The sequence below is a fragment of the Haliotis cracherodii genome, unplaced genomic scaffold (genome assembly GCF_022045235.1).
Source record: "Haliotis cracherodii isolate W230 unplaced genomic scaffold, xgHalCrac1.p SCAF_27, whole genome shotgun sequence".
NCBI lineage: Eukaryota > Metazoa > Mollusca > Gastropoda > Lepetellida > Haliotidae > Haliotis > Haliotis cracherodii.
The window spans coordinates 2713138-2857316 of NW_027266283.1; the positions used below are offsets into that span (position 1 = coordinate 2713138).

Below are 144179 nucleotides of genomic sequence, written 5' to 3' on the forward strand. Positions count from 1 at the left end.
CCCAGCAGTCCAGGAGAGACTGACCTCTACATTAGTGGGTTAAATGGGACTCCAATCACCATCACCACATAGCAACCAAACTCCGCTTAAGAAAATGCATCTTCCATGTTGTGTTACGGTCTACTCCAAAACCAAGGGGCTGGTGGGATAGCCTGGTGGTTAAAGTGTTGGTTTGTCCCACCGAAGATGCTGGTTCGATTCCCCACATTGGTACAATGTGTGAAGCCCATTTCTGTCCCCCAGTCGTGATATTGCTGAAAATTGCTAAAAGCGGCGTAAAATACAACTCACTTACTACTTCTAAACCGGCATAAGAAATTTATTAAAATATATATAAAGCGTACATAGATCAAGCATTATTGTTTTGGAATTTTAGTATAGTTTGGGAATTCAAAGCCACACTGATAAAAGTTTAGTGTTTATAGCTGTGAGGGTACACATAGGTTTCTGCCATGTTTCAAATTCAGTCTGAATTTGTCATATTAATTTTGAAAATCTATTTCGGCCTGTCACAAGAATGGATATATACAGATGTGGTTGAGCCATGCTGCTCTGGATGTATTCATTTGATACCTTCTAAAAAAGCCTAGGATTCTTCAAAGTAGGAGTATAGACAGTATTTGGTTAATCTAAGAATTTATTCAATAACTTCCATAACATGCCGATCAATTCACATGTGTGTGTGACCCTCTTTGAAGTTTTGTTGGATAGTGGACGAATACCAATGAAATGTAGTCACCAACATGACAGTTGTTCAAGTGAGATATAGAGCAGAAACTGTAAATATTATACATTAAAATAAATTCCTATAGTATTAATGATTCGTTTATATCTTAGTTATAATTACTGCATGTGGAGAGGTAGCACCAGGTTGACAGTGAAGGAGGAAGTTCTCTTTCACTGCTGGACTGTTGATGGTGAGACCAATGGCCTGTTGACTGTGAGACCAATGGCTTGTTGACTGTGAGACCAATGGCCTGTTGACTGTGAGACCAATGGCCTGTTGACTGTGAGACCAATGGCCTGTTGACTGTGAGACCAATGGACTGTTGATGGTGAGACCAATGGACTGTTGATGGTGAGACCAATGGACTGTTGATGGTGAGACCAATGGAATGTTGACTGTGTGGCGACTGGTTACTGAGACTTGTGTTGACTTGATGAAATTGGACTACTTTTATAACCCGAGTCTGACACGTTTAGGCTGTTGTTCTTGCTTCTTGTGTTTGGAGAACATCTTTTGTCAGGAATTGATTGAATGCTTTTGAAACAGGAAATTCTCACTTGTTGAAATGAGTGTGTCAAATCTCACTTGTATGTCTGAAGAAATATCATGTTACATTTGGTTCAAATGATTTTGATTTACCTAATCTTGTGTGGTGCTCTGGTAGGATGTTGGCATTGTCAGGCCACCACTGTGATAGATGTTGAACAAGGTGGGTTTCAGACTGCACTTCTTTTGAAGATTAAAAGGTATGAGACTCAGTTGCAGACAGTCTTCATAACAACTGTCTTAAGAACTACAAGACCTCCTACCAGTCTTTTTCTTTGCAGAACACTCCTTTCGTCAATTCTATTCTACTTATTTGTTCAACCGCCTCCATGGTCTAGAGGATAGAGCGTCTGCCTGGAGAGCGGATGGTCGGGGATTCGAACCCCAGCTGTGTCATACCAAAAGACGTTAAAAGATGGTACCCTGCCTGTCGCTCATCATTAAGGGACTTAAAAAAGGATTGGTGGGCTCGGAGTCAGCATACTGTGTCTGAGAGTTGGGTATTCATGTTAAAAACCTGCGGCATGGTAGCTCAGTGGGCAAGCACTTTGAAAATCGGCATTTGTCTGGACTTGAACAAGCAGGCACACACACGCGCATGCACGTCGCTATATAAGTGCAAAAGTCTTGAAAGTGACATTAAACCCCATTTCACCTCACCTAATTAATTATTCCTATGTGCGTGCAATCTGTATGTATACAGGTACCTTTGCTGCGGCTGCATACTGTACCTGTCTCCGCTCTTGCCAGGGGGGAGGTGTCTGCACGCTCATTCACTGCAGTAGCATACCCGCTAAAGATTACAGACCTCGAGGATGCTGCTATGGTGCACTGCACCATCATATATCAGTAGGCAAGTATTTATAACAACATAGTGAGAATTAATGAAAATGTTTGTACCAATATCCTTGCCCCAATGGATAATTTGCTATATTACTGAGCCAGTCAGCATGGATTAGCAATGATACCGTTTTGTAATTCCATTATCCCATTGATTTTATTATTTGTGAAGCTTCCCATAGCAATGCCACGTCATATCAATGCATTGTTTGCATATAATTAATAATGTCATCCATTGTTTATGACACGTAGGTTCTCCTATGTGCTATTTGTCGTTTTTCACAGAAAATATAGAAAAATGTGTATTCAGTCCTGTTCCAATAATCTGTAAAATGTTTCGGTGAAGATAATTAAGACATGACTATATACATGCACGTTTAACCATCCCATCTCTAGATTTATATAGAATAAATGTATCTTTCTCTCCAACAGGCATTTCCTCCTTATATCAATGGACTAGTTTTGGACTCTGCTTCCTTCATCCGCGATGTATTTGAACTGATGGACTGGAGTGTGTCCAATAGCCATGCTGCTCCCACCTCTGATTGATTGTCACACTGAAGACTCCAACACGACAATCAGTATTATCATAGTCAGCACGTTGTACTTAACTGTATCACTTAGGTTAGTATAGGAGTGGGTGAAATGGGACTTCCATGTTGTGTTACCGTCTACACCAAAACCGAGGGGCCAATGGGGTAGCCTAGTGGTCACAGTGTTCGCTTGTTACGCTGAAGACGAGGGTTTCATTCCCCAAATGGGTACAATGTGTGAAGCCCATTTCTGGTGTCCCCTGGTATCTATATTGCTGAAAATTGCTAAAAAGCGGAGTAAAATACCACTCACTTACTACTTCTAAACCAGCATATAAAATTAATTACAGCCTCTCTCAGGATTGATACCTTCAGGCATAGTTAATGGCGACGTTAATGTTTTGGAATTTTAGTGTATAGTTTGGGAATTCAAAGCCACACTGATAAATGTTTAGTGTTTATAGCTGTGAGGGACACATCAGTTTCTGCCATGTTTCAAATTCAGTCTGCATTTTTCATATTAATTTTGAAACTCTTTTTCGGCCTGTCACGAGAATGGATATATACAGATGTGGTTGAGCCATGCTGCTCTGGATGTATTCATTTGATGCCTTCAAAACAAGCCTAGGATTCTTCAAAGTAGGAGTATAGACACTTACACGGAGTTTCAATCGTTCAACATATCTGGGTCACATTTTGCCTCTGTCATTGCAAATTCCAGTGACATTAATGACAATACTAATGTATTTCATATCCATAGCAATACATTCACACATACATTAAGTATTTAAAAAGTATAACAGTTTTAACTTGAGGTAACAGCCTAGCAATGTGGCTAAAGTGTTTGCTGGGTTGGGTTCCATTCGTCACGTGTCACCACCTTTGTGGTCTAGTGGATAGTGTCTTTCTGGAGAGCGGGTGGTCGAGGTTAGATTCCCTGGTCGTGTCATACCAAATGGCACTTGTTGTTACCCTGCCTGGTGCTCAGCATCAAGGGTCTAAAACAAGGACTGGTTTTCATTTTAAACTTGGGCATGGTACCTCATGTGGGTTAGCACTATGAAATCGGCATTCATCCAGAAGACCTGTGAAGATCCAGCGTAGAATAGGTCTTCAGCTGACCTGATATTCTTGAATAGTGCTGAAAGCAGTCAAACTCCTTAAGCCCATGATAAATATTTTAATAGTTCTTGTCATGTGTCAAATATTGTCTTCATTGTCCGAGTGATAGTATACTATCATTTGTCACCGGGTCATAAAATCGACCCTTATCAAGGTCTAGTGACTGCACCGCTCCCCGGCTATATTTCCGACACCAGTTTTCGTAGTTCAGTGTGATTATATTCTGTGTTAGATAATTAATGACCCAACTATTTCATTCTCTTGTGATCTAATGGCATACTCTCTGGGGTAGAATCGGTCTTCAGCAACCTATGCCTGCCGTAAAAGGTGACTATGACAAAAAACAGCGAGTCTGATCACCTGATTCTGACTTGGTTGATGCCTGACATCGTATCCCAATTGCGTGGATCGATGATCATGATCATGCAGAAATATTGCAGAGTGCAGCGTTCAACAACAAATTTTATGTCAATACATGAGTGTGCCACTAGTTTGTTTGTTTATCTCCTGTATGTTTACTACCTTATTTGAATATGCCAAGATGAAAGTTTTTTCTATTGATTAGGTTTATGATGTTAATTTGTTCAATATCTCTCATGCTTCTCTGTGGTCCAGAGGATAATGATGTAGACTTGAATTCCAGTAAGGATGCTGGTTGTTTCAGCATTGAGTTTTTTGTATTATCTGAAATGTATATTGAAGCCTCAGTTTCACTTCTTTCTGTCATGTGATTAGGTGTGAGCACACAATCTCCATGCATTAGATGTGCATGTGCTGTGTGATCCTTAGACTAACATTTAGTCTCTGAAATATTATATTACACAATATCCTTCTTGACTCTAAAAATAAAAAAAATTCCCTATGCATGCTGTGGAATAGAGCTAGCTTGAGCTGGCTAGACTTGCTTTTGTATGCATATCTAGATTATTATTTTTTCATAAAATAAATATATTCCACGGTCATGGTGCAGGACTATGTGATCCTCCATGTTGCCTGCCGATTGTCAGTCTGTATGAAAGTATGTTGGAGCACAAATGTAAGTTTTCTTTTTGTATTTGACATTTTTGTGATGATAGGTAAATGTATGCATTTACCTATCGAGTTGAAAAAGTGAAATTAATGCATACATTTTAAGAAATGTAAAAAACATGTTTATTTAGAAAATTAAGGTCTAAATGTCACAAACTAAATTTCTTTTACTTTGTATTGTAGTTTTCTAAACCTCGTCACCTCGTCACTTCGTCACTGGAGGCATCATTTCAAGTTAACAGTTTGTGATGCAAACGAAACTTTCAGTGTGAAACGTTTAACGATATGACACTGACAATAAATTCCCTGTGATGCGAGCGTTTCGGAGTCTTTGTGTTCTTGCATCTACGTTATTCATATTTTGAAAATGTTTTTGTAACTACGATTTTCAAACATTAGGGGAATTAATATGTACATTCCGATATTTCTCATGTATTTTTGATTGTTGTTGCCTCCCCAATAATTGTACACAGCTTGTTGTAATCTCTAATGATACCATTGGATAGCTCATGTTCAGTGCTTTATTTTGATACTTACATCATTAGTATGGACATGGTGTTTTTCCGGTGTTTAGAAACACATGTTGGTTAAGCGCCTCAGACTATTGTATTCCCCGGCAGTCAAGGAGAGACTGACCTCTACATTAGTTGGTTAAATGGGACTCCAATCACCATCACCACATAGCAACCAAACTCCGCTTAAGAAAATGTATCTTCCATGTTGTGTTACGGTCTACTCCAAAACCAAGGGGCTGGTGGGATAGCCTGGTGGTTAAAGTGTTGGCTTGTCCCACCGAAGATGCGGGTTCGGTTACCCACATGGGTACAATGTGTGAAGCCCATTTCTGGTGTCCCCAGCCATGATATTGCAGGAATATTGCTAAAAGCGGCGTAAAACCATATTGCGCCCTGTATATACATCTACTTTTTTTCAAGATCTTGTGTATTTATCCCCTAGGATATAAGTTTATTGTTGTTGTGTTGTCAAAGTGTTGTGTTAGCTACCCTCATTTTATTACTGTAATACAGTTGCTTGGCTCAGCTGCATGTGTATTTGCTGTGATTTAATTAATCAGATCCTTTTATCGCAGATTTGGCTCATTTCATCATGTTTATTGTCGTCTATTGGTACAATTAGTTGTTAGTAATAACCCTGTGAAGCTGTTACCACATTTTCATTATTACTTTTTCTTGTTTAATGACACCCCTGTTCATTGGAGCACTTAAAACAAATTATTGTTTAATTGATTACTTGGTGCTTTCCCTCATAACGTTTGTAAATTTGGTTTGAATAAAGTTTTAAAGTAATAAGCTTTGTCATGTTGTCAACTTGTCGCTTGCTTGTAAGAACCACGGCCGTGCTGACTGGTTTCACCAGTGATGAACGTGTGCGACCTGCATCACTTCAGGCTTTCCTCCCACATAAAGTTGATACCCCGTGATAGAACTGAAATGTTCAAAACAGCGTCAACTTCCTCAGTGGGGTCTCTGACTGCAATGGAGGGTGGTTTTCACTTTTAAAAACAAATGTAAAGCTCAATACACCAAATTCCTTTCCTTCGTACAGCAAAATAGGGGTCCTACTATTTAACATCCGGGAACTTTGAGACTTATGTCAGGATTTTCAGAAGCAGTGACCTTTGCTGAAACATTAACAAATGAGTTGCAGAGTTGGCCCCAAATCCATGGTTTTAGAATCTCTATGTCTAAAGCTTCTACCAAACAACATGGTTGTTGATGTTTAATTGCCAAAACAGATATTGAGGTACTTCACCTGGATTTGAGGGTTACATTTGAAATTCTATATTTTGGTTCATTAGGCATTTTAGGGGGGTGGAAGGGTAGCCTAGTGGTTAAAGCGTTCACTCGTCACGCTGAAAGCCTGGGTTTCGATTCACCACATGGGTACAGTGTGTGAAGCCCATGTCTGGTGTCCCCTGCCATGATATTGCTGGAATATTGCTTAAAGTGGCATAAAACCAAACTCACTCACTCACTCATTTGAGGCATGTCCTCAACCACTATATCGTTCAGTTGCTTTGTGGTACGCAGTTCATCATTGTATCTGTTGATGAAAGTCACACAGAACAGAGTGTTGGTAGTGAGATGAGTGTTCTGTCTCTTCCTTGCCTCCTGGTACCGTGGTGAGTTTCAATATGGAAGTATTAGCTAAAAAAAGAGAAAAAAAGTACTGACGGAAATGAAAAAAAACTGTTTTTTCGACCTCAGATCTTAAATAAGTGCAGTTCATATACAAAATATGTAAATATTCAAACAACTAAATTAGTACTAATTGGGCCGTGGCACAAATATAGCGTATCAAATGTTTTTATGCCTTTTTACATGTAAAAGTGTAAAAATGTGAATAAAACAGACTATTGTGAAACTGGGCATAACCAGGTGTAAGTAGATCAAGGTGACCTATGACACCTTGACGACAGGTGAGAACAGGTGCATAATGCCTATGGTCTGTTTCTGCTATGTCAATTTGGACTTTATTTGGACTATTGTGAAACTGGGCATAACCAGGTGTAAGTAGATCAAGGTGACCTATGACACCTTGACGACAGGTGAGAACAGGTGCATAATGCCTATGGTCTGTTTCTGCTATGTCAATTTGGACTTTATTTTTGGAGTTTTATTTTTGAATGTTGAAAGTTCCAACAAATTACCTCCTGTAAAGTACATTTTGTATTGTTCACTGAGATCAAACTAGCAAATCCAGACTAGTACTTTTCGAGTTGTTTTGTTATTTCGTATTTAGAATCTGAAAATAGAGACGTTGTGTGCCATTAGTGCAGGGTTAAAAACACAAATATACTAACAAACAAACCAACAAACAATCCGATATTGGTAAATAAACAGCAATTCTAAAACTACTTTCCCATCTCCTCACAGAATAAAATGAAGGCATCGCTTTCACTTATGTTGTAGATATAAACATGATTGTCTGCTTAAAGGCTCCAACTTTCTTTAAACGTCCCATGCCTCCAGCAATATCAAATGGCCAATCCCTTAATTCGCATACTTACGGTTCGAGTGTTCTGCATCATCAGACAATGGATGCAATGGACAATGTGAGCTGATCTTTCCCTCCATGGCGCCACCTTTTTAGAAGTTCACATCACATTATTTAATGTTTTAATGCTCTATGAATGTACTTTACTGCTTTCAAGTGCTTACCTCGTGTGCTCCTTTTTGCAAAATACCCCGGTAATTAGGCAAATAGTCCATGATTATTCCATAAAGGCACGATATTGATTATGCAAAACATATTGTTGATATTCCACAATCACGAATCATGCCGCGGTAATTCCCCCAAACTTTTGCGGAGTACCACGGTGAGGAGGTGAGTAGTTGTGAGCGGTGGTGGATTTCTGTGCGTGACTTTATGACGTACTGTTTTATTGTTTTAATTTGTGAACAATAAAACAGTATTTTCTTTATGACTGGGTGCATCAACATTTGTATGCATATCCAATAGCCTTGTATGAAATGTTGATGTTTTAACACAATTTATTACATTGACAACAGTGCCTGAGTGTAACTAGATTCTTGAAGATGAAAATCTTATATGGGTCATTCTAAAAAAAAGTAACATTGTGGCCTATCAAAAAAGAACAAATCAGAATTCATTTTTGAAATGTTTTCATTGAGCAGATAAATGACATAACAATTACTAAATATAAGTGTAAAGTGTGCAGGCTTAATATGTCTTAGTTTCCTTTTTTGCAGAAAACTATTTTTGGCATCTCTGAACCAAATGTCTGTGCTGTTACCGTGCATAAAATTCAGTTTTTGTCTCCGAAAAAAAATCTAAAATGAATTAAATTTATGATATAGTTGTTGCATTTTGGCATAGTTCAAATGCCAACAGCTATAAAATTTCATTCATTGGGTTTACTAAATTATTAGACTGTAAATATATGCATACAATGAAATTATTTGCAGAAAGATGTACGGTAAACTTGTCTACTGCTTACACTAAAATGGAACTACCACATTCTATAAGGTAATAATAGTTATAACACTCACTTTATGAATTATATATATATATATATATATATATAGCACAGCAAAGTTCTAACTCTCAGGACCGCCTCCGTGGTCTAGTGGTAGACCGACCGTCCGCCCGGAGAACGGAAGGTCCGGGGTTCGATCCCCAGTCGCGTCATACCAAAAGACGTTACAAAGTGGTACTTGTTGTTACCCTGTCTGGCTCTCGGCATTAAGCGGCCAAAAAACAAGAACTGGTCGGCTCTGAGTCAGTATACTGTGTCTGAGTGGGGCATTCATGTTAAACTGCGGCATGACATCGCAGTGGGCTAGCACTATAAATCGGCATCAGTCAGGACTAGTTCAAGCAGCCACACACACAGCCACACACACACATACACACACACACACACACACACGTGCATGTACATCGCTATATAAGTGCAGTAATCCTGGACGCGACGTTAAACCCAATTTCACTTCACCAGGTTAGATTCCTAAAGGGAAGCGTGACTAGGTGTGGCTGGGATCTGGGGTTTGGGTTTTGGTTTTGGTAAGGCTTGGTTTGTTGTTTAACGCCGCACCCAGCAATATAAATCTGTAAATAATCGAGTCTTGGCCACACAATCCACTGATTGACCTCATGAACATCGATCCACGCAATTGGGATACGATGACATCAACCAAGACAACGAACCTGACCACCCGATCCCGATAGTCGCCTCTTACCACAAGCCTAGTCGCCTCTTACCACAATCATGGGTTGCTTAAGACATATTCTACCCCGGATCTTTACGGTTGTCTCACATACATACATTCCTATTAATACTTCAAAATATATTACCCTTAATGAAGCAGCAGTTACCAGTTAACTCCAATTAAATCGTATATTTAACATTTGGAAAAGTTTTTCATTGTGGGGCCTGAAAAAGTCGTCAAGTGTTTTCACCAGAGACTTCTTAAACTCTGGATGTTTTCTTCCTTTAGAAGCACCAAGACACTTCTCATTCGTTACATAAATTCTCATGTATAACATGTTGGAGGTTGTCCGATGTTCAATGCCGAGGAAATGTTCAATCAGGGAAATTTCTGCTAAAGGGTCGATGATTAGGTTTTCTCCGTTCACAACATGAATTTGGTTCCTGGGAAATACGAAGAACCATCTCGAAAAGAACTGATGATAAATGCTGACTTGCACGGCCTGTAATTGAACATTAATCTCACGTGTTAAGGGGTCTAGTACGAACGTTTCAAAATCAACATGGGTCTTGTTGCGTTTGACTCTTTTATAATAAAAGTGTGATTGTAAATAATCCGATACCAGTTGAGTAGTTGGATTTCGTAACATTACCAGGCACCCTATGGTCGATGAAATATCGGGGGCTTTTCTCCACTGTGTATTGGTTGGCACGTGATCTCGGCATTGTGCTGCGATACCACTCAATACCTCGCCTATAGTTGCTGTCGTCGTCAAAAAAATTAACCTCACGTTTAGACGTTTCTACATCTGATGAAGATCCAAATACTCCAGCAGAGCCCTTGTTCCACACTTCCGCACGCCAATTATAATACACTGGGGCAGCCGCCGTTCCCGTGCGGGCCCAAGGAAAGTGATGGTGTTGAGGTTGTATATGTGGTGAGTGTTGATGGTGATGGTGTCACTGCAGTACAACGCCAGAGAGAAAACGAGGCTCAGCGGAACCCAGACAAGCCATGATATTTGAAGCCGACTTAATCCGTGGAAACAGTTTGATTGAGACATCTTCAAAATAACAATCGCGTTGACACCACACCAGTCACCTGGAAGATATATGCAACTACGCATATACGTGAAGAAAGGGTCGCATGTATTCACGTATGTCGGTGGTAAATGTCGGACGAAAATGATAGGATGAGTCTGAGAGTTTTGTTTAAGACTCTGGTTTGACCAGCAACACATTTTCCCCAGAGGGTCCAGCATGTCCTGCGAGAGATATCTTTATTCTGTGATCGGTCGATAATGTGTTCAGTTATTATATCTATCCATGACAGTTTTATCCCCAACAGTTTCCCACATAGACAGATATATATCACAACTTCTGTGTACGTCATTATACATGACGGCTACTGAGTATGTCATTATACGTGACGGCTACTGTGTATGTCATTATACATAACGGCTTCTGTGTATGTCATTATACGTGACGGCTACTGTGTATGTCATTATACCTGACGGCTACTGTGTATGTCATTATATCTAAAGGCTTCTGAGTATGTCATTATACCTGATGGCTACTGTATATGTCATTATACCTGACGGGTACTGTGTATGTCATTATACCTGACGGGTACTGTGTATGTCATTATACCTGACGGCTTCTGTGTATGTCATTATACTTGACGGCTTCTGTGCATGTCATTATACCTGACGGCTTCTGTGTATGTCATTATACTTGACGGCTTCTGTGTATGTCATTATACCTGACGGCTTCTGTGTATGTCATTATACCTGACGGCTTCTGTGTATGTCATTATACCTGACGGCTTCTGTGTATGTCATTATACCTGACGGCTTCTGTGCATGTCATTATACTTGACGGCTTCTGTATATGTCATTATACCTGACGGCTTCTGTGTATGTCATTATACTTGACGGCTTCTGTGTATGTCATTATACCTGACGGGTACTGTGTATGTCATTATACCTGACGGCTTCTGTGTATGTCATTGTACATAACGGCTACTGTGAATGTCATTATACCCGACGGGGACTGTGTATGTTATTATACACGACGGCTTCTGTGTATGTCATTATACCTGACGGCTTCTGTGTATGTCATTATACCTGACGGCTTCTGTGTATGTCATTATACTTGACGGCTTCTGTGTATGTCATTATACCTGACGGCTTCTGTGTATGTCATTATACCTGACGGCTACTGTGTATGTCATTATACCTGACGGCTACTGTATATGTCATTATACTTGACGGCTTCTGTGTATGTTATTATACCTGACGGGTACTGTGTATGTCATTATACCTGACGGCTTCTGTGTATGTCATTATACCTGACGGCTACTGTATATGTCATTATACTTGACGGCTACTGTGCATGTCATTATACCCGACGGGGACTGTGTATGTTATTATACACGACGGCTTCTGTGTATGTCATTATACCTGACGGCTTCTGTGTATGTCATTATACCTGACGGCTTCTGTGTATGTCATTATACTTGACGGCTTCTGTGTATGTCATTATACCTGACGGCTTCTGTGTATGTCATTATACCTGACGGCTACTGTGTATGTCATTATACCTGACGGCTACTGTATATGTCATTATACTTGACGGCTTCTGTGTATGTCATTATACCTGACGGCTTCTGTGTATGTCATTATACCTGACGGCTACTGTATATGTCATTATACTTGACGGCTACTGTATATGTCATTATACTTGACGGCTTCTGTGTATGTCATTATACGTGACGGGTACTGTGTATGTCATTATACTTGACGGCTTCTGTGTATGTCATTATACCTGACGGCGTCTGTGTATGTCATTATACTTGACGGCTTCTGTGTATGTCATTATACCTGACGGCTACTGTATATGTTATTATACCTGACGGCTTCTGTGTATGTCATTATACTTGACGGCTTCTGTGTATGTCATTATACCTGACGGGTACTGTGTATGTCATTATACCTGACGGCTTCTGTGTATGTCATTATACCTGACGGGTACTGTGTATGTCATTATACCTGACGGCTTCTGTGTATGTCATTATACTTGACGGCTTCTGTGTATGTCATTATACTTGACGGCTTCTGTGTATGTCATTATACCTGACGGCTTCTGTGTATGTCATTATACCTGACGGGTTCTGTGTATGTCATTATACCTGACGGCTACTGTGTATGTCATTATACCTGACGGCTTCTGTGTATGTCATTATACCTGACGGGTACTGTGTATGTCATTATACCTGACGGCTTCTGTGTATGTCATTATACCTGACGGCTTCTGTGTATGTCATTATACCTGACGGCTACTGTATATGTCATATGCATTATACTTGACGGCTTCTGTGTATGTCATTATACCTGACGGCTACTGTATATGTCATTATACTTGACGGCTTCTGTGTATGTCATTATACCTGACGGCTACTGTATATGTCATTATACTTGACGGCTTCTGTGTATGTCATTATACATAACGGCTTCTGTGTATGTCATTATACACGACGGCTACTTTATGTATGTCATTATACATGACGGCTACTATGTATTTCATTATACCTGAGGGGCGGTCGGGTAGCCTAGTGGTTAAAGCGTTCGCTCGTCACGCCGAAGACCCGGGTTCGATTCCCGACATGGGTACAATGTGTGAAGCCCATTTCTGGTGTCCCCCGCCGTGATATTGCTGGAATATTGCTAAAAGCGGCGTAAAACCAAACTCACTCACTCACTCACTCATTATACCTGACGGGTACTGTGTATGTCGTTATACATGATGGCTACTGTCTATGTCATTATATATCACGGGCAATGTGTAGGTCAAATATAGATCATAGACACACATATCATGATATACACAGTGTCTGTGAATTGTAAGCTGTGTTTGATAATTTCATTCACAGTTTTTGTGATTGATAATTACCTGCAAAAAAAATATGTTATATAATGACCCACACAGTAGCTGTGTTTGATAATTACTTACTCAGTAGCTGGGCTATGTAATTACCTATACAATTGATATGCTATATCATGACCCACACAGTAGCTGTGTTTGATAATTACTTACTCAGTAGCTGGGCTATGTAATTACCTATACAATTGATGTGTTATACCATGACCCACACAGTAGCTGTTTTGGATAATTACTTACACAATAGCTGGGTTACATAATTACCTAGTATACAATTGATATGTTATATCATGAACCACACAGTAGCTGTGTTTGATAATTACTTACACAGTAGCTGGTCTGTATGCCCTTCACAATTGCTATGCCATTTTTGTAGACACACAGTTACATTGCATCATGTTATTTAGTGACGAACACTGTGGCTATGTGATATAAAGATGTACACAGTTCTTTCGAAATGCAAGACATTCAGAATCAGAAAAGATACGTCTGTAAGAAAATTGCTGATTAAAACCAATAATTTGAAAATTATTTAAACTAGAAATAAAGAGCATACTCACCATGCAGGATCAAACGTCCGAATTCTGTGACATCCCCTGATTCCTAATTAACTTCCCAATGCTCATATCAGTGAAATCACTCGTGTGTATGTAGGAGTGATACCTTATAGATAGGTGCAACATACTTTGTCACGAAATATCTTCTTGCCATCAACAGGATCATTGGTAAGGACAATGACTTTTATCACTGGTCAGAGGTTATGGAAATTCGAGTGACTATATCCTGAGTATCATCATAACCCGTAACTTCCTATCGCCTCTTCGACCGATATTCTAGTTATACCTCGGTGTGTGACATATTAGACGGTCGTAATGCAACTCATACCAAAGAACAAGGATATGATGTTCGTAGCCAAGGGCGAATCTAGGATTTCAACACACGATAACTGGCTTGTACCCCATACTCTTGTAGAAGTAAATGAACCTACAAAATACACATCCAGCCACAACGAATAACCAAATACAGAATCGAAATTAATTGATCTGAATACCAGTGGTCGTGAGATACATGTTGAACAACAATGTACATGTGTGGTTTGTTGTTTAACGCCGCACTCAGCAATATTCCAGCTATATGCCGGCGGTCTGTAAATAATCGAGTCTGGACCAGACAATCCAGGGATTAATATCATGAGCATCGATCCACACAATTGGGATCGATGACATGCATCAATAAAGTCAGCGAGCCTGACCACCCGATACCGTTAGTCGCCTTTTACGACAAGCATGGTCGCCTTTTACTGCAATCATGGGTTGCTGAAGACCTATTCTACCCCGGAACTTCAAGGGTCTGCAGGGGGATGACTCATGCATGTTTATCTAACACAAACATGTCCAATGAAGTTAAGATCAGGTCATTACGTAGGCGAAAGCAGTACCTTGGCGTTGACATTCCCATCAGAATCCAGTGACACATGGGAATGTAATACCAAATTGTGGACTAATTCTACGCACAAAGGGTGCAACGTCTGGCCCCAAAAGTCACCAAGACAACGATTCCCAGTGCGTGGACCACCCCTTATTCCATGAAAACGCTACGAAAACAAACTTACGGAGTTAATCAATTTACAAAGTTCACAATCGGAAAATAAGTTTCATGTTCTTGTCAGTATTAGGCGGGTTGGACGAGTAGCTTAGTTGTTTAAGCGTTCGCTCGTCACGCCGAAGACCCGGGTTCGATTCCCGACATGGGTACAATGTTTGAATCCCATTTCTGGTATCCCCCGCCGTGCTGGAATATTGTTAAAAGCGCCGTAAAACCATACTCATTTTAGATCCTAGTCACTGAGGAAACTGAATCATACACTGTAGCGATTATAACTGTTGCAATAAGTAAAATCTATGTTACTCTCCTATAGTCATTTCATTAGGAGAATAGTACTGCCATGAGTACGGCAGATTTCCTTGCTTTATTTGACACGATGTCAGTGTTGAACACGTCTGCCACGCCCCATATCCAGAATTGCTAATGGTGAATTACGGAACGTATAGTTGAACAGACTCTTATTTGAGTAAATGCCTTATGATGTTTTAAGCAGTTTCCATCAATATTCCACCAATATCACCGCGGGGGGCACCAACAATTGGCGCAATGTACCCACGTGCTGATGTTGGGAATCGAACCTGGGCCTTCGTCCGTTTTAATTACCATGAGCATATATTTTACCAATTAACTTTGAACCTGAAGCAACTCCAGTAGACATGACTTAAATTCCAAGAACCCGTGTATCGTTGGGATGGATGCAAGGTTCGCATGGATGATGACACTTGGCGTGTTAGCACTATTCACTCGCTCGAAGACGACCACATTGCTGATTACACATGGATGGTTTGGGGAACTGACAACTACTTTGTAATAATACAAACTTAAGGAAATACCTTTCATTTGTTTCACCAAGATTCCTATGTGATGTTTCATATACACATAGTCGTGTGACTGATCCATAGAGTATGTTTTTACGCCGGGTTTTTCTGTCATTTAGACAAATCACGACGTGAACACCATGCAGTTTCACGCATTGCACTCGTGCACTCATGGGACTTGAGCATGACGAGGCTATATCCACTAATAGTTATTGATATGTATCTTCAGGTATACATGTGAGCACACAATCCCACATACAGATAGCCCTTTCCGATGCGATTCCCTGTTTCGATTTGTACTTGTTCGCGTGGTTTTTTTTCAGGTGACCAATTGACTTGCCTTTGCATGTGTTTGTGAAGGGTGCCACCGATGGGGTAGGATACGTTCACGAACACCTGGTATCATTACTTACTATTTGATAGTGACTCATAAACACATGCTCATGATATAGTCGGAATTGTACAATCGACCCTGCTTCTTGCAGACATTTCTATTGGAAGTGGAAAGGGTTTTGTCGCTTTATTTATATTCATTTTTCCCAATCTTCTATGTAAATTTGAATGTGACTTTGATCTCATTTTAATGAATGTCCATGATGCCACTGGTACATCTTTGTCAGTTTGTACAAGAACACTCGTTTTTCTTCAGGTTTGTTTATTTGTTTGTTTAACACCGCACTCAGTAATATTCCAACTATATGACGGCGGTCTGTAAATAATGGAGTCTGGACCAGACTATCATGTGATTGACTTCATGAGCTTCGAGCCACGCAATTTGGAAACGATGACATGTATCAACCAAGTCAGCAAACCTGACCACCCGATCCTGTTAGTCGCCTCTTACGACAAGCATGAGTTGCTGAAGACACTGTCACAGGAGCGAACGTTGTAACAACATGTTTTTTTTTCCATACAACACCAGTAAAGTAAACAACAGAAAACAGAAAACTTGTATGACAAACATATTCGCCATGTATAGCAAGCATGGGTTGCTGAAAACCTATTCTAACCCATACTCAATCACCAGGAACCTAGACCAGGATCTATATCACATTCAAGACGTCTCCTTTTTTATTCCAGTTAAGCCAGAGTGTTGCATGATATTATTTCGACAACTCTGTTCCCCACCCGCCATCCAAGATGCAAACACCAAGGATACAGGGGTGTTATGCTCCAGCAAATATGCCACTAATAGCAATATGTGTATACCAAATAAAATGTCAGTCTGGCTCGGACCATGACAAGAAATTAGATTCATATTGAATCATATTGAAATTGAGGTCACATCACCAGACTGGCCCACGAGCCACCGCCTTCTGGCATAAGACTCTAGGCAGCTTAATACATCAAAAGGTAGAATATTCGAAGATCAGACAACATATTTCTAAAAAATCATATATATACTGAAATAAACAAAGGGTTTGGCGCGGCCAGCAGATTGATAGAACTGGGCCGATTCTGCCACCAGTCTAGCTGCTCTCAACCACCGAAACTCCCTTCCTCGACCAAAACAGGAGCGTAACACTCGACAAACGAGCTGCCCAATTTAGTCGACATTTACGACTTGCATTGGGGGTGCTGGGGGCACATTCTAAGCCGTGACCAAACGAGGGAAGAGCAATTGGCGTTGCACAGGACTCACCACATGGAGGCTGCTCTTCATTGGTGCCTTGTAGGTCTAATGATGTTTAAAACAGTGTTTCACTAATATCAGATCATCACCCAATGTGGAAGGAAAGTCCTGAGTCAAAATCTGGGATAAGCATGCGTAGATTACATTTCTTCAGATTACACAGATATACCACGGCAACCGTCAAACTACACAATCTGTGAAATCACAGTCGAGTTAGTCGAGTATACTTGACGTAAAAGCGTACGTGGGATAAGTGGAAGCCGATTTGGTGGCGATACGCGTGGTCAAGTCGCTTAAGGTGCAGCAATTCACTGGGAGGAGTTGTGTCCTTCAGTCGCGCCTCAAACGTTTGATCAGGCGTTCAAATCTCAAACTCGCCCTGGTGACGTTTCATGTTCTGTCAGGACCCTACCCGGGATGGTGGGTTTCACCAAGGGCTCATCGTCTTGGACCTACATCACAGACTGACACACTGATATAACTGAAACAGTGTTATAAACAAACACACTCTCTCGTAGGTTGACGTACATATACTTTCGGCTACAGCTGCAGACCACATTGAGTATTGGATGTCTGGGAGTTTCATGGTTAAGCTTGAGTTTAGCAGAGACTTTTTTATGATTATATCGCTTTTATTTAAAAACATTACTTTGAAAATGGTTATTGAGTGAGTATGGTTTTAAGTCGCGTTTAGCAACTTTTGGGGAATTTCACGGCGGGGGACACCAGAAATGGGCGTCACACATTGTACGCATGTGGGGAATCGAACCCTGGCAGAGTTTACGAACGCTGCTTTAGTTTTGGATATGTCTGCAACTTCTCCTGCAATACATCGCCACAATGTGGCTTGGGATATATTTTTAGAATGTTAATATTATATTAACGCAATCAATATTCCAGCTATATGACGGCGGTCTCTAAATAATCGAGTCTGGACCAGACAATCCAGTGATTAATATCATGAGCATCGATCCACGCAATTGGAATTGATGCCATGCATCAGCCAAGTCAGCGAGCCTGACCACCCGATCCCGTTAGTCGCCTTTTACGACAAGCATAGTCACCTTTTACGGCAAGCATGGGTTGCTGAAGACCTATTCTACCCCGGATCTTCACGGGTCCCACGCAATTGGGATCGATGACATGCATCAACCAAGTCAGCGAGCCTGACCACCCGATCCCGTTAGTCGCCTTTTACGACGAGCATAATCACCTTTTACGGCAAGTATGGGTCCCTGTAGACCTATTCTACCACGGAATCTTCACGAGTCGTTCGGACAACTGTGCAATATTGATTGGCCAACCGAAATTGTAACTTTATCAATGAGCGGATACCACACCTGCCTTTGACAAGTAACTGGGCAAGCTATCACAAGCGATAGAACGTTCGCGGAGCTCTCTGTGCTATCGCGGCGACCAGTCAAAAAACTCCGTACAGTGATAGATGACGACAACCATGCTTGGAGTGAACTGGCAACCGAATGACCGTTGTGTTTACCAACAAGTGGCGGCTGTCGTGACGACGAATGCGCTTACCGCTGCTAAATTACGTTCTTAGTTTTAATGAAATAGGAATTCATATTGACAAACAATCATGTAATTGAATGTAAGGGAGAAGTTGGTTGGTTTCCGTTAGTCTGTAATCTCGAACAAATTTGATTATACAAACAACCAAGCAAATTCATCTGGAAAACATGGCCAGTAACAAACCTTTCTAAATAAACTATGATGGCATTCCTAAAGACACAAACAAAAGGATGAACGTGACTACATTTGGGGTTAGAGGGCAAATGTCAAGATTCTTCGAATGGCCGCGCCCACACTGGTGGCAGCGATATTATCGAGAGTGAGACGATGGTGTCACGCGTTTGGAAGAAGCTTAAGTAACTGGTTGGTTGGTTGGTTGTTTAACGCCGCACTCAGCAATATTCCAGCTATATGCCGGCGGTCTGTAAATAATCGAGTCTTGACCAGACACATCCAGTGATTGATATCATGAGCATCGATCCACGCAATTGGGATCGATGACATGCATCAACCAAGTCAGCGAGCCTGACCACCCGATCCCGTTAGTCGCCTTTTACGACAAGCATAGTCGCCTTTTACGGCAAGTTTGGGTTGCTGAATACCTATTCTACCCCGGAATCTTCACGGGTCCTTGAGTAACTGGGGAGTCATGAGGGTACCAAACCTCTTTTGTACACTGGATGTCGCAGTGCAGTTTATCTGGTACGCGGATGCCATAATGTCCTTGGTAAAATAAATTTTTCGCAATATTGTTATGCATGCAAAGTGTGACCAAAATATATAAAATATATAGCCCTTAGCTTGTACGCTCGCATGGTCAAGCATTCTATATGAAAATCTGATGTACTTGTACCAGCTGTACACATTGATAACACTTAAGAGTTCTTGAATTGGATCCCAAGGGAACTTAAGTGGTATGCTTGCTGCCTAGATGTGGTGGGTTGGCACCCTCTCTCATTTGGAGCACCTGCAACTCATTCTTTCACTTGACCATGCATACAGGAGGTAAGACCATAACAATGTGAAGTGGTGTGTCACAGTTGGAACTGAAACATTAAAAGACCAACTCATCATACTGTGAAGTGGCGCGTCTCATGGTCAACTGGAACTGAAACTTTACCAGAATAACTCCTTATAGGAAGTAGCTAATCTCAACTGGAGATTTGACTCATTTGAAACTCATTTGAAAAGAAAGTGGCGTGGCTCAACTGGGTCTAAATGACCAACTTATTAGAGTAGGAAATGGCGCTTAAAGACAAACTCATTATGAAAGTTGGCTGGACTCAATTGGAGCTAAAACATTCCACACTAAATAGATCATTATAATAGGTGCCTCTCAGCTGGAGCTGAAACAAAAGAGAGCCATCGAGAGATCTGAAACATTGAAAGACTAACTAATTACTGAAGTGGCGCGTCTCACCTGGGGCTGAAACGCTACACACCAACTGATCATACCAGAAAGTGGAGCGTCTCAACGAGATCAGTAACATTAAAAGACCAACTGTTAACAATAGGAGATGGCAGGTCTCAACTGAGCCAAACCATAACAGACCAATCAAATAGAAAGTGGTACGTCTAAAACAGATCTGAAACATAGAAAGACCAATTCATAAAAATAAGATTTTGCACATCTTAACTGGCATGGCGTGTCTCAACGTGATCTGAAACATTAAAATTAACACCTTTAGAAAACACTTACTCCTTTAGAAGTGCCGCGTCCCAACGGGATCTTAACCATTTAAAGACCAACTGATCACAATAAGAGAAAGCGGGTCTCAACTGGAGCCAAACTTTAACAGCAACCCATTATAACAGGAAGTGGCGCGTCTCAAACATGATCTGAAACATTAAAAGACTAAATCATCAGTATAGGAGGTGGCACATTTCAATATATCTTGATTTTGTTTATGCAATGATCCTTTGGTAGTGAATAACAGATCGTTATAAATCTCTACAAAATTTAATTGCCGGAACGGATTTGCACAACAGGCCCAAAACTCGAAATCTTTGTACTGATTATTGGGCTAAATTAATGGCCAAACGAAGACAGTGTATCGCTTCATTTTAACCAGAAGCTTAGTTGGGTTTTTTAAAATAACTCGCAATATATGTGCAAAAGGATCAGACTTCCAGACGACCTCAGCTGACACTACAACTGCCTTTCTACGGTAACTGGGGTATCATTGGGTGTGGACAGCACCCGCAACTCATTCTTACACTTCACCATGAATGCAGAAGGTTATACTTTCCCCACTACTCGGAACATTCGGACCAGCAAAATACACCCCTATATCTACTGACCACATTCTTCACAGGGAAAGTTCAGCATAACATGACTTTCTCAGAATGGAGCCCACGTGACCACGGACAGTTGCAATGTGTAACCCATGTCCAGGCACCTTGGTCGTCTGGGTATAACCTACAATTGTAGGACATGTTCACATTCAGTCCAAGTCACCGTTACTATATAAACTATATGGAGTTAACGTAACGCCGAGTTTAAAACACAATATTGAAAAACTGATACTTTCAGGAAAAATAATCTGCTAAGTGATGCGTCTCAAACTGGATATGAATCATAAAAACAACTCATTACATGAGGAAGAGGCACGTCTCAGCTGGAGCTCAAGCATTAAACGACCAACACCTTATTCTAATATTTCAGATCCAGTTAAGATGCCACAGATCCAATTATTAGAGAGCATCGTATTAAACTAGGAGGTGGCGCATCTCAACTGGAGCTAAAATATTAGAGGGCAACGCATTGCGACAGGAGATATCTATCTATATGAAGTGGTGCGTCACAATTGGCGCTGAAGCATTGGAGACCAACTCAATGTATGAAGTGGCGCGTCACAACAGGAGCTGAAACATTAGAGACCAACTCATTATATAAAGTGCTGCGTCACAACTGGAGTTGAAACATTAGAGACCAACTCGTTATATAACGTGGTGCGTCACAACAGGAGCAAAACATTAGAGACCAACACATTTTCTGCAATTAACTTTTATAAAGTAAAAAATCACAAATATAGTCAGTGATATTGAATGACATTGTGCTGACTGAAGTTAATTCATAACTTGTTCACGTTCACAGAATAGTCCTACTTTTCCCTTGAAAGTTTAATTTTTAATTTCTGAACTTATTGTTCAGTCCAACCACCAATCAATTACTTGGATCTGATAATTGAGGATCTTTAAGTCAGGCAGTACGGAATAATTCATAGTCCCTGCCATCCAGTCATCTTCACACTTCGTTTGCAACAGAAATAATAAATATAATTACATTCCTTTTTAAACTTCTGTTTATTTGTTTAACAGACAGTTGCCAAGTTTGCCGTCTATTTATTATCTGAGTGACGTGTGCATCGTTATTATTTCTAAGAACGTGCGAGAGATAAAACATACTTTAGCTTAGAAATTACGTTGCATACTGTACTTTGTTTCTAACTTGCACACAGCTGTCTAAGAGAGGGGTGCGCAATATAAAATACACGCCATCTTAATTCGTGAAGGTTTTTTTCCAAATGCAAAGACATTACTGTGAGCACTAACACTTGAAACACCATGTAAAGAAAGCCGTACTAAAGTACGCAAATTAATTATGTAATTACAATCTGGTTAAAAGAACTGTTTACTGTATATCTGGACTTATGTTTGTAAACTATTTCATTAATTGAATTCAAAATTTCTTTCATTTTTGTTGACATTAATTACGACGAAATCGTTTGTGAAGTGATCGATAGATCGCACAACTGGCCGTTATTTACAGCAACCATGGTCAGATTACCGCTATTGACGCCTTGAAATGAACTTTGTTTGACAGAGAATGGATATCAATGTCATACTTTGACTCGTTCAAAGTCATATTTGTTGTAGTTTGACTATTATATGTCAACATAAAGTTCTCGTACAGAAGGTCGGGAGCCTCGACGGTGACTAGTGAAATTGTTCCATACGTAAAAATATCCGACAATAGCGCTCAGCCTATTAAAGTGCTTCACTTATTATTATTATTTTAAATGTATAAAGTAAAGCTACAACTGAAATGAAACGATATTGGAATATATTATTCCTGATAAAATAATAGTTTCAGATACAGTTCTGCCGATCATTGCATCAAAATTCAAAAGTTGTATTATTGGGTACTTTTTAACCGAACCACCGGAAAAAAAGTGTGCACAGCTGATAACTGTGTCCGTTTTAGTTTACGAGAAAATTCACGGCATTAGATGTTAGTATTGATGACAAAATATATACCAAGATTAACCCATGTGGACCAAGTTCGGACAAACCCGAATTCATTTAAAAATATAGGAAGAAGCAGTTATTGAGTATAATTAACAGGAGAAAAAAATCATTACATGTGGTAATTGGAATTTAATAATTGATCAAGATAAAGACACTTGTAATTATAAACATATTAACCACCCCAAAGCAAGAAAGAAACTTTTTGAGAGAATAGATAGTTTAGATCTTCAAGACCCATGGCGAAAATTATATCCATCTGCAAGAAGATACACCTGGCGACAACCCACACCAATAAAGCAAGCTCGTTTGGATTATGTTTTAGTCTCACACAATGTGCTACATTTAGTTAAAGACAGCGATATAATACCTAGTATAAATTCTGACCATTCTATTATATCTCTTACTGTTTCACTCTCTGATATACAAGGGGGGAAAGGCTTTTGGAAAAGGCTTTTGGAAATTTAATAACTCATTTTTGAAAGATAAACACTTTGTTGCAATGGTTAAACAAACAATTAGTGATACTCTAGATCAATATGAAGACAAGACAGCTAAAAGTGAGAGAGTATTTACAATTGATGACCAACTACTTTGGGACATGATACTTTTATATACTAGGGGATTATTCTCATCAACACGTAAAAAAGAAAACATAGCTTTGGAATTTAGATTAGAACAAGATTTAAATCGGCTTGAAAATAAGTTAGGAGAACAAAATACAGAGAAAGAGAGATTGGAGAATTAATGGAACAATTAAATTCAGCTAAACTAGAATTGGAAAATTTGCATAGAAAAAGAACTAAAGGCTCTTTTATGAGATCAAAGACCAAATGGATAGACCAAGGTGAAAAACCCTCAAAATATTTTCTGCAACTTGAATATAGAACTTTTAATTCCCTGTTCTATGATATCATCCATTGTCATTTTAGGCAAAGCAAAATTACTGAAAATGACCTCTGAAAATTAGGTACATCGTAAATGTCGCCATTTTTTACACATTACTTAATCACTATTCACGGCGTTATTTATAGCATGTTTTGAAATCAAAATTTCGGATATTTACTCGGAAAAATGGATTTCAAAAATAGCCGAACTGAACTTTCAACCATATTGGATAGTGTTTCACTCATACCGGTTATGATTGGTTGTTGGTTGGTTTGTTGTTTAACGCCGCACTCAGCAATATTCCAGCTATATGACGGCGGTCTGTAAATAATCAAATCTGGACCAGACAATCCAGTGATTGATATCAGGAGCATCGATCCGCGCAATTGGGATCGGTGACATGCATCAACCAAGTCAGCGAGCCATACCACCCGATCCCGTTAGTCGCCTTTTACGACAAGCATAGTCGCCTTTTACGGCAAGCATGGGTTGCTGAAGACCTATTCTAGCCCAAAATCTTCACGGGTATCATACCGGTTATGAGACGCCATGCGATCACATCACTTATATTTCAAACTCAGCTGCGATACATTCATCCTTTAACTCCTCATACATTTTAGAATCAAATGACAAATGGTCTTTGTCACCAATATAAAGTGTCTAGATGAAATCAAGCAAAATAAATTAGGTGTGAAAACGAACGCTGTGCTCGGAAAACTGCACTTCTTTGAAATGTAAACAAAGCGAAATTCATATTTTACACGTAGCATTTTGTCCTATTTTAAGCTATCCATATGTCTATTTGTTGCATGCATTGGTTCATCGTCTTTAGAATATGCATGAGAAGAGAACTGTAGGAAGAATTAGGGAATTAAAAATAGATACATTCAACAGAATTAGTTAAAGTGTCCGTCCTGCGTGACACCATAATCAGAATCACGAACGACAACGGTGTTTATCGGAATTTCTGACTATTTCTCTTGGTGTCAATGAAACATAAAACAACAAATAACAGTACACAGATTGTCTGAATGTTTCTGATGACTTACAGGTCACATTTATGTAATCAACGAAAGTCCCCTCGTAAAATCCCGCGTACTGTTGTCAGTGAACACGTTATTTCGTAAAAGTCGGTCACCGGTCCTTGAATGAAAGTACACAAGATCATTGAATCCTGCTTTGGATAGTTTCAATTATGATGTTGATTTTGCATATCTTTTATACATTTTTTCACACAATTAATTTCACTATGGGTATTTATCCATGTTCAATATGATATCATACGTAGATTTTGGCCACAAATTGTATGAATCTTTGATAATCTCCTGTTAGTTTGAACATTGTTTACATAAGAAATTGATAAGTTTAGAGTGTCGTAAACAATATTTATTTTTCCTTTAGACAAGTGTTATATTAGAGGATGAAATGTAAATGTAAACTGCAACATGTAGGTATTTATTTGGAGTGTATTAGTCAATATTGTAATTTCATATCAAACAGGTTAATGAATAGCCGTTATATTTTCAAACTATAACTGAATATATTACCTTCACCCTTGTTTAAATACTGTGATCACAGGATATTGAACTGTTTACTTTATTTCTCCAAGAATTGTGAAAAGTATAAAAAATATAAACCGTGTCATGTACCACGTTGGTCGAGCCTTATACGATTATCCTGATAATTCTATACCAAAGGAACTTTCTTCGCATCTTTTATTGTCTGATTCTGAGATGAGATGAAGAGAGAAAAAATAACATAATAATGAACAAATACATGTCCAATATTGAATATAATTTTGGTTGTTTTGAAATATTCGTATTTGATTACGTAAAGTTGATACAAAACAGGTGCGTGTCTTGGCCAATTAAGATACACAGTAAACTATCTTATTGTTTATACATATTCAAGACATTATTTACATTGCAAAAGAAGCCATTTTATGTTGTGTCGAAAAATCGTCAATTTCTGTTTTAAACATTGAGATTTTCCATACCATGAACGTAAATTTGGGGAGATATATATTAATCAAAATACCACTGTCACTCTTCTCCGATGTTGTCAATGCCATAAAAACAGCCATGACGTCAAATAGAATGGTGTCATTTCTTCGATATTAATTCATTACAATCGATGAAAAGGCTAGCGCTCCATTAATAATGTAACATTAGTCAAATTACACTTGCACAATCAGGAGAATGTTGGAATCTAAGGACTAATTTGTAGGTTAGATAGGGCCATCTATTTTGCTATTACTTCTTCTTTTATGAAGTACGATATCATTACTTCTTATGGGTTCGTTTATACATAAACGTATACAGTTTCACTATCTATATTTGTGTTGGAATAGTTTACTTCCCCGTGAACAAATCACCACGAAAATATATTGTCCTTATCCACAGCTAAGTTTTACCAAGTGACCTGAGTTACAATAAACTAGTGATAAGTATAGCAGAGTTATGCCCCCTTGTCTTTGTACATGTGTAAACGCTCTGTCGTCTTTTGACGTCATAGAAAAAAATCAGTATTCGTCATTTACCGCAGGCTATTTGTTTGTTTTGAATGTATTACGTTATACATAAGCATATAAATCCATTTGATATATAATTATGTCGTTCAGATATAAGGCAGTATTTTGTTCGCTCACAGTTTCTGTAAAACTGCTACATTAAAACAATCGTCGCACAGTACTTTTATCGGTGTACGATAAAAAGCGGCTAAATTTGTTGTTTTTCAACGCAGAATTAATTTCGGACAACAGCTATCAGTGTCTTTTTTCAAACCGATTTAATACTTGCAGTTACATTTACACTATCAGCTATGAAATTTAATATTCTACAACTCAGCGCCGCGTGAGCGCAATTCTCTCACAGCCTTCACTTTTCAGGTCTTAGGAAAATGTGCGTCCGGGGAAAACCTCGGCACCCAGGGGGGTTAAACTTAAGATATCATAACTTTGAAGGTAAGTTGTTAAGATTAATCTAGTCTAAGATCGTTTCGAAAATCTAGACCCTGGTGTGTATATGACTTAAAGAAGGCATTGTTGATTGAGTGAGTGAGCGAGCGAATGAGTTCAACGCTGCGTGAAATAATATTCCATTCATATCATGACGTGTCTGCTTAATGTGGGAGAAAAGTCCGAAGACTTTTATCACTTTGGTGAAACCTACGAGGACGGGTATGGTCCTCACCAAAACCATACATTTTTTGTAGCTCAGGGGAGGGAGGGGGCGTCAAAAGACAAAACTGAAAATTATATTATTACATTTATACATAAATATATAAAATTATATTGAATCTAAATTCGGTTTCTAAAATCTTCGTTTGTATGTAGATGTCGGCCAATGGGTACAAGGGTTTAGCAAAGTCTCACCTTGTGAACATTTGTTGATAAAAATATAATGCCGAAGGAAAACGTGACACATAACCTATTCAGGTACTGGTACTAAATTTGCAGCTGCTTACAGCGGACCAAACGACTACCCTCGTCGGAGTAAGACTGCTGAATCGGCGGAGCTAAACTCGTTTTTATTGGATTTAATACTAAGCTTTATTGACAGTAAACCAACATTTGGCAGGTTTCACAAAGTAAACATCATGCATTGATGTTATTATACCTGTCATAGTGAGCGAGTTAAAATTTAACGTCGCATCGGCATTATTTCAGCCATATAGCGACATAGCGGAGCTGGACATGATAGAGCTTCAGTGAATGGTTTTGGGTCATTTAGAGGTTCTTACACCTATGTCGTTGGTGTTTTCAACTTTCCCAATTATCATTATATTTCCGCCGCATTACCACGGGAAGACCAAGGATAGGTTTCACACATTTGTTCGTTTGTTTGGCAATATTCCAGCTATATGACGGCGGTCTGCAAATAATCGAGTCTAGACCACACAATCAAGTGATTGACATTATGAGCATCGATCCACGTAATTTGGGTACGATGACATGCATCAACCAAGTCAGCGAGCCTGACCACCCGATGCCATTAGTCGCCTCTTACGACAAGCATGAGTTGCTGAAGACCTTTTCGTTTCACACATTTACCCACGTGGGTCACGTGATTTTTGTCACAGGAGCGAACGTTTTAACAACATGTTTATTTTCCATACAACACCAGTTATGTAAACAACAGAAAACAGTTTCAAAACAATAATGCCACGTTAATATACCATTTCTAAAATCCATCCGTTCGAACAAGTCCAATATCATTTATCAGTTCTTTGAGGTAAGATCAATATATTGAAAATCCTAGTTTCGGATACAGTTTACTTCGCATTTTGGATCATTAGTGATAGCATAACAAATACGGAACTAGGATGTCAGTTGAGCTCATAGTGGCTGTAACTCTCATGTATATCTCTCAGATAAAATAAACAAGTTTTCCCAAAGTGTACACAGGCCCGTGGGAGTAGTACTAATTTTATAAACACACACACACACACACACACACACACACACACACACACACACACGCACCGAAATATTCCTTTCAACGAATATTCACAAGGAGAATATTGTCCAACGCCTCCACATATAGGCCAGTACATCTGCATACATAGGGAGTATTTGCTGCAAACCCGAATTTAGAATCAATAGTTTTTATGTACATTTAATAATATTCAGAGATCCAGATAAGCTGCATATCTGCGTAAAATACGCATCAGAAATGCAGAAATACGCAGTAAAATAAAATCCAAGCGTATCAAATACGCAACGAACATTACAGATACAATACAAAAATAAAACGTGTGTATCATCAAAATATTGTGAAGTAACCCTGTGTATTCGATTAGCAAATCAGCAACTTATTTTGAAATTTTAAACGTGCATTCCGTCAAGCTTGCCAAACTCCACGATGAAAGTTACATCATGATCATTTGCCATCACACTTTCTTGTGGAAGTAACGTGTTATGTTTGAGTCCTAAAAATCTCTTGCACCCACGCGACACCTGTTTGCAGGGAATAGATGAATAGTGTTTTTAAATATTTAACTTAAATACCCACATGTGTAAAAACTAGTGGGTAACAGAAATTTGAATACCCAGATAGAATTACTGATACACAATGATTTTAAAATGCATGGAAAAACTACCCACAACACCAAAAGCTTATCTGGAGCTCGGTTATATTCATTGACGACATGGCACAAAAACACCACCCACCCGCCACATACACAAACACACACGGAGACACGCAAACTCAGACAGTAACTGAGAAACGCTCAAACGGGCCTGGTGCCCATGGCATGTGCTGTTTTGTATCGAATATAACATCACATCATCTGTGAATCGTTACAGCCACAGCGATTATATTTTTACATAATTATATATTCACCAACAGATTTCGAAATGTCACATTGCTGCACTTACCTTGTCGTTTGTTCAACGTTCTCTCCAGAGTTAAAACATACGGCAGGGCAGGAAAGTCTTCATAATGCAAATGACATACCGAAGTTATAAAACACCATTCGCCGTAGCGCGTGCATAATTTAAACATGAGAAATTGCCCATTGTAATCTCGATTTTAAATGAATTTTAAACAGCTTTCTGAAATTAATTTAACATGCACCGGTACATTTGACAAAGGAAGCGTCGTCTGCTTCGATCCAAGGAGTCTGGTTTACACGCATGAAAAACTCGTGCAACGGAAGTGTTTCCCGATTGGCTAACCTCGTCACCATGACATCACGTGGCTAGTCTGGTGAACACCTGCGTGAAATGTACAACACTTCTGACCTGATTTGACATTTGTTTATATAAATAATCTTAACCGACCAAGCACTTGGCGGTGGGGTTTGTCCAGCGAGGTTAAAGCATCGACTCCCCTCCCGATTTTGACGCCCCTCTCCGTAATATGGCTTCGATTTTATTAAAGTACTGTTTTTTCGACCTCAGATCTTAAATAAATGCAGTTAATATACAAAATATGTAAATATTCAAACAACTAAATTAGTAGTAAATGGGCCGTGGCACAAATACAGCGTATCAAATAATTTTATGCCTTTTTACACGTAAAAGTGTGTAAAAATGTGAATAAAACAGACTATTGTGAAACTGGGCATAACCAGGTGTAAGTAGATCAAGGAGACCTATGACACCTTGACGACAGGTGAGAACAGGTGCATAATGCCTATAGTCTGTTTCTGCTATGTCAATTTGGACTTAGTTTTATTTTTGAATGTTGAAAGTGCCGACAAATTACCTCCTGTAAAGTACATTTTGTATTGTTCACTGAGATCAAAGTAGCAAATCCAGACTAGTACTTTTCGAGTTGTTTAGTTATTTCGTATTTACAGCTATGTAACACTTTGTGTCGATTTTTAAATTGAGAAAAACGGTTTTTTTTTCATTTCCGTGAGTACTTTAGTTCAAAATTTCGCGCATGATCAAAGATATTAACTGAAGGAAAAAAGAAAGAATACCAAGTTGTTGTTTTATGTGTTGGAAAATTGAAACAACTGTTGTTAAATTTGATTATGTCTATTTAACCATCATTCATTCATGCAACAGTTTGTGAAATGTAATCTGTAGCTGTTTAAAAATACATTGGTTCAATGGGGGTAGACTGGGGTAGGAAATGAACTGGCAAACACATGACCCCTAACATGTTTGAAATGTTATAAATATATGCCGAAAAGAGCAATTTTTTTTTAATTTTTAAGATAAGATATTTTAGATACCCATCAACAGTTGTGTATTATGCGATTTGATTTTTTTCATTTTTAAAAGATACGAATCAAATCATATTTTAAACAATAAAACCATGTTGGGGTATTTTGTGAGTGCTGACAAAGCGCCCGAAGAATCTTTTTGGGGTATGATATCGCTAACTTAAGATATTTTTAATTGAAAATCAAAGATATGCTTAAATCCATTGACATGTACAGTTTCCTTTGCTCCTCAGTATATATTTGGAATGCAACACAGCGGTGTAGCAACTACGTGGCACAGCAAGCGCTTACTCTTTGAAACAGTGTTTCTGGACGACCCCGCGTGAAAATTGTTGTTGATGAGTTGACTCGATATCGTTTTTTGATTGTTGCATTAGTTTTTAGGATTTGATAACAATGAGCAAACTGGGATTTTATCAAAGAAGTTATAATTTTCCCAGTAAATGCTTGAAATGAATAATTATGCTTCAGTCTTTTGGGTAAAAACGATATTGTCTGCGGAAACAATTAAAACGACCCATAATCATCAAGCTCAAATAATTAGTGGGGCGGGGTCGCTTTCGCTGACGTAGCTTGAGGTAGTTACAGCGTTTGCACGTCGCGCCATAGGCCGGGTTCGATTCCCCACACGGAAGATCCGGGTTAAAATAGGTCTGACTTGTTTGATGCATTGTTATTGTATCCGAGTTGCGTAGATCGATGCTCATGATGTCAGTCACTGTATTGTTTGGTCCAGACCCGATTATTTACAGATCGGCGTCACATAGCTGGAATATTGCTGAATGCTAAGTTTTAAACAACAAACAAACAAACCCACATGGATACCATGTGTGAAGCCCATTAAACAAGCTGAAGTTACGGAAAGGAGCTAGGATTTATAATAAGCTTTATAATGATATATACATGTATAAATATACTGCCACATGCACAAAGCTCTGTAGCTCACCTGTTTTTGCTTGAATATTTAATAAAATAATGAAACTATTTACAAACAAAATGAACACGAAAATGCCAAAATTATTAACAGCAGTTTCAATACAACAAAACAATATGCATATTCCAGAGACACCGATACTGGGATTATTAACAGTAAATATTGCGCCCTGTACGCATTACAATTATGAATGGACGCGAATATAAGATCCATTGGACACACGGGGATGTGGATGTTGGAATGATTGAATGGATACTATAAGTTTGCTTTGTATGATATTTCTGTTCTGATAAGAAACACAGTCAGTGTTCGTACATTCCATGTCAGATCTAGAGAAGGACATTTCCAAATTTGACGCATCAGTGACAAAAATTATGTCCGATGCAAATTCCCTATTTTGGCTTGTACCATATTTTTTTTTTCAGGTGGACAATTGAATTGCCTTTGCATGTGTTTGTGACTGGTGCCACCGGTGGGGCAGGATACGCCCAGCTTTTCGCGAACACCTAGTATCTTCACTTTTTGATAGTGCTTCATAAACATATGCTCATGATATAGTCGGAATCGTACAATCGACTCTGCTTTGAGCAGAGATGTCTATTAGATATAGAATGGGTTTTGTAGTTTTATTTACTCAGTCATTAGATTTCGTTTCAAACAAAATCCCTTTCTGAAAGAAGCAAAAGGCCTCACAGATAATTTGTATGGTTTTTTGCTGTTGGTACAGTGGTCACTAAGCTGGTACCCGATTATATTCCTGAGACCACCAAAACTCATTACCTAGTACCCAGGACTCAAATTACAAAGGTAAGTCCATGCGATATCATCGCTGGGATGATCGATCAAAGTCAATTCTTTTCTGCAGTAAACGTTCATCACGTCAGAGTATTGCCCGTTCCCGGTTTTTTTTCATGTGAGCAATTGACTTGCTTTTGCATGTGTTTGTTACGGGTGCTACCGGTGGGGCAGGATACGCGAACGCATTTTCGCGAACACCTTGTATCATTACTATTTCATAGGGGTCCATGAACACATGATCATGAAAGAGTCGGACGCGTACATTGGAATCTGCTTTTAGTAGAGAATTCTTATGAATATGGAAAGGGTTTTGTTGCTTTTATCTATTATTGATACTAAAGGCGAAAAGTCGTATGGTTTGTTTGTTGTTTAACGCCGCACTTAGCAATATTACAGCTATATGACGGCTGTCTGTAAATAATCGAGTTTGGACCACACAATCCAGTGATTGATATCATGAGCATCGATCCACGCAGTTGGGATCGATGACATGCATCAACGAAGTCCGCGAGCCTGACCACCCGATCCCGTTAGACGCCTTTTACGACAAGCACAGCCACCTTTTACGGCAAGCATGGGTTGCTGAAGACCTATTCTACCCCGGAATCTTCACGGGTCTATTTTCATTCCGATGAAGTCGGCAAAACTTGCCAAACTGAACCTACAATAGTTGCCACAGGCAGAATTCTCTTTAAAAAAATTAAGAAAGATTTAAAAGACGATGGAAAAAAAGAAAATCGGTGATGGATGACAAGCGACTTTGTCGAGATTACTCATCGCATTCCGAGGCAAGTCAGATGATGCCATCATGGGAAGGACATGCTTCGTCGTCGAAACTTCAACATTTTGGAGCAAGCAGTTGATGAGGTGACTGCACCACTGAAGTATGGTTTGAATAAATTCCTTGTTTTATCTCCTGCGACAATCAGCCAATCTTCTCATGCTGCGTGAATTTTGGAGAAGAAGATGTCAAAGCAAGCGAAATAGAAATAATATTTATTTTCTAGATTTAAATCAAAACATTTTATTTGAGATGCAGCCTATTCGATCTAATAAAAGCAGACAGGAAAAACTTAGAATGACAGAGCAGCAAACAAGAGAAGAGGGTTCATACTATGACTACAATTGAGAGAATTATGTCAGAGAATGAATTCATTGGGCGCAATGAATATGTCACACTCTGAGATGCTGTATGCTGCAGGATTACTCTGTTTAATGCAAGACAGGGTGTAATCCATCACGACTGAAAGTTACAAATTTAGATGATGCAGTTGCCAGGAGATGGGTCGATGTCTCTACAGTGGAACAGTTCAATACCAGGGAGAAAATTTAAAGCTCTTGAATGAAATGGTTGTTGCATACCAAAGTGGAAAAGCGAACCATTTAGGTCCAGTCCTGATCCCAAGAGACTGTGTCGGTGCCTTGTCCATTCTTACATACCAAGACAAGAGGAAGAAAGTTGGGATTCTTGATGAAAATCCTTGTTTTTCACACACAGCAGTCAGCATATCATGTGCTAGGTTGGGATGCTATTAGAGTATGTGTGATGCAGCTGGTGTGAAGCTTCCAGAGTTGTTGACAGCATCAAAACAAAGATTTGGGTTGTTGTTTTACGCCGCACTCAGCATTATTCCAGCTTATATGACGGCGGTCTGTAAATAATCGAGTCTGGACCAGACAATCCAGTGATTAATATCATGAGCATCGGTCCAGGCTATTGGGATCGATGGCATGAATCAACCAAGTCGGCGAGCCTCACCACCCGATCCCGTTAACATCAAAACAATATATGCTTCACTTGAGGTTCCTACCACTGCGCCGTTAAACAACAAACAAACAAAACTGAGATCACGAAATGGCTGAAATATTGCCTACGTGACGTTAACTCACTCACTCACTCCCACCACTGAGAGAGAATATTTCTACAAACATAGGGGTCACAGCAAGGGTCTCAATGAAGGTGTCTACCAGTATCCTCAACCAACTCAAGAAGTTACCCAAGCTGGGAAACACCTACTTCACGTTCAAGGTGAAAATGAATAGCTTACATGATTCATTGACTTTGAAGACGTTTAGTAGCCAGCAGGCTAGTGTTTGTCATCACTTATAATAGTAGCCGGATAACATATAACTTGTCTGAGGTTGGTTGATTTTTTGTTTATTGCCTCACTCAGCAATATTCCAGCTAAATGACGGCAGTCTGTAAATAATCGAGTCTGGACGACCCGTGAAGATCCGGGGTAAAATAGGTCTTCAGCAACCCATGCTTGCCGTGAAACGCGACTACGCGACTAGGATTTATAATAAGTTTTATAATGATATATACATGTATAAATATACTGCCACATGCACAAAGCTCTGTAGCTCACCTGTTTTTGCTTGAATATTTAATAAAATAATGAAACTATTTACAAACAAAATGAACACGAAAATGCCAAAATTATTAACAGAAGTTTCAATACAACCATCAATATTCCAGCTAAATGACGGCAGTCTGTAAATAATCGAGTCTGGACGACCCGTGAAGATCCGGGGTAAAATAGGTCTTCAGCAACCCATGCTTGCCGTGAAACGCGACTACGCGACTAGGATTTATAATAAGTTTTATAATGATATATACATGTATAAATATACTGCCACATGCACAAAGCTCTGTAGCTCACCTGTTTTTGCTTGAATATTTAATAAAATAATGAAACTATTTACAAACAAAATGAACACGAAAATGCCAAAATTATTAACAGAAGTTTCAATACAACCATCAATATTCCAGCTAAATGACGGCAGTCTGTAAATAATCGAGTCTGGACGACCCGTGAAGATCCGGGGTAAAATAGGTCTTCAGCAACCCATGCTTGCCGTGAAACGCGACTACGCGACTAGGATTTATAATAAGTTTTATAATGATATATACATGTATAGATATACTGCCACATGCACAAAGCTCTGTAGCTCACCTGTTTTTGCTTGAATATTTAATAAAATAATGAAACTATTTACAAACAAAATGAACACGAAAATGCCAAAATTATTAACAGAAGTTTCAATACAACCATCAATATTCCAGCTAAATGACGGCAGTCTGTAAATAATCGAGTCTGGACGACCCGTGAAGATCCGGGGTAAAATAGGTCTTCAGCAACCCATGCTTGCCGTGAAACGCGACTACGCGACTAGGATTTATAATAAGTTTTATAATGATATATACATGTATAAATATACTGCCACATGCACAAAGCTCTGTAGCTCACCTGTTTTTGCTTGAATATTTAATAAAATAATGAAACTATTTACAAACAAAATGAACACGAAAATGCCAAAATTATTAACAGAAGTTTCAATACAACCATCAATATTCCAGCTAAATGACGGCAGTCTGTAAATAATCGAGTCTGGACGACCCGTGAAGATCCGGGGTAAAATAGGTCTTCAGCAACCCATGCTTGACGTAAAACGCAACTATGCTTGTCGTAAAAGGCGACTAACGGGATCGGGTGGTCAGGCTCGCTGACTTGGTTGATGCATGTCATCGATAACACATTGCGAGGATCGATGCTCATGATATCAATCACTGGATTGTCTGGTCCAGACTCGATAATTTACAGACCGCCGTCATATATAGCTGGAATATTGCTGAGTGCAGCGTTAAACAACAAACCAACCAACAACCAATCATAACCGGTATGAGTGAAACACTATCCAATATGGTTGAAAGTTCAGTTCGGCTATTTTTGAAATCCTTTTTGCCGAGTAAATATCCGAAATGTTGATTTCAAAACATGCTATAAATAACGCCATGAATGGTGATTAAGTAACGTGTAAAAAATGGCGACATTTACGATGTACCTAATTTTCAGAGGTCATTTTCAGTAATTTTGCTTTGCCTAAAATGACATGGATGATATCATAGAACAGGGAATTAAAATTTCTATATAGGTCTTCAGCAACCCGTGCTTGCCGTAAAACGCAACTATGCTTGTCGTAAAAGTCGACTAACGGCATCGGGTGGCCAGGCTCGCTGACTTGGTTGATGCATGTCATCGATCCCACATTGCGAGGATCGCTGCTCATGATATCAATCACTGGATTGTCTGGACCGGCGGCATATAGCTGGAATATTGCTGAGTGCGTCGTTAAACAAAAAACAACAACCAACCAGTCGAAATAAAATGAACATTCCATGTCCGCTAAGGTCACCGCGTACAATCTACTAATATACCTACTTACAAAGTGAATGTACTCCGATCGAGCTGATAAGATAAGAATATCTACGCGAAACAGCTGTTATTGGTCTTTGGCAACATTAAAACGTTCAGTGAATCATACTGAGCTGCCACCATGAACGTCAGGGAGATTTGTGTCTACATTTGCTGCCTAGTCGGGCTTGTGCCATGCATTGCTCAGCCAAGTAAGTCGAACTTATTGATGGCAGCACAATTCTTACAGTATGAAGTCCGAGATCTGCAAGTCCCCCAAACCAAACATGCGTTTCCACCGTTTCGATGGGATGAAGAGCAGGGCATGTGGCCAAGTGACGTCAAGATGAATTTCCATGGCAACCCGGATTATGCTCTCTTTAGACAAATATTCGGCATCTTTGATAACAATATGTTTGCGACAACATACATAATGGCATGTGTTGCTGAGACGAGACGATACATGGACGATCGATGGCATAACGACACGTCTTATGGGTTAATGAATGGCATCAACGCCATCAAACGTCATCATGATCTAAATGTGAATTATTCCAATTCCTTAATGACATTCTGGCCTCAAACGTATAACGACGACTCCAAGGTATATAACAGCTACCCCGTAAATCTCAATGACGCAATCAAGCTGACTGATCATTTACCTCTGAATGCAACCTATGCTTTTCTGGAAAGACTTGGACTCAAGGATGTGGACAAAATCGTCCAAGAGGTCATGCGGATAAGGTACACGTTATTATAGACTAATGGGTTTAAGAGATTTCACTTATGTGCGCGATGTATATTTGGTTGTAGAAGATACATGCTTTTCATTATTACAGGGGGCACGGGTGGCCCAGTCGTCTAAGGCGCTGCGATTCGCTGTGCAGAGTTGCGTCCCTTGGGCACGCCAGAAACCTATGATTGTGGGTTCGAATCCCGGTTCGCGCCGATTATGTTTCTAGGTTTGTCAGCACCATACCCGTGCTCGTGGGGTTCACTGATGTGGTAAACGTCTGAGACCTGCATCACTTCGGGCTTTCCTCCCACATTAAGCTGACACGCCGTGATATAACTTGAATACTATTAAAAGCGGCGTTAAACACAACTCACTAACTTATTATTACATGTCCATGTTAAAATGTCGTCCAGAAGGGAATACGTTATTTCCTACGATATCTTCTTCCATTAGTTTGAGGTTTAATCTGGACAAACATTAGACCCGTGAAGGTTCCGGGGTAGAATAGGTCTTCAGCAACCCATGCTTGCCGTAAAAGGTGCTCGCTGACTTGGTTGATTTATGTCATCGGTCCCAATTGGTAGAATGATTCGATAACTTTGATTCTTTGTGGCTGCACCTTCAAAGGGGGTTGAAGTATGGTAAAATAATTGTCCCCCTGAGAGGGTGCGTAAGTTCCACTTCCTTCAAATTATGTTTCATTTTCCTGGATTTTAATCGTAGAATGCTTGTTGTTTTTTTAAATACTTTGGCTTCAAATGTCTAACAGTCACCTGTAGCCAGAGGGATGGTGTAAATGCTGCTGGGGTACTATGCAGGAAGCAGATGTACCGTTAGTCCCGATGGTCCTAGTATGGTGTCCTAGCTTTGGTTACTGGTGATGTCTAGCCCATGTTTACAATGAATTGTTCAGAATAGTCACATTTCCATAGTAACATGCTAGTTTAATCTATATCAGAGATGGTCTAAGCTTTTATTGTCCTTTGTCGACAGATTTTGATATCTTTATGAATGTATTATTACTGTATAACTTGATTTAGTCACTATATGGCTGAAATATTGGCGATGTGACTTTAAATCTTAACTCACTCACTCACTCACTCAATTCCATGGATCGATGCTCATGATATTAATCACTGGATTGTCTGGCCCAGACTCGATTATTTACAGGCCGCCGTCATATAGCTAGCTTTTTGCTGAGTGCGGCGTTAAACAACACACCAACCAATTGACAAACATAAACCATGGTTCAATCATTGCTTTTCAGTAGGTCCTCAGTCTGAATTCCTTAAAACTCTAAACAAAGCAGTGTAATTTTACGTTCTTTCAATGGTAATCTATTTGACAAATCCTATACAGGCGAACATCGTTGTGTCGATCTTGGATGTATCGAATTTCCGGATGTCTCGAAATAATTTGGGAGACCCAAGTATTCAAATTAAACCTAAATGTCTCCAATACCATTTACCCACGATTTCGAGTGAGTGAGTGAGTATGGCTTTACGCCGCTTTTAGCAAACTTCAAGCACTTTCACGGCGGAGGACACCAGAAATGGGCTTCACACATTGTACCCATGTCGGGAATCGAAACCGGGTCTTCGGCGTGACAAGCGAACGCTTTAACCACTATGCTATCCGACCGCCCCACCCACGTTTTCGACACAACGAGGTTCGAATGTATTTGGAACTGAATAAAGAGTCCAAGTTCCGAACATGAATATAGTGTGAAATAAGATATGTGTGTAAAGAAGAGTTTGTTCTGATGACTCCCGTGAAAATTCCGGGATAGAATAGCATGCTTGTCGTTAAAGGCGACCAACGGGATCGGGTGGTCAGGCTTGCTGACTTGGTTGATGCATGTCATTTATCCCAATTGCGTGTATCGATGCTCATGATATCAATCACTGGATTGTCTGGTCCAGACTCGATTATTTACAGACCGCCGTCATATAGCTGCAATATTGCTGAGTGCGGCGTTAAACAACAAAACAACCTAACCAATCCGATGAATCCTTTGCTAGAGATGTCTACACACTGGCGTTCCACATCCCTCCGGACTTCGATGACACATTTCTCAACATTGGTCTGGGTTCCATTCTTGCTGAAATGACCAAAGAGTTTCCCCGGGCGTTCAAACTTTGGTCGTCCCACAACACCAATCTTACATCCGTGTTCGATGCTCTCAAGTACTACGCTTACAGGTGAGACAACGTTAATGTATTTACCGTTATCTCACATGTTTCGACAGTTATTGTAAGTTCTATTATGTACATCGCCATGTAAAATAATGTAGGCATTATCAAACATTGTATTCACGATACATTTACATGTATTCTTGTACCTTAAACATATCTGACGAAATGATCGCGAATATACCCATCATACCGAAACGCTTACCTATCCATTTTTTACAAAGTAAATTGTTTGGCCGTGATGGGCACAGTTAAATGCTGATTTTAGAAATATTCCTGAAAAATAAGAGCGAGAACACAAAGGAATGTAACACAATTAATAATTAATCCATGTTGGTATACCATGTTGGTATCGCGCATTGGCGAAAATTGTGAGCGTTTTAATCACTTGGCCAATGTACTGACCCCGCTGTGTGTACCGTCTACTGCATCAATTGACAGACACTTTGAAGTGTGGAAATACATTACTAAGGTCCGTTTGGAGTTTTGTTTTATCCTTACGTTGGTGGGGATGGTCGTCTTGCTGTAATCTGTTATTGAAGAAGTATGTAAACAAAATATGTCTCAACTAAATCCCTTTTAAATTTGCCCGAAGACCGTTCTCCGGGGACCAACGTGTGAACACCATCGACACCAGGAGCTACTACTACCTAAGGCCGTGGTTGGAGCAGGAGAAGGCAGCCGGGCGTGATGTCGCTCTTGTGCCAACGTGGGTGAGTATGTACCCATGAGTTCTCTCGCTACATAACGGTTGTAATTTTGTCAATTCATACGTTCCCGAAGTGTTCCTTTTCGCAATTTGTGAAGCTCATTTCTGGTGTCCTCGTCGTGATATTGCTGGAATGTTGCTAAAAGCGGCGTAAAACCATATTCACTCACTCACTCTTCCTTTTCGGTCGATTTTTAATATACATATTACACTTTCATCACTTCATTGTAGAAATTGTTGACAGGTAAGACAATAATAGGCTGAAACTTGTTTTAGAATTCAGTTATTATATTCAACCTGTTAACCCAATTTCAATTCCTATGTTTTACGTCACAGTTTTATACTACTCAAAAGAAGTGAAGGATCACCTGATTCTTTCATATTACTATAGTTAATCTCTCATGTCATGACGATTAACTTTACAATTATGAAAGAATCGGGTGATCCTAAACTTCTTTTGAGTAGTATATATTAATGCAACCCCGTGAAGATCCGGGTTAGAATTGGTCTTCAGCTTGTTGTGAGAGGCGAATAACGGGATCGGGTAGACAAGCTCGCTCACGTGGTTGATGTACGATGTCATCGTATCCAAAATGCGTAGGTCAATGCTCATGTCAGTCAGTGGTTTGTCTGGTTCCAGACTCGATTATTTACAGATTGCTTAAGTATAGCTGAGTGCGGCGTTAAACAACACACAACCCATTATTGACATGACAGTTGAAAGTAAGACAAGCAGTAACAGTGCAACATATTTTACACGAATGTGTATGATAGACATACACAGATATGGTTAAGAGCGTGTTAAACAACATACATGTATGTTATAAATGCGATAGACATAGGCGGTAAACGTGGTATGATGGCCATTATCATTCTGCTAATGTGACGACGTTAAGTAAGTTCCATACATAGATGCAATGTTTGTTTCTGCAAATACCAGTGACAAACGCTCCTCGTGAATTTAAGGTTTCCCGGCGTGCTGGTGTTGCTTTTGACAACCACTGGTACATTTTATAACTTAGACTGTCCATTGTATTGTGTCCATATTCGTTTTATAAAAGCATCTGTGATAGAAAGGATGTCTTAAACATTATGATTTACAAATGACATTATAGCGTGACGGGATTACCTTTGATGTTCAAACATGAGATCCCGTCACGCTATAATGTCATAATGTTTAAGACATCATTTCGATCACCGGATTACCTTTGATGTTCAAATATGTGAGACCCGTGAAGATTCCGGGATAGAATAGGTCTTCAGCAAGCCATGCCCGCCGTAAAAGGTAAATATGCTTGTCGTAAAAGGCGACTAACGGGATCGGGTGGTCAGGCTCGCTGACTTGGTTTATGCATGTCATCGATCCCAATTGCGTGGATCGATGTCTTGATATCAATCACTGGATTGTCTGCTCCAAACTCGATTATTTACAGACAGCCGTCATATAGCTGTAATATTGCTAAGTAACAACAAACAAACCATACGACTTTTCGCCTTTAGTATCAATAATTGATAAAAGCCACAAAACCCTTTCCATATTCATAAGAATTCTCTACTAAAAGCAGATTCCAATGTACGAGTCCGACGCTTTCATGATCACGTGTTCATGTCTGCTCCAAACTCGATTATTTACAGACCGCCGTCATATAGCTGGAATATTGCTGAGTGCGGCGTTAAACAACAAACCAACCAACCAACCAACCAAATCAAATATGTGACGATTTTGTTTTCTCACTTAACATGCTGCACATTAGCTACGTTATAAATGTACAGATCCAGGACACCGATGAGGTACGCACGTGGTATGACAAGGGCGTCATGATGCCTTTTAACATCAACAACGTTGACGTCACTGTGTGTGCCAACTTCATCTACGCCTTGACATCAGGCATCATCACTGGCGTCCTTCAGCCATCGTTACTGGATGACCCTGACGTTATGGTAATGGATTTTAAATGTTCATAAAGATATGTTTTTTCTTCTAAATATGAAATACGTTTTTCATTTGATAAAATGAAGGGGATTAGGGAACCCCTGTGGTTAAAGGGTTCGCTCCTCACTCTGAGGACCCGGTTTCGATTCCCGACATAAGTACTATGTGTGAAACCTATTTCGGGTGTCCCCTGCCGTGATATTGCTGAAAGCGGCGTAAAACTATACTCACTCACTATATGTGTGTCCACCCCATCCCCAAACTTTATATGACCGTGGTCTAGTGGTAGAGCGTCCGCCCGGAGTGCGGGAGGTCCGGGGTTCGATCCCCGGTCGGGTTATACCAAAAGACGTTAAAAGATGGTACCTGTTGTTACTCTGTCTGGCGCTCGGCATTATTGGGATACAACAAGGACTGGTCGGCTCGGAGTCAGTATACTGTGTCTGAGTGGGGTTTTCATGTTAAACTGCGGCATGGTATCTCAGTGGGCTAGCATTATATACATCGGCATTAGCCCGGTCTAGTACAAGCAGCCACACACACTCGAGCATGCACGTCGCTATATAAGTGCAATAATCTCCGACGCAACGTTAAACACCATTTCACATCACCTCATCCACCTTTATATGGCTACATATGTTTGGGTTGTTTTAATATTGCAGCACGGAAAAAGAAATAAAAGGCTCATGTCGCCTGGCTCTTTACCTGTATGATCTTTTGGACGTTGTGACATCATCATCGTCAATGTCTTCCTTAATTGCCAGACAATGTCATGCACAAGCTCAGATGTACATTTGTACGTGACGGGTGCCACCAGGGGGCCAGGATACGCTCACCTTTGGGCGAACACCTGGTATTATCACTATGTGATAGCGCTTCTTAGACGCATACGTATGTAGAATTGGTCTTCAGCAACCCATGCTTGCCGTAAAAGGCGACTATGCTTGTCGTAAGAGGCGACTAACGGGATCGGGTGGTCAGGCTCGCTGACTTTGTTGATGCATGTCATCGATCATGTTGTCAATCACTGGATTGTCTAGTCCAGACTCGATTATTTACAGACCGCCGTCATGTAGCTGGAATATTGCTGAGAGCGGCGTTAAACAACACACAAACAAACAAATATGATATGGTCGGAATCGTACAATGGAGGTACAATAGAGGTTTCTTATGAGCACAGAAAGGGTTTCGTCGCTATTATTTAAGTATTCATGATGTGTGGGTGATGTTTCGTAATGTGACATTAACTTAACAGAGAAGTATACCAGATCTGAAATCGTTAACATCTGTTAATAATGCACACTTGAGGTGATGACAGGTGTGTTTTTGTTCTGTTTAAAACAAACTATATTTCATTGCTGAGGGAATGCTTAAATAGTTCCTAAAATAGCTCCATAAATACCACTCGTGTTTGAGTTATGAGATTAACGAAACGGAAACGTGTATGTATTTTGTTCAGACAAAGACTCCTTGTATTACAGCACATCTACAACGACACCGCCAGGATGATCACTTTCCAAATTCAGACAAACTTCTCCGACCGAGCAGACCTGGCGTTGACGTACTACCCCTCTGTCATAGAGTTCTACTGGTTCGTGGCCAGGACGTACAACAAACTACAGGAAACTCTGGACAGGACGGGATCGCTGCCACATAAGGTGACATTAACGTCAACGGATCAAAAGACGTTGCTTTAGTCATTCACACACAAACTCCCACATGCCAGTGCCCAATAAGTATTCTTCATGAGTTCAGAGTTCTTCATGTTATATATTCCCGAGGCTAGGACGCATCCATGTTATGAGCTAAGACATGCATCAGATATAGTAAAAGCTGTTTAACATGACTAAAACAAAGCGTGTTCTTCAACTGAAGATCAGCGTGAGTGAGTAGGGCTTAACGCCGCTTTTAACAGTATTCCAGTTATATCACGGCGTGTCAGCTTAATGTGGGAGGAAAGCCCGAAGTGATGCAGGTCTTAGACGTTAACCACTTCGGTGAAACCCATGAGCACGGGTATGGTGCTGACAAACCTAGAAACATAATCGGGGCGAACCGGGATTCGAACCCACAATCATAGGTTTCTGGTGTGCGCAAGGGACGCAACTCTGCACAGCGAATCGCGGCGGCTTAGACGACTGGGCCACCCGTGCCCCCACTGAAGATCAGAAGATGTTGAGGATTTTTAATATGGAAAGGGTTTTGTCTCTTAAATATATATTCACACATAGCTGTCTGGTTCAGACATGACCGCATTTGTATTCTTTTCTACAGATGCAGATGCCGTTGTACTGATATCGTGTCGAACATTTGCAAGTGGATGCTGCGAAAACCAATCGACACATGCACTTGTTCAAGTAATCTGTGTTTTAATTTTTAGGGTATGGACCAGATTCTAGCGGACCTCAAGGACGTGTTAAGGACATACGCTAGTCCCCGGATCCTAGACCTGGGAACCCCGTCCTCTATGTATAACTTCTCGACCTTATACTACGACGACTTCCTCGGCGATGCTGACATAGACTACAGCAACAAATCAGCTGTAAGTATGATCAATAGTTTCGATCGGCAGCGTTATGACTCCCACGTCATTTACGTAACATTAATAGTCGCAGCCTTTTTGGAATGTGCCCTTCGTGTGTCTTGCCTTATCTTTATTGGTGTGACCCGTGAAGATCCGGGGTAGAATAGGTCTTCAGCAACCCATGCTTGCCGTTAAAGGCGACTGTGCTTGTCGTAAGAGGTGACTAACGGGATCGGGTGGTCAGGCTCGCTGACTTGGTTGATGCATGTCATCGATCCCAATTGCGTGTGGTGATGCTCATGATGTCAATCACTGGATTGTCTGGTCCAGACTCGATCATTAACAGACCGCAGTCATATAGCTGGAATATTTGGAGCAGCATCCTATGGAACACGAAACGGGACAACTCTTATTCACTCTGACAACTGTTAGACAGGGATCAATGAGTCAAATATTAACATTGAGTTATGATCGTAGCACTGGTATCACTTTGGGGAACATTCCCCCGGTGTCTCCACTCGTTGGTACATGTACTTGATTAATCTTCAGAGAACTATGTACTGTTTTCATCAATGATATTAAACATTCTTGTATGAGGGGCTTATATCGTGGGTAAAGATGACGTTTGTGTAGTTGTTGGCGAAGACAAAAATACGTTTTTGACATATAGAATTAAAGGAAGATTGAGTGGCTGATTTGTTTTGGAAAGGAAACAATAGTTAGAGAGTTAAGCCTACATTTTGGGATCAAAACCATACTGGCGTATTGTGTATTGTGTGCTGTGTATATTTTAGCCAGATCCTGAAGATCGTATATTCACCACCTCAATGGCCATGACCGCTCTGCTCACCATCTGGACAACGCAGGACCAGCACACAGGGAAGATGATCTGGGATGCAGGTAGGTTTGTTACGTCTTATTGTAGCGCAGTGATAAGTCTGATTAGTTCAGTATTTGGTCGCCCCTGTATTTAATCTTTAGACTTTCGACAGTAAAGATTCATCATGCGGGACCATGCTTTGTTGGTTGGTCTGTTGTTTAACGACGCACTCAGCAATATTCCAGCTGTATGACGGTGGTCTGTACATAATCGAAACTGGACCAGACAATCCAGTGATTGACATCATGAGCATCGATCCACGCAATTGGGATACGTTGAGATGCATCAACGAAGTCGGCGAGCATGAGTTGGTTTGATCGCCATTGTGATCAATACAGTAATAGTACAACATCTAACAAACTTTGTCGATCCCACAGTTATGTCACAGCATGGTTTGGGGACGTACATTTCCACAGGGTATGTGAATTATTTCAACACAGTGTCCCAAGTTAGGCGATAACTAAGCTACCTGATAGCCTTTCAAATTAACCCAATGTTACTGACCACAGCACGCTGACATATCAAAGATTGAAATGTCGGTCCATACTATTATCACCTTCGTGTTTATTCTCCTAGATACACCTGTGGACATCAAGATGGCCGCCAATATGACGGCAACGTGGTTGTACTACAACACCAACGGCGAACAACCGCTGTTGTCATGGAACGCGTTTTTCTCTGGATCATTCAAAGGCTACACTGTCAGTAAACGTTTGGTATTTCTTCATCTGTATGAGGCCTCAACACTGTGTACACTGTACTAGCCTTTAGTATCGGGACACCTTGCGAGTTGTTCTCGCAAAACAATCGTTTAGAATGGCAACTATATCTCGTAGTTTGAAGGGAAGATTTCCTAGACTTATTTCAATTGCTGACGTGTCATGAGAAATCCGAAATATTTCTTGTATCTACCTAACTGGTGTTATAATAGGTCTTCAGCAACCCGTGCTTGCCGTAAAATGTTACACTGCTTGTCGTAAGAGGCGAATAACGGGATCGGGTTGTAAAACAGTTCATATTAATAAGTGGAATCTATTTCAGAAGATGATTGAGACTGATTATTCTCTGGCATTGAATTGTTTGTTTAAAGTGATTGAACAATTCTACAAAAATACACATGCATTGACATTTCGTTCCAGACGGACACATTCCATTACCCGATGAACAGACTTGAATTATTCAATGGGACGAGAATAAATAAGACTGAGATTCGCAACGAGAAGTTCATTCAGGGAGTGGAAGGATTCATCCCCGAAAACGAATACAAACAGATGATGGAGAAACTTCACACCCCCACCGTCTTCCCCGGCTACAACAACAACGGCGACTTCTTCCCCTTCTGGTCCTCTGAAGCCTACACCTACGCCATCGGGATGCTGGGATTGGGGAAATACATTGGGACTTTATAATAATGCCAAAATATTAATAAATTAGTAAATTGTCCGGACATTGTCTTCAGCTAATCATTTAACATTTATATTGATGAACTGAATATATCTTTTAATTTACTAATTGCCACATTCAATCTAACGGTCAATAAAATCGACAAAACTCTTGACATATTCTTTGCCAAATCTGCCAAAAGCAAAATCGTTTGTACGACATTCGCATACAACGTATTCGCATATTACGACAAGCATTCGCTCGTCAAACGGAATTCCAGGGTTCGAATCCCCACATGGGTGCAATGAGTGAAGATCCTTTTGGTGTCCTTGTCGTGATATTGCTGGAATATTGCTGACAGCGGTGTAAAACAAGACTCACTCACATTTACACCTGTATGACCTTGTTTGTAACCCAGATCAAGGACCACTATGACAGGTACCGTTGATCTAGCCATCTGTATACTGATTGTAACAGGATATATACTGTTAGTTTCACCTTTTTAGGGGTCCTGGTTTCGCATTTCTTCTCATGCAACAAACGACCAACCCTTTTCATGTTGATTAAAACACATTTCTGTTATCACCGGAGTCGATTGCTCGATACTGAATAAACCATGAGCATGTGTTTATGAATCACTATCAATTAATTATGATACCAGGTGTTCGCGAACATGTGAGCGTATCCTGGCCCACAGGTGGCACCCGTTACAACACATGCAAAGGCAAGTCAATTGTTCGCCTGAAAAAAAACACGGGAACATATTGTACAAGTCAAAATAGGGATTTGCATGGGACATGCGTCAGATTTAGAAATAGATGTCATATGACCTTGACTGGTAAACAAACATCGTGAACTAATCGGAATTCTTAATTTCTGGGGTGTGGTTAAAGTTGAGTGGAGAGAATGTGTATTCCTTACTCCTTGGTTGTATTTATTAATAACATACATCCGCTTCTAATGCGAACTATATATTTCATTATCTAACACAGATTATATTATTATCACGCCCGACATTTGTTTACGAAGATAAATATGCCATATTTACAATAAAGAGTGTTTCGAATAAAAGTTCGACAGCAGGTCATTATAATCTATGGACGATGTATATCCTGTTTCAATGTGCCCGTGTTATGGTGATCCTAGCCTGTCACCTGGGTTGGCCCATAATGAATGTAATTGATGTTGCGAATTTTTTTGTGAGGAGTAAAGGTATACTTTTAAGCTCGTGTTATGTGGGAGCTTACATCAGGCAAGTGAAGTACATTTGATTTCTTCACGAACATATCATATTTGGGTGGATATCAAATTAGGGTTTGCTGGTTTTGTTACTTATCATTGTGGACCCATGAAGATTCCGGGGTAGAATAGGTCTTCAGCAACCCATACTTGCCGTAAAAGGCGACTATGCTTGTCGTAAAAGGAGACTAACGGGATCGGGTGGTCAGGCTCGCTGACTTGGTTGATACATGTCATCGATCCCAATTGCGTGGATTGATGCTCATGATGTCAATCACTGGATTGTCTGGTCCAGACTCGATTATTTTACAGACCGCTGTCATATAGCTGGAATATTGCTGAGTGCGTCGTTAAACAACTAACAAACAAAAACAAAACTTATTATTGTGATGTATACAGACGTTTTTCATCCCATTAATGGTATATTTTAGGACTGTTTCTATCAGTTTACCTCAGAGAAGTGAGTCGATCAAGGGAGAATCGAGGATAGAGAAACAGGGTGCGAGAGAAAGAAAAAGAAAGAGGACACTGTAAAAGGGACATGCATATGGCGAGGGACAGAGAGAAAGAAAGAGATGATAGAGATCACTACTTTCATTCAAAACGATGATGACCTAGCATTACAAAATTCAAAGATTGAGCTTCTTCTTCATGATTAAACAGACTTTAGCGAAAGAGAACACAAAACTTGCAATGAATGTCATTCATGTGGACAACCAATACCTGCTTCCGTTAGGGAAGGGAATGCTTACTAATTTCGCGAATACCTGGAGTCATCATTGATTTTCAGTAATCCATTAATACAAATTTTACTGCTATTTTGCCTTCTACTCACACGGGAATCTGTCGGATAATCAAGACTGATTATTCTCTGGCGTTGCCATTTATATTTACATGCTGACATTTTATACCTATTTGAATGCAAATTGCGACCCGTGAAGATTCCGGGGAAGAATAGGTCTTCAGCAACCCATACTTGCCGTAAAAGGCGACTACGCTTGTAAAAGGCGACTAACAGGATCGGGTGGTCAGGTTCGCTGACCTGGTTGATGGATGTCATCGATCCCAATTGCGTGGATCGATGCTCATGATGTCAATCACTGGTTTATCTGGTCCAGACTCGATTATTTTACAGACCGCCGTCATATAGCTGGAATATTGCTGAGTGCGGCGTTAAACAACAAACAAACAAACAATGAATGCAAATTGCGAGGGATTTGTAATGTGAAATAGAAAAGCGAAACTTTAAAATAATATTGTGAAACAATAGGAAAATAGATTGCGGCCTGAAAAATGTATAAATGTCACTAATAGTATATATTCCTAATTTAGCAAAGTACCCAAGCAATTAATAATAATGGACATAACTTTTCCTTTATGAAGCACTAACTACTTCCCACAAATGGATATGTGTCCAAGACATTGTATGGCCGGGCGCTGAGGCTAGTTAACTGGCCAGGGCGCTATGCTCTCACATTTCATTATCAGCTTATCCATAGACGCTACGTGACAATCGAGTAAACTCAGCAACTTCGTCGTTCCCAGGCCTATAATGTTATTTATGCTAATAGTTCGCAAAAATGTATTTGGATAAGTATCAATGGGTGGTCATGAAAACGTAATAACTTGACAAACCATATAAAATACAATAAAGGTGTTGATTTTACAACAGAAACATTAGATATTCTGAGACAAGAAATCTTGCATGTTGTCTCTAGGTAATCACGTACACTCAACGTAGACCATGTGGATCTAAAGCCATTGTTATCCGACTTGATAAGATAAAAAAGATCAACCTCAGACAGCTGGTCTTCGGCAACTTTTGAAAGTCCACTTGATCATATTGACTGCCCCATGAACATCAGGGCGATTAACTGTCTTTTCTGTGTCGTAGGCCTTGTGCCATGCATTGCAACACCCAGCAAGAGGGATTTAATCTTGGGAGCTGAAGTTGCTCTCTATGATGTCCGCGATCTGCAAGTCCCCAAAACCAAACATGCGTTTCCACCGTTTCGATGGGATGAAGAGCAGGGCATGTGGCCAAGTGACGTCAAGATGAATTTCCATGGCAATCCGGATTATGCTCTCTTTAGACAAATATTCGGCATCTTTGATAACAATATGTTTGCGACAACATACATCACAACGTGTGTTGCTGAAGCGAGACGACACTTTGACCCAGCATGGTATAACCAAACCATTGGCTTGGTGATGAATGGCATCAACGCCATCAAACGTCATCATGATTTAAATGTGAATTATTCCAATTCCTTAATGACATTCTGGCCTCAAACGTATAACAACGACTCCAGGGTATATAACAGCTACCCCGTAAACCTCAATGACGTGATTCATCTGACTGAGCATTTACCTCTGAATGCAACCTACGCATTTCTTGAAAGTCTTGGACTCAAGGATGTGGACAGAATCATCCACGAACTCGTTGGAATGAGGTAATATACTATGTTATTGTTATTTAAACAAGTTTACGAGGCGTATTATATTACACACATTTTTATAGAAGATATACCATTCAGAGTCACCTTCAAGCATGTCCTGCTTGACTGTGATGATTTTATCATCACAAGGGATAAATATTTCAAGTTTTCATCCATAGAGAATCTTCTTGATACTATTAGTTCTCATTCAGTTTTTGTTTAAGAATTATTAAGAAATATAATTGTGTAATAAATGTTCTTAATATGTTTTATATAAAATAAATGGCTATTTGTAATTGTTAGAATGAATTGATATCTGAGATTGTTAGTGGCTTGATCTTCGAAGGGGTTAAAGAAGAAAACATCGTAAGTCCATGTAATTCAAAGAATATTTACATTTACTACAAGTTTTTAAAGGTAGACATTTTGTCATTTTAATTGATGGCTAAAGTTACGTACAATCGCCACTTGAGGAATGGTGTAAATACTGCTGGGATCCATGCAGGCTGTAAAGGTACAGACTAAGTTCGAGCACTATAAATCGGCATCAGTCCGGATTAGTACTAGCAAGCACACGCACAGATACACGTGCATGCCCGTCGCTATAAAAGTGCAATTATCTTGGACGCGACGTTAAACCCAATTTCACCTCACCTCACCTTCGACGAAGAGGTTTTCTTTTCCGTCTGTTTTGAATGTCGTACTTTCTCTGGTCACGATATGGCTGAAATAATGCGGATGTGACTTTCAATTTTAACTCGTTGACATTGAAATGTAAATTCTTGCTTCTTAAGCTTGCAAACCTGCTAGATGATCTTCTGGTTACAGACTATATATAATTAAAGTGTTCTACTATCCGTGTAAGGCGACTATGTTTGTCGTAAGAGGCGAGTAACGGGATCGGGTGGTCAGCCTCGCTGACTTGGTTGATGCATATCATCGATCCCAATTGCGTGGATCGATGCTCATGATATCAATCACTAGATTGTCTGGTCCAGACTCGATTATTTACAGACCGCCGTCATATAGCTGCAATATTGCTGAATGCTGCCTTAAACTACAAACCACCCAACCAACAACTACCCGTGCTTTTCTACAGTACGTAAGAAATCACTGCTTGACCACATTCCTGCTACACTGACCAAATCTTGATATACTGGCTTATAATAGGGACACTAAGATGAAGCATCTTAGTTTATAGCCTCAACACTAATCGTACGTACAGATATATAACAAGGTTTGAATACAATTAGCATTTACAATAAACAAAGTAGGTTGACATATCATATTCTTCTGAATATTTCAAGAAACGCCTCCACACTGGAATTCCACCTGCCTGCGGATTTCGATGACACTTTCCTCAACATTGGTCTGGGTTCGATGCTTGCCGAGATGTCTTTAGAGTACCCCGGAGCGTACAAACTGTGGTCGTCCCACAACACCAACACTACGTCCGTGTTCGATGCTCTCAAGTACTACGCTTACAGGTGATTATCAAATCTTATATCGCATGCTCTTATGACCAGGCAATCTTTAACGGTAAGTTACCCATAGCCCATTCCAGACAGTGGCCTAGCAATGTCCGCATCTGTAAATATATACTTTATTTATATATATGTTGATATATTTGTATTGCTCAAATATGTTTATATTTCTTAAACAGTCAAAACATAAACCGAAATTACCAAAACTACCATCAACGCCTGAGAATAACCATTCTCGATTTACCACTGAAACAGATTGCATTGGCGTAAAATGCAAAATAAAGTGAAAATTAAATGAATTGATCGTGAAAGTCAGTGATGACACCGGTAGCACCAGCCAATCACACAAGTTGCATAACAAAATATGTGTTTTTATCTTGTCTGACACACACACATACACGATTTGTTGAGTTAGCGAATATAGTTTCATGCCATATCCAGTCGTATCCAAAGAATATTCTAACGGGAATACCCAGGTAACGGCTTCACAAAATGTGGCCACGTGGGGATCAAACTGAGTCTTGGTGTGCCAGACATTACTGACCACGAGAAAAAAACATATAACAGAACCGGTATTTTCCCGTGTGTTACTCTCTACTGTGTCATCTTGCCACCATACAGTGAGTGAGTGAGTTGGGTTTAACGCCGCTTTTAACAGTATTCCAGTTATATCACGGCGTGTCAGCTTAATGTGGGAGGAAAGCCCGAAGTGATGCAGATCTTAGACGTTTACCACTTCGGTGAAACCCACGAGCACGGGTATGGTGCTGACAAACCTAGAAACATAATCGGGGTGAACCGGGATTCGAACCCACAATCATAGGTTTCTGGCGTGCCCAAGGGACGCAACTCTGCACAGCGAATCGCGGTGCCTTAGACGACTGGGCCACCCGTGCCCCCGCCACCATACAGTGTAATCAGTAAAATTGGTTTGCAGATCCTCCCATCCTTCCGTTCTGTACATGTTCCCATTCCTGCAATATGACATTGTAGATATTAGTCATGATCGCTGAAACCTTCCTTAATAACAAGAAAAAAACCGCTTTACACCCCAAGACCGTTCTCCGGGGACCAGCGTGTGAACACCATCGACGCCAGGAGCTACTACTACCTCAGGCCGTGGTTGGAGCAGGAGAAGGCAGCCGGGCGTGATGTCGCTCTTGTGCCAACGTGGGTGAGTATGTATTCTCACTCGTTTGGTATGAATAAAAAGCATACCGTATTTATTATTATTTCAGTGAATTATGGTATGACCAGAAATTATTGAGAATTTAAGGGATATGTTTAAGTTGATATCTAGTATAAATAGCACTGACCAGCTATCAAGTGCTGTTTCATTCAAGAGAGAACTCAGTTAATCCTGTTTCATTAGTTTGTCAAGAGGTATGCCTCTTTGTTTACTTGCTAGCGGACGTCATTTTCAGTGATCCTCAGTATGGATGATTTAGAGAAGAGGAGGTTGATTTTAGAGTATTATAACAAGGACATCAGATCAGCTAAAGTGATTTCAAGTAGAACAGGCATCCCTTTGTCAACTGTTTATCGTGTTTTGAAAAAAAATATTGAAAGTGGAGATGGCATTGAGCACAAGAGAGGCGCAGGTAGGCCCAGAAAATTGACAGTCGATGACAGGAGGCGGCTTGGTATTCTTGTTTCTAAAAACAAACGAAGGAGTTTAGAAAACTTAAGACTGGGTATGATTGATAGAGGAACTGTGGCTGTCTGTAAGGAGACAATTAGAACTGAGCTGCATGCAATAGGTTGGGAGAAAAGTCGAGGAATTTCCATAACCGATCATGAAACCTGAACAAAAGGAGCGAAGGTTGAACTGGTGCTTAGAGCATAGAAATTTTAACTGGGACAATGTGATTTTCTTAGATGAAAGTTCTGTGCGGTTGTTTCCTTATACACTAAAATTCTAGAACAAACAAACTGAAAAACCTTTGTATCAGCGCCTAAAGTACAGTCCAAAATTTCGCGAGTGGGGTGGCATATCTGTGGTAGGGGAAACGTCCATGTGTGTATTTGAAGGGAATATGAACAGTGAGCGGTACACAGATATACTCAAGGGACATTTACTTCCATCTGTTCAAGTAATCTATGGAAATTCTTGGATTTTCCAGCAAGACAACGACCCAAAACATCGTTCAAAGCATTCTCAAGCCTGGTTTCGGACCCAAAATATGACATTATTAGATTGGCCAAGCTACAGCCCTGACCTAAATCCAATAGAAAATGTTTGGGGACTGATGAAGGAAAGTGTCAATAAAACAATCTGCCAAATATTGCTGAAATGAAAGAAGAGGTGGTCCGATAATTGGGACAGCATGAACCACGACTTTCTAACTTCTTTGATCAGTAGTATGCCCCGCCGCCTTGAAGCCTTCATTGCTGCCCATGGTGACTTGACAAAATACTAAGTGTTCACCTGTCTAAGTGTTCAAGCTGGAGTTATGTTGTACTAATATTCACATTTAATACGTGAGTAATGAGTGAAAAAAAGAAAATACAATCTTTAAATTCTCAATAATTTCTGGTCATACTGTACATGTTACAGACCTAGGTGAGTTTAGTTTTTTTCATAGTTTGGGATGTTATTCTTCTTCTTCCCAGATATGACAAAACATTTTGAAAACAAATATTAAGAGTTTCAACTTTCCACTGGCTATATATATATATATATAATACATTTCAGTTTCCGTGTACATATTTCTGTTTTTGACACTAACCAAGGAGTTAATCCCCTCCTAAAACAACACCACACACCAAAGGCGTACCGGCGGTCGTCGTCCTGCGAATGGAAAAAAATTCGAGGGGTCGTCGTCCTGAGAATACCCCGATTCGACATTGAACCGAATTTGAAAAATGCTAAATTCGTTGTACATCCCAGGTTTCTCATTTACCCAACTCACTCACTCGGATAAGACCTGTCAATTTTATCCATTTCGTGACGTCCCGAATATACGTATATTCTATTATTGTAAGAGGTGAGGTGAGGTGAAATTGGGTTTAACGTCGCGTCCAAGATTATTGCACTTATATAGCGACGTGCATGTACGTGTGTGTGTTTGTGTGGCTACTTGTACTAGTCCGGACTGATGCCGATTTATAGTGCTAGCTCACTGAGATACCATGCCGCAGTTTAACATGAATACCCCACTCAGACACAGTATACTGACTCCGAGCCGACCAGTCCTTGTTTTAGCCCCTTAATGCCGAGCGCCAGACAGGGTAACAACAAGTACCATCTTTTAACGTCTGTTGGTATGACGCGGCCGGGGATCGAACCCCGGACCTTCCGCTCTCCGGGCGGACGCTCTACCACAAGACCACGGAGGCGGTTATTATTGTAAGAAATAAATAACAACGTGGTGTCAACCATTACACACAACATGTGTGACCCCCCCGGGGAAAAGGGACATTATGGGTGCTAGGATACAATTGTTCTGTGACGTCATAAAGAAAGGCGTTTGACGTCACCTTACTTCCGCAAAAATCACCATGTGTGTACAAAAATATCGTATTTTCTCTCGATAGTTCGTAATGTAAAAAAACAACATTATTTCAAATCATTTCAGAATGCATGTTTTGAATAAATCAGACATTATTTCCGAAAACTACTATTATTACATAAACAGTCATACGTCTAAAATTGGATTTTGCAGTAAATGAGTCCAAATATTTGATGCCATGTGTCTCTGTAATAAATATGAATTGAAGCTTATCACTTGTATTTTTGTGGTCCCAGGATACTTAATATATACTGAAAATATAATGAGAATTCAAAGTGGGATTTTCACCCAAAATGTCCTTTATCTCCAAGTGGGTCACGTATAGTCTATCCCCTTTTCAGGTCCAGGATACTGATGAGGTACGAACCTGGTTCGACAAGGGAGTCATGATGCCTTCCAACGTCAACAACGTTGACGTCACTGTGTGTGCTAACTTCATCTACGCCGTGACATCAGGCATCATCCACGGCGTCCTTCAACCATCGTTATTAGATGACCCCGATATCATGGTATCGTGTTTAACACATTTCTTTAAACATTATTCTTTATCAGTTGTACTGTTTTACTGGAACATTGTATTGGCAGTATCTGTTCGTTTCACAAGGTGTGTGCACCGTCTTGTTATATGTATGGTGATGTGTTGGTAATAATGTGTAAAAGGCGAATGACCTTCGAGTATTCTTACATCTACCTCAAAGCATTCTTACATCTACCTCCCAACGTTCTTAAATCTACCTCCAAGCATTCTTACTTCTACCCCTAAGCATTCTTACATCAACCTCCAAGCTTTTTTAAACCTACCTCCGAGTCTTCTCACATCTACCTCCAAGCGTTCTTACTTCTACCCCCAAGCATTCTTACATCTACCTCCAAGATTTTTTAAACCTACCTCCGAGTCTTCTCACATCTACCTCCAAGCGTTCTTACTTCTACCCCCAAGCATTCTTACATCTACCTCCAAGCTTTTTTAAACCTGCCTCCGAGTCTTCTCACATCTACCTCCAAACGTTCTTACTTCTACCCCCAAGCATTCTTACATCTACCTCCAAGCTTTTTTAAACTTACCTCCGAGTCTTCTCACATCTACCTCCAAGCGTTCTTACTTCTACCCCCAAGCATTCTTACATCTACCTCCAAGCATTTTTAAACCTACCTCCGAGCCTTCTCACATCTACCTCCAAGCGTTCTTACTTCTACCCCCAAGCATTCTTACATCTACCTCCAAGCATTTTTAAACCTACCTCCGAGCCTTCTCACATCTACCTCCCAGCGTTCATATAACCACCTCCGAGTATCCATACACCTACCCCGACTATTCGTACATCTACCTCAGATTATTCTTACATTCTTACATCTACCTCTGATAATTCTTACTCCAAAAGCTGCATATTTTTACATCTACCTCCGAGTGTTCTTACGTATACCGTCGAGTCTTCGAAAATCGACACCCGAGTATCGTTACATTTACAGTAAACTACGGTCATAACGAACTCAAAGGAACCACGAATTATAATTCGGTATGACCGTAGTTGTAAGCATAATTATGTATAACATATTTACAGCAAATTGACGGGACTAAAAAACAGTTCGTTATATCCGGCAGTTCGTTATAAGTGTGTTCGTTATAAACGTAGTTTACTGTACATCAGAGTATTCTCAACATATGTCGTCGCATCTACCCTCAGTCTGAACATCCAGTTTTTATTAATTCAACTCTGACACACCCTATATCTGTCGATTAGTTAACACTCATTTCAAGGACACTTAATAACATTTGATAACATTTAATAAGTAAAATTAGATAACCGATACTGCTTACAATTACAGCAAATCTACAACGATACAGCCAGGATGATCGCTTTCCAAGTGTCGACAAACTTCTCCGACCGAGCAGACCTGGCGTTAACGTACTACCCCTCTGTCATAGAGTTCTACTGGCTCGTGGCCAGGACGTACAACAAACTACAGGAAACTCTCGACGGGACAGGATCACTGCCACATAAGGTAATACATCAACGTCGATGGTTAACAAGACGTTATTTGACTATTACATCCTTCACTCTCAGCGTAATCTCCATAACGAGACGGTATCTTGCCTTATCTTTATTGGTGTGACCCGTGAAGATCCGGGGTAGAATAGGTCTTCAGCAACCAATGCTTGCCGTAAACGGTGACTCTGCTTGTCGTAAGAGGCGACTAACGGGATCGGGTGGTCAGGCTCACTGACTTGGTTGATGCATGTCATCGATGCCAATTGCGTGGATCCATGCTCGTGATATTAATCACTGGATTGTCTGGTCCAGACTCGATTATTTACAGACCGCCGTCACATAGCTGGAATATTGCTGAGTGCGGCGTTAGACAACAAAGCAACCAACCAGCTAACATATGGGACGTCATCAACGACAATAGTTACCAAGACGACATTTAACTGTTAGATCATGTATTCTCACATTATCACCATGACGGAACGGGATCACAAATACATATTAAGGTGATGCGTCAAAGTCAGTGGTTTACAAGATCATACTGCATCAACGTTAACAAAGGACATACGTTTGTTTCTCATTATGTCAGCTGTGTATTCTTTGTCTAGGGCATGGACCAGGTTCTGGTAGACTTCAAGGCAGTGTTGAGGTCATACGCATCTCCCCGGATCCTGGCCCAGGGAACACCCTCCTCTATATATAACTTATCGACCTTATACTTCGACGACTTCCTCGGCGCTGCCGACACAGACTACAGCAACAAATCAGCTGTAAGTTGCTGACATATACATACGACCAATTGACCAGCATTATGACTCTTGAGTCTTTGGTTAACTTAGACATTAATGGTCGTAGTTCTCAAGTAACCTTTCTTGAACGGGCTCACGTGCTGCTTCTCTTCGGTTATAGACCAATTTTATCAATGTTGAGTGTAATGTCTACAACTTGAGAATGTGAAGATGATACGAAACCTATAGTATAGGGGTCAGTGAAGGAATTGGATTTGCATTGATAAGAAAGCAGGTGTTATTGAACCACAAATGAAGGAGCTTATGATCGGAAAAAGAAAACGGATTTTGACAAATGATAAGTATTGACGTCGGACGTCGACATTACGCCATGGACCCGTGAAGATTCCGGGATAGAATAGGTCTTCAGCAACCCATACTTGCCGTAAAAGGCGACTATGCTTGTCGTAAAAGGCGACCAACGGGATCGGGTGGTCAGGCTCGCTGACTTGGTTGATACATGTCATCGATCCCAATTTCGTGGATCTATGCTCATTATGTCAATCACTGGATTGTCTGGTCAAGACTGGACTATTTTACAGACCGCCGTCACATAACTGGAATATTGCTGGGTGCAGCGTTAAACAACAAACAAACAAACAAACATTACGCCATGATTTTGCCTTTATCCGGGGGTTTCCTCTTGGTGTATCAGCCGCCTGCTGGACCCAGTCTGACATAAACACGTGTTGTGAAAGAGTTGACTTTATTTTAGAGCAATCCTGAAGATCGTAGATTCACTACGTCGATGGCCTTGACCGCTCTGCTGACCATCTGGACAACGCAGGACCAGCACACAGGGAAGATGATCTGGGATGCGGGTAGTGTACGATAGGTCACATTGGGATGCAGTTATATGTTGAACAGCCGGTTTAGTTTAGAATTTGATCAAATTAAATTCCACATTTACAATTCTATGATTTTTTAATTGGGGTAAAATTCCAAATGTTTCACGTGTAATCCGTTATGGTAATGTATGTTAATCTAGATGGTTCTGACTTCAAGATCAAATATACACCGACTCGTCATGCACTTTTGTATCGACGCAATACAGACGGTATAGTTGATGAGATATGTATTGACGTAATATAGGCGTTATAGTTGATGTGATATGTTTTCACGTAGTACAGACGTTATATTTGATGAGATATGTATTGCCGTAATATAGGCGTTATAAATGATGTGATATGCTTTCACGTTATACAGTGAGTGAGTGAGTGAGTTTGGTTTAACGCCGCTTTTAACAGTATTCCAGTTATATCAAGGCGTGTCAGCTTAATGTGGGGGGAAAGCCCGAAGTGATGCAGGTCTTAGACGTTTACCACTTCGGTGAAACCCACGAGCACGGGTATGGTGCTGACAAACCTAGAAACATAATCCGGGCGAACCGGGATTCGAACCCACAATCATAGGTTTCTGGCGTGCCCAAGGGACGCAACTCTGCACAGCGAATCGCGGCGCCTTAGACGACTGGGCCACCCGTGCCCCCTCACGTTATACAGACGTTATAGTTGAAGTGAATTGTATCAACATGTAAGCCTGGTATTTTTTACTTCGTACATGACAATGGTAGTTTTCCTTCGCTACAGTGCGGACTACAATGATACAGTAACTGGCGGACAAAACAACAGAGAAAATGGAAATTTGGAATTTACCAAAAATTACAAACGTCCTCAAAACGTCACTGAAACCAGTCGCAAACTTAAGGTCCAAAACACAACAACAAGGGTTCCCGTATCAACATCAATCCATCAGCATCGAGTAATCATATCCTCTGTTTAATATTTAGCCACCATCAAACATAGGTGTATACTGTCTTTTGCCCGGCAGTTGAGAACGAAAATTTCCTTCAATGCAGTGAGCACAATTACGAGCCGTTTACATTAAAACTTTTGGTTGTGTATGCCACTGAAGTTATCGAAAATGTAACATATTCTGATACTCATATAGTAACATCAGGTAATAGCCATGCAGTAGGTCGGTTCTTGTGATAATACTGCCCTTTCTATCTGACATCCCTTGTTAAGTTTCCCCCTTTTGTTATCTCATTACTCTTGTTGTTCTTACATGTACATATATATGCTCTCTGCCTCATAGGGGCGGTCGGGTAGCCTAGTGGTTAAAGCGTTAGCTTATCACGCCGAAGACCCGGGTTCCATTCCCGACATGGGTACAATGTGTGAAGCCCTTTTCTGGTGTCCCCCGCCGTGATATTGCTCGAATATTGCTACAAAGGCGGCGTAAAACCATACTCACTCACTCTCTGTCTCATAGCATCCATTCACCTGATGAAGGAGTAAGTATATACTCCGAAACGTTGTGTTCCTCGTAATAAGTAAGTTGACATCCATAAATCCTTTTCCCTTTAATGTTTGTTTACAGATATTTCCTTGTCAGTGTTTCTAACCCTTTCTCCTAGATACCCCCGAAGACGTTAAGAAGGCTGTTAACAAGACGGTCACGTGGGTGTACTATCACTCCGACGGCGTGCAACCTGCTGTACCGTGGAACGTCATATTCGCCGGGTCGTTCAAAGGGTTTACGGTCAGTGCAAGGTCTGGTCCCACTTGCACAAAGCGATCTTGGCGCTAAGAATATCGTAACTCCCATACTTAAACATAGGCTTACATTAGTCTTAGCGCTAAGATCGCTTTGTGCAAGTTGGCCCTGGTCTCTTCAAAACTAATTGGGGCGGTGGGGTATCCTGGTGGTTAAAGTGTTCGCTCGTCACGCCGAAGACCCGGGTTCGATTCCCCACATGGGTACAATGTGTGAAGCCCATTTCTGGTGTCCCCCATCTGTTATATTGCTATAATATTGCAAAACGCGGCGTAAAACAATACCCACTCACTCATTCAAAAATCTTACTCACCACTTCTAATCTCTGTAAACCGTAATGTTGTTTTTCGTCATCCGCAATTCCCGAGGCAAGAGTTAACTGACTATAAAAGTCCAGTTTCCACCCTTGCCGAACTAGGCTGGTATTAAGGAGTTACATTTTGGCTGGACTAACGAGTCTAGGCATAGTCCAATCAAAATCGCGCTCCGAAATCGAAATCCGGTTCGTAAACTGCCATGCAGATTTCGGTCAATTGCAGGATTTGCAAAACATGTGCACCGCTAACTAGTTGTCAGCAGATATTTTCTAATTTTTTTCATATTTTTGATCAAGGTGCTCACGTAATTTAATGCACTTCGCGATGTAAGACTCGTTGTATCAAAATATAGAGATCTTGATTATCGATCAGATCGTCTTGACTGGGGGCCGCCGTTTTGTTTGAAGCAAATGCAAGTGATACGAGAGGTGGAATCTGATTGGTCCTTAGGAGAGGCATAGAAGGGACATAACTCGTAATAGCCACTGGTGGCGCTACGATCGAGACGTGCAATTTCAGCATAGTTCGGCAAGGGTGGAAACTGGACTTTTAAAGTCACTTAACTCTCTTGACTCGGGAAGATGTTTTTTGCCTGCTAGAACCATCGTTCGCCCACGGGGTTATTACCTAAGGGCAATACAAAATAGGGAAATAAATCTTTCCACGCCTGTATGTAGCGTTTTACATGATCTAATTACATACAGGGATTTATAACAGCGGTAGCATATAAACACACCTATAACGCTTTATATTCTTGGGGGACCGCCTCCGTGGTCTAATGGTAGAGCGTCCGCCCGGAGAGCGGAAGGTCCGAGGTTCGATCCCCAGCCGCGTCATACTAAAAGACTTTAAAAGATGGAACTTGTTGTTACCCTGTCTGTCGCTCGGCATTAAGGGGCTTAAACAAGGACTGGTCGGCTCGGAGTCAGTATACTGTGACTGAGTGGGGTATTCATGTTAAACTGCGGTATGGTATCTCAGTGTGCTAGCACTATAAATCGGCATCAGTCCGGACTAGTACAAGCAGCCACACACACACACATACACGTGCATGCACGTCGCTATATAAGTTAAACCCCATTTCACCTCACCTTATATCCTTGGGGAATCGGGGGGAGATTATAGGTCACCAGCAACATATGCTTGTTGTACTATAAGAGGCGACTATATAGGTCGGTGGTCATGCTCGGAGACTTGGCTGATTGCATGTCATCATGCATATCCCAAAAAATTGCCTGGATCGATGCTCATGATGTCAATCATTAGTTTACCTGGTTAGGCTCGCTGATCTGGTTGATGCATGTCATCGATCCCAGTTGTATGAATCGATGCTCATGATATCAATCACTGGATTGTCTGGTCCAGACTCGATTATTTAAAGACCGTCGTCATATAGCTGTAATATTGCTGAGTACGGCGTTAAACAACCAACCCACCAACGTTAGACATCTGCAGCCAACATGCCGAGCGGCCTTAATCAACAAAGAAACAAATATAACGGTTAATTATAGAACTGAGTGAGTGAGGGGGGAGGGAGCGAGTGCGCGAGCGGTGAGTATCACCTGCACTGTATGAACTTGACCAATACTTGAATTTGGCTATAACCAAATGAATTTCATTTTTCAAGTTGACATTTTTTGTAGATGGATACGTTCGAATACCCAATGAACAGACTGGAGTTATTTAACGGGACGAAAATAAACAAGACCGATATTCGCAACGAGAAGTTTATCCAGGGAGTGGAAGGGTTCATCCCTGAAGACGAGTACAAAAACATGATGGATGAACTTCACACCCCAACCGTCAATCCCGGCTACAACATCGACGGCGACTTCTTCCCCTTCTGGTCCTCTGAAGCTTACACCCACGTCATCGCGATGCTGGGCCTGGGGAAATTCATTGGAACTTTGTAATAATGAACAAACATCAATAAATCAGCAAATATGTTTGTTCGACGTTAAATTAAGTGTCTCCTAAACATGTTCCTCACGCTAACCAATATATTTGTTTCTATTATTGTTCCTGTTTCGGGGCGGTGGGGTAGCCTAGTGATTAATGCGTTCGCTCGTCACGCCGAAGACCCGGGTTCTATTCCCCGCATGGCTACAATGTGTTAAACCCATTTCTGGTGTCCCCCGCGTGAAGATGCTGGAATATTGCTCAACGCGGCGTAAAACCAAACTCACTCACTCACTTACTCAAAATAAACCACACACACCAGGGCCTTCTACACTTCACACTTTTGAATTCTGTGGAAAATTCCCTGTTCTGGGATATCATTCTCTGACAATAAGTTACATGTAGATCTTGCCATTTTGACACATTACTAAATCATCATCCTCGGGGGTTATTTACTGTGTGTTTTGGAATCTAAATATCGTATATTTACTCGAAGAATTGAATTTCAAATATATCATATTAGTTATCTGTTTTTCAAGGTTCCCAAACGTATACCATTGTATTGTGTGAGTATTCGCGTTTGGTAACCTCGTAGTTAAAGCACGTGTTTGGTTTGCTGAAAATCAAGGTTCGATTCACAGATATGAAACCTATTCCCGCCGAGAAGATGACGTAAAAGCTCACTCACTGATCCAAGTTTATTCTGTGTGCTGAACTTGCCGGCAAGTTATGCAGAGTTGCATCCCTTTGTTTGCAGGATTTTGTGTTTATGGATTTGAAACCTGCTCTTTAATCCCTGGTATGTTGTGATCATGTTGTGATAAAATGCAAACTACGACGACCTGCACCGCTGCATGCTTTGTTATCACAAATATTCAATACAATCTGTAGACAGGTTATAACAGACAACTCATTGATGTTGAACCAAGGTGTATTTACAGTTAATGATAAACAGGATAAATAAAGTGGGACATCCAAGTAGATACTGCTATATTACATGACATTAAATCAAGTGTCAGTTGCTACTACATAGGTTTGTTTTTTGTTTTTTGTCTGTTGTTTAACGCCGCACTCAGCAATATTCAGCTATATTACGGCGGTCAGTAAACAAACGAGTCTGGACCAGACAATCCAGTGATTGACATCATGAGCATTGATCCACGCAATTGGGATCGATGACATGCATCAACCAAATCAGCGTGCCTGACCACCCGATCCCGTTAGTCGCCTCCTACGACAAGCATAGTGGCCTTTTATGGCAAACATAGGCTGCTGAAGACCTATACTTTTGGAAGCGTGTGAGATATTTTGTCCGAGCAATACAAAGTATGCTCACGTTAACGTTCAATGCCTTATTAATATCACCAGGTGTGAAGTGTTTACGTTAATCTGTTACATATGTCACTGCACTTTTCACACATTGTATAAGAAAAACAGCATACAGTGCCAAAAAAATATTTTATACGAGGTTTGTTAAAGAGTGATTGGTTCACATGAAGTCCATCCTTTGTTTAAGAAATCTACCGTTCTCAGACCAGCGGTCAAGTGTTAGTTAACACAGTTGACCCCTACTTGTACGCTACTGCTTCGGGGACGGATTACCGACTTGGAATGTCGCCACTACAGAGTCAGTGTAACCAATGACAACACTCCAAAACATAAATATCGGAAAGATTTGCGTGATCAAAAACACATCGTACATGTTCAGTCACATGTTAAGCGAAATACTGTTTCATGAATATCGTACATGTTCACACATATGTTAAGCGAAATAATGTGTATATATGAATACGATCGGATAACAGCTGTTTTCAATATACACATATCTGTCATAGGAGCATGTTACATAGATACACATCAAACAAATGTATTAGTGGCGACATATTTCCCTGGATTGTATGTCGTTATGGGATGCAATAAACATATTATTACCCTCGCTGTCAGAATACTAGCCCATTCACACTCTAGACGCCCACATCGTATAACTTCACTAATCTCATCGGAATGGCTGATTGTCATTGAGGGGTAATAAAAAATTAAAGGGGGGTAATAAAAGCGGAGAGGTTATCACGGTCGTCAACGACGCCGCAATTTGCCGTGCAGAATTGCCTCCCGTGGCGCTAGAAATAAATGATGGTGGTTCGAATTCCCAATTCGTCCTGATTGTTTCGTGGTAAACGTCTGAGACCTGCATCACTTCGGGCTTTCCTCCCGCATCAAGCTGATAGGCCGTGATATAACTGGAATATATTTTCAAATTGGCATTAAACCCACCTCACTCACTCACTCACTCACTCACTCACTCACTCTCTGGTAATACACAAAATAAATAAATATGACGCAGGAGTCGCTGGATCTCGAACACCACCGCATCTGACACCGCGGGTTACACACTGACTGCCTACACATCCCTGCACAACTTGGCCTGCCCGTCGATGACAGATGCCTATATCTTACACACCTGTGGGTGAGAAACCCATTTGAGATAAATGATATCAAACATATGTGTGAGATCGAATTCCTGGCCCGAGAAACAGATTACTGCACTCGTGCCTATCTGATACCATTTATCTTACAAAGCGTTGTTTCAAAGACCCGTGAAGATCCGGGGTAGAATAGGACTTCAGCAACCCATGCTTGCCGTTAAAAGGCGACTAAGCTTGTTGTAAGAGGCGACTAACGGGATCGGGTGGTCAGGCTCGCTGACTTGGTTGATGCATGTCCTCGTATCCCAATTGCGTGGATCGATGCTCATGATGTCAATCACTGGATTGTCTGGTCCAGACTCGATTATTTACAGACCGCCGTCATATAGCTGGAATATTGCTGAGTGCGGCGTTAAACAACAAACAAACAAAGAAACAAATCAAAGCGTATCCAACTTGCTTTCGCTCGTTAAATACGTTTTGAAACAACACGTTGTAAGATAAATGGTATCTGACATACACTCGTGCAGTACTCTCTATATCATCAGTGTCGACAAATAGGGAACTCAAGGATATCTCAGTTGTATATGGTTTGTGTTTTGACACTGGATAAACCATTCGATCAATGAACTACTTAGGGGTACCAATGTTGACGTTACTTAAGCGACGTCGTACCACGGAGAACGTGTAGCTACTGGTGTGTGGACCAGGTGATATCCCCTTATATCACACACTGGGGTTTTGTTAACGGTTTATTTTATTTGTATATGTTAGGTAATTCTACATTTCGATGTTTGGTATTCGTCCTAATGGACATACATAGGTTGCATGCCGCTTGGACATGGAGAAGATGAATGGCCTCTGGATAGTGGTACTTCTATCCGTGGCAACGATGTGCCTTGGAGGTACGTACTAAGATTTTAAAACTTGAGATACAAAATGAACGGCAATACGACAGATTCGGCCAGAACGAGTTTGGCAATTATCTATAATACCGCTTTGAACAGCATTATATTTACGTCACAGCGTGTCACCCCAAAGCGATGCATTTGTTTTACTTCTGTGAAATCCTTGAGTGCGAGAATGGTTCTGACAAATCTTGAAATATGATTAGGGCGAATTTAGGATTAAACCCACGATGATGCTGAGGGTTTTGGCACTCCAAATGGGACGTAACTCTACACATTCCGCCCCAGACGACTATACCATCGTGCCCCTACTCTGTGTTTAAGTTTCATCCCATTAACCATTAGAGGGCGGTCGGGTAGCCTAGATTCGATTCCCGACATGGGTACAATGTGTGAAGCCCATTTCTGGTGCCCCCCGCCGTGATATTGCTGGAATATTGCTAAAAGCGGCGTAAAACCATACTCACTCATTCACTCACACACTCATTAACCATTAAGCAATAGGTGACGGTGCTTTCACCGTTGTTTTAGCAATAAGGCGACCAGAACCCCTGTCGATGGCATTGGACGTATTAACCAACAGATTACCCTAACGCGCGTGGGAATGACAGGTGAGAACAGATCTCCTACAATCTACATTCGTACGAAGCACATGCATGGATTGGGAGGTCTGGTTCTCTGACTTGGTTAATGGTGAGGTACGTTGGTGAGGTACGTTGGTGAGGTACCTTGCTCACATTATCATTGGTTAACTGGTCCAGACTCGATTGTTACAGGCCGCTATTGTAGAGCTGCGCGATCTATTAAGCGTTAAACAACAACCAAAATAATGACATGCCTACAGATAAACTTTGAGGTCCTACGAATAATGGCTACAGATAAACTTTGAGGTCATAGGAATAATGACTACAGACAAACTTTTGGTGTCATAGGAATAATGACTACAGATAAACTTTGGGGTCATAGGAATAATGTCTACAGATAAACTTTGAGGTCATAGGAATAATGACTACATATAAACTTTGAGGTCATAGGAATAATGACAACAGATGAAATTTGAGGTCATAGGAATAATAACTACAGATAAACTTTGAGGTCATAGGAATAATGACTACATATAAACTTTGAGGTCATAGGAATAATGACAACAGATGAATTTTGAGGTCATAGGAATAATGACTACAGATAAACTTTGAGGTCATAGGAATAATGACTACAGATAAACTTTGAGGTCATAGGAATAATGACTACAGATCAACTTTAGGGCCATAGGAATACTGACTACAGATAAAGATTGGGGTCATAGGAATAATGACCACAGATACACTTTGAGGTCATAAGAATAATGACTACAGATAAACTCTGAGGTCAAAGGAATAATGACTACAGATAAACTTTGAGGTCATAGGAATATAGGAAAGAAATACTTATATACAGCAGCACACTTTCGAGAGAATCAATACCGTATTCACAGTATTAAGCGCACTGCTTCAATAATCGTCCCTTGATCAATTTCTAAAGGGATCTGTAAATAATCATCAAAAACGCCCCCTTCTAAGATTGAAAGTTTACATGACACATTGGCTTGTGTAAACAGCAGCACTATATAACTATATAACTGCCTAGTTTTAAACTATTATCGAAGATTCATTGATGTCTTAACTAAGTCTGTTCGTTATCGCTCGATCGGTGTATGGGTATAATATTTGTCAATTTTCCAAACGCCCGGGGTGCCAATTACATGAATACGGTATATCTACATCAATAGCTTGAAAATCATTGCAAGATAATGAATTATATGCTTGTCGAGCTGTCTGCAGGTGATTGACGTAAAATATTTATAATAGAAGCAGTGTACACATACATTGTTCACATATACTGTATATTTGTGAATGTATAATATTCCCTGAAAAGTGAATACATATTTCATTACTATATTAATGGTGGATAAGCAAAGGTTTGTCTTCTATATTCATACGCTGCATATATATTGCATGCATAATTGATGTACATCATGTAGATATTAGCGAGACAGAAGTGAACATTGGAAGCATTGTACAATCATATTTGTAAAAAATGTTGGTAATGAAGTTTTTCAAGAAGGGTTGGGGGGGTGGGGTGGTGGCGTCATCCTTGGCTGCGGAAGTATTTTAGCAATGGAAACATGCTTATGATGTATTGACGATATGTTTTTTCTTTCGTAGCACGAAACAACATAGGCTTGGAATTCATCGTCGGTTTCCTTGACAACGAAGAGACAGGGGCCACCTTGGATTTAGAGATATTTGTCACCACAATCTCCAATACCCCGGCGAACGTCACCGTGACGGCTCCATCCTATAACCCATCCCTTCTCCGTGAGACGGTCGTCACAAGGGGAACCGTCTCTAAACTAACCCTGCCATCGTCACTTCGGGGCACAGGCTCAGCCGCAGAAAATAAAGGAGTCTTGATAGAATCCACGGAAGAAATAACGGTGTACTGTGTCAACAAGGAGACCTACTCCACCGACGCATTTGTAGCGGTGCCGACGGAGGCGTTGGGTACAGCATACTACATCATGACGTACCGGACCAACCCCGCAATGATGTTCGTAGGGACAGAGGACTCTACCGACGTCCACATCGTACTGCCGTCCCCGCCGTCGCAACCAATCAACATCGTTTTTGGCGGCGTCACGTACATTGATGGAGATGTCCTCAAGCTTCGCATCAATCGTTTCGAAACGGTTCATCTTTATCAAGAACAGACAAATGTGGATTTCACCGGAACTTTGATCCAAGCTAATAAACCCGTCGCAGTTTTTTCTGGCAACAGGAAAATTCCGGTTCCGATTCTAGCCGGAAGTGGCGACCACGTGGTAGAGCAGATGTCGCCGATCAATACATGGGGCAAGGAGTTTGTCTACGTCAGTACTCCAGACAGAACAACGGGGGACCTGATTCGAATCCTGGCCGCAGAGGCGTCTACTACAGTGACTATCACTGGGGTCGGCAGCATCACTATCACAGCTGCCGGTAATTGCCATTTGATATAGCATAGTTCACATGTTTTATTTTTACCGAATTAGGGCGATAACGTTGGCCTGAGCAACAGTACAATTTATTAGAACATGCGATGTTCAAGCTGTAACACTACTTTGTTCATATCACATACATGTCTCTATGTAAAGTAAACTACACGAACATGGCGATTGTTCAAGTGAAAAGGACATTTCTGGATATCAGTCACTTATATTTACCTGAAAGGTTCCATTTCACAGATCGATAAGTACGTAGATATATAACTGGATGGATTGATGGACGGACGGATGGATTGATGATGGTGATGATTGATGGATAGTGGATGATGGAGAGTAGTGGATTGATGGGTGGGTGTAAGATGGATGGATAGTGGAGGATGGATTGATGGATAGTGGAGGAGGGATGGGTGGGTGTAAGATGGATGGATGAAATATGGATGGATAGTGGAAGATGGAGAGTAGAGGATGGATGTAAGATGGAGAGATGAAATATGGATGGATAGTGGAGTATGGAGTGGTGGATGGATGGATGGATGTAAGATGGATGATGGTAATGATGGATGTACAGTATGGATTGGTGATGGATGGATGGTACAATAAGAATGCCTTTTTTCCAGGAGGGTTCTTCGAGCTGGGAACTAATTCAGGAGAAGTGAAGTCCATCACTGCCTCGAAGCCAGTACTGGTGGGTGTGTTCAGTAAAACCGATGCCGGGTCGGAGCCGAATGGCGGTGACCCTTCTATGTACCTGCTGACCCCTACAGCGCAATACGCCCCCAACTACGTCTTCAGTACAGTAGAGACGCCAAGCGGCAACTTCACAAACTACCTCAGCATCGTCGTCAATGTCGACGCGACATCGGGTCTCAGATTAGACAATGTTGCCATCGATAGTCTGGGCATAACATGGGTCAATGTGCCAGATTCAGCAGGTGAGGTATCAGTAGTAGTCGTAGAAGTGGTAGTGGCAGCTGTCGTGGTAGTGGTGGTGGTGGTTGTAGTAGAAACATTGGCGACAGTAGTATTAGTTATATATAGTAGCAGCAGAAGGTCTTCTAGAAATGGGAAAGGTTAAGGCAGTAGCAGCAGCAATATTAATATCAGTTTGTTTGTTGTTTTAGGCCACATTCGACAACATTCCAACGATATGACGACGGTCATTAATATCAATATCACTAGCAGTAGCAGTGCACATAGTAGTAGTAGTAGTAGTAGTAGTGGTGGTGGTAGTAGTAGGAGCAGAAGTAGTAGTAGTAGTCGTTGTTTTTGTAGTAGTAGTAGTTGTAGTTGTAGTAGTAGTAGCAGAAGTAGTCGTAGTCGTAGTCGTAGTTGTAGTCGTAGTAGTAGAAGTAGAAGTAGTAGTAGCAGAAGTAGTAGTAGTAGTAGTCGTGGTAGTAGTAGTGAGAGTAGTAGTAGTAGTAGCAGCAAAAGTAGTAGTAGTAGTAGTAGTAGCAGTAGCAGAAGTAGTAGTAGTAGTAGTATAAATAGTAGTAGTAGTAGTAGTAGTAGTAGTCGCAGTAGTAGCAGAAGTAGTAGAAGGCATGGAAACCATTGTACTTAATCCATGCAAACCTTTAAGGATGCACTGTTCATCCTTTGTAGCTCAGGGCGTTTCCGATACCCATCATAACACAAGGCCACTTCTAACTTAAGAGTTGTATCACTGGACTTTGTCTGGGTGACAGAGGGGAACCTAAAGTCTGGTCCGGCTTTATGTTGTAGATCTGGTTGCCGGAACTGTCAGCGTCAACCCCGGCAATCACGACGTGTACCACGAGGACCCCACTGTTGTCTTCATGGGCTTGTGTACAGGGGTAGCGCCCTTCACGTCCTACGCCTACTCGTCAGGGATGAGACTTGCCTTAATCAATGAGGTACGTGGAGTGTATGAGTGAGTTTGGTTTCACTTCCATTCTTGGAAGAAGTGAGTAGATATAAAGGTTAACAGAGACAAGCTGTTATAAATTCAATACGATACAATGTAGATCATGTGAACACTGTGAGTGAGTGAGTTGGGTTTAACGCCGCTTTTAACAGTATTCCAGTTATATCACGGCGTGTCAGCTTAATGTGGGAGGAAAGCCCGAAGTGATGCAGGTCTCAGACGTTTACCACTTCGGTGACACTCACGCGCACGGGTTTGGTGCTGACAAACCTAGAAACGTAATCGGGGCGAACCGGGATTCGAACCCACAATAATAGGTTTCTGGCGTGCCCATGGGACGCAACTCTGCTCAGCGAATTGCGGCGTCTTAGACGACTGGGCCACACCGTGATTTAACTGGAATAATGTCAAAAGCGGCGTTAAACCCAACTCACTCACTCACTCTCAGATCCATATCATATACTTGTGCAAGACCTGAACCATATTGACACACTTAGGTATTCTGTCCCCTGTTTAGGCCTGTTCAACTACAAGTGTCGTAGCCGGTGATGTCGTGGACAATGACTGTGACGGTCAAATTGACGAAGAAGAAGCCAATGGACTCGGTAATATGAACATTGATGATTAAAGAAATATTAATACGGAAATGTGTTTATCATTTGAACATCTGAGAGCCTGGTGGTTCTGTAAATGGCTGATAATAATGTAGCATCGACACAGCTTGACGATTGTTGGTATGCCAATATGTTGTTGTTGGTTTGTTGTTTAACGCCGCACTCAGCAATATTCCAGCTACATGACGGCGGTCTGTAAATAATCGAGTCTGGACCAGACAATCCCGTGATTGATATCATGAGCATCGATCCACGCAATTGGGATCTATGACATGCATCAACCAAGTCAGCAAGCCTGACTACCCGATCCCGTTAGTCGCCTTTTACGACAAGCATGGGTTGCTGAAGATCTGTTCTACCCCGGATCTTTACGGGTATTACTAACGACTTAAGGGAAAGGTGTCAATATATTGTGATATGATATCTTTGATGTAGTTTATTGCGTAGAAATATATATAAAAACATATATAATATATACAAAATATCCGACATGACTGAACTTGTAAACTGGTAGAATTATGGTGTGTGCGTTTTCACCCGACCTCCGACTTATGCTTTAAAGAAAACACCAGCTATGTACAACAATATGACATCACTACCTGTCATTCAGGGATCGTATTTACATAAATGAGTCATGTACGTCATCAGAAATCAGTCTGACTGTCTATGTATTGGTTTTTGTTTATATCAGAAATGCAGATAAATAACCGTCGCCGTTGTGTGTGATTTTGCGTCAGTCATGGCGAACTGAAACATTATTTCTGTTGAGTTTACCAAGTCATTGTACATAATTATATATATTCCTCAATCCTTGTTACGATAGTCTATTCTAAACTGTATGTGCCAAAGTATGCAACGAATAGTCAAATGGATCTATCGAAATTAGCGAAATTGCTCCACAGTGTAAAATTTGACTTGCTTTGTTTACATTTTTAAACCAGTACAGTTTGCCGAGCACATCGTTCGTTTTCACACCTTATTTATTTGGCTTGATTTCAGCGAGACCATTTCCATATTAGTGACAAATACAATGTGTCCTTTAATCCATGAAATGTATGATGGAATTCAGGGATGGATCTAAATCAGCTGAGTGTCAAATAGACATGATTTCGTCTCAAAACAAGCATACCTGAAACATGATTATATAATAACAGTTACTTTGGAGTTGGTGAATTTTCTAAACATGCTGAACGTTTCTCCGGTTAATTGTTTCAGAATGTTCATTCGCAATGTGATAAATTTTAGATTCCCCTGATCACATGTTGTGTATTCGGAATTGAATTCCCGACATTTAGACTTCAAACTATACACCAAATAACGCCGTGAATGGTTATTTGGTACAATGTAAACAATTTACAGATACCATGTAGAGTAATTTTGCTTTGTCTAAAATAATTGCAGAGGATATCACACAACAGAGACATTCCCGCGGAATTCATAACTGTGAATTCGTTTTTATGTGAGTGACGTAGGTCCAGTTTTGTTCGACTTCAAGGTTAGGGTTGAGGAATAAGGACTTGTCCGTATGGCGTCTAGGGAGCTAGAGAGGTACTAGAGGGGTTATATGATTACGGATGATTTGTTATGGGAGTTGCATTTCTCGATGTAGCTAATTAAAAATACAATTTTAACCATACAGTTCGATTCCAGATGATGACGGCGATGGGTCCATTGACGAAGATTTAGCAGCTCCAAGGCGAGGTGGGTAAATTTGGTTATGATCTTTATGATGAACAATACAAGCTGTTATAATCTCAATATGACACAATGTCGATCTCGTGAGTTGACTTTAACGTCGCTTTAAGCACAAGTCAAACGTTGGGGGAAGTATTTGGTTCCACTCAGTGTAGCTGATTGTAGCTATTCGACACGAGAAACCAACAACAATTTAACTACTTATATGTGTAGAATGTGTGAAGTCCATTTCTGGTGTGACCGGGCGTGCTTGAATATTGCTAAAAGCAGCGCAAAACATACTCTGTTTCTAAAACGCCATGAGGTGTGATCGTCATTTTTCCCTGGTCATTGAATCAGTATGCTTTCGAATGTCATTCCCATCTCCTTGGGAAGTGACCCGTGAAGAGCCGGGGTAGAATAGATCTTCAGCAACCAATGCTTGTCGTAAAAGGCGACTAACGCGATCGGGTGGTCCGGCTCGCTGACTTGGTTGATGCACGGTCATCGATCCCAATTGCGTGGGTTGATGCTCCTGATATTAATCACTGGATTGTCTGGTCCAGACTCGATTATTTACAGACCGCCGTCATATAGCTGGAATATTGCTGAGTGAGGCGTTAAACAACCAACCAACCAACCAAATCTTGGGAAGTATACAATGTGTGCAGTTAAATTACGTGTGTTCTTTAATTGACAGTCAATGGAGGGTTCAGCCTTTGGACATCTTGGACCACATGCACAGTCAGCTGTGGAGGGAACGGAACTATTTCCAGGAACCGGAACTGTGACAATCCTGCACCTGCGCAGAACGGCTTGCCGTGTCAAGGGAGCCTGTCCGAGACTGAAGTCTGTGTGTCCCCAATAGCTGATTGTCCTAGTAAGTTATAAATAGAATATGACCCTGGACCCACCTCCACAATCAAGTTTTACCGCTGTGACATGTTCAAGCACCGTTAAAAAATAGGGTACTATGATCGTCGCTGTACAATCGCAAATTATTATTATGATTATTATTATGATGTACACGTGACTCCCAATCAGGAAATCAGCTATTGTATTGTTAAATGAAATGTTATTCCAGTTGTAACTAATATTGATGTTATGTTTCATCCATACACAAGTCATTTAATATAATCAGAATAGTTCCATAGAATCGATTATGAATGCTGCGACAACAATAGGATAATGTGTTATTCCTGTATTCCTAGTAACTGGAGTTTCTGTATTAATATTTTACATTGTTGCGCATACAACAGTTCACAGCATGCATCAAGCTCTGTGCAACTTTAAACATTTATTTGTATTAATTTAAACGTTTATAAAAATCAAACCGCCTCCGTGGTCAAGTGGCGGAGCGTCCGCCCGGAAAGAGGAAGGTCGGGGACTGAATAATCGGCCGCATCGTTACCTACATACGTCAAAAAATGGTACATGTTGTTACACTGTCTAGTACTCGACATTGAGCGTCTAAAACAAGGACTGGTCGGCACATAGTCTGTATATTGTGTCTGAGTGAGGTTTTCATGTTAAAATGCGGCATTGTGTCTCAGTGGGCTAGCACAATCGAATCAGGATTAGTCCGGTCTAGTACACACACACACACACACACACACACACACACACACACACACACACACACACACAATCACACACACACACACACACATGCACGTCACTATAATAATCTTGGACGCGACTTTAAACCCCATTTCACCTCACCTCTAAATAATAAATAAATGTGACCCGTGAAGATCCGGGGTAGAATAAGTCTTCAGCAACCCATGCTTGCCGTAAAAAGGCGACTATGCTTGTCGTAAAAGGCGACTAACGGGATCGGGTGGTCAGGCTCGCTGACTTGGTTGATGAATTTCATCGTATCCCAACTGCGTATTACAGACCGCCATCACATAGCTGGAATATTGCTGAGTGCGGCGTTAAACAACAACCAGAAAAAATATATTATGATGAAAGATGCACCATTGCTGGTACAGAGAAAGAGCATCAGTATTAACATGTCACTCATCAGTGTCACCTCGGCGAGACATTCTTATAACCAGCGACGCACTCGTGTTATATTAATGTGTCATACATGTGCATATCAGTTGAATCTCATCAAAGTCGGCAAATATGGCTGGTATGCTTTTTGGGGTTTAATGTTTTGAGATTTGAGGCATGTATGTTGTCACACTAGTTGAGGCAATTATTGCAATCTCAATAATCAGTTTCCTTGACTGAGGGCATTTCGACTTATTTTCCATACTTAGACAAATGCAGCAGTATGTCACGACTAGGATGGGATTATGTGTCCTGATAGGACATGCGGCGTTTCACATGTGAAACACATGTCGGTACAATTCTAATTTGACATGACTTGTGTGTCAGGGTTAAACAGGTTTGAGATATCTGTCCTTCGAACACACGAGTACACCTGTTAGTCCACAGCACCAGTATTTCGTTATGTCAATGTGTTACTTTATCGTTAAGTACAACTGCGTTGTGACAATTGTACAGCAATGGCCATGTGACGTTGGAAGCGTCAGTCAGCTGGCCCGTGAAGATCCGGGGTAGAACATGCCTTCAGCAACCCATGCCAGCCGTAAAAGGCGACTATGCTTGTCGTAAAAGGCGACTAACGGGATCGGGTGGTCAGGCTCGCTGACTTGGTTGATGCATGTCATCGATCCCAGTTGTATGAATTGACGCTCATGATATCAATCACTGGATTGTCTGGTCCAGACTCGATTATTTACAGACCGCCGTCATATAGCTGGAATATTGCTGAGTGCGGCGTTAAACAACAAACAACAAACAAACAAACAAACAATGCCCGACTGCTACGTTTTGTGTCACCACACCTTCACGGTCCGCCTGCAGTATCACGCATTTCATCCACTAAGTCATATGATTCAGTTTGGTTTGGTTCGTTGTTTAACGCAGCATTCAGCAATATTCCAGCGTGTAAATCGAGTCTGGACCAGACAATCCAGTGATTGATATCATGAGCATCGATTCGAGCAATTGGGATCGATGACATGCACCAACCAAGTCGGCGAGCCTGACCACCCGATCCCGTTAGTCGCCTCTTACGACAAGCATAGTCGCCTTTTTACGGCAAGCATAGGTTTGTGAAGACCTGTTCTACCCCGGATCTTCACGGGTCCATATGATTCAGTGGTCACGAGGCCATTCTCTAAGTTTATTAATAGGCCGATGATCCGCTCATGACCCTGCTATGCAAAGGAGAGATGGTATGGTGTCTCCGATGTCGTGTTGCGGTTGATGGTTTGTTCTTGGCATATAAAAGTTGATGGCCTGTTATGCTGAAAGGATATTGCATTAACCTGCCACGAAGGCCCCTAAAAAAAGTTCTAAGTCTTTCAAACAACACATCAATTGTGAAAGTGTTTTTAAGTTTATTTTTGAACATGATCTCCATGCTTTTCAATACACTTCTCATTTCGATAGAGAAGCTTTTCACTTCCAGTAAGGAAGTGGTTTTCTGAAGCCACCCTGAAAAACCCATTCACGGCAGCTTTGAGGTCACGAAGGTGTTCTTTCAGTTGAGGAAACAGGTGGAGTATGGAGTGTGGGGAAGCTCTTCGAACCCACATTGTCGCATAGCAGCCTCTTGTGAGTCGAGAGGTGTGATTAGAGGCATTGTCATGAAGAGGTAGAACTCCAGCAGACAGCATTCGTCGCCACTTTTCTTTGGTAGAATCTCCCTAGCGATTAGACAAATCAGCATAGTAGGCAATCAGTAAGTAATCAGCAAGGATCCCATCCTGTGCATCTCAGAATACAGTGGCCATCACTTTCTTCATTTATCTTGAAGAATTTTTTTTATGCCGATGGAATGGTGCCATTGACGTTCAGAGTGGTAGACCCATGTTTCATCACCCGTTACTAATCTCTTTTTGAATTTGACGAAATTCTCCTCAGTTAGCTCTAAATTGTCTCTGGCAATGTCAGTTCTTTTTTCCTTAAGATCAAAATTTAGACACTTTGGCACCCGACAAGCAGATAAATGTAAATGTTCATGAATAATAGTGTCAATGGAGGATCAATGTCTTAGACTTGTCTTCCTCAAGTTCAGCAATAGTAATACGTTTCACTGACTGTATGCGTTTTTCTGTCTCCTTGATTGACTCTTCATTGATGGAAGTTTAGGGACGTCCAGACCTTGGGTCATCACCAAGGCTTGTTCTCCCAGCCTTAAACATATCTGCCTCGTTTAAAAGTGAAATAGCTAGGGCACTTATCATCATACTTTTGTGACATGCGGTCTTGAATTTCTTTGGGAGTACTTTTCTCTGATGACTGTTCGGTGCACGCTCTTTTCCCTTTCTGTGTCCATTTGGAAACCTATCACGTTCAACTGGCTGATGATGTGTTATAGATGATGACACGGCATCGTTCATAATATATTATAGACGGGGCGCGGTATCGTTGACGATGTATTATAGATGATGACAAGGCATCGTTCATAATGTATTATAGACGGAGCGTTGATGATGTGTTATAGATGACACACGGAATCGTTGTTGATATGTTGTAGATGGCGCACGGTATGGTTGCTGATATGTTGTAGGTGGCGCACGGTATGGTTGCTGATATGTTGTAGATAGCACACGGTATGGTTGCTGATATGTTGTAGATGATGCACGGTATGGTTGCTGATATGTTGTAGATGGCGCACGGTATGGTTGTTGATATGTTGTAGATAGCACACGGTATGGTTGCTGATATGTTGTAGATGATGCACGGTATGGTTGCTGATATGTTGTAGATGGCGCACGGTATTGCTGCTGATATGTTGTAGATAGCACACGGTATGGTTGCTGATATGTTATAGATGGCGCACGGTATGGTTGCTGATATGTTATAGATGACGCACGAAATCGTTGCTGATATGTTGTAGATGACGCAGGTGCCGTTGATGACGTGTTATTGATGGTGCACGGTATGGTTGCTGATATATTGTAGATGGCGCACGGTATGGTTGCTGATATGTTGTAGATGGCGCACGGTATGGTTGCTGATATGTTGTAGATGGCGCACGGTATGGTTGCTGATATGTTGTAGATGGCGCACGGTATGGTTGCTGATATGTTGTAGATAGCACACGGTATGGTTGCTGATATGTTGTAGATGGCGCACGGAATCGTTGCTGGTATGTTGTAGATGGCGCACGGAATCGTTGCTGGTATGTTGTAGATGATGCACGATATGGTTGCTGATATGGTGTAGATGGCGCACGGTATGGCTGCTGATATGTTGTAGATGGCGCACGGTATGGTTGATGACATGTTATGGATGACGCACGGTGTCGTTGATGATGTGTTATTGATGATTGCACGGTATGGTTGATGATGTGTTATAGATGATGGGACGATATCGTTGATAGTACATCAAAGTTGATAGCATGTTGCAGTTGATGGTATAGTTGATGACATTGTCGACTCTATTTTTCAGTTGACGGCAACTGGACAGAGTGGGGTAACTGGAGCGCATGTTCAGTGACCTGCGAAAGTGGAAACCTGACGAGGTCAAGGTCATGTACGGAACCTGCCCCACAGTTCAATGGTACAGACTGTGACGGAGTTGCGCAGGAAGCTCAAGCCTGTCACACAGGCGTTCTTTGTCCAGGTGGGAGAATTCAAAACATTTGGTTCTTATCAATCTTCTATGGACAAATCGCGCCAGCCATGACAGTTTATATGTTGTTTTCTTTCAACTCTGCTTACAGTGGATGGTAACTGGGGCGCCTGGTCTCCGTGGAGCCCTTGCTCTGTGACCTGTGCGTCTGGGTCACGTGAGAGGTCAAGGTTATGCGATAACCCTGCAACGGCTAATGGTGGAACAGATTGTGCAGGACAGGCTAACGAAACGGAATCCTGTAACACTGGTGTCAATTGCCCGGGTGAGAACTTATTGTCAAAACGCATGCCCCGTCCCCTCATGATGCGTATTTAGTCCTGCACCATGACCGTGGAATATATTTATTTTATGAAAAAATAATAATCTAGAAATGCATACGAAAGCAAGTCTAGCCAGCTCAAGCTAGCTCTATTCCACAATCAGCATAGGGAATTTTTTTATTTTTAGAGTCAAGAAGGATATTGTGTAATATAAGATTTCAGAGACTAAATGTTAGTCTAGATGCGTATTGGTTAGTGGCTGATGCGTGTGTACAGAGGATATATCATTTGTAAAGTTTTATTTTGGATTGAATGTGATGGCTACATTATTCGTTTAAGGGGATGATAGATATACTTTCTTACTGGTGGAGATGAGATAATTCATGAGCTTGTCAAACAGGAAACCAGTCGATCTACCTGTGAGGCACGCTATGAAGCCCCTTCCTGCCATACTGGGGTTGTTGGGATACAGAGTGGTTAAAGCGTCCTCACGTCACGCCGAAGACCCGGGTTCGATTCCCGACATGGGTACAATGTGTGAAGCCCATTTCTGGTGTCCCCCGCCGTGATATTGCTGGAATATTGCTAAAGCGGCGTAAAACCATACTCACTCAATCACTCACTCAAGCCGAAGATATGGGTTCGATATTGCAATGTGCACAGCAAGTATTTATGATATTGTTTGTTTGTTATTTAACGTCGCACTCAGCAATATTCCAGCTTTATAACGGCGGTCTGTCAATAATCGCAACTGGACCAGCCAATCCAGTGATCGACATCATGAGCATCGCTCCACGAAATTGGGATACAATGCATGCATCAATTAAGTTTGCGAGCCTGACCACCCGATTCCGTTAATCGCCTCATTTGATACGCCATGTGGTTGGCATAAGCGGCGTAAAACGATACTCACTCACTCACCCTTGATGTCCATTGTGCGCGTGTATCACGAGCTGGGCTGGTGCATATACAGAGTATCACATGATCACTAAACGGAACACGTGACCCAGAGCATGTATCTGTGTTTATCTGCCTTTCCACAAAGCATAAATGGGGCGGTCGGGTAGCCTTGTGGTTAAAGCGTTCGCTCGTCACGCCGTAGACCCGGGTTCGGTTCCCGACATGGGTACACTTTGTGAAGCCAAGGGCCATGTAAAATCGTGGACAATTAACATGAATAAATGATGTCAACAACAACAAAAAATATATAAAAAATGTGTGAAGCCCATTTCTGGTGTCCCCCGCCGTGATATTGCTGGAATATTGCTAAAAGTGGCGTTAAACCATACTCACTCACTCACTCACTCACTCATAAAGCATAAATGTTAATTGATGATAATGAAACTTTAAGGTAATCTACTTGTCTTTCAGTTCATGGCGGTTTTCAGGCCTGGACTTTGTGGGGCGCATGCTCAGTGACCTGTGACAATGGAACTCAAACCAGGTCACGTGACTGTAACAACCCAGCTCCGCAGTTTGGTGGAGCCAACTGTTCCGGAGATTTCACGGAACTGGTATCGTGTGACCCAGGCATCAGGTGTCCATGTGAGTTTCATTCAATGAGACGACTATTTTACACCATGTTACAGGTGAACAGATTCTTCGTTTTATAGTGAAAGAGCATCGCGATATACTGTCAGAACCATTCAATCTCATTACAATCAGATCTTAGTTCTCGCTTTTGCTAAACGAAGATCTGACGACATCCCATTACGGGTCACGTCAGAACGACATTTCATCCAACCAATCAGAGCCTCACTTACCAGATCATGGAAGTGACAGTCGGAATGTGCTTTCTAGTCATGCATCCACGAAATATTTAACACAGGGTATTCGGAACGACAATTACGATTTTTGTGATAATATCCATACAATATATGTTTCGAAGCGTAGTCGCAAGTTTGAAACTAGTGTCGTTAAGCTCGAGAAAGCTGCCTTCTGATACGGAGGTTTTATTCGATATACATGTTAAATCACTGTGCGTGAAGGAATTTGCAACTGGTGACCGACAAAAATAATTATTTTAAGAAATTACAATGAAATCATAAGAATTCAGTTTGCTGTAGCACAACTAGTTTATGTAGATACGTCAAGGTGTTTAACGTCGCTTTAAACAACGTTTCGGTGATTCACGGCGTGTGTACTTCATGTAGGATGAACAACCGAGGTCAGAAGTTTACTACTCTTGTATAACACACAAGCATGGGTATGGTCCAGACAAACACAGAGCACAATCAGGGCGAACTGGGAGTAGTGTTCATAATCACAGGTCCTTGGCAGAGCGAATTGCGGAACCCTAAGACGGGTGTCACACGTGTTCACATGTATATGTCACTGTACATTTTGTCACAAGACACCTGTTTCCGTGAGTTGACATGTACATTGTGTCACTAGATACCTGTTCCCACGAGTTCACATGTATATTGTGTCTCTAGGTACCTGTTCCCGTGAGTTGACATGTATATTGTGTCACTAGATACATATTCCCATGAGTTGACATGTATATTGTGTCACTAGATACATATTCCCATGAGTTGACATGTATATTGTGTCCCTAGATACCTGTTTCCATGAGTTGACATGTATATTGTGTCTCTAGGTATCTGTTCCCGTGAGTTGACATGTATATTGTGTCTCTAGATACCTGTTCCAATGAGAAGACACGTATATTGTGTCTCGAGATACCCGTTCCCGTGAGTTGACATGTATATTGTGTCTCTAGATACCTGTTCCAATGAGAAGACATGTATATTGTGTCTCTAGGTACCTGTTCCCGTGAGTTGACATGTATATTGTGTCACTAGATACATATTCCCATGAGTTGACATGTATATTGTGTCACTAGATACCTGTTTCCATGAGTTGACATGTATATTGTGTCACTAGATACCTGTTCCAATGAGAAGACACGTATATTGTGTCTCGAGATACCCGTTCCCGTGAGTTGACATGTATATTGTGTCTCTAGATACCTGTTCCAATGAGAAGACATGTATATTGTGTCTCTAGGTACCTGTTCCCGTGAGTTGACATGTATATTGTGTCACTAGATACATATTCCCATGAGTTGACATGTATATTGTGTCACTAGATACCTGTTTCCATGAGTTGACATGTATATTGTGTCACTAGATACCTGTTTCCATGAGCTGACATGTATATTGTGTCACTAGATACATGTTCCCGTGAGTTGACATGTATATTGTGTCACTAGGTACCTGTTCCCATGAGTTGACATGTATATTGTGTCACTAGATACCTGTTTCCATGAGTTGACATGTATATTGTGTCACTAGATACATGTTCCCGTGAGTTGACATGTATATTGTGTCACTAGGTACCTGTTCCCGTGAGTTGACATGTATATTGTGTCGCTAGATACCTGTTTCCATGAGTTGACATGTATATTGTGTCTCTAGGTACCTGTTTCCATGAGTTGACATGTATATTGTGTCTCTAGGTACGTGTTCCCATGATTTGACATGTATATTGTATCACTACTTACCTGTTCCCGTGAGTTGACATGTATATTGTGTCACTAGATACCTGTTCCCACGAGTTGACATGTATATTGTGTCACTAGATACCTGTTCCCGTGAGTTGACATGTATATTGTGTCACTAGATACATATTCCCATGAGTTGACATGTATATTGTGTCCCTAGATACCTGTTTCCATGAGTTGACATGTATATTGTGTCCCTAGATACCTGTTCCCGTGAGTTGACATGTATATTGTGTCACTAGATACCTGTTTCCATGAGTTGACATGTATATTGTGTCTCTAGATACCGGTTACCGTGAGTTGACATGTATATTGTGTCACTAGATACCTGTTCCCACGAGCTGACATGTATATTGTGTCTCTAGATACCTGTTCCCGTGAGTTGACATGTATATTGTGTCACTAGATACCTGTTCCCGTGAGTTGACATGTATATTGTGTCACTAGATACATGTTCCCGTGAGTTGACATGTATATTGTGTCACTAGATACATGTTCCCGTGAGTTGACATGTATATTGTGTCACTAGATACGTATTCCCGTGAGTTGACATGTATATTGTGTAAGAAACGCAATGCCATTTGTTTTTGCTGAGATAACTAGAAAAGATACATGAAACTGACATGTTAATTATATCACATTATATTTCAGTGCCTGGGGGGTGGAGCACATGGGGTGCTATGAGCCCCTGTTCCTTGACTTGTGGGGGTGGAGTCCGGGTGAGGAATCGCCCATGTAACAACCCTGTACCGGATCCTGGAGGCGACTGCCCCGGTGTGGAGCTTGAGATGGAGCCATGCAACACACAAGTGTGTCACCCATCACACACTAATATGGTGAGAACATAATGTTGGTTGGTTGGTTTGTTGTTTAACGCCGCACTCAGCAATATTCCAGCTATATGACGGCGGTCTGTAAATAATCGAGTCTGGACCAGACAATCCAGTGATTAATATCATGAGCATCGATCCACGCAATTGGGATCGATGACATGCATCAACCAAGTCAGCGAGCCTGACCACCCGATCCCGTTAGTCGCCTTTTACGACAAGCATAGTCACCTTTTACTGCAAGTATGGGTTGCTGAAGACCTATTCTACCCCGGCGTCTTCCGGGGCGAGAACGTAATGTAACGTTGTACTTACCAACATGCTGAAATTATTGGATATTGATAAGTTTCATGTTTTCATAATTTTAGACCGTCAGTAAGATGAACTAGCTTGTCACAGTTACGCAGACAATCGAGTTAGATGTCTTCAGATATATATGATTTTTTGTTGTTGTTGTTCAACGACGCACTCGGCAATATTCCAGATATATGAGGGTGGTGTGTAAATAATCGAGTCTTGACCAAGCAATCTGTCTTCAGATATGGCCCCTTCATCATATCTAAAAAAAACGTATTGAATGAAGTTATAGTGCATAACGCGGTTTTTTAAACGACAATCCTTGTCGATCCACGTGTCTGTGCTACGTTCATCACTATATATAACACCAATTTACATGCTTATCACGTAACACACCCTTTCACTTCAGACATGCAACCACCAGTGGTTTCCGTGCAGAGATGGGAGCGTTTGTATTCATTTCCTTATGAGATGTGACTGCGCATACGACTGCGCAGACGGAAGTGACGAAGAGGTTGAGTATGCACGCTGTGTACCTGACATCGATAAATGCATAATGGCAGACACATCGTCAGTCCTGTTACCTGCATGCTGGCTGATTGTGCTTCTCCTTGTACTGTAGGTTATTGTGGAAACACTACCGAGACGTATCTCCCTTGGTGATGCCAACGATATCCATATGCAAATGACGCAAAATATTTGAAATATTTGTCGGACCCATACATCCAAAAATATTATTTGATTGCTATTAATAAATTCAAAGTAAGGGAAAGGGAGGTATGAGTGCGATAGCTGGAATTGTGTTTCAGTCATTCTGCAAGCCATTGTACATAATGTCTAATGGCAGAACTGTTTTCGACATTATAATTGCTTTCACTTTTCGTAGGACGTCTGACTTCCTTAATATTTCCTCCCCTCATCTACCCGTTTAAACATTATCTACAAATATACCCATGCGTCTTATTCCCGTGAAATACTTGTAACTGATTTTAAATTAAAACACGCTGCAAACCATCAAAATTTCAGTTTTTCTATGTGTACTCCTATTTCGATGACGACGATGAGAATAACTCCACTTTCATTGAAACCATTTTATTAAATGATGTTGGCGTGTACATGTGTACATTATCCTATGATGGTAGGGTTGCCGGCATCGGTGGACAGAACAAAGTTCTTGAAGTAGGAGTAGCAGTCATGAGTTGGAGCCCAAGTGCTGTCACGACCACCAAAGAAAGTTGAGAAGAAAATGCCATCCAAGTCAACGCTAGCTTTGGCCCGAATGTCGAGTTGGTTGATAGTGAAAACCAGTTTACCATTATACCACACCTTGATAGACCCATCTGTCTTCCCAGGGGTGTTGAGGTGGACTGACTGAGCGATGTTCTGCCAAACGCCTCGCTGGAACCTCCATTTACCCCGTCCCATAGAGTACCCTTTTATGGAGTTGCAGACCACGTTGTCACAGAAACCGTCAATCTGATGAGTGTGATCTTGTATGTAGCCATACACCTCTCCATCCCCGTCCTTCCTCCACATGAACCTGGTCGAGAAGCAGTTGTCCGAGTGCCTTCCACCAGAGCAGTTGGTCCATCCGCCAAACAGTCCCGGTAATTTTCCTCCGCGCCTGAAGTCAAAGTTCTTGTCAAAGTAGACATCATAACTGAAGGTCAGGATGCTATGGTCTTGAGTCGGCGTTGCAAAGAACTGGACACCTTCATTGGGGCCATGGCTACTGTAGCGGCCCTTCTCGTACCAGACTTTCAAGACGTGGTTGCTTCCACCGTCAGGGTCCGTGACGACAGATCCAGATCCATGGTCGTAGTCGTTGGAGGTCAGCGCATGCATACCATTGCGGTAGTTTGCTGGGTCAAACTCCTTATGAACCCACAATACCGTTCCTAGGAAGAGGAGAAAACAGAGTTAGTGAGTCCTTCTTGATATCCATGCGCTTATTTCGTGATCTTAAATATCAGATTTAAAACAACAAGATGAAACTCGTCATTAGAAGCAATCAAGCTTCAACCAAACAAATTGCTATTCCCAATAAAAACATCTTTGTCTTCTTAATGTTTAGAAGGAAAACAATTCCTTCCAATCTATGAGAGACCATGTGAACGTAATTATCGGTGAGCAGGAAAATTGCTGCTTTTACGCCATTGTCAGTAATTTTCCAGAAAGGGCCTTTTCACAATGTAACCACGTGGGGAATAAAACCCTGGATCTCGGCGTGACGACCCAACGTTTCTTGAGTCTCTTCAGATGAGTGTTAATGAACATTGTTTTTGGTTTTGGTAAATATGTAGGGAAGAGAATATTGACCTAGCGAAGTGAATCTGGTAACATACTACTCAAATATAGTTAACTCTCAAATCAGATTAGTTTACCCGTACGAAATCAATAGATTCCGATTAATGTACGGCAGGAGTGAGTGAGTGAGTGAGCGAGTGTGAGTTTATGCCCCTTTTAGCAGCTTTGTAGCAATATCATTACGGGTAAACACCAAACATGTTTCATGTGGGGAACGGACGAACCATAGCTTTAACCTCTAGGCTACCCCACCAACCCCGCTTCATGTTAGAGGACCCGTGAAGGTCCGGGGTAGAATAGGTCTTCAGCAACCCATGCTTGTCGTAAGGGGCGACTAACGGGATCGGGTGGCCAGGCTCGCTGACTTGGTTGATGCATGTCATCAATCCCAACTACGTGGATTGATGCTCATGATATCAATCACTGGATTGTCTGGTCCAGCCTCGATTATTTACAGACCGCCGTCATATAGCTGGAATATTGCTGAGTGCGGCGTTAAACAAAAAACAACCAACCAACTTCATGTTAGAGATATATATTGATAATCAAATACCTTCGACGGATGCGCTGATAGCCAAAAATAGCAAAAAGACGAGCTCCATGATTCTGAACGTAGAAAAAACGGTAAAAGAATCAGTATAATTCTTTGTGATTGTGTATACATCAACGGATATTCAAATAAATAAAAGCGACAAAACCCTTTCCATATTCAATAGAAATCTCTGCAAAAGCAGTTGATGGTACAGATGTCACGGAATCATTAAACCAATGGTATTTGTCACCATTCACAGTGACTGATATCGGCTTGGCCGTTAAAATACGTATTTCTGTTGATCTGTTTACTTTATATTTTATTTTGATTTATTTATCATAACGCCAATGTGACTTTACGGAAAATGAGTCTATTATATCTGCTAGCAACTTGCCGTTAAACACGTAGTAATGGTTACTATCACGTTTAGCATTGGAGCATATAGGAAGCACACAAACAAGTTATAGAAGCTGTCTGTACAGCCCAGATCAGATCAGATCCCGATTCTCATTTTTTTAAAGATATATTAAATAATTAGAAATGTTAAATAGGAAACCTCAGCGCCATTGGATGCTGAGTATCAATTATGCACCGAAACAGATTCCATTGAGCGTAAGAGGCAAAATAGTTGTGAAAATTATTTGGATAAACCACTGAAAATCAAACATCAACGTTGTGTTGCTACTCACCGGGTTGACTTTCTGCCGCAGCTAACGAAGTAGTAATTTCATGTCAATTTATATAGAGTTTTGAGACTCTTATCGAGACAACGCCTTGACCTCCTGTACGAATAACGCGTGTATGCTGACATTCCGTGATTAAAGGTCAGTATTTCGTTTCGTTGACAATAACGTTAACTTCTACTGACAGAATCAACCCTAACGGTAAGCATATAGTTCTTCCCTACTGTGACAAGGGGGCGGTCGGGTAGCCTAGTGGTTAAAGCGTTCGCTCGTCACGCCGAAGACCCGGGTTTGATTCCCGACATGGGTACAATGTGTGAAGCCCATTTCTGGTGTCCCCCGCCGTGATATTGCTGGATTATTGCCAAATGCGGGGTAAAACTATACTCACTCACTACTGTGACAAGACAATGTCTGTTATAGTATTTAACTTACAAAATTAGTTGATTCGCGTTGATTCTAGCTCTGGTCCTAGGTGTTTTGATGAGGCGGCTTGGATGCGGATGTTGTTCTTTAGATGAACTTATGTCTTCAACTGTCCAATAGTTAATAATGCGTTAATAATATCATAGAAGTTATATTCCTGGTTAGAATAGATTCCAAGCAACCTATGCTGGTCGTGAGTGGTGACCAAATGGATCGGATGGTGAGGTTCGGTGACTTGACTGCGTGTCATCGTACCCCGGTGGCGTGAATCGTTGCTCACAATATCGATCATTGGGTTGTATGGTCATGACTCGATTATTTACAGACCGCTGTCATATAGCTGAAATATTACTCAGTGCGGCGTTAAACAAGAAAACAAACTTTAACATTTACACCTTTTGAGGTAAACTTGCGCATGCTGTTTCCACAAAGATTATCAGCTGCGTCAAAGGACTCTTCATGAAACGTTGTCTGATCAGGGTTACAATTCTCAAACGTTGTTTGATCAGGGTTACAGTTTCCATACGTCGTGTGATCAGGGTTACAGTTCTCAAACGTGTTTGATCAGGGTTACTCTTCCCAAACGTTTTTTGATCAGGGTAACAGTTCCCAAACGTTGTTTGATCAAGGTTACAGTTCTCAACGTTGTTTGATCAGGGTTACAGTTCCCAAACGTTGTTTAATCATGGTTACAGTTCTCAAACGTTGTTTGATCAGGGTAAGACTTCACAAACGTTGTTTGATCAGGGTTACAGTTCCCAAACGTTGTTTGATCAGGGTTACAGTTCTCAAACGTTGTTTGATCAGGGTAAGACTTCACAAACGTTGTTTGATCAGGGTTACAGTTCCCAAACGTCGTTTGATCAGGGTTACAGTTCTCAAGCGTTGCTTGATCAGGGTTACAATTCTCAACGTTGTTTGATCAGGGTTACAGTTCCCAAACGTTGTTTGACAGGGTAGCAGTTCCCACACATTGTTTGATCAGAGTAAGAGGTCCCAAACGTTGTTTTTTTTAGGGTTACAGTTCTCAAACGTTGTTTGATTAGGGTTACGGTTCCCAAACAGCGCATGCTGTTTCCACAAAGATTATCAGCTGCGTCAAAGGACTCTTCATGAAACGTTGTCTGATCAGGGTTACAATTCTCAAACGTTGTTTGATCAGGGTTACAGTTTCCATACGTCGTGTGATCAGGGTTACAGTTCTCAAACGTGTTTGATCAGGGTTACTCTTCCCAAACGTTTTTTGATCAGGGTAACAGTTCCCAAACGTTGTTTGATCAAGGTTACAGTTCTCAACGTTGTTTGATCAGGGTTACAGTTCCCAAACGTTGTTTAATCATGGTTACAGTTCTCAAACGTTGTTTGATCAGGGTAAGACTTCACAAACGTTGTTTGATCAGGGTTACAGTTCCCAAACGTGGTTTGATCAGGGTTACAGTTCTCAAACGTTGTTTGATCAGGGTAAGACTTCACAAACGTTGTTTGATCAGGGTTACAGTTCCCAAACGTCGTTTGATCAGGGTTACAGTTCTCAAGCGTTGCTTGATCAGGGTTACAATTCTCAACGTTGTTTGATCAGGGTTACAGTTCCCAAACGTTGTTTGACAGGGTAGCAGTTCCCACACATTGTTTGATCAGAGTAAGAGGTCCCAAACGTTGTTTTTTTCAGGGTTACAGTTCTCAAACGTTGTTTGATTAGGGTTACAGTTCCCAAACGTTGTTTGATCGGGGTTACAGTTCCCACACATTGTTTGATCAGGGTTACAGTTCTCAAGCGTTGCTTGATCAGGGTTACAGTTCTCAAACGTTGTTTGATCAGGGTTACAGTTCCCAAACGTTGTTTGATCAGGGTTACAGTTCCCAAACGTTGTTTGATCAGGGTTACAGTTCCCACACATTGTTTGATCAGGGTTACAGTTCTCAAACGTTGTTTGATCAGGGTTACAGTTCTCAAACGTCGTTTGATCAGGGTTACAGTTCTCAAACGTTGTTTGATCAGGGTTACAGTTCTCAAACGTCGTTTGATCAGGGTTACAGTTTTCAAACGTTGTTTGATCAGGGTTACAGTTCCCACACATTGTTTGATCAGGGTAAGAGTTCCCAAACGTTGTTTGATCAAGGTTACAGTTTCCAAACGTTGTTTGATCAGGGTTACAGTTCTCAAACGTTGTTTGATCAGGGTTACAGTTCTCAAGCATTGCTTGATCAGGGTAACAGTTCTCAAACGTTGTTTGATCAGGGTTACAGTTCCCAAACGTTGTTTGATCAGGGTTACAGTTCTCAAACGTTGTTTGATCAGGGTTACAGTTCGCATTCAGGAGCATGCGTTTGTTCTGAGTTGGACAATCCCGAGAATGATGACATGAACAACGACCAATGCTACTCCGGATCCTGACCATCCGATCCATTTAGTCGCCTCTCACGACCAGTATTGGTTGTGGGAACCATTAGTAATCCCTTCGGAGATTGAGATTAAATAGAACACCTTCAAATTCATCCCCCTAATTACTATCTCATTTTCTGTCTGATAGAGGAAGAGTACATTCTGCCGTTGGTGATGAATATATGAAACTTGACATGGAGTTAGAAATTGCTGTGCTGCTGGATTTGAAGCCAGTCATTTCTTTCTAAAAGGTTTCTCCAACAAGGTCGAAAATGTTTATCGGCATTTTTTATTTTGACGAAGCCTCAAATACAATAAGGGAAGGTTCAAATGTGAAGTGTATTTTAGGTTATAATGCTACTCTCAGTACTGCTGGATATGGGGCCATTTTTTTCCAAATGGTTGCCAGCAAGGCCGAAAATCAAATTTTATCAACAGATCTTTGTCATTCAATCTCACATAAATCAAAACATATTTACTCCAGAATCCGATCTACAATGACCAGAGGTATGGAACTGAATAACGACAGGATGCAACATGTCGTCAACATATCGCTGGCAAGTCAAATGTTAATTCACTATAACCAAATCAGTTCGCCTGTCATGTGTGATACCGCCACACACCATGACACTAACGCCCTCATACCGATCATGGTCGACAACTGCAGTCCTGGCATACCGCTGGCCGCTGCGTCGCCAACAACGTTTTCTGCCAAATGTGAATCGGAGGTAAAACCTTGATCGTCTGTAAATACGTTGTAACGTCATTGGCGCACAGCCCGTCCCACGTGTTGCCGAACCCACCTTAATCTATGCCGCCTAGTGTCATACTTTCACAGGACGCCTTGCTTTCGGGCAAGCTTCACAGAGCCAGTGTTCACAAGTATATCTTGCAATTCGCATTCTCGTTATTGCACGGTGTTCTCTGTTGATAACAGGAGCAGATTTGAATCTATTGTATAGCACAATTAATGTAGTGAGATGATGTTGTCTAGATGTCGTTTGCTTTTGGGCCTGCCACGCCAAGGTCTCCTTTCAACCCCAGCTGTTTCATGGTACTTGTCCCATAGTCGGGGAAATTACAGTACTTGATTGGCCAAACGTTCGGGAAACTTGCGATATTGACGTCCCACCCCCTAGCCTCTATCGAACCCACAATGATTCATTTTGTTTGTTCATTGAGACACTGTGCGGCGGCATTTTTAAGCGTGTGCTCAGCTTAACTGCATATGTGATTAGTTCTCCTACAGGTGCAGACACTTCGGTTTCTGTTTGCACGTGTTGTTCCTGCGTGATGTGGGGACACGGGTGGCCCAGTCGTCTAAGGCGCCGCGATTCGCTGTGCAGAGTTGCGTCCCTTGGGCACGCCGGAAACCTATGGTTGTGGGTTCGAATCCCGGTTCGCCCCGATTATGTTTCTAGGTTTGTCAGCACCATACACGTGCTCGTGGGTTTCACCGAAGTGGTAAACGTCTGAGACCTGCATCACTTCGGGCTTTCCTCCCACATTAAGCTGACACACCGCGATATAACTGGAATGCTGTTAAAAGCGGCGTTAAACCCAACTCACTCACTCACTCACTCATGCGTGATGTGAAATGTCATTGTGATTAGATGTTACGTCCAGATGCATTCCAACGGTAGGTCTGTAACGTACACCTCAACGAAACCCAATTGCGTGGATCGATGCTCATGATATCCTTAAACAACCAACCAGCCAACCAGCCTCAACGATACCCAATTGTGTGGATCGACAATGCTCATGATATCCTTAAACAACCAGCCAGCCAACCAACCAACCTCAACAATACCCAACTGTGTGGATCAATGCTCATGATATCCTTAAACAACCAACCAGCCAACCAAACAACCTCAACGATACCCAATTGCGTTGATCAATGCTCATGTGATCCTTAAACAACCAACCAGCCAACCAACCAACCTCAACGATACCCAATTGCGTGGATCGATGCTCATGATTTCCTTAAACAACCAACCAACCAACCTCAATAATAGCTACATTCGAATCAGTAGTTCCCTATTTTGTGTAGGAATTATATTTGTATTCGTATCTAATATTTCAACGTTTAATACATTCAATTTGCGATACTTCAGATTAATGTGCAACATATTCGAGGATTTGTGCACAGAACTTTCAAATTGAAGAGACCTGAAGCATAGATTAAACTGTGATTTTGCCACCCCGAGAAGAAATTCTGATCTACATGCAGAAAAAAACAGATCAACAATAAGGGGGAGTACAAATATCCTGTACCACATCTATGTTAACTATCAGGATTCAACATATGTATTTTCCCAGATTTGATAAATGGTTATCAAAGAAAGAAAGAAACAATAGTCACGTTTTCGTGTCAAGGTGACAGTTGCGTCCAAGAGTTGAGCACGAAGTTGTGCATTTTTCAGAGCGATTTAACACTCTTTAAGATCAACATTTCTCCTCAGTGGTTCATTGCATGTACCTGGCAACACAAGAACATGCTATGAGTACGTGTTCTTTGCATTTGACACTCTCTTGGGACATTTGAGAATGAAATGTGCGAAGATTGTTGGCACAAAGAGTAGATGACCAGTGGTGCCTGCAGAGCTGCTGCTTCCAAATGGTTGTTCAAACTCATGCTTGTAAAATAGGTTGTTATTCATAAAAAAAAGTATCATGCATTCAACATATTTGTTCTGTATGATATATTATACTTACAGGCAAACGAAAGTTTACACACATATTTCAGGGTGGCTGAAATGAACTAAATAAGAAATGGTTCGTCTATGGCGATGCATTTGTAAAGTTTTGTTTGTTTGTTTGTTGTTTAACGCCACACTCAGCAATATTCCAGCTGTACGACGGCGGTCTGTCAATAAACGAGTCTGGATGAAACAAGTAAAGCTTTCAGGACGTTGCATTGTGTGTGTGTGGTGTGTGTGTGTGGGGGGGGGGGGTGGATGGATGGGGGTGGGGGGTGGATGGATGGGGGTGGGGGGGGGGGTTGGGGTGTAGAGGGGGAAGGAGGGTCATTTCCAAATCTGATGCATCAATGACTATGGGATGTCCCAATTTGTGTGTGTGTGGGTGGTCGGGTTTGTGTGTGGGTGGGTGTGCTTGTGTGGGTGTGTTTGTGTGTGGGGGTGGGGGTGGAGGGGGAAGGAGGGTCATTTCCAAATCTGATGCGTCAATGACTATGGGATGTCCCAATTTCTACATGTACCATATGTTCCCTTCTGTTTCAGGTGAAGGACAAACTTGCCTTTTTGCCTGTGTTATCGCCTTATCAGTTTAACTAAAGTGCATGAAAAGAACAAGAATAGGGTCATCCGATAGTGAGCATGTAGGTAGACTGGAAACTCTTTTCAATATAAGTGAGTGGGTATGATTTTACGCCGCTTGTAGCAATATTCCAGCAATATCATGGCGGGGGACACCAGAAATGGGCTTCACACATTGTACCCATGTACTCGAACCCGGGTCTTCAGCGTGACACGCGAACGCTTTTATCACTAGCCAACCCTACAACCCTCTTTTCAATATGATTCAACAAATAATATAAATACATTGTACATGCAAAACAAGTACCTCAGTAATCATTCGAAATATCTTCTTTGGCAGTCCATTGTACGATTGAGACTATATCATAATCATATTTTTATGTGTTATACTAAAATCTTTTTTACTTGTGACTTTTTTAACCTTATCTAAAAAAAGCAATTAAGTAGTCGGTTAGTAGTTCACCTATTTCTGGTCCAGACTCGATTATTTACAGACCGCCGTCATATAGCTTGAATATTGCTGAGTGCGGTGCTAAGCAACAAACAAACAAACAAACAAACAGTGGTCGTGTAGAAGGAGTCTTGTGTAGGCACATATGTGATAAAGGAAAGAAATCCTGTTCCACTTAGTCATTAAACACTTTTTCCAATTTTTTCCAAGGATTTATTAGATAAGCAGCCAACAATCTTTGTGTTGGGAACCGGAAAATTTCGAAGGAGGGCGTTTTTTAATGTATGATCAGGACGGGAAGAAACCTTTATTCGCCGACGAAACGTGTACAGGAACTTCATCTACTGATATGGTCGTAACTGAAGACAGACTAAATCAAGACCTTCTCTCTCTCCACCACTGGGCAAGCACATGGCAAGCACATGGCACATGGCACATGGCACATCTTATCCAACCAAGACAAAATACATGCTTTTTAGTCACAAACAGGTACAAAATTATCCAACAATCTGCTATGCTAACAGTGCCATTGAACATGTAGAAACCCACAAACATCTGGGGATCACCTTATCTCAAGATACGAAATGGACTGCAAATGTTTCAATTATTGCTAGGTCAACAGCGAAAATGGTTTCAGCTGTGCGTAAACTTAAATATAAATTAAACAGATATAATCTGTCACAATTCTATCTGACTTTTATAAGACCTATTCTGGAATACTCATCGGATGTATGAGACAATTTGTCTGCTTATAACGAAAATAAACTTGAATTAATACAACTTGACGCTGCCAGAATTGTGACAGGTTTGACCAAATTTGCCTCGTGAGAAAGTTTATATTTCGAAACCGGCTGGCTACCACTGAAAGAGAGACGAAAAATTTAAAAAACTTACGACAGTGCACAAAATAAAAATAAATGAATATATATCCCTCATATCTAAATGATTTGATACCCCACAATAGATCAGCTGCTTCAAATTATAACCTACGTAACAAACAGAACATGTCTGTACCTTTTGCAAGAACAAGTACATTTCAGAAATCATTTATAATAGACTCTTTAAAACAGTGGAATTCACGAAATGAAAATATTAAAAATAGTATCTCTGAAGCTGAATTAAAAACAAACATTTATCCGAATGTTATTAAATCTCCATATTATTTCAGTTATGGAAAGCGTCAAATTAATATTATCGACAAAAGACTTAGACATAGATGTAACAATCTAAATGATGATTTATTTAGGGTTAATTTGTCAGACACTATTTCTTGCCCTTGCGGTTCCCCATGCGAAAATGCTTTTCACTATTTTCTTGAATGTAAAAAAATATTCTTTGATAAGACAATCTTTGTGTATCAACATTAGGAATATAGGGACTCAACCAAATTTAGAAACAATTCTTAGTGGTAACAAAAATCTATCCGAAGAACAAAATAACTTAATTTTTAAATATGTCCATCAATTTATTGTAGAAACAAACAGATTTTGAAACAGATTTTAAATTGTATCTTAATATAACAAGAATTATATTTCACGAGCCACTTTCAAATTATCTTGATTTTACATGTGACTTGCACATATAATACATGGTTGTTTCAACACAAAAAGTCGTAGTCTTATTTATACATTTTTTGTGTGTTTTGTTTTTTTTCTATTAGTTTGGCTATTCGTTATAACTTTGATTTTGATGTAAAACAAAAGCATTTCATGTAATTATCACAGCTTAGTTACCTTCTATATTTCCCGCCCTCCACATACATTTAAAATGTCTATTAGTATATTAACTACTGTGTTATTTTATAAATATATCATGTACCATTGTACACAAAAAATGAAAATTCATCATATGTATATATGTATATGTATGTGTGAGTGTATGTAGGTATATGTGTTTGTTTGTAATACTGTCTGTATATATGAATATGTGTTTGTTATTATATTTTCTCAGGGCGGTCGGGTAGGCTAGTGGTTAAAGCTTTGGCTCGTCACGCCGAAGACCCGGGTTCGATTCCTGACATGGGTACAATGTGTGAAGCCCATTTCTGGTGTCCCCCGCCGTCATATTGCTGGAATACTGCTAAAAGCGGCGTAAAACCAAACTCACTCACTATATTTTCTCATTACTTGTAATTCCTATGCACTGTACATTTATTCCGCACTATCATTATTCATATACCACTATGCAAAAAATAAATAAATGACATGTATATAGGAGAAGGCATCGTAAGTGTGTCACTTGTTCCTAATCCAGTTGATTTTCCGCAATAAAATATGTTGAAATCAAACATTTCCCTCCCTGGGGATGTCAGAAATGTTCCGCATTCACACGGTTGCCGTATGATGCGACTTAATGGGGTCGACTCTCGATGACATGGCTGATTACAAGCCATCATACCCCGATGACAAGCGACGTTGCTCAAAATACAAATCACTTGGTTATTCATGAGTGTGTCGTTTTACAAAAAAGCATATAAAAATATATATTAAAAATAAATATTTTCTATTTCAAATTATCTTTATTCCGAAACGATGTCAGCTCGCACATTATCCTATAATGGTAGGGTGACCAGAGTCAGTGGACAGAACAAAGTTCTTGAAGTAGGAGTAGCAGTCATGAGTTGGAGCCCAAGTGCTGTCATGACCACCAAAGAAAGTTGAGAAGAAAATGCCATCCAAGTCAACGCTAGCTTTGGCCCGAATGTTGAGTTGGTCGATTGTGAAAACCAGTTTACCATTATACCACACCTTGATAGACCCATCTGTCTTCCCAGGGGTGTTGAGGTGGACTGACTGAGCAATGTTCTGCCAAACGCCTCGCTGGAACCTCCATTTACCACGTCCAAGAGAGTACCCTTTTATGGAGTTGCAGACCGCGTGGTCACAGAAACCGTGGACCTGATGAGTGTGATCTTGAATGTAGCCATACACCTCTCCATCCCCGTCCTTCCTCCACATGAACCTGGTCGAGAAGCAGTTGTCCGAGTGCCTTCCACCAGAGCAGTTGGTCCATCCGCCAAACAGCCCCGGTAATTTTCCTCCGCGTCTGAAGTCAAAGTTCTTGTCAAAGAAGACATCATAACTGAAGGTCATGACGCTATGGTCTTCGGTCGGCGTTGCAAAGAACTGGACACCTTCATTAGGACCATGGCTACTGTAGCGGCCCTTCTGGTACCAGACTCGCAAGACGTGGTTGCTTCCACCGGCAGGGTCCGTGACGACAGATCCAGATCCATGGTCGTAGTCGTTGGAGGTCAGCGCATGCATACCATTGCGGTAGTTCTTTGGGTCGAATTCCTTATGTGTCCACAATACCCTTCCTGGAATTGGAAACAAAAAGAGTTTGTCATAATCGGCTAATATCGAAAACCTTTTTTCATTGTCTTAATATTTCTGAACAAGACAACAACAAGAAACAGCTTTACATGCGAAAGCAATGATCTTTCATTCTTATGAATATGACGTAAATGGCATCTACAATTGCCACGTGGTGATTCCGGGTAAGCATATGTTCTTGGCAACCTAAGCGTGGATCGTATGCTCCAGAATCCGTTATAATATCGCTGAGTATAGTTAAACAACAATAAAAACATTTTGGAGCGTTTACAAAATGTAACATAGGCCTAAGACTTAGACAAGTGGATATGTTTAACTATATAGAAACATCAAACACAAATGCAAAACATCAGAATTTAGTAATGCTTTACTTTTAAAGCTGTATTCCTTGATATATGGGGACCTGGTTAGTATAACGTACCTTCGACAGATAGACAAGTAGCTAGTAGCACAAGCAATACCTCCATGGCTCCTGGCTAAAAAGAAGAAAACAAATAAGGTAAATAAATAAAATCTATCCTGGTCATGCTCTATTCAATATCAAACGGTAGAAGAATGAAATAATGATCTGTATGTTTGTACTTTCGGTTGCAAAATATGCACATTAAGATTTACAATTTGCCACACATGGAAATGGATTGAGCGTCTAAACTAGCAGTTGGGATTGACCTCTTACCTGTTTGGATGTCTGCCACCGATTAAAAACTATATATATTGTTCTACATTTTTATCTTATCCTGAGGTTGAACCTAAGGCAGACTAGTATCTGGACAGTATGTAATAATATCTAAAGGTATTGTGGCATCAGTTTGGTATGCAAGGTTTCATGCATTGATAACAGACTCGGTTGTGATATCGCGCTCGTGATAGTGCCTTATGTATTGCGAAACAGCTACCTTTTACATAAAATTTAATGTCTTTCGACAGGATGGTCCCTCGCTAGATCTCACGCAGTTGGGAAGGTATACATGGCGACATGTTTCCTTGCTGTAAACAACTGTATCGTGACTTTGATGACCTTCACACAGGGTTGTTGGTTTGTTGTTTAACGCCGCAATATTCGAGCTATATGACGGCGGTCTGTAAATAATCGAGTCTGGACCAGACAATCCAGTGACTGATATCATGAGCATCGATCAACCTAATTGGGATCGATGACATGCATCAACCAAGTCAGCGAGCCTGACCACCCAATCCCGTTAGTCGCCTTTTACAACAAGCAAAGTCACCTTTTACGGAAAGCATGGGTTGTTGAAGACCTATTCTACCCCGGATCTTCACACAGGGCTGCAGGTTGGACAGCAAACATGTTCCGAGAATAGGTGTTATCACTATGCACCAGTGTCTTCATCAATCACCAATGTAGACTCTTCTGTTATAGTTACCTTTGGTGTATACTGAATGAAGACCACCAAGTCAGGATTGTGAATTAGAGTGAGAAGAATACAAACCAAAACACATCATTCTATTTATTTTTACCAGGAATGTTGCTGTGATGCTATTAATAAAACATTGATATTTACAAAAAATGAAGATTTGCAATTTGTTGTAGATTTATTTTTAAAGACTTTATTTTGAGCAGAGGGTTATGAATGTGTGAGTGAATTGGGTTTCACACCACTGTGAGTGATATTTCTGTTGGTGTGTCAGATTAATGTTGTAGGATTAGACCAAACTGTTGCAGTTTTTAAAAGTTCATCATTTGTCAAACCCGGGACCTGATCGGGTGACAAACCTAGATGGATCCTGGGGTGACTCCTTGTTATTATCTTGATTGCTACCATTGCATGTCCCATTTTATATTTTACGTTGTCGCTAAAACACTCCTCCTCGGTTTTGCCTTTCCCTCTCTTGAGGTTTTGCATTTTCAACAAGAAGCGAGGATGAGTGTTATAACTAACATATGAGCTGTCTCAAAGCATGAAATACTAGAATGAATAAGAAAACATTGAAAAACCTTATATTGCAACAATACATCAGTAGTGGTATGAAAAGAAACCGATGACAGCGGGCGAGAGAATGTGCAGCATGCAAGCACCTGTAGTCATGAAATGTAAGATTGAACATCATTTCCTCACCCGTCCCAGTGGCTCAATTGGAAAACATTAGGTAACAATACTAAATGTGATAAGTGAGGATGCAGGGTCAATTCACGTGATCCTCCTAGCAGGTCTTACGATTCAAATGTAAAATTTCCAAGCAGGTCTTACAATTAAAATGTAAATTCTCCAAACAGGTCGTACAATTCAAATGTAAAACCTCAATGCAGGTCTATGCAATTCAAATGTAAAACCCCCAAGTAATACCTCTCACAAGGTTACTATGAGACAGCAAGATACGTATAATACTACAGGCAAAAGTGGCTGTAGGTTTACAAATGTGCCGAACAGGTCTTGAATTGGAAGAAGCAGGATGTTACACGAAATATATAATGACAGTAACTGATGATATATTTGAGAGTATTTGTTGCATTGCGGGGTTTTGCAAAGCTTCTAACCGTCATATGCACATTTACACCTCTCCATCACAATCCAACATTATATGAGTATGCGAAGTCTCCAGTTAAAAGCATAAATAGGGTGAGGCCCCGAAAGTCCGCATTATCAGTGCTTCAAGGAAGGTCATTCTATCTCACTACACCGAAGGGCAGAGTGTCCCACATTCGATTGTATCACGATGAGGCGACTTGCAATCAAAGATATCTGCCAAAGTAATTACTTATAAACTCAAAGTAAGGCTCACTTATTGACCCAAAATTAATGAAATACCAACAACAACAAAAACAAATAAAACAATAGCAAACGACACGAACACTTGCCCTGCGAAACTAGGCCATGGACTCATGAGGGTCTTCCTTTTATGGAACAGTTCCCACCGTATCTAATTATAAGACGCCATTGCTTGGGATTTTTACCTTTGACGTCATAGATAGGGGTCATATGCTAATGGCTTGGCTACGTCTGACGAAGTTTTACTACGCAGTGTGCCACGGCAATATTATAATTATCACCTCGTAATTATGGGACATAGAAGAAATTCGAGAATGTTGCGTTAATTTAACGCGTGTGAAGAGTCTTCATGTTTGCAATTTTACGTTCTGATTAAAGAGAGTTTACCTCATCTTCAAGAATATGGACAGATGCTGCATTTTTTAAAATTTACATCTGAAGAAAAACTTGTCCGTAATAAGGATTTTCAGGAAGAAGAGGTACATGAACACTTAAGTTCACATGGATTTGAACCACTATCCTAAATATGATTTAGATGTCTTGCCTTAAAACAAGTATCAACTACGATAGAAGAAGACCTTTAACAAAGGGAGGTATAAAAGAAATAATTTGAATGGTGTTATACATAACTGACTGAATTTGAAATTACATGCCCAGACATTCATCCACCTTAGAACACAGTTGAATTTACTGTAGGACACTCTTACCGAAATACCTGTGTGGATTTCTTGAAAAGTATGATGGACTTGGTGCTTGTTTTCGTGTCTGCTATTTATGATAAAGTAATAATGTGGTGTCAGGTCATTTAAATCGACTGAATCGTGTTGCCGAGGGTTTGCCTGCCCAGGAAGAAAGAATAAAAAGGTTTATAGTTTTGAACACACAATGCCATTCAGAAAGTTGTCAAATGTGACAAATGTTATATTTGGGACAACGTCTTTGTTATTAAAGTACAGATTCTAGTACTTTTTTTCGGTTGAGTCCCACACTGCCTGAGTGAGGCACCTAATCGCCAGAACACAAAGTCAGCAATCTAACCCACTAAGCCACCGAGGCATCAACAAAAAAGAAAGTCCGACAACTAGTAGTCTAGATCTCGTACTTTGTGTACCCCTCTGAAAAGTGTAAATTGGCACGGCTCCAATGACAAAAAGCTGTGAACACAATGCCAGTAGTCAAATGTTATACAAGCAATTTGTTTATTTGTGATCTGTTGATTATCTAACGAATCGGTTTGCCCATTTTAATGGTCAGATGATTAAAAATTGTCTACATGCAGCTCATCTCCAGGATCGACGGTTATGTTTTGTGCCGCCCCTTACAAATCGTCATTTTGCCATGGGTTGGCATCATTATGACTAAGTGAACCCCACTTAGTATTGAGCAAGGAAGGTCACTAGACAATACTATTGGGATTTAATACACCCTTGGTCCCGATTGTAAGGCATGTGGCACGAATCGCCAATACTCACTTCCAGCAGCCCAACATTCATAGAATGCCATGGACAACAATGAGCACAGTCCTTTCTCCCAATACACACGTCTGGGTCATGATGGGGAGTGTGTGGACGCCGACCACGCTGTCTGAACTTGGCCAGACGCTTCACAAGGAGAGGGACAGACTCCCTAAAGACGCCATTGGGAGAATCATACCCAGTGTGCTTCATCAAGTGAATGAATGTGTGACAAATTGTGGAGATATTACACACTACTGATCCAAAAACATCAACTTTCCCCTTTCATCCTTTAAGAATGTTGGCGGTCATAACATCTACTATTGTACCTCAATGCCAGTGTAATGTGTTCCCAAATCATTAATTATTGTCAGACGAATTTAACTAGAATCTCATTTCTCTCACAGTTATGAAATTTAAGCTATTTCCCAGTACCCCCTACTTTGTTTAAAGAGTATACATGTGATCACACTCAGCATATAAGTAATGATGTCACAAAAACAGGACTAATATTTCAAAACATGGTCCGTTTTCATGACTGATTGGATGTAGATTTACAAAACATCAAAATCGTACATAAAATCCTTCAGTCACAGCTGCTAGCTTCTTCCCAGCACACGCTATCTGGCCGCTCAACTGATTCTGATTTAATGGATTGTAATCTTGAGTTAAGTCGCATTGTGAATGGTTCAAAAAGCGAGGTTACTCTGCCTGTCCAATCGAAACTGCAATCATTCCTTTTAGGCTTGCTTCATGTCTGAGTTCCATGATATCGTAGGACTCTGGTTTGCGCAATGGTTAAAAAAGCGAGCTTACTCTGCCTGCCTAATCGAAACTGCAATTATTTCTCTTAAGCTTGCTTCATGTCTAATTCCATGATATCGTAGGACTCTGGTTTGCGGCAATGGTTAAAAAAGCGAGCTTACTCTGCCTGCCCAATCGAAACTGCAATTATTTGTCTTAGGTTTGCTTCATGTCTGAGTTCCATGATATTGTTGTTCTCTAGGTTGGTCCATGTCTTAGTTCCCTTAAATCATTGATAGTAGGCTTGTCTCGTGTCCAGGATTCAAGAATTCATTGCTGTCCTAGGCTCCCTCATGTATGTGATCCCTGATAGCATTGGTCTTAGGCCTCTTCATATCTGAGTTCCCTCGTGTCCACGTTCCTTGATTCTGCTGTGGTCTTTGATATTATTTGTCTTTGGCTAGCCTCATGTCAGAGATCCATTCAAGTTCAGGCATTCTTGTGCTCCTGTTTATATAACTGCTGACGACTGTAAACATTAGAATGGTGCGCTATTTTTGGAAGAGAAGTGTGTTTGCCTCTTGAATTATTGAATTACTGAAAATAACCTTTATGCTTTGTAACTAATTTTGTAAAACTGTGTTTTTGATGGTTTTTGATGTTGTCACTGTTCAAACTTCAATGCGCAGTTAAAGTGTGTTTGTTTCAACTTCAACGCCGAACTCGGCAATATTCCAGCAACGAGTACATGACGGCGGTCTGTTAATAATCACCTCCACGACTTTGACCACCCGATCCAGTTAGTTGTCTCTTCTGACAAGAATATCTGGTGTCCCCCCGCCGTGATATTGCTGGAATATTGCTAAAAGCGGCGTAAAACCATACTCACTCACTCACTCTGACAAGAATAGGTTTCTGAGAGCCCTTATTCTTAACCGGAATGCCCACGGATTCAGAACTGTTGCGAATGGGACAGCATCTCAAGTTGATATATGAAACAGATTCGTTCTCATAGACCCCTGGGGTTAACGTATGTAAGCACTATGTAAAGGAATGTCTTTAAAGCCATGATTTCCACAATATAGCGAAACATGGTCTAGTGCTGTGGATGCATCACCAAACTCGATCTGGTGCTGTGGATGCATCACCAAACTCGATCTAGTGCTGTGTATGCATCACCAAACTCGTTTTTATGTTCAGGAAGCATCACTAATCACGACCTAATGTATGACACCTGGTGTCATCACTGATTTTCAGTGATCTGTTCCTATATTATCACTGCTATTTGCCTTTTGTGCTCAAAGAAATCTGTTTCGGCAAATATTCAAGACTGATTATACTCTAGCTTTGACCTATTAAATACACATACTCTTTTTTCTTCAATACAACTCCCAAGAACATTATTACGTTTTTTTGCTTTGGCGTGACATGCTGATGTGAGCAGTATGTCATTGATACATTACGTAGGTCTGTATGACGTGATTCTGGCTAGCGAACCAGTGATCTATGATTTGATCATACGCCGCCTTGGTACGACAGTGAAGTCACAGAGGCTGACCATACCATTTCAGTTCGGAGGATGAGCATGAGGTGCCGAGGCCTATTTTAACATTGTGCCCACGCCAGGGAAATACGATTACTGTATCATGAAGTACACCTGTTAATAAATGAGAAGTAATATAAAACAAATATTTTTTATTCTTTTTATAAACGACTTACAGTTTTATGCAATGTTGAGTATGATAACAAATATCAATGTCCGTAATTTACTACTTCTTCTGATACAATATTGACGTTTGTCACAATCTGCCCTTATAATTAGTAGATAAGCATCCATATATTTCGCCTGCCTCCAACCAACTAAACGAAGTTGAACACCTGAAACACTGTGTATGCTGCTATAACCATTATGCACTTATTTGCTATCCAGTTCGAGTTCGAGAAGCAATTGACTTGAGTGTGCAGTGAAGGCCTGTTTTCTTCACACTTACGAGAGAATAACTAACGTTTGACCACCAACGCTATAGGATCTACGTACGTGTGGTTCTTTAGATGCTTAAGCAAAAACGCAATAGCAGGAATGCAGAAACGTTTATTGTAGAGACATTTAACCAATAATTACTGGATGACTACTGTCGGTAGACAGGACAAAGTTCTTGAAGTAGGAGTAACAATCACGTGTTGGGGCCCACGAACTGTCACTACCACCAAAAAAGGTTGCAAAGAAGATGCCATCAATATCGATTGACTTTGCCCGGATGTTGAGATGGTCGATGTGGTACACCAGCTTCCCATCATGCCATACTTTAATGGAGCCATCTGTCTTCCCGGGAGTGTTCAGGTGGACCGACTGAGCTATGTTCTGCCATGAACCGCGCTTAAATCGCCAGTTCCCTCTTCCCATTGAATAACCTTTGACAGAGTTACAAACAGCATGGTCGCAGTACCCCGACACCTGGTGGTGGTAGTCAGGGATGTAGCCGTACACCTCTCCATCGCCATCCGCCCTCCACATGAACCTGGTCGAGAAGCAGTTGTCCGAGTGCCTTCCGCCGGAGCAGTTGGTCCATCCGCCAAACAGTCCCGGTAATTTTCCTCCGCGTCTGAAGTCAAAGTTCTTGTCAAAGTAGAGGTCGTAGCTGAAGGTCATAACTGTTCGAGAACTTGTTGGTGTTGCAAAGAACTGGACACCTTCATTGGGACCATGGCTACTGTAGCGACCCTTCTCGTACCAGACTTTCAAGACGTGGTTGCTTCCACCGGCAGGGTCTGTGACGACAGATCCAGATCCATGGTCGTAGTCGTTGGAAGTAAGCGCATGCATACCATTGCGGTAGTTCTTTGGGTCGAATTCCTTATGTGTCCACAGAGTACCACCTGAATGATAAGATGGGATGATGTAAACGTCTAGTACACACACCTGTTCACATTGTCGAGACACGCTATTGTCTTGCTTGAATGTTCCTCATCTACTTAATTTTCCATTCATATGATAAAATATAATTATTCATAATAATGCAATAATAATATTTCAATGAATGCATGTACTAAACTGATCCATGATACGGAGCAGTGGGTCGGACTAATAAACATATATTATTTGTTCATCAAACAGAAACTGTGTTCGACTCCCGACTTGGATATAATGTATAATTTTTTCTACACCTTGTAAAACCTTACTCACTCACTCACAGCCTGTTATGCTATTTATGTTAATGGGCGCGGTCGGGTAGCCTAGTGGTTCAAGTATTCGCTCGTCACGCCGAAGACCTGGGTTCGATTCCCGACATGGGTACAATGTGTGAAGCCGATTTCTGGTGTCCCCCGCCGTGATATTGCTGGAATATTGTTAAAAGCGGCGTAAATCCATACTCACTCACTCACTCATTTATGTTCATGCTTATAGTATCGTGTTGACGCCCTACTCGCACATTCCTTATATTGTCAAATATATACAAAGGGCTGGCGTACCATCGACTAGTGCAAGACCACACAGGAGAAGTGTCACTGCCTGCATGATGATCAGTGGCTAAAGGAATGAAAGTACAAATACATGATATTATGACAAAATAGAACTGCCATTGATATTGTGCGCTTTGAAAACCAATCATTACCACAATACCACAATCAGATGAAAACAGTAAGCATATAGATCTGATGAGTAGTATAGATCTGTAATATGTAGGTACATCATTGATTGCTGCACGGGAATTTACGTCAGTGTTTCTAAATGAAAGGTATGTTTAAATCAGGATTTGTTTGGTTGGTTTGTTGTTTAACGCCGCACTCAGCAATATTCCAGCCATATGACGGCGGTCTGTAAATAATCGAGTCTGGACCAGACAATCCAGTGATTGATATCATGAGCATCGAACCACGCAATTGGAATCGATGACATGTATCAACCAAGTCAGCGAGCCTGACCACCCGATCCCGTTTAAATCAGGATAAAATTGTAAGACGTGTTCGTCCGTAAATGCTCTTTGCGAGAACATCTTGATTCATCATTTAAATGTAAACACATCGTCGCTGTGCACATAAGTGTACTCATGTGCAGTGTTAGCTGCGCAATGTGCATCACAATGCTGTTGTTCTGAAGCGATTGTAGGGAAAGGGTTGACTACTTACATGAAGCACCGACCAGGACGATAGCTACAAGCCACGTCCTCTATGTCACATGTTCTTGGGATCTTGTGCTTTTATCGTATTCAGGATTTGAACTAGGTTGACCTCAGGTTGCACTTTTGATAGTGTTGGCACTGTTCCAACTTCCTATCAGGGACAATCCTTACATTTCCAAAAATGTGTCATACTTGTGCTCCATAATTCTAACGTCAGGGTCATGTTGCTTAAATAATCCAAATAATTTAATATTATGAACTGGACACATGTCATGCCTTATGTCAAAGATCATGACAGAATCACTTGTAATCCTTTCCAAAATGTCTAATCATATGGTATTGATAGAAGTGTGGGTTATGGTGATCCGTCCTGTAAGCAATATTTGACATGCACATATACTAGGAACAATATCTAAGAGAACCCCCAATGATATTTAAAGAAATGACGTTGTGGAATTCATTCTTCGTAAGAAATGCAATATCTGGTCCCTGCCCCGTGCGCATCGATGCAGGCACTGCATCTACAGAGATGCTGAGGTCGGTTGCGAACCCTTCGGTCCTGAATATTCCAAACGTGTTCCATTCGTGACCCGACTAGAGACTTGTCAGGCCGATTGCAACACGATCTCTGTTAGGACGTGCGTTGTCCTCCTTAAATTCAAAGTTCTGACGCGCTGGGTAAATGAGATGACCAACAGACGAAACATGTGATCCACAAGAGGTTGACCGGTCATATTCCCTTGTACGAAATCAGATCCGCCCTGTAGTCGTATGTGATGCAAGCGGAGACCATGATGCTGACCATTGCACCTATCCTGATCATTGACAGCTGACGGATAGAACTTCTCTCCAAGCAATCTCCAAACACCATCTACCATCTGTAAAGCGTCAACACAAACTTAATGTCCCTCAGTTCCTGTTTCTTGAGGCAATGGTACGTACATATCAATCCTGCCTGGGAGTTCTCCTTCGGGACCTTCCGTGACACATTCTATTCTTAACCCCACCTGTTTGCTCATATTGTTTCATCAGTCGGGATTTCACACTTTTTAATTTTTTCAAAGCGTGTTGAAACGGCATCCTGTGATTGGCCAGCTTCAATCATGCCTAAGGCCCCGTATATTTTCATTTTCTGCCTTGACACTTTTCAAGGCATTTTCCTTCGTTGTACCCAATCAAGGAACCACGTGCTTGTGACGTTTATTGGAACATGTCAGTAACAAGGATGTGTCACCGTTGACGACATGTTTTACATGTTCAGTGTGCAAAGTTTGAGCGAGTTTTGCTATCAACGTTCAGTATATGTGTCCAGTGCAACAAAGATGGTCATTTCATTCTTATATCTGAAATGAATTGTTATTGTTCCTTTTACATTTGTCCTCAAGAGAGAAGGTTCAGTGCATAAACAAAAATGGATATCAAGCCAACAATATCTGCAGATTGTGTATGGCAGATACACCATTGGCGCTCCCATTCTTTCACAAACTATTTTTACTCATGTCACAATAGGGATGCACGATCTGCTGGAATCGTGACATGTCCAGGTACAAAAATGAACAGTCCGCTTATAGATGAGAATTATATTTATCCCAGACGCCATTGCTTGAGATTGTGACCTTTGACGTCATATATAGGGGCTATGCTTATCGCTTATCAACGTCTGACGACTTTTTCCTGCGGAGAGTTCCATGATAATACTATCTCCTCGTAGTTATGGGAAATGGAAGAAATTGGAGAATGTTGCGTTAATTTAACGTGTGTGAAGAGTTTTCACGTTTGCTATTCTGCTAGAATATTCTATTCGTCTAGTACCTTCAAGAATAAGGACAGTTTCTGTCAGGTTTACATCTGAAAAAACCCTTTATATCTGAAAATACTTGTTCCCTATTGGGGATTTTCAGGAAGAATAGGTAAATGAACGATAATTTTCACATGGACTTGAACCACTCTATCCTGAAGATGATTTAGATGTCTTGAGTTAGAACAAGTATCAACAACTACAGAAGTAGACCTTAAACAAAGTGTGTGGGGGATGGGGGATGGGGGGAGGATAACAGAAATAATTTGAATGCTGTGTTATAAATGAACTGACTGAATTTGAAATTCTATATCCAGACATTTAGGGACCCACCTTAGAACAAAATTGAATTCACTATGTGAGCACTTTTAACTAAATATCTGCGTGGATTTCCTGAACAGTATGATGAACTTGGTGCTTGTTTTTGTGTTTTTGTATTTATGATGAAGTAGTTATGATATGTTAGGTCATTTAAATGAACTGCGCAGTGTTTTCCTGCCAAGGAAGAAAGAATAAAACAGTTCTTATTTGATGGTCAAAAAAGAAACAATGTCACATAACCCTATTGCCATATCTATTTGCAATAATATTGTGAACAATCTTGTTTCCAATTGGAACCATGTATAAACGCTACAATCTTAAAGATGTAACATTGCATGATGACTCCGTTAAACGAATCTTTGGGAACAGCTACATGATTAAGTCTCTTGAAAGGCATTTAGAAGTGATGGATGTCAGCTTCTTTATAATGAGGAACACTGCGTTTCGGGGTATATACTTACTCCATCATCAGGCGAATGAATGCTGCGAGGCAGAGATCATATACATTGTACATATACATGCTCTCTGCCTCATAGCATCCATTCACCAATTTACAGTTTACAGTTCAAATAAATGCGTGTTCTAAACTGTTCCATGATACGGAGCAGTGGTCGGACTAATAAACATATATTACTTGTTCATCAAACAGTAAACGTGTTCGACTCCCGACTTGGATACAATGTATACTTTTTTCTCTTGATGCCGCCATGTTCCCTACACCTTGTAAAACCTTACCCACTCACAGCCTGTTATACTATTTATGTTAATGGCAGCGGTCGGGTAGCCTAGTGGTTAAAGCTTTTCCTCGTCACGCCGAAGACCTGGGTTCGATTCCCGACATGGGTACGATGTGTGAAGACCATTTCTGGTGTCCCCCGCCGTGATATTGCTGGAATATTGTTTAAGGCGGTGTAAAATCATACTCCCTCACTCACTCATTTATGTTAATGCTTATATTGATCTGGAAACGAGCGAATAAGTGAATATTGTTTTGTGCGCTTTTAGCAATAGTCCAGAAATATCTCTAAGGGAAACCTTCAGAAAAGGTCTTGACACATTGTAACCCTGGTTGGAACCGGAGCAAGTTTCAAAACACACCTTCTACTTTGTTTAAGTCAAGGATGATGTGATAGTTTAGTGCTATGTCATCTTAGTAATCCATATACGCCATAACAGCGTCCGGGGCAAATGATTCTGGCTTTCAAGTGAACAATCCATTCTTGACCATCTTCTTTGAGAGGCATTTAGAAGTTGGAGTACTGAGTAAGGATAAGATATATGGATGGACATTATGATCATCACTTGCTTGATAACGGTGTTAGAAACGTCTCTCCTAATTGTTATAAAGAAGTTGTTCATCCATACATTCCTGACCAGTCCTAACCAACTATACACGCCATCAGGACAAGATCACATGCAATCGTATTGATCGGTGTCCTTGGTGGATATTGGCATGAGCCACTAGGAAACGTTTACTGCATGTGTACAGCGACAAGGTTCTACAATCTACTGCTTTCATGTTACACCAAACCTTAACTGTTACTTACAGAGAGCTTTAAGTAATGGGGGACACGGGTAACCCAGTCGTCTAAGGCGCCGCGATTCGCTGTGCAGAGTTGCGTCCCTTGGGCACGCCAGAAACCTGTGATTGTGGGTTCGAATCCTGGTTCGCCCCGATTATGTTTCTTGGTTTGTCAGCACCATACCTGTGCTAGAAGTGGTAAAGCTGCATCACTTCGGGCTTTCCTCCCACATTAAGCTGACTCGCCGCGATATAACTGGAATACTGTTAAAAGGGGCGTTAAACCCAACTCACTCACTCACTTTAAGTAATGATTGCAAACACGAGGCAGTCAGGTAGGACATGGCAACAGGTTGTCTGTCATTCAATAGTGCTTAGTTTGGTTGTGATGTATAGTCCTGGTCGGGTCGATTACACACATGAAGGATATGTCACCTTTATCCATCACTCAACATTGTTCACACCTCCTTATACACTGCCAATACTGAAGCTTATGAATAGGTCACAGCTGTGACATCGGCTAGAAAAGCTTGGATACCAACATGGCATACAAATTGGATGGACAGATTATGGGATGGATCGAGGGTACGTGAATGGCTGTCGTACACAAGACACATACATCGTTCGTGGAGAAGACTATATCAAAATGACAGGATGGTCTCAGCCTACTGCATGCTATTGAAATGTCGTACTGTAACCATTTTCTATCAATTATATCATCAATACAATCAACGCTATGCCACCTGTTGCTGGAAGTGTAACTAGATTGTTTTAAAAAGGGTTTACTTTAAATGTAAAGGCTAAGGAACCGACAATGCTCTTTGGGGCCTTAAAGACTTTAACAATTTCAATTTAATCCGTGACACAGAAGACACCTTGTTTGATATTCTGACGAATTCACGTATCTTGCATTGGTTTAGGGATAGTGAGTGTCTGTGTGCACTTAAAGTACTCATGGAAATGAAAACAAACTGTTTTGCTGGATTTAATAATCGACACAAAGCATTACGTAGATGTAAATACGAAATAACAGAACAACTGGAAAAGTACTAGTCTGGATTTGCTAGTTTTATCTCAGTGCTCAATACAAAAAGTACTTTACAGGAGGTAATCTGTAGGCACTTTCAACATTCAAAAATAAAACTAAGTCCAAATTGACATGGCAGAAAAAGGCTATAGGCATTATGCAAATTAGCCTGGAGAAAAGTTATCAAAACAACAATAAAAATAACAGCTATGTTTATGTACATAATAATAATGACATGTAAGTTGTTGTTTGAGAAGTGAATATGTTACTTTTACGTTCTGATATTTTGACGATGATTCACTGTCCCACAATGCCACTCATAAATCACTAACCACGGACAAATCACATGCACGTGGATTTCAAGCACCTGTTTTCACCTGTCGTCAAGGTGTCATAGGTCATGGACCTTTATCTACTAACACCTGGTTATGCTCAGTTTCACAATAGTCTGTTTTGTTCATATTCTTACACCCTTTAACGTGTAAAAAGACGTAAAAACCTTTGATACGCTGTATTTGTGCCAAGGCCCAATTAGTACTAATTGAGTTGTTTGAATATTTATATATTTTGTATATTAACTGCATTTATTTAAAATCTGAGATCGAAAAAACAGTTATTTTTTATTTCCGTGAGTACTTTAGTGATGTACTTTTGTTATTATAAATGACCAAACCACGGTAAGTAGTGACGTTACTGTTATGACAAATGTACGAACCAAGGAACGTAGTGATATTCTGGTTATCATATATTGGCGAACCATGGCACTAAGTGATGTTCTCGTTATCATTAATGGACAAACCACAGTACGTTGTGATATTCTTGTTATCATTAATGGACAAACCACAGTACGTTGTGATGTTCTTGTTATCATTAATGGACAAACCACAGTACGTAGTGATGTTCTTGTTATCATTAATGGAAAACCACAGTACGTAGTGATGTTCTCGTGATCATAAATGGACAAACCACAGTTCCTAGAGTGTCTGTGGAACACGTGGTTGACGTCGAAGGCGCCGATCCATCTCATCCCATATGTGCTCGATTGGTGAGAGATCAGTGGAGCGAGCCGGCCACGGGATGACATTTCCGTTGATTTGTTGAAGGGAATCCTGAACATGTCGAGCGATATGAGGCCGGGCGTTGTCATGTTGAAAGGTAATGCCTGCGCCATGACGACGCAAAAACGGTAGAACAACAGGGCCGGTGATCTCGTCGCGGTAGTGCTGACCATTGAGATTTCCCTCTACCACTATCAAATGGGTCCGCTGTCTTGCTGTAATCCCACCCCATACCATAACGCTGCCGCCCCCGAACCGATCTTCTTCCATGACACAATGAGTGACGTAACGTTCACCTCGACGTCGGTACACTCGAATCCGTCCATCGCTGCGAGGTGAAAACGAGACCCGTCAGTGAATAGAACTTGTCCCCACTGCATGGTCGTCCAGCGTAGACGCTGTCAGCACCACTGTAAACGTTCTTGACGGTGGTTTCCTGTCAAAATGGGACGTCTGGCGGGTCTTCTGGCGACAATCTCTGCACATCTGAGGCGGCGACGTACGGTTTGTGAAGATATTCGTCGAAGGCCAGGGATGCTTCTTGCAGTCAGTGTTGCTGGCTTGAATCGATTTCATAGGTGTGTTGTTCAAATCCAGTTGTCTTGTCGATTATTGGTTACGCGTGGCCTGCCACTCCGAGGATGGTCTCTGCCTGCATTCGTCAACGTTGCCATAAACACCAAATGGTGTTTCTGTGGATGTTAAATTGTCTAGCAACATCAAGTTGACTCAATCCTTCTTCAAGCATACTAATGGCTCGCAGACGCTCATTTTCGGACAGGCCTGGCATTTCATAATGTTAAATAATTGCGTAATTTTGTTGTTTTTCTGAGTGGTTGTTGTCAGCACGATGCTTAACAATGCATATGGAATCCCGTTAACGCACATGTTTTTATCCAAACATGGATCGGTGAATTGGTCCTGGCATTGTTCTCATCTTAATAATGTCTTGCCCATTTCGCGAACACCTTGTGTCATCCCTGATATTCAGTGTTCCATTTATACATATTGAATCTGTGTCGGCGGATAATGGAGACTGGCTACTCACGTGCGTTGACGATTTACATTTGGATGTCGGAATGGACGCAATACCTGAACACGACGTTTGTCCCTGCACCGTGAAGATCCAAGGTAGAATAGGTCTTCAGCAACCCATGCTTGTCGGAAAAGGCGACTATGTCATGAGAGACGACTAACGGGATGGGGTGGTCAGGCTGACTCCCAATTGCGTGGACCGATGCTCAGGATATCAATCACTGGATTGTCTGATCCAGAATCGATTATATACTGACCGCCGTCATATAGCTGAAATATTGCCGAGTGCCGCGCTGAACAAACAAACAAACAAAACAAGCGTTCCTAGCACATCCTAAGATGCAAAATACAGACGAAAGGGGAGACAACTCACTATACCGACGTGACAGTTGCAATGTATGACTTCAGGTTATCGATTTCCGTTCTATCTTTCAATACAGCTGTTGTAAAAACATTAAAAAAAAATTCAAAACACGAATACAGGATTTATAAAAATGGCTGCCTGAAATGGAAATATATTGTAAGCGGAGTTTCATTTTGGTGTATAAAGTTATATAATTACATTTAAACACAGCACAAACTATTATTTTAATAGTTTAATATAGAAACAATCGTTTAACACGCGTTTTTTAAGTGCGTTTATGCATATATCGCGGAAATTGATACGAGCAGGTAGAAATAGGTATCTGCAGTAACCAGCTGGTTTCAGAACGTGATACGAACACTAGTCTGTATATCTATAGGATATCAGTGAACAGGTGTGATGGCGATCGATACCAACAAATCACGTGATGTTGAACCAACAATGAAACAGTAATTGATATTGACCCTTATATTCATTATGTTTTTTGTGAAATTGACTACCTAGGACGTTCGCCGGTATTCATGACTTGTTTTGTCTGTTTGTTTAATGCCGCACTCAAATATGTTCAAGCGACATGACGGCAGTCTGTAATTAATCGAGTCTGGACCAGAAAAACGATGATATGCATCAAGCAAGTCAGCGAGCCTGACCACCCGATCCCTTTAGTCGCCTCTTACGACCAGCATGGGTTGCTGAAGGACAATTCTAACCCGACCATGACGTCGTATGTACGTTGTAGTGGTGGGGGCACGGTGGCCCGGTCGACTAAGGCGCTGCAATTCGCTGTATAGAGTTGCGTCCCTTGGGCACACCAGAAACTTATGATTGTGGGTTCGAATCCTGATTAGCCCCGATTAGGTTTGTAAGCACCATACCCGTGCTCGTGGGTTTCACGAAAGTGGCAAACGTCTGAGACCTGCATCACTTCGGGCTTTACTCCCACATTAGGCTGACACATGATACAACTGGAATACTGTTCAATGCAGCGTTAAACCCCAACTCGCTCACTCACTCACACTAGTGGTATAATTTGTGGAACATCTTTTCTGCTCACCATGACACAGTCAGTGTCAACGTCAATCTCTGTTTCAGGGCGGAGGAGTAGCCTAGTGGTTAATGCGTTCGCGCGTTACGCAGAAGACTCGGGTTCGACGCCCCACTTGTGTATAATGTTTAAAGCCTATTTCTGTAATTTTGCTGGAATATTGCTAAAGACGACGTAAAACCTTACTCTTTCACTCACGTACTCTCTCGCCGTTCGTCCAGGTATCCTCCCTCGTCAGTCCTTCCGTGTTCCAATCGTTCTTCAGAACGAAGCATAAATAAAGCCCTTTTCGAAAAAATCGTACCTATATATTTTTTTTGCAAAACAGTCACGTGTCGCTTAATACATGCACAAACAGTATTCTTGTCATTTGGGAAAATTCATTTAGGTGAAGATCACATCTCCCTCAATAATTTACTATTTTACTACTTTATCTACTTTCTCTCATTTGACAGACTACTTTCAAATGTGAGTGAGTGAGTGAGTTGGGTTTAACGCCGCTTTTAACAGTATTCCAGTTATATCACGGCGTGTCAGCTTAATGTGGGAGGAATGCCCGAAGTGATACAGGTCTCAGACGTTTACCACTTCGGTGAAACCCACGAGCACGGGTATGGAGCTGACAAACCTAGAAACATAATCGGGGCGACCCGGGATTCGAACCCACAATCATAGGTTTCTGGCGTGCCCAAGGGACGCAACTCTGCACAGCGAATCGCAGCGCCTTAGACGACTTGGCCACCCGTGCCTCCTTTCAAATGTACATACAGTAAACTACGGTTATAACGAACTCACAGGAGCCATTAATTTTAGTTCGTTATAACCATAGTCCGGTACACGCATAAAAACAGCATATAAACAGAAATTGGAGACCCCAAATAGTTCGTTGTATCCGTCAGTTCGTTATAAGCGTGTTCGTTATAATATGTTTATCTTGGGGCGCGAACGACCCAGTCGCGTTAAACGAAGCAGTATTGCTGTGTTGCGTCGCTTAGGCGTTATGATCGTTGGTTCCAAATCCGGTGCGACCTGATTATGTTTCTGGGTTTGTCAGCATCATACCTGTGTTCCTGGGTTTCACCAAAGTGGAAGACCTGCATCACAGACAGGCAGTCATGATCATATACTGTTTGAGCTGTGAAGATCCGGGGTAGAGTAGATCTTCAGCAACCCATGGTTGCCGTAAAAGGCGTCTATGCTTGTCGTAAGAGGCGACTAACGGGATCGGGCGGTAAGGCTCGCTGACTTGGTTGTCATCGTCATCATTATTCCGACTTATTCCGATATTCGCACGTAGTCGAAAACATAATAGGCCATTTGTATTGCGAATATTTCCACTCCACACAGGGGCATGATCAAAGCGCTATTATTACCCCGGTCAATGTATATTGATGCCCTCAACAATCATTCTCCGCTCCCTGGGGAGTATACAACCCAAACTAGAACTAGAACCATATTGTCATCTCATCCTACCGGGTACCCATTCACTGCTGGTTGAACAGAGGCAAATCACTTGCCTTAAGGAGACGCGTCATGTGTCGCAGTGTGGGACGGGGCCACTGTAAGAAACTCCCAGGAGCCAAGCTGCCGAAACGCGGTCACCCAACAAAGGACTCGCCGCGACTCTTGCTCTAACCGAAACGTCACTTTGGGGAAAGGGCTTGACTGCGGGTTAGTTTTAGTGACTGCTCCCTGTTATAGAAGCTTGATATGACGATATTCACCAGTGTGTGTACGCCTTGGGGAAGTGGTATACGGGCTTATATTGTACTGTATACAGAAATGCATATTCATATTTGCCAAGAGCCAGTGAAACAAGTCATGAGATGATGTTATAAACCTACTGTCTATTGTGTTGTAGATATATTTCTATTTCGTAATAACCAGGGGACACGGGTGGCCCAGTAGTCTAAGGCGCCACGATTCGCTGTACAGAGTTGCGTCCCTTGGGCACGCCAGAAAGCTATGGTTGTGGGTTCGAATCCCGGTTCGATCCGATTATGTTTCTAGGTTTGTCAGCACGACACCCAAGTGAAGTGGTAAACGTCTGAGGCCTGCATCACTTCGGGATTTCCTCCCACATTAAGCTGACACGCCGCGATATAACTGGAATAGTGTTAAAAGCGGCGTTAAACCCAACTCACTCACTCACTCGTAATAACCTCTTGGGAGGTTTTACTTTTTTCCTAGAAAGACCTGTGCCCACATGCACAAAACGATCTTAGCGCTAAGATGATCTTAACTCCCATACTTTAACATAGGCTTACCATAGTTTTAGCGCTAAGATCGTTTTGTGCAGGTGGGCCCTGTTATGAAACGTACAATGTTCCAAAATGGAAGACAAGAAATAAAACCTGCAACTTCACATTACATGTCCTGCTTTGCAACTCACTGTTTTCCATCTGAGCCACCGGGCCAGATGCTAAAAATATGTTCAATTTTTCATGTCATTAGTTTTATTTATGCTGCACGTATTTCAACTCTCGCACGATTTGATCTCATTCCGTTTATACCGCGACACAATGTATTGTTTCACTATAAGATATCTCGATTTATTTCTGTTATTTCTTGCATTTAGACGGTTTATATGTGAGATAAAGCACTCCTGCGCGGTTATGGTAGAGAATAGTAAGACCTTGGCAATCGGATATCGACAATGTAAGACCAGACCCGTGACTTCGTTCCTCTGTCTTATACATCGCCGATGTCCTCTTGCCGCGGTCTCACTTCCTCGACCGTCACCTCGGAGTCGTTTCCTCGGAATCGTATCCACTATGTGAAGGATAAAACACGACTCCGAGGTTATGGTCGAGGAAGTAAGACCGAGGCAATCGGGTATCGGCAATGTAAGACCGGATCCGTGAAGATCCGGGGTAGAATATTGTTGTTGTTGGTTTGTTGTTTAACACCGCATTCAGCAATATTCCAGCTATATGACGGCGGTCTGTAAATAATCGAGTCTGGACCAGACAATCCAGTGATTGATATCATCGGGTTGTCAGGCTCGCTGACTTGGTTAAGCACGTCATCGATACAAATTGCGTGGATCGATGCTCATGATATCAATCACTGGATTGTCTGGTCCAGACTCGATTATTTACAGACTACCGTCACACAGCAAGAATATTCCTGAGTGCGGCGCAAAATAACAAACAAACAAACAATGTAAGACCGAGGAGCGAAGCCACTGTTAGATGACACCCGTGAAGATCCGGGGTAGAATAGGTCTTCAGCTACCCATGCTTGTTGTAAAAGGCGACTATGCTTGTCGTATGAGCCGACAAATGATATCGGTTTGTCAGACTCGCTGACTTGGTTGATGCATGTCATCGTATCCCAAATACATGGATCGATGCTCATGATGTCAGTCGCTGTATTGTCTAATCCAGACTCGATTATTTACAGACCGCCGTCATATAGCTTGAATATTGCTGAGTGCGGCGTTTAACAGCAAACAAACAAACAAACAAACACGAGGCTCGCCTGGCTGAAGATGTCGTCACAGCTGGTTATGTATAAGTGAGTCAGAATCAGAGACTAATTAGGTCCTCGTCACATATATAATCTATCCATGACGAAAACAGTATTCAGTCACACCGGTAATGAGCTGGTTGTGAGCTGTGAAAGCTTGAGCGGCGTTGTACGAACCGACGTCAGGTTATCTGCCAGTGTGGACACGCACTGCGTGTATCATCTGTTGCTACACGCCTTACCTTTGTTATGCCGTTAACAAAACCTGCTTTTCCTCACATCAAAGGAGTTACCTTAAACATCTAGGAATGTCCGAGGTCAAGGTCAGTGTCGTTAAATGATCCAATTATAAACCTTCGGAAAAGAGAGAGAGAGAGAGAGAGAGAGGGGGGGGGGAGAGAGAGAGAGAGAGAGAGAGAAAGAGAGAGAGAAAGAAAGACACACAGAGAGAGAAAGACACACAGAGAGAGACGTGTGTGTCGAAATATGCTAGTGATACTGAGGATATTAAGTTGATACGCGAGAATTACATTGACTGGAGGCATCATCATCTCGTCCCGTGAAGATCCCAGTTAAATTTGGTCTTCAGCAACCTATACTTGTCGTAACAGGCGACTTAAGGGATTAGGTTGTCAGGCTCGCTGACTTGGTTGATACATGTCATCGATCCCTTTTGCGTGGAACGATGCTGATGATGCCAATCACTGGATTGTCTGGTCCAGACTCGATTATTTATATACAGACTACCGTCATATAGCTGGAATATTGCTGAGTGTGGCGTTAAACAACAATCACATAAAAACATTTATTCAAATTGCTCAGTTCCATCATGGTTATACGGAATTATAAGGTTGACGACGCAAGTCAGGTGTTGATGCGCTTTGTAAGGATCAAAAGAGAGAGAGAGAGACAGAGAGAGAAAGACAGACAGAGATACACAGAGAGCGAGAGAGACAGACAGAGGCACAGAGACACACAGAGAGAGACAGACAGAGACACAGAGACACACAGAGAGAGACAGACAGAGACACACAGAGAGAGACAGAGACACACAGAGAGAGGCAGACAGAGACACAGAGACATACAGAGAGAGACAGACAGAGACACAGAGACACACAGAGAGAGACAGACAGAGACACACAGAGAGAGACAGACAGAGACACAGAGACACACAGAGAGAGACAGACAGAGACACACAGAGAGAGACAGAGACACAGAGAGAGAGACAGACAGAGACACAGAGAGAGACAGACAGAGACACAGAGACACACAGAGAGAGACAGACAGAGACACAGAGACAGAGTGAGACAGACAGAGACACACAGAGAGAGACAGACAGACACACAGAGACACACAGAGAGAGACAGACAGAGACACAGAGACACACAGAGAGAGACAGAGAGAGACAGACAGAGACACAGAGACAGAGAGAGACAGACAGAGACACAGAGAGAGAGAGAGAGAGAGACAGACAGAGACACAGAGAGAGAGAGAGAGAGATTATTTAAAAGACGATACTGGTTTATCGTAGTAATGCATCATAGAACCTGCAATCTCTTCATCTGTATTCCGTCACGCTACCATCTGTGCTGCGGATTCTGTTGACACAAGTGTTTTGATTTGATTTTGGTTAGGTTGTACATTATTAAGTCAATATTGTACCAAGTTCGTTGAAAGTCCTGGTGGTTTGTTTTAAACATATTTTATTGACATATATGGTCAACGGGATTGGGAAAAAGTTATCCAGCTTAGGTGTCCCTTTCTCTACTGTATATGTACAGAGATTGATTATACATATATATACACATACACACATACATATACATACGTATACAGAAATACATACATATACACATAATCATATATACACATAATCATATATACACATAATCATACATACATACATACATACATACATACATACATACATACATACATACATACATACATACGTATACAGAAATACATACATATACACATAATCATATATACACATAATCATACATACTCATACATACATACACATACTCATATACATATGCACATATTACATTTATAGTAACAAAGAGAAATTTATTTACACAAGAACATAAACATAATGTGTGCAAGAATAACATAGACATACATAAGAATTGCCTATGTAAACACGATTCACTTGTATATACACATTAATCCAAAATAAATGCAAGACTACATATATAATTACACAATTATACATACACTTATATACATGTACATATATGCACACATACACACACTACATACATACACATATACCCTTGAATACGCATGCATACATATATATACATACACATACACATATTTACACACATACACCAGGATATATATACCCGTAAACATTATGCGTGCAGAAGAAGGCAGAGATACCCATGTATTCATATACATGCATGCAGTTTATACACTTATGGCGTAATTAATAATAAGTGGTCGCAGAGCGATATTCTGTATTAATGATAGAGGGTTACTCGAATCTAATAGTCGACAGTATCTATTTTTGTACGCTGTTGAAGATGAGGTTATTGTGACTTTCAGCTAGGGATACATCACCGTAGAGAATATTTTGTATTGTACTTGTAGTTCCAGCTTTTATAATCTTAGCGAACATGATATTTCTGGGAATAGTGTAATTGGGACATTCACGAAAAAAGTGTATGTTTTTTTTCACATGGGTTTCCACAATTGCAGGACAAAGTATCAGATAAATTTACTTTAAAGAGGTCTGCATTTAGGGAACTGCAAGAATGCCTTAGGCGTGTATGTAAAATATTAGCTCTTCGGTTGACGGTTGAGAAGTATGGAGGAAGAGCTGCAATGGTTGTTTTAATCATATGTTTAAAATTTGATAATGATGTTGCACTTCTGTATTCAGGGGGTAACTCATTCCATAATTTGATTGAAGAAGGTATAAATGATTGTTGGTATGTAACTGTTCGTGCACGCTGCAAATTCAGATTGTTCTGATTTCGTAACTCATATCTACTAATAGTTGATACTTTGGGTGGTAACGTGTCATGCAAATACGATGGACATAGGTTATTAACAATACTGTAGATTGTACAAAGTTTTTTATTTTTCCTTCTTTAAGATAGTGATTCCCATCCTGTCTCAAAATATAAACTCGATCTTGAGGTGAATTTAGGGAGACCTGTTACTATGCGAGCAGCCTCAAGTTGAATCATTTCAGGCTTTTCGGAATTTTCTTGACTGCAGTAATCCCATACCTCTGAAGCATATTCTAATATAGGCCTTATGAAAACAGATAGATCAAAAGAAAGAGACAGAGAGAGAGACAGACAAAGACACACAGAGAGAGAAGGAGAGAGAGAGACACACGGAGAGAGAGAGAGAGAGAGAGAGAGAGAGAGAGAGAGAGAGAGAGAGAGAGAGAGAGAGAGTATTATCTAAAAGACGATATTGGTTTATGCATCATAGAACCTGCAACCTCTTCATCTGTATTCCGTCACGCTATCATCTGTGATGCGGAGGCTGTTGACACAAGTGTTTTGATTTGATTTTGGTTAGGTTGTACATTATTATGTCAATATTGTACCAAGTTCGTTGAATGTCCTGGTGGTATATGTGTTATGCAACTGAATCTGATTTGCACATCTAATTTCAGTATATAATATACATCTTCTCCTTATTTGACTCATAGCCCAATAATATGCTCTTTATTGAAACAGGTTTAAATTCGAAACATGTTTAAACGTGTTAAAATTCTAAACATGTCGAAACTTTAAGCCTTTTTAGAATCTAAACATGTTTAAACGATCAAAAGCTAAACATGTTTTAACATGTTTAAAATCTGAACATGCTTAGATGATGGGGTGTTGTGTTTAGGTGGTGTTTAAGTTGCGAGACGATAGCTCATTTTTCATGTGTTTAGATTTAAATGCGTTTAGATAGAAAACACCAAATGTGTATTCCGTTTAAGATTGAAACACATTATTAAGCATGTTTAGATCTAAACATGTCTTGTATATGTTTACATCCTAAACACATTTTTTTGTGTGCGATAGTAAACAATGTAATGCATGTACATCTTTTATTCGTATTACAAGCCGTTGTGTGGCGATCGAGTACCTTTGTGCCGTTGTGTGGTGAGTGAGAGTCGTCTACGTAGTATTGTGTGGCGATCGAGTGCCTATGTGCCGTTGTGTGGTGAGTGTCATTGTGGTGTTGTGTGGCAAGTGAGTGCCGTTTTAGTGTTGTGTGGCGAGTGAGTGCCGTTGTAGTGTTGTGTGGCGAGTGAGTGCCGTTTTAGTGTTGTGTTGCGAGTGAGTGCCGTTGTAGTGTTGTGTGGCGAGTGAGTGCCGTTTTAGTGTTGTGTGGCGAGTGAGTGCCGTTGTAGTGTTGTGTGGCGAGTGAGTGCCGTTGTAGTGTTGTGTGGCGAGTGAGTGCCGTTGTAGTGTTGTGTGGCGAGTGATTGCCGTTTTAGTGTTGTGTGGCGAGTGAGTGCCGTTGTAGTGTTGTGTGGCGAGTGAGTACCGTTGAGGTTTTGTGTGGTGAGTGTCATTGTGGTGTTGTGTGGCAAGTGATTGCCGTTTTAGTGTTGTGTGGCGAGTGAGTGCCGTTGTAGTGTTGTGTGGCGAGAGAGTGCCGTTTTAGTGTTGTGTGGCGAGTGAGTGCCGTTGTAGTGTTGTGTGGCGAGTGAGTGCCGTTGTGGTGTTGTGTGGTGAGTGAGTGCCGTTGAGGTGTTGTGTGGCGAGTGAGTACCGTTGAGGTGTTGTGTGGCGAGTGAGTGCCGTTGTAGTGTTGTGTGGTGAGTGAGTATCATTGTGGTGTTGTGTGGTGAGTGAGTACCGTTGAGGTTTTGTGTGGTGAGTGAGTGTCATTGTGGTGTTGTGTGGCTTGTGAGTGCCGTTGTAGTGTTGTGTGGCGAGTGAGTGCCGTTGTGGTATTGTGTGGCGAGTGAGTGTCGTTGAGGTTTTGTGTGGTGAGTGAGTGCCGTTGTGGTATTGTGTGGCGAGTGAGTGCCGTTGTGGTATTGTGTGGCGAGTGAGTGCCGTTGTAGTGTTGTGTGGCGAGTGAGTGTCGTTGAGGTTTTGTGTGGTGAGTGAGTGTCGTTGTGGTGTTGTGTGGCGAGTGAGTACCGTTGTGGAGTTATGGGGCGAGTAAGTGCCGTTGTGGTATTGTGTGGTGAGTGAGTATCGTTGTGGTGTTGTGTGGTGAGTGAGTACCGTTGAGGTGTTGTGTGGCGAGTGAGTGCCGTTGTGGAGTTATGGGGCGAGCAAGTGCCGTTGTGGTATTGTGTGGTGAGTGAGTATCGTTGTGGTGTTGTGTGGTGAGTGAGTGCCGTTGAGGTGTTGTGTTGTGAGTGAGTACAGCTGAGGTGTTGTGTGGTGAGTGAGTATCGTTGTGGTATTGTGTGGCGAGTAAGTGCCGTTGAGGTGTTGTGTGGTGAGTGAGTATCGTTGTGGTGTTGTGTGGTGAGTGAGTACCGTTGAGGTGTTGTGTGGCGAGTGAGTGCCGTTGTGGAGTTATGGGGCGAGCAAGTGCCGTTGTGGTGTTGTGTGGTGAGTGAGTACCGTTGAGGTGTTGTGTGGCGAGTGAGTGCCGTTGTGGAGTTATGGGGCGAGTAAGTGCCGTTGTGGAGTTATGGGGCGAGTGAGTGCCGTTGTGGAGTTATGGGGCGAGTGAGTGCCGTTGTGGAGTTATGGGGCGAGCAAGTGCCGTTGTGGTATTGTGTGGTGAGTGAGTATCGTTGTGGTGTTGTGTGGTGAGTGAGTACCGTTGAGGTTTTGCGTGGTGAGTGAGTGTCGTTGTGGTGTTGTGTGGTGGTGAGTGAGTGCCGTTTTAGTGTTGTGTGGCGAGTGAGTATTGTTGTGGTGTTGTGTGGCAGGTGAGTGCCGTTTTGTGTTGTGTGGCGAGTGAGTATTGTTGTGGTGTTGTGTGGCAAGTGAGTGCCGTTTTAGTGTTGTGTGGTGAGTGAGTGTCGTTGTGGTGTTGTGTGGTGAGTGAGTATCGTTGTGGTGTTGTGTGTCGAGTGAGTGCCGTTGTGGTGTTGTGTGGCGAGTGAGTGCCGTTGAGGTGTTGTGTGGTGAGTGAGTGTCGTTGTGGTGTTGTGTGGTGAGTGAGTACAGTTGAGGTGTTGTGTGGCTAGTGAGTGCCGTTGTGGTGTTGTGTGGCGAGTGAGTGTCGTTGTGGTGTTGTGTGGTGAGTGAGTGCCGTTGTGGTGTTGTGTGGCGAGTGAATATCGTTGTGGTGTTGTGTGGTGAGTGAGTATCGTTGTGGTGTTGTGTGGTGAGTGAGTGTCGTTGTGGTGTTGTGTGTCGAGTGAGTGCCGTTGTGGTGTTGTGTGGTGAGTGAGTACCGTTGAGGTGTTATGTGGTGAGTGAATATCGTTGTAGTGTTATATGGCTTGTGAGTGCCGTTGTGTTATGTGGCGAGTGAGTACCGTTGTGGTGTTGTGTGTCGAGTGAGTGCCGTTGTGGTGTTGTGTGGTGAGTGAGTACCGTTGAGGTGTTATGTGGTGAGTGAATATCGTTGTAGTGTTATATGGCTTGTGAGTGCCGTTGTGTTATGTGGCGAGTGAGTACCGTTGTGGTGTTGTGTGGCGAGTGAGTGCTGTTTTAGTGTTGTGTTGCGAGTGAGTGCCGTTGTGGTGTTGTGTGGCGAGTGAGTGTCGTTGTGTTATGTGGTGAGTGAGTACCGTTGTGGTGTTGTGTGGCGAGTGAGTACCGTAATGGTGTTGTGTGGCGAGTGAGTGTCGTTGTAGTGTTGTGTGGCGAGTGAGTGTCTTTGTAGCTTTGTGTGACGATTAAGTACCGGGCTCCGAACCCGGGCATCAGGTGTGACGAGCGAACGTTTTAAGCAGGAGAGCTATTCGGGAAACGGCAGAGAACCCCTATATATACAGCACTGAATAATTGTTTCACCTTTTAATCATGTACTACTGTTAGCGTTCTGTTCTGCAAAGCTTTTAACACCTGTATTACACATACCACAAGCGTCTATATTGCTGTGCCATCTGGCAATAACGTATTAGCTGTATCGGGTACTGCCCGTATGTTTGTGTATCTGAACTCCCCAGGGAGGAAAACTGAACACAGCATCATTCAACAACTACATATCATCCCGTGTTACCTCGTTAGGTAAATGCCTATCGACATCACTATACATGTTGATCATGTTGTAGTTTAGGGCCACATGTTGGCAAGCTATTCACCTTAAAACTGCTGTTATGAGTATTATAGTCAAACAAACTGTCATTTGTGTTCATGGTCACACAGACTAAGGGTTTAAGTTCAATAAGTCCGATATTTACGCTTTACATCATCAATGTCCACGTTTTCATTCCGGAACACACGAAGGTAATATACTCTTCTTATGTATATGAATGACATATTTCAGTGCATCATATTGTGGAATTTAAAAAAAAAATGTTTTATCAACAAGTCAAAATAGCGCCTATTTAATAAAACATATCAAGCATTTTACTGGTTCTCATTTAACGCATAGATCTAGAGGAATCTCGGGAGTAGTATACAATGACAGTTCTTTAGCCAATCCTTGGCCACATCTTTAGATACCTTAGCCGCGGTGGCTAATTTTTGTATTGCTCCTATACCTTTCCAATATCCTCATGGGCTATAGTAAATTTTATCCATTTTTAATTAATATTGATGTTTCTTTTTATACGAATCAAACGATCGTTGAATCGCATCATCATTTTTGCATATTTATTTTTAAAAATCCCTCTGTAGTAGTGGTATCTAAATCTGGCTCCAGTGGAAGTGGTCCAGAACTGGTATTACCTATACTACATAATATATATGTATATATAATACGTATACTATCTCATATTTATCAGAAAGCGAGATAAAATATGGATCGGATGGTTACAATGTCTCTTCTGACTGCGCATCCCCGCGTGGCGTTGATAGTTACTCATGCTACCATTGACTTTGGTTTTGTCCTGACTCGATGGTGTCCACGTGGTAAGGAATGCCCCACGACGTAACACTTACTCCGTGAGTTCCTGTGACTGGCGACATCTCGTGGCAGTCGTCCTGCCCGCTGCTGGAACATGATTCAGTGGAATAGAAGCCGGACTACTCATAGACCACACAGCCAACATCATCAACATGTGCTGGTGTGCACTTTGTTATCAATAACGACTAACTGATTTGGGACGTTTTGAACTCTGTGATCTCTCTGACTCAGCCAAGAAAATTGGTGTATTGACGTTTCATTTGGTGCAAATACATTGTGCATTGTCCTGTAATCTCATGCACTGCCAGTTCATTTAGTATTATTTTCTGTTATGTTTGCATTGTGCAACATGTGGCAATACTAATATTTTGCCCAACAATATATCTAGTTCGATAAATATTTGTCAGGTAATTTGGTTGCCATGATTGCCACGGTTGCCATGACGTTTGCGACTTAGGATTTTGTTGAAATTATATATTTATTTTATCTACAGCTACAGCTACAAAATCAGACCACCCCAGGATGTGTTTCATGCTCATCTATTATTTGTATATATCTATATATATCGGGGGCGGTCGGGTAGCTAAGTGGTTAAAGCCTTCGCTCGTCACGCCGTGGTCCCGGGTTCGATTCCCGACATGGATACAATGTGAAGCCCATTTCTGGTGTCCCCCGCCGTGATATTGCTAAAAGCGGCGTGAACCATACTCACTCACTCACTCACTCATTTTATGTATCTGAACACAGGATGAGAAGGTAAAGTGCGAGCCTACGTCAACAATGATGGACGCGAAGGACTCTCTGCGGCTCCTATGGACTCGGATGATGAAGAAGAAGATAATCTCGGAGCACGATCACAGCACGGAGTTGAAGCGATGTCTCACCACCACCCACCTGACCTTCATGGGTGTGGGCTCCACGGTGGGGGTGGGCATATATGTACTGGTGGGCGTGGCAGCAAAGGAATATGCAGGTGGGACTGTTTTTCGTTTAGGTCAGCATATTGTTGGTAATGGCTATACATACTGGCTTTGTGGCTCTGATGTTATGTGATGTTAGTTGAATTTGATAATGCCGTCTTAGTCTGTGTGGCAACGCATATAATGTAAACTGCTGTTTTGACTTCTTAATAAAGGCGACAACAACCTTTCTATAAATATAAGTAGTTTCTGCCAAAAGAGAACCCATTGTACGATTCCGTCTATGTCATAAGCATGTGTTTATGAATCACTATCAACTAGTGATGTTGGGTGTTCGTCAATTGGGGAGCGTATCCTGTCCCTAAGGAGGCACCCGTCACTAACACATGCAAAGGCAAGTCACCCCTGGGTCATCTTTTGGTCCTCCTTGGGTCATCTTTGGGTGATCCTTCACCGCACAATCCCATCATCATCCACAGCTCTTTCGATATGCCATGTTTACTTCACCAGAAACCAGAACAGTAATTATTTCATTTATTCATTTTCCAAATATCACGATCAACGCTCAAATCGTTCTACTAATCAGTTACAATTAAACTGCTCACAGATTGTCGATCCCACTGTCCATGCACAAATAGTACTTCCACGTGACTGTACTGTTAGCATACAATAACACTTCTAGTTGTTCCTAAGTTAATTAAACTCTCCATCCATCTGCAACATTTGGTGAAAATTGTAAAGTATTTATTAACGCGAAAGCCATGACACTGTAGAGTGTTGTGAAATACATACGGACACTTACTGTGCTTGTAATATCCAATCAGCTTGAACGGTTGTCTGGAGTTTGTTTATTTTTGTGTATGATGATTTTACAATTATCTGTACAGTTTATATGACTCACGAACTGAACACTATGTCTTCTTTATCACCAGGACCTGGGGTGCTACTGTCCTTCCTCGTGGCCGGCATAGTTACTGTCATAAACGCCATTTGCTTCGCGGAGTTCGGCGCAAGGATACCCAAGACTGGCGGCACATACACCTACGTGTATGAGAGTGCATGTGAACTGCTCGCCTTCCTTGTCGGCTGGATAGCTCTTGTGGGTAGGTGAGTGAGTGAATGAATGAAAGAGGCTTTACGCCGCTTTTAGCAATATTCCAGCAATATCACAGGGGGAACACACAAATGGGCTTCACAAATTGTGCCCATGTTTGGAATCGAACGCATGTCTTCGGCGTGACGCTTTTACCACTAGGCTACCCCACCGCCCCCTTGTGGGTAGGTCCATACACGTATGTGTATAGCATGCTCTCAGGATTTGGGGTCGGGGCAGGGGTGGTGTGGATGACCAGTACAGAGTTACGTCCCTTAGATACGCCAGAAACCGAATTCCGAACTGCCCAAATTAGTATGTCGACTCCATGTCCGATCTCGTGGGTTTCATCGGTTGTGGACGTAACTTATAATTTGGAGACTGTTCAAAGCGGCATTAAACCAAGATCTCGTAGATGCCGTGACATATTGTACATGTGGTGTCGTCCTGTCAAGTCCTGAACGATGACACTCTGAAACACATGCAGTAAACGCGACTCAAACCTGACGCTGAGCTCAAGCAGTGGAACTGTAATGTAATGAAATGTGCATTGTACCGAAACTTATTGGTGATCAGTGGCTCACTTCACATACTTATATAAAACACATCACACGTCAGTCAAGCGTCGATGTGCAATGAAATTTCCCATACACTTATATTCCAAGTTATTTTTTTCTTTTTGTCAGACCACATGAAATATCACAGCTGGTGTCGAGACTTTATCATATATTTATGTTAAATGGCCATAGCGGCTTTCACAAACGCCTATCGATTGTGCCTTGAGGTATGGACCGACTGATAGATAAGCCTGCTTCAATAGTGTTGTTCTGATAAAGCGGTGGCTCGTTTTGCCGGCTGGGCTCACTTGGGCACATTGGTACCTTGTGTGAAGCCAATAATTTGGGGGACCGTAGTGTATTGTTAAAACACCATAAAAATACTCACTCGCAAAAGGTGTTTGTCCGTCATAGGCCAAAACGCCGCACTCAGCAATATTCCTGGGTCGGTCGGGTAGCCTATAGGTTACGCTTGTCACGCCGAAGACCCAGGTTCGATTCCCGATGGGTACAATGTATGAAGTCAATATCTGGTGTCCCCCGTCCTGATATTGCTGAAATATTGGTTATAGCGGCGTCCGGTCTGTAAATAACCGAGTCTGGACGTGACAGACCAGTGATTGATCTAATGAGCAACGCCCTACGTAGTCTGACAAGCGTATCAACTCATTTGCCTTTTACAACAAACATTGGTTGCTGGAGATCAATTCTTCCCCGACCCGTGAAGATCCGGGGTAGAATAGATCTTCAGCAACCAATGCTTGCCGTAAAACTATTCTTGTCGCAAGAGGCGACTACGGGATCGGGTGGTCAGGCTCACTGACTTTGCTGATGCATGTCATCGTATCCCGTCAGCGAGCCTCGATGCTCATGATATCAATCACTTGATTGTCTGGTCCAGACTTGATTGTGGGTTCGAATCCCGGTTCGCCCCGATTATGTTTCTAGGTTTGTCAGCACCATACCCATGCTCGTGGGTTTCACCGAAGTGGTAAACGTCTGAGACCTGCATCACTTCGGGCTTTCCTCCCACATTAAGCTGACACGCCGTGAATTAACTGGAATACTGTTAAAAGCGGCGTCAAACCCAACTCACTCACCAAAGACTTGATTATTTACAGACCGCCGTCATATAGCTGGAATATTGATGAGTGCGGCGTTAGACAACAATCAAACAAACAAACAAACAATTCTTTCTTTCCCAAAATCCGCACTGGCTAAACTGCATATATATAGTCTGGAAGTTAATTAAAGGTACCGACGTTTACTACAATATCTGGAAAACTATTGGATCTACTCCAGTCAAAGTTGGTATGAGATTATTAAACAGTAGTACATAACTGGATATTACATTTAAAGACAATCGGTACATGAATAAGAAATCTGTCTATTTAGCTATCACAATATTTTATCAAAGACCAGACCTGTTCGTCACGGGTGGAACGAGCATTCATTTTAACAGCCATCTGCATACTGCTACCCCTGCGTCACAGGGCCACATGACACAGTTGAACCAATCAACTCAACTCGAAAGGTTGCACAGAAATCACGCACGCACGAATACGGTGTTAGCATTAGATTTCATGATGTCTCAGCGCAAGCGTCTTTCCGCTGATGCCAAAGGTTTCGTTGTTAAAAAATTTGAATACTTTAAGGCTGAAAGCGAAAGACATTTGCCATTCTTTGACATTTCGGGTGCATGAAAAGAACAATTCATGCGTTACAACTTCCCAAACAAACCGTAGTTAAGATTTTGAACTCTCATAAAAACACATGCTCCCCTGCACATCCCTAGGGGGCATCTCAAAACAGGATAGGATATTAAAGTTGGATTCCTTTGATAAGAAAGTTGTCAGGGACGTGATTCGGCGGTCAACGCGAGAAAATGAATTTATTTCAACACGAAAACTAAAACAAAGTCTCCTTACAGTGCATGGACCATTTGTAAACTCATTTCCAAATTTGGATATCAGTACAAAAAGACGAAAGGGTCGAAACTAGCAATGTGTGAACGACCAGATATCATTCGTTGGCGTATCAATTATTTGCGCACAATTAAAAAGAACCGAGAAGAAGGCTGTCTATTTGGACGAAACCTGGGTTAACGCCTGCCACACAGCGGCTTACCAATGGTCTCACCCAGCTATCAGAGAGCAACAGCGCAAGATCCCCCCTGGTAAAGGGGAGCGCCTGATTGACTTCCATGCAGGATCCCACAGAGGTTTCCTCCCTGGGCGTGATCTAGTGTTCAGATCCAGATCTACAGATGGCAGAGACTACCATACCGAGATGAATAGTCAGGTTTTCACTGCGTATGTAGACCACCATACCGAGATGAATAGTCAGGTTTTCACTGCGTATGTTGAGGAGCAGCTCCTCTTAGCACTGCCTGATAAATCCTTGGTGGTTATAGACAATGCTCCCTATCACAGTTGTCGAGATCCTATTAACCGTTGTCCATCCTCAAATTCCACCCAAGGTGATCATGAGATATGTCAGTGGTTGGACAACAACCGCATTGCTCGGCCCACGAAAGCCAAAAAAACTGACTACTACCAACTGGTTCTTAAGAACAACACTCCCCCCCCCCCCCCTCTTATTTGATTGACAACATGTTGAGAGAACACGGTCACGAAGAGCTTAGACTTCCTCCTTACAATTCTGACTTGAATCCCATCGAGCTAATCTGGGGTGATTTGAAAAGTATGGTCGTACGGCAAAATAAGACCTTCAAGCTTGCCGACGTCAAGCAGATTGTCCTGAAAGGGATGGGAGAAATTACAGATGTACGTTGGGCAAACTGTGTCCAACATGTTATCAAAGTTGAGGAAGAGTAGTGGAAACAAGGCTGTATCCGACCAGATACTGTCCAGCCTGTTGTTGTTCACTTAGGTGACAGCACAGACTCCGAATATGGCGACGAGAGCATTTCGTGGGACCAAGAATAGTGCAATACATATACCCCTGTTTCACTACGACATGTAATAACCCGAATTACCACGGATATGAATTCTTACATATTCGTACATATTCTCAATCATTTCCTAAGAATCTTAAATAGATCTTATTTGATTCCCAAACAATCTTGTAGTTCGTGGGATTCGTGAGAAAACAATTGTTTATCAAAGAATTTCTAGGAATCGTCTACGAATTTCAGGTTCGTGCTTTGTAGTACATTTCGTAATAAGATCTTGTTCACTTTGTGAAATTCTTGGCTCAGAATTCGATTCTCTTTCACCCGAAACAGCCCCGAAAGTCTCGAATCATCTACGAAAATATTAAAATATTTTCTTCGAAACCATAAAGCAATGATTTGTCTAAATGAATAATTACGTATGATATATAACACCTAATAACATGATGCATGAAATATAATAATGTGGCAAAGCATGATACATTCAAGTCAATAACACTGACCTGAAAAAGAATGCAAAAATAATTGGATAAATATTATTAAATAACTGCTTGAGACGCCCAACGCTAACACCGTATTCGTGCGTGCAACGTATTCCCGTGCAACGTATTCCCGTGCAACATTTCGAGTTGAGTTGATAATCTCATACCAACTTTGAATGTAGTAGATCCAATAGTTTTTCATCTATTGTAGTAAACGTCGGTACCTTAAATTAACCTCCAGACTATATATAAATAGTGTTGTCTTGTAGGTTCTCTCACAAGTGGTGCCATTGCAGCTAGAGCCTGGAGCGGCTATCTCGACTCGCTCTTCAACAACTACATCCACGAAACCACAGACCACTACATTGGCAAGGTCACACTCGGGCCGCCATTTAGCGAACATCTGGACTTCCTGGCATGCGCATACGAGATTGTGGTGATACTAATTATCTCCCTTGATGTCCATGTTTCCGCGTTCATCAGCACAGTGTCGGCGTGTGTGTCAGTGTGTGTGCTGCTGTTTGTCACCGTTATGGGGTTGGTTGTAGGCGACTACAGCAACATTATCAACACTGAACATGGAGGATTCTTGCCGTTTGGCATCGGTGGTGTGATGGCAGGGATTGCAGCATGTTTCTACGCATTTCAGGGATTCTCCATTATTTGCATGTCAGCTGAAGAGTGCAAGACTCCGGGGAAATCCATCCCAAGAGCAATATTCTCAGAATTACTTATCGTAACACTGCTATACGTAGGATCGTCCTGTGGCCTCATCCTCCTTGTGCCCTACTCACAAATTGACACCCGGGCTCCACTTCCGTCCGCATTCGCCTACAAGCACCTCGAGTGGGCGAAATACGTCGTCAGCATAGGCCCGACTCTAGGCATCAGCAATCTAAATATCTTGAACTTATATAGCCTATCAAGACATGTATACTGCATGTCAAGTGACGGACTGTTCTTGAAGGCCTTCCTCAGTGTGAACAGGACTACCAAGGTTCCAGTCAGGGCAGCCGTGGTCATGGGTCTCCTTGTGTCTGTATTTGCCCTTCTCTTCGACATTTCCAACCTCGTCAGCTTTAACGTTATATCTATATTTCTAAGTTGTGTTATATCAAACGGTATTCTGTTACTCAGTAGACGCGAGGAACCGAGTTCAAGTTCAGAATATGAAGAGAATGGAAATGTTAAAATGGACGAACGCTCCCTTCTGTCCACTGATGGACCACGAAGGGAACCTCGATCAGGTTTCAGAGGTTTGGCGGACAGGATAGGATTGCAGAATTTGGTGTATCTTGTAGTGTTCACGTCTCTGGGTCTTGGACTACAGCTTGTTGGTGGTATTTACGATCTTATGCACAGGAACGTGTTGGCGTTTGTTTGTTTAGGACTTCTTCTAGGGTTACTGGTTTTCTTATCGGTGCTGATGGCGACACAAACAGGGTCGGCGAAACACAACGGCTTCAGCGTAAGTACTTCACACGATCGAATTCAGTTAAAATGTCCTCCGTTTTGACCATGTTCTGCTTTATATATATCTGGGTTGTCATTATAGTACGTGACCCGTGAAGATCCGGAGTAGAATAGGTCTTCGGCAACCCATGCTTGCTGTAAAAGGCGACTATGCTTGTCGTACGAGGCGACTAACGGGATAGGGTGGTCGGGTTCGATGACTTGGTTGATGCATGTCAATCCCAATTGCGTGGATCGATGCTCGTGATATCCATCACTGGATTGTCTGGTCCAGACTCGATTATTTACAGACCGCCCTAATATAGCTTGAATATTTCTGCGGCGTAAAACCAACCAACCAACCAATAAAGTATGTTTGGATCAAGGACGTATAGGTAAATGTACATATCCCTTAATGAAAAGTAGATTAGATTTAATGTTGGTTTCTATTGTCCTTGTATACCATATTGTTTGAAGTTTTGTAATTAAATGGATTAGAAACACCTCTGTGACTACCACTGAAACCCAGTGTTATCACTTAAGATGTAAGGACAACCCTATACAAGGTCAATGTAAACGGTTAATTGTGATTACACATGACGTTTTATTTATTTACAAATGCTGAACACAAAATACCATTGTACGTAGTCCCTTGTCCAATGGCCTTGACGCGAGAATGACCCTTGGTCTGTTAAGAAGGACGGCCTTTGAAATTAACATCAGAAGAGCAGTTTGTCCGATTATCGCCGCAAACTAAATCTCGAGTTAATTACATGTTTTCATGTTTAATAATTTTAACGCGGTACCTGTGAAGATCCGACTTAGAATAGTTCTTCAGTACCCCTGTATAATACAACCCATGATTACAATACACGTGTTTCACCAAAGCGGTAAACGTCAACGGCCTGCGTCACTGGTGTCGAGACCCGCGTCACTGCGCATACGTCACTGCTGACCTGCCCTACGCCACTGGCGACTTGAACGGCGTCAATGCGCATGCGTCACAGGTGACCAGACCTACGTAACTGCATCACTGCTGTCTTCAGTCTATTCAGTCACTCACTCTACAATCTTCTTTAAACAGATGCCGCTGGTGCCGTATCTTCCAATCCTCTCCATCGTCATCAACTTCGTGCTATTGGTAGCGGCGGCTGACGTCACGGGGTTCGTTGGGTACACCATCCTTGTTACTCTTGGTATGTCAATAACAAAATTTGAAACAGAGAGAGAGAGAGAGAGGGAGAGAGAGAGAGAGAGAGAGAGAGAGAGAGAGAGAGAGAGAGAGAGAGAGAGAGAGAGAGAGAGAGAGTTGCCCCTTTAATGCCCAGCGCCAGACAGGGTAACGTCAAGTACCTTCGTTTAACGTCTTTTGCTACGGGGGTCGTTGGGTACACCATCCTTGTTACTCTTAGTATGTCAATAACAAAATTTGAAACAGAGAGAGAGAGAGAGAGAGAGAGAGAGAGAGAGAGAGAGAGAGAGAGAGAGAGAGAGTTGCCCCTTTAATCCCGAGCGCCAGACAGGGTAACGTCAAGTACCATCTTTTAACGTCTTTTCCTATGACGCGGCCGGGGATACACTTGTATCAAGTAACCGATACAAACGGAGTGGGACTATGTAGACGCTATATCTCTTTGGAGCCATGGCCCTGATCTCACACAATGTTTAAAGTATCGGTAATAATGTCACTATTACAATAGTGCGAAACCCATGTTAGAGCATGGCAAGAGCTCCGACGTCAGGTTTGTTTTTGAGTGGAGATTGAATTGCAATATAATCTCTCTTCAGGTTTTGGAATATATGTCGCGTTAGTTCTGTTCCCAAAGACATCGAGCGACCAGAACGTCCCCTCCGGCATCGTTGAAGGTAAGCGAGAGGAGGAGACATCGTTGATGAACGCTCAGGACGACGACTACGACGACTACGACTAATGTAACTGCTTGTCATCGGGATGTGAGTATGGGTTTGAATTCCGCTGCATGATGCATGAACGTACCAATCAAGTGCTAGGTTCAAAGGCATATTTCCACTGCATGCAGGATGTACTAAGCACCTCCGGGGCATAAATCCACTGCATGCATGAAGGATGTACTAACCTACTCCGGGACATAAATCCACTGCATGCATGAAGGATGTACTAACCTACTCCGGGACATAAATCCACTGCATGCATGAAGGATGTACTAACCAACTCCGGGGCATAAATCCACTGCCTGCATGAAGGATGTACTAACCTACTCCGGGGCATTAATCCACTGCATGCATGCAGGATGTACTAACCAACTCCGGGGCATTAATCCACTGCATGCATGACTGATGTACTAACCAACTCCGGGGCATTAATCCACTGCATGCATGAAGGAGGTACTAACTAACTCTGGGGCATAAATCCACTGCATGCATGAAGGATGTACTAACCTACTCCGGGACATAAATCCACTGCATGCATGAAGGATGTACTAACCTACTCCGGGACATAAATCCACTGCCTGCATGAAGGATGTACTAACCTACTCCGGGACATAAATCCACTGCATGCATGAAGGATGTACTTACCTACTACGGGACATAAGTCCACTGCATGCACGAAGGATGTACTTACCTACTCCGGGGCATAAATCCACTGCATGCATGAAGGATGTACTGACCTACTCCGGGGCATAAATCCACTGCATGCATGAAGGATGTACTAACCAACTCCGGGGCATAAATCCACTGCATGCATGAAGGATGTACTAACCAACTCATGGGCATAAATCCACTGCATGCATGAAGGATGTACTAACCAACTCCGGGGCATTAATCCACTGCATGCACGCACGCGTATTAACCTACACCGCGGTTCAATTGTTAAGAAGCCGGATCACTTACTCTTATTCTGTTTTTAAAACTCTACTGTTTGCTGTTTGCCCAGCAGTGGGCAATATTACAACCCTTTCAGTGCGGTACAATAACCACCCGATCCCCGGTACAGTGACCACCCGATCCACCTTACGATGGCCGCACGATCCCCCGTACAATAACCACCCAATCCCCCATACAATGACCACTCGATCCACCTTAGAATGACCACCCGATCCCCCGTACAATGACCACCCGATCCACCTTACAATGACCACCCGATCCCCCGTACAATGACCACCCAATCCCCCGTACAATGACCACCCGATCCCCCGTACAATGACCACCCGATCCCCCGTACAATGACCCCCCGATCCACCGTACAATGACCCCCCGATCCCCCGTACAATGGCCACCCGATCCACCTTACAATGACCACCCGATCCACCGTACAATGGCCTCCCGATCCACCGTACAATAACTCACTCACTTCGAATGCACAACGACCTTCCGTTTTCGTTAACGATCCTCAATATTTAACCACAGAATATACTTTGTTCATTTAACTCGGTATATGTCTGTATGGTATTTATCGACGAATTTGAAACAGTTCAAACAACCAGTTCGATATATGATTATGGCAGCATCAGCACCGCGCTCGTGGGTTGCTAAGACATTTATCATTTCAGACATTTGTGACATAATTAAAAAATATTTCATTGCGGTGTTAAATGAAACATACTCACTCACACGTAAAATACAGTACTGGATCTCTCGTTCAGCAAAACTTCTATCAACTACTGTTCGATGAAACCCATGTAGTAAAAGCCACTGATATCTGACGTGCAGCTCATGCAATGTAACTGTTAATGTACTGACACTGTATTGAATTTATGTAAATCCGGCAATATCTGCTCTGTTTGTTTGTTTGATGTTTAACGCTGCACTCAGCAATATTCAAGCTATATGACGGCGGTCTGTAAATACCAAGTCTGGACCAGACAATCCGGTGATTGATATCATGTGCATCGACCTACGCAGTTGGGATCGATGATATGCTTCAACCAAGTCATCGAGCCTGACCACCCGATCCCGTTAGTCGCTGGTTCAACTGAAACACTGTCCAGTCGTTGTTATATTTCGTCTCACGGACAAATCTTGTCTCTTATCAGCTATCTAGTCTTCTTGTGAGACCGTCTCCGTGGTCTAGTGGTAGAGCGTCCGCCCGGAGAGCGGAAGGTCCGGGGTTCGATCCCCGGCCGCGTCATACCAAAAGACGTTAAAAGATGGTACTTGTTGTTACCCTGTCTGGCGCCCGGCATTAAGGGGATAAAACAATGACTGGTCGGCTCGGAGTCAGTATACTGTGTCTGAGGGGGATATTCGTGTTAAACTGCGGCATGGTATCTCAGTGAGCTAGCACTATAAATCGGCATCAGTCCGGACTAGTACAAGCAGCCACACGCTATATAAGTGCAATAATCTTGGACGCGACGTTAAACCCCAGTTCACCTCGCCTAGTCTTCTGTTGAAAGGGCGGTCGGGTAGCCTAGTGGTTAAAGCGTTCTCTCTTCATGCCGAAGACCCGGGTTCGATTCCCGACATGGGTACAATGTGTGAAGCTCATTTCTGGTGTCCCCCGCTGTAATATTGCTAAAAGCGGCGTAAAACCGTACTCACTCACGTCTGTTGAACAAGACTGTTATCAAATGTCAGTATTTCACGTTTTCAGATTGGATCTGGACTGGCAGAAAGCCTCGGGAACATATTATGTGACTGATTCTCCCGGGGGATATTCAGTCTGGAGAGAATGGTGCTGAAGTTATTGTCGTCATCATGCGTTGCCAAGCAGCGTGATCTGTGCAAGGCTGTTGTGTGTTTGTTTGTTGTTTAACGCCATACTCAGCAATATTCCAGCTATATGATGGTGGCCTTTAAATATTCGAATCTGGACCAGACAATCCAGTGGTCAGTGGTCATTCCACAATGACATTGAAGAAGGATTGATTACGATTGGTTAAAAAGACGTTTTCTATTTGCTACGGAAACCCCTGTTAAATATATTAAGTCTTTTCACACAAAAACGAGCGAAGTAATACATCGATAGACTACGTATCGATTCATATATAATGGCTGTCGATCGATCCCTCATAGGAAATGTAAAACGTAACGATATTTACTCTATTACACGCTGGGTCTCTGATACAAGCCAGGTCCCTCATTGAAACAACCGACAATGAAAGTAAAATATAACATTTAAAAAAAGTCTTTGAACTTTGAACTTTATTCATGACAACATGTTGTTTACAATCTTTTTACGATCGATATTCATTGCCATCTCCGTCAACCACCACCGTAAGGATTTGAAAGTAAATCAGAAAACACTACTCCCTTCCAAAGGCCACGAAAACAATGTCCCGACATCACTGCAGTAGTGAGTGAGTGAGTTGTGTTTTTTCGCCGCTTTTAACAGTATTCAAGTTATATAACGGCGTGTCAGCTGAATGTGGGAGAAAGCCCGAAAGCGGCGTTAAACCCAACTCACTCACTCACCCCATTGGCAATTATGTCGTACCACCAGGCTCATTCACAGTAAGTCTACAGGTTAATGTTGAACCACATCATAGATAGGGGTTGCCATCTTGTTACGTGTAACTTGTTTGAGACACAGAGAGTGTAAACAATAGTGAGTGAGTGAGTTGGGTTTAACGCCGCTTTTAACAGTATTCCAGTTATATCACGGCGTGTCAGCTTAATGTGGGAGGAAATCCCGAAGTGATGCAGGCCTCAGACTTTTACCACTTCAGTGAAACCCACGAGCACGGGTATGGTGCTGACAAACCTAGAAACATAATTGGGGCGAACCGGGATTCGAACCCACAATCATAGGTTTCTGGCGTGCCCAAGGGACGCAACTCTGCACAGCGAATCGCGGCGCCTTAGACGACTGGGACACCCGTGTCCCCGTGTAAACAATAACAGTGGCAGCAATTGTCAGTTGCGAGTAACCGTGTGGTAGGTGAAGGCCACATCCAAGTTCGAGGTGGAGAGGCATTTATTTTGAATTTGTATTATTTACTAGGGGTAATTGCTCCCTAACTAAAACGACTAACGCGTGTAAAAAAATAGTAGAATGTTAATTCTTAAAGTTTGTTGGAGAAATATATTCGTTCAGCATTTATAAAGCTGTTTCTGCAACCTGTCACCCCTACAATGTGAAATGGCATCTTCCATTTATAAGAAATGCTGTCACGCTGATTTCAATGAAATGACTTGGTAAGTCCAGTGCAATGAATTATTACATATATCTTTGGACTAAGTTTGGAGGGGTATTTGTCAACGTATTTTTGAAAAACTATGTGTAACTACCTGTGACCCCTTTTCGGAATGTTCTAAAATAGCATACCGTTGTACCCTATGTTGGTACGCATTGCAAGAGTGCGCCGTTTTCAAAACGCTCTTGCCTTCATATGATAGAAAGATGGAGATAAACCTACCGTGTTTTGAAATTTGATGTAGTCCCACTGTAGAGTAGATACCTCTTATTTATACATTTGAAATCTATGCATTTGAAACCTCGTGCTAGAGCACTAATTATTAAAGTAAGAGGTAATTACTCAACAGTGGAACTACATCAAATTTCAAAATACCGCAGGATTATCTCCAAAATGATATTATGAACAACTTTCCACGCCGTCGAGGTAGATGGCACGAAATCAACCAAATCACTTTCATTTCGAACCTCGAATATCAAGCGATGCTACTCTCTCTTCAGAAAAAAGGGGCTAAAGAGGACTGGTCAGCTCGGAGTCCAAGCGTCACCCGAGCACCCGTTATGCCTAGTGGGACCGAGACCTTAAAGGACATGCTGTGTCTCGGCTATGAAAAGAGTTGTCCACTAATATCTTCCCCGTCCTGTTCACCCCTGCTTTCGTCATTGTCAATTTATCAGAATGTCTCGTCAAAATAATGCTGTCGATGTGAGATACACTTTTAACTTGACCATCACATGTGGCTGGAATATTGTCGATGATCAATTTTAACTGTCCCATTGGAATCTCGCCGTCTCAAAATGGCAGCAATATTGTCGATGTGACGTCCACTTTTAACTTGCCAATCAGATGTGGCAGCAATATTGTCGATGTGACGTCCACTTTTAACTTGCCAATCACATGTGGCAGCAAAATTGTCGATGTTCAAATTCAATTGTCCCATTGGAATCTCGCCATCTCAAAATGGCAGCAATATTGTCGATATGACGTCCACTTTTAACTTGCCATCACACGTGGCGGCAATATTGTCGATGTGACGTCCACTTTTAACTTGCCAATCAGATAGGGCAGCAATATTGTCGATGTGACGCACACTTTTAACTTGCCAATCAGATGTGGCAGCTATATTGTCGATGTGACGCACACTTTTAACTTGACCATCACATGTGGCAGCAAAATTGTCGATGTTCAATTTTAACTGTCCCATTGGAATCTCGCCATCTCAAAATGGCAGCAATATTGTCGATATGACGTCCACTTTTAACTTGCCAATCAGATGTGGCAGTAATATTGTCGATGTGACGTCCACTTTTAACTTGCCATCACACGTGGCGGCAATATTGTCGATGTGACGTCCACTTTTAACTTGCCATCACACGAGGCGGCAATATTGCCGATGTGACGTCCACCTTTAACTTGCCAATCAGATAGGGCAGCAATATTGTCGATGTGACGTCCACTTTTAACTTGCCAATCAGATGTGGACGCAATATTGTCGATGTGACGTCCACTTTTAACTTGCCAATCAGATGTGGCAGCAATATTGTCGATGTGACGTCCACTTTTAACTTGCCAATCAGATGTGGCAGCAATATTGTCGACGTCACGTCCACTTTTAGCTTGCCATCACATGTGGCAGCAAGATTGTCGATGTGACGCATACTTTCAACTTGCCAATCAGATGTGGCAGCAATATTGTTGATGTGACGTCCACTTTTAACTTGCCATCACATGTGGCAGCAATATTGTCGATGTGACGCATACTTTTATCTTGCCAATCAGATATAGCAGCAATATTGTCGATGTGACGCACTCTTTTTATTTGCCAATCAGATGGGGTAGCAATATTGTCGATGTGACGTCCACTTTTAACTTGCCAATCAGATGGGGCAGCAATATTATCAAAATCACGTACAATTTTATTTCGCACTCTTAATATCTTCGTTTACAAATGTAACGAATTTCCTCAATAGTCATAGTTTCATCCCAGTAATCGTCAATCACGAAGCGACCACAGCACTACGACTATTTATGGCCGATGTTAAAGTAGACAAGTGTGGACAAGTTTTGTGCTGATTTCGTTTTGTTTTGTGGACCATGTGAACCCATCATGTAAAACGCTATTCTTGACAATTGTAACAATAAATTATTTCTTTCATGATCAAATGAGTTAGTTCCTTACTTACGCCAGAAACCTATGGTTGTGGGTTGGAAACTTGGTTAGACCCGATTATGTTTCTAGGTGTGTCAGCACCATACCCGTACTTGTGGATTTCACCGAAGTGGTAAACGTCTGAGACCTGCATCACTTCGGGCTTTCCTTCCACAATAAGCTGACACGCCGTGATATAACTGGAATACAATTAAAAGCGGTGTTAAACCCAACTCACTCACTCACTCACTCACTCACATTACTTTTATCAAATCAGTTTGCCAAGTTCTACGACATGACGTCTTCCAATCAAAAAGAAATGTAAACAATGAAATCTGATGAGTACAGGCCCTGTTAACCCTGGAGTAAGAGAGTGGGTTTGGTTTTACGCCGCTTTTAGCAATATTCCAGCAATATCACGGCGGGGGACACCAGCAATGGGCTTCACACATTATACCCATGTCTGGAATCGATCCTGGGTCTTCGGTATGACGAGCGAATGCTTTAACCACTAGGCTACCCGGCCGCCCCTGTTACCCCTGGAATGCACCCATTTATAATAACAAGAACACCCCTACTTGTCGTGGTTCGTCCATATATACTCAACAACAAAAGTTGCTGTGACACCAATATTTAAGTGTATTTTTCAAACAAGTAAAGTTTGGCTTTCAATATTGTAGTACATGCATGGAAACAAGTCACAAACAAACAACTGCTACACCACTCCGAAAAACAACAAAATTACGCAATTATTCAACATTACGAAATGCCACGCATGTCCGAAAATCGGCGTCTGCGAGCAATTGGTATGCTTTAAGCAGGATCGAGTCAACGTGATGTTGCAAGACAATTCAACGTCCACAGAAACACCAACTTTGGTGTTTATGGCAACGTTGGCAACAGACGAATGCAGTCAGAGACCATCCTCGGAGTGGCAGGCCACGCGTAACCAATAATCGACAAGACAAATGGATTCGAACAACACACCTACGAAATCGATTCCAGCCAGCAACACTGACTGCAAGAATATCTTCACAAACCGAACGTCGTCGCCTCGGATGTGCAGGGATTGTCGCAGGGATTGTCGCCAGAAGACACGCCAGTCGTCCCATTTTGACAGGAAACCACCGTCAAGCACGTCTACAGTGGTGCCGACAGCGTCTACGCTGGACGGCCATGCAGTGGGGACAAGTTCTATTCACTGACGAGTCTTGTTTTCACCTCAACCACAGCGATGGACGGATTCGAGTGTACCGACGTCGAGGTGAACGTTACGTCAATCATTGTGTCATGGAAGAAGATCGGTTCGGGGGCGACAGCGTTATGGTATTACAGCATTATGTGATTACAGCAAGACAGCGGACCCGTTCGATAGTGCTAGAGGGAAATCTCAATGGTCAGCACTACCGCGACGAGATCATCGGTCCTGTTGTTCTACCGTTTTGCGTCGTCATGGCCCGGGCATTACCTTTCAACATGGCAACGCCCGGCCTCGACGTGTTCAGGATTCTCTTCAACAAAACAACGTGAATGTCATCCCCTGGCCAGCTCGCTCCCCTGATCTCTCACCAATCGAGCACATGTGGGATGAGATTGATCGGCGCCTTCGACGTCAACCACGTGTTCCACAGACACTCTAGGAAACATGCTCCAGCAGATATGGACAGATATCCCACAGGACTTTATGCCACGCCTGGTCCATTCCATGAGATGAAGGTCTATTGCTTGCATCGCAGCCAGAGGTAGACACAGGCTATTGATTTGTAAATTGACATTTTGGCATGTTCATGTTTTTTTATGAAATCACGCATTTCCTGAAGTCAGTATGGCAAATTAAACCATTTAAACACTTACAGGAGTCTTCTATCTCTTGCAAACCGAAATTGTTTCAGATTTGGTACAAAACATAACTTTAAATGTCACAGGAACATTTGATGTTCAATATATATGGTCAAACCACGTTAAGTAGTGAAGTTCCTCGTATTATATTTCGACGAACGATGGCACGTAGTGATGTTCTTGTTATTATCAATGGACAA

The 144179-nt window shown here is 41.5% G+C and overlaps 8 protein-coding genes and 2 pseudogenes across 10 annotated transcripts; 5 read left to right on the forward strand and 5 right to left on the reverse strand.

The window, feature by feature from the left end:
• Nucleotides 1-9660: 9660 nt before the first annotated feature.
• On the reverse strand, nucleotides 9661-10554 carry LOC139473151 (heparan sulfate glucosamine 3-O-sulfotransferase 5-like; annotated as a pseudogene).
• A 9450-nt stretch (nucleotides 10555-20004) lies between these two features.
• LOC139473152 (uncharacterized) lies at nucleotides 20005-34601 on the forward strand (annotated as a pseudogene).
• A 2295-nt stretch (nucleotides 34602-36896) lies between these two features.
• On the forward strand, nucleotides 36897-47139 carry LOC139473253 (uncharacterized). The gene is made up of 9 exons (XM_071255790.1): nucleotides 36897-37498; nucleotides 39512-39691; nucleotides 40278-40395; nucleotides 42165-42332; nucleotides 43806-43982; nucleotides 44705-44866; nucleotides 45643-45748; nucleotides 46305-46429; nucleotides 46868-47139. The coding sequence occupies exons 1-9, from the start codon at nucleotides 36897-36899 to the stop codon at nucleotides 47135-47137; spliced, it is 1908 nt and encodes a 635-aa protein (XP_071111891.1). The 3' UTR covers nucleotides 47138-47139.
• A 3065-nt stretch (nucleotides 47140-50204) lies between these two features.
• Nucleotides 50205-63349, forward strand: LOC139473273 (uncharacterized). Its single transcript, XM_071255809.1, has 9 exons — nucleotides 50205-50803; nucleotides 52096-52275; nucleotides 53329-53446; nucleotides 56126-56293; nucleotides 57612-57788; nucleotides 58381-58542; nucleotides 59276-59381; nucleotides 60980-61104; nucleotides 63080-63349. Exons 1-9 carry the CDS (start codon nucleotides 50205-50207, stop codon nucleotides 63347-63349), a joined length of 1905 nt encoding a protein of 634 aa, XP_071111910.1.
• Nucleotides 63350-66602: 3253 nt separating this feature from the next.
• Nucleotides 66603-84509, forward strand: LOC139473153 (uncharacterized). The gene is made up of 11 exons (XM_071255669.1): nucleotides 66603-66666; nucleotides 68874-69686; nucleotides 70309-70623; nucleotides 71414-71565; nucleotides 72094-72181; nucleotides 73841-73891; nucleotides 74565-74744; nucleotides 79340-79513; nucleotides 81157-81330; nucleotides 83942-84126; nucleotides 84489-84509. Exons 1-11 carry the CDS (start codon nucleotides 66603-66605, stop codon nucleotides 84507-84509), a joined length of 2217 nt encoding a protein of 738 aa, XP_071111770.1.
• Nucleotides 84510-85493: 984 nt separating this feature from the next.
• LOC139473206 (uncharacterized) lies at nucleotides 85494-88010 on the reverse strand. The gene is made up of 3 exons (XM_071255728.1): nucleotides 87946-88010; nucleotides 87278-87330; nucleotides 85494-86315 (listed from the first exon to the last, which is right to left on the reverse strand). The coding sequence occupies exons 2-3, from the start codon at nucleotides 87324-87326 to the stop codon at nucleotides 85543-85545; spliced, it is 822 nt and encodes a 273-aa protein (XP_071111829.1). The 5' UTR covers nucleotides 87327-87330; nucleotides 87946-88010; the 3' UTR covers nucleotides 85494-85542.
• A 1989-nt stretch (nucleotides 88011-89999) lies between these two features.
• LOC139473154 (uncharacterized protein DDB_G0287625-like) lies at nucleotides 90000-90689 on the reverse strand. Its single transcript, XM_071255670.1, has one exon. It carries the CDS (start codon nucleotides 90687-90689, stop codon nucleotides 90000-90002), a length of 690 nt encoding a protein of 229 aa, XP_071111771.1.
• Nucleotides 90690-96975: 6286 nt separating this feature from the next.
• LOC139473216 (uncharacterized) lies at nucleotides 96976-98541 on the reverse strand. Of its 3 annotated transcripts, none has more exons than XM_071255738.1 (3): nucleotides 98489-98541; nucleotides 98234-98288; nucleotides 96976-97796 (listed from the first exon to the last, which is right to left on the reverse strand). In XM_071255738.1, the coding sequence occupies exons 2-3, from the start codon at nucleotides 98277-98279 to the stop codon at nucleotides 97024-97026; spliced, it is 819 nt and encodes a 272-aa protein (XP_071111839.1). In that variant the 5' UTR covers nucleotides 98280-98288; nucleotides 98489-98541; the 3' UTR covers nucleotides 96976-97023. The 3 variants fall into 3 exon arrangements, with proteins under 3 accessions (XP_071111839.1, XP_071111841.1, XP_071111840.1); XM_071255740.1 differs by lacking the exon at nucleotides 98489-98541 and adding an exon at nucleotides 98428-98448; XM_071255739.1 differs by lacking the exon at nucleotides 98489-98541 and adding an exon at nucleotides 98395-98445.
• A 6274-nt stretch (nucleotides 98542-104815) lies between these two features.
• On the reverse strand, nucleotides 104816-106939 carry LOC139473202 (uncharacterized). The gene is made up of 3 exons (XM_071255725.1): nucleotides 106868-106939; nucleotides 106211-106268; nucleotides 104816-105616 (listed from the first exon to the last, which is right to left on the reverse strand). Exons 2-3 carry the CDS (start codon nucleotides 106254-106256, stop codon nucleotides 104847-104849), a joined length of 816 nt encoding a protein of 271 aa, XP_071111826.1. The 5' UTR covers nucleotides 106257-106268; nucleotides 106868-106939; the 3' UTR covers nucleotides 104816-104846.
• Nucleotides 106940-118809: 11870 nt separating this feature from the next.
• LOC139473297 (cationic amino acid transporter 4-like) lies at nucleotides 118810-138509 on the forward strand. The gene is made up of 7 exons (XM_071255828.1): nucleotides 118810-118824; nucleotides 127205-127430; nucleotides 128310-128480; nucleotides 132693-133891; nucleotides 134960-135071; nucleotides 135664-135828; nucleotides 138449-138509. The coding sequence occupies exons 1-6, from the start codon at nucleotides 118810-118812 to the stop codon at nucleotides 135804-135806; spliced, it is 1866 nt and encodes a 621-aa protein (XP_071111929.1). The 3' UTR covers nucleotides 135807-135828; nucleotides 138449-138509.
• The last annotated feature ends 5670 nt before the right edge of the window (nucleotides 138510-144179 follow it).

Excerpts from the sequence above, each read along its gene's own strand:
- LOC139473253 (XM_071255790.1), top strand. The coding sequence starts at position 36,897 with ATGAACGTCAGGGAGATTTGTGTCTACATTTGCTGCCTAGTCGGGCTT. Across the intron at positions 39,692-40,277 it reads CTCAAGTACTACGCTTACAG|ACCGTTCTCCGGGGACCAAC; the intron begins GTGAGACAACGT and ends ATTTGCCCGAAG. Across the intron at positions 40,396-42,164 it reads TCGCTCTTGTGCCAACGTGG|ATCCAGGACACCGATGAGGT; the intron begins GTGAGTATGTAC and ends ATAAATGTACAG.
- LOC139473273 (XM_071255809.1), top strand. The coding sequence starts at position 50,205 with ATGAACATCAGGGCGATTAACTGTCTTTTCTGTGTCGTAGGCCTTGTG. Across the intron at positions 50,804-52,095 it reads CACGAACTCGTTGGAATGAG|AAACGCCTCCACACTGGAAT; the intron begins GTAATATACTAT and ends GAATATTTCAAG. Across the intron at positions 59,382-60,979 it reads GAAGATGATCTGGGATGCGG|ATACCCCCGAAGACGTTAAG; the intron begins GTAGTGTACGAT and ends CCTTTCTCCTAG.
- LOC139473153 (XM_071255669.1), top strand. The coding sequence starts at position 66,603 with ATGGAGAAGATGAATGGCCTCTGGATAGTGGTACTTCTATCCGTGGCA. Across the intron at positions 72,182-73,840 it reads AGAAGAAGCCAATGGACTCG|ATGATGACGGCGATGGGTCC; the intron begins GTAATATGAACA and ends GTTCGATTCCAG. Across the intron at positions 73,892-74,564 it reads TTTAGCAGCTCCAAGGCGAG|TCAATGGAGGGTTCAGCCTT; the intron begins GTGGGTAAATTT and ends TTTAATTGACAG.
- LOC139473206 (XM_071255728.1), bottom strand. The coding sequence starts at position 87,326 with ATGGAGCTCGTCTTTTTGCTATTTTTGGCTATCAGCGCATCCGTCGAA. Across the intron at positions 86,316-87,277 it reads TATCAGCGCATCCGTCGAAG|GAACGGTATTGTGGGTTCAT; the intron begins GTATTTGATTAT and ends TCCTCTTCCTAG.
- LOC139473154 (XM_071255670.1), bottom strand. The coding sequence starts at position 90,689 with ATGCTCCTGAATGCGAACTGTAACCCTGATCAAACAACGTTTGAGAAC.
- LOC139473216 (XM_071255738.1), bottom strand. The coding sequence starts at position 98,279 with ATGGAGGTATTGCTTGTGCTACTAGCTACTTGTCTATCTGTCGAAG. Across the intron at positions 97,797-98,233 it reads TACTTGTCTATCTGTCGAAG|GAAGGGTATTGTGGACACAT; the intron begins GTACGTTATACT and ends TTCCAATTCCAG.
- LOC139473202 (XM_071255725.1), bottom strand. The coding sequence starts at position 106,256 with ATGCAGGCAGTGACACTTCTCCTGTGTGGTCTTGCACTAGTCGATG. Across the intron at positions 105,617-106,210 it reads TGGTCTTGCACTAGTCGATG|GTGGTACTCTGTGGACACAT; the intron begins GTACGCCAGCCC and ends CTTATCATTCAG.
- LOC139473297 (XM_071255828.1), top strand. Across the intron at positions 127,431-128,309 it reads GGCAGCAAAGGAATATGCAG|GACCTGGGGTGCTACTGTCC; the intron begins GTGGGACTGTTT and ends CTTTATCACCAG. Across the intron at positions 133,892-134,959 it reads CGAAACACAACGGCTTCAGC|ATGCCGCTGGTGCCGTATCT; the intron begins GTAAGTACTTCA and ends TTCTTTAAACAG.